At 42.8% G+C, this 143233-nt stretch overlaps 3 protein-coding genes and 2 non-coding genes across 66 annotated transcripts; 4 read left to right on the forward strand and 1 right to left on the reverse strand.

Moving 5' to 3' along the window:
- Positions 1-9195: 9195 nt before the first annotated feature.
- Positions 9196-76785, reverse strand: BRCA1 (BRCA1 DNA repair associated). Of its 50 annotated transcripts, none has more exons than XM_060395668.1 (24): positions 76677-76785; positions 75701-75799; positions 70649-70702; positions 61693-61770; positions 60647-60735; positions 58423-58562; positions 57302-57407; positions 55863-55908; positions 54794-54870; positions 53732-53863; positions 50435-50506; positions 49975-50063; positions 40254-40425; positions 35016-35142; positions 33074-33258; positions 30111-30421; positions 26903-26990; positions 24390-24467; positions 23854-23894; positions 18169-18252; positions 13562-13616; positions 11925-11998; positions 11249-11309; positions 9196-10398 (listed from the first exon to the last, which is right to left on the reverse strand). In XM_060395668.1, exons 2-24 carry the CDS (start codon positions 75778-75780, stop codon positions 10274-10276), a joined length of 2364 nt encoding a protein of 787 aa, XP_060251651.1. In that variant the 5' UTR covers positions 75781-75799; positions 76677-76785; the 3' UTR covers positions 9196-10273. The 50 variants fall into 50 exon arrangements, with proteins under 50 accessions (XP_060251651.1, XP_060251654.1, XP_060251650.1 ...); XM_060395671.1 differs by having other exon boundaries at positions 57302-57404; positions 75701-75811; XM_060395667.1 differs by having other exon boundaries at positions 75701-75811.
- Positions 76786-78208: 1423 nt separating this feature from the next.
- Positions 78209-106395, forward strand: NBR1 (NBR1 autophagy cargo receptor). 12 transcript variants are annotated; one of them, XM_042256015.1, is made up of 22 exons: positions 78209-78297; positions 81488-81598; positions 82797-82859; positions 83583-83601; positions 84311-84333; positions 90754-90948; positions 91262-91339; positions 91830-92044; positions 92524-92691; positions 93118-93327; positions 94119-94278; positions 94369-94659; positions 95420-95566; positions 96057-96132; positions 96653-96763; positions 97018-97182; positions 97398-97475; positions 98630-99047; positions 99492-99586; positions 100220-100277; positions 101022-101142; positions 104617-106395. In XM_042256015.1, the coding sequence occupies exons 2-22, from the start codon at positions 81497-81499 to the stop codon at positions 104788-104790; spliced, it is 2967 nt and encodes a 988-aa protein (XP_042111949.1). In that variant the 5' UTR covers positions 78209-78297; positions 81488-81496; the 3' UTR covers positions 104791-106395. The 12 variants fall into 12 exon arrangements, with proteins under 12 accessions (XP_042111949.1, XP_042111952.1, XP_004013008.3 ...); XM_042256018.1 differs by having other exon boundaries at positions 91265-91339; XM_004012959.5 differs by lacking the exon at positions 97398-97475.
- Positions 106396-106579: 184 nt separating this feature from the next.
- Positions 106580-113513, forward strand: TMEM106A (transmembrane protein 106A). Of its 2 annotated transcripts, XM_042256022.2 has the most exons (9): positions 106580-106669; positions 107016-107049; positions 107840-108066; positions 108599-108662; positions 109818-109971; positions 110555-110695; positions 110804-110847; positions 111519-111572; positions 112078-113513. In XM_042256022.2, exons 3-9 carry the CDS (start codon positions 107859-107861, stop codon positions 112196-112198), a joined length of 786 nt encoding a protein of 261 aa, XP_042111956.1. In that variant the 5' UTR covers positions 106580-106669; positions 107016-107049; positions 107840-107858; the 3' UTR covers positions 112199-113513. The 2 variants fall into 2 exon arrangements, with proteins under 2 accessions (XP_042111956.1, XP_004013009.2); XM_004012960.6 differs by lacking the exon at positions 107016-107049.
- Positions 113514-132097: 18584 nt separating this feature from the next.
- LOC114117120 (U2 spliceosomal RNA) lies at positions 132098-132288 on the forward strand. Its single transcript, XR_003590905.2, has one exon. It is a non-coding gene; the product is annotated as a U2 spliceosomal RNA (small nuclear RNA).
- Positions 132289-137812: 5524 nt separating this feature from the next.
- Positions 137813-138008, forward strand: LOC114117122 (U2 spliceosomal RNA). The gene has a single exon (XR_003590907.1). It is a non-coding gene; the product is annotated as a U2 spliceosomal RNA (small nuclear RNA).
- The last annotated feature ends 5225 nt before the right edge of the window (positions 138009-143233 follow it).

Consider the following 143233-nt stretch of genomic DNA (forward strand, 5'->3'; position numbering starts at 1 on the left):
GTTCATGCACACAGACACCCACTCACCCCGAATATCCCCTTCCCCCAGAGCACAATGAGACAGACGCAGATGCTGGCAAGCTTGACCCACAAAGGGGAGGGGCAGACAAGGAAGTGGGAGGGGGTGTCTGCAGGAAGGGGACTGCCACAGTCTGGGTCTGTCAGTTTTCTCCCTCTTGACTGCTATCTCACCACCCCCCACCCCCACCAGGGGCAAAAGCTTGCATCTGTGAGATTTCACCATCATGACAAAGGGGCCTAGAGAAAGGTGGGACCTGAAGGTAGGGAGGGGGCAGGCAGGTTCTGCCCCAGGGAAGCAACAAAGCAGTGGCCTCCTTCAGCAAGGTTGTACCTAAATGAACCTGGAATCAGGGGCCTCCATACCCTGCTTTAGCCTCTGTGCCAGAGAGTGATGAGCGAGCGAGGTGGAGATTTTTGAGTCAGAAATGGCAGCTGGGCACTCTTGTGCAATTTCCCCAGCCTCTCTGAGCCTGTCTCTAAGATCACTGCCTCCAACAATTGAAAGGATGGAATGAGGCAACATGTATCATGTGTCTGTTCTAGTGCCTGGTTTATAAACTGCGCCCCCCCCACACACCCTAACAATCCCCTAAACACACCAAGACAGTTTCAAAATTGCTCCCTCTCCTGCCAGACCCACCCTCATTAGGGCAGGGGTTAATTAGAAGTTTAGTAATTATCCTAGCTGCCTAGAAACCAGGAGGAAAAAATACAGAGAGGAGCAGGAACAGAGAGAGATTAGATAGACACAGGAGAGAGAGAATTGATGAAATCCAAGGCCTAGAACAGAAGGAAGGAGACCACAGAGAGGTAGAGCGGCAAGCTGGGAAGGAAAAGGTGTGGCAGGCCAGTGGAGTGAAGCCTGAAATGAGAGTCTAGAATTGAGACTATAGATTCTAGAAGCCCCAGCTGTCATGAACTCGCTGTTTGACTTTAGCAAGTCTCATCCCCTCTTAGCATCTTAGTCTCCTCATCTGTAAAATGAGGGGGTTGCTTTGCTCTTGGGGTCCCTTCTCATTGTGTGAGAACAGGAGTTGCAGTGGCGGGGAGAGGGGACAGGGGAGGGGAGGTGGGCTCCCCCCTCCCCCCCAACTTACTATGGCCCATCAGTCACTCTTGCTCTGTGTCCTCCTTCCCTTGGTAAATGGATCTGCTGCGCCAGCAAACAACTGTCCATTGTGTCCTAATGAGGGACGAGCAGGGAAAACCAATCACTTATGATGCAAATGAGCGGCGGCTGCGGCCTCCTCGCTTTCACTGAGTGCTGTATTCTGCAGCAGCGGCAGTGCCCCGGTTGGGCCTTTCTCCCCAGCCTCAGTTCCCATCTGGTCCTGCTGGAGGAGGGGGCGGGCCCAGACTGGCCTTCCCATTGTTGTTCTTTGCCACTCCCAGCAAGGGGGCTCCACCCTCACAGCCTCCCAGAGGCCCAGCTTCTCTCTCCTCGCCCAAGAGCTCCCAGGGCAGCTCCATTCTTGTTTTTAACTAAAGTGAAACCCACATAAGGTGACACTAACCATTTTAAGGTGTACAGCTCCATGGCATGCAGTGCATTCACGGTGTAGTGCAACCACCGCCTCTCTGGGCAAGGGTGTCATGCTCCTCTGTCCCTCTCCACACCCCCCGGGCTCCAGAGGCACCGGGAAGCTGCTGAGGCCTTAGCAAAGAGTTGAGGAGTAATGGAGGTTGGTGTTGGGCTAAAGGCTGAGAAAAGCCCAGAGCTGGCCTGGGGGTGCAGAGAAGACAAAGCCTGCGCTTTAGGATGGATCCTGGGGAGAGAGATCAGGCTTTGGTGGGAAGCAAGAGATTATCACTGTCTTCTCCAGCACAGCCGTGGGACCACATCTTTAGGGAAAGGGCTCTTGTTTTTTAAATCAATTAATTAGGCTGTGTCAGGCCCACGGGCTTACTTGCCCTAGGGCATGCGGGATCTGAGTTCCCGAATTGGGAGTTGAACCTACTTCCCTGGCATTGGAAGGCCGATTCTTAACCCCTGGACCATCAAGGAAGTCCCAGGAAATGGCCTCTTGAATTCCTGTAGAGATTATTATTCTGACCTTAGGTTAGAAACCAGAGGCTCCAGCACAAATCTTGGTTTCCATGGCTTTCACAGCCTCTGTGTGCTTGCTAGACGATGATCCCACCAGAAGGCTTCTCACCCTGGCAGCTGCAGAGCGCCCTGAGACAGCCTCCAAAGCCCTTTGCCTCCAGGAGACCTCCCCTCACCAGACCCCAGGCTTCACCAAGGGAAGATTTTTCTCTCCACTTGGGACTAGTTATATTGCAGAGTCCCACAGCCTAACAGCTGGGAAGGCCCACATAAGTAGTCATTTGAGTTTCTCCTGCCATTTGGCTTGAGATTGTTTTCAAGAGAAGATGGTAAACATCTGCTTACCTGTGTCTGTTATCTTTGGATTCACCTCATTCCTGCCTCCCGCCCCTGCTCCCATCTGGGACATGTGGTGATGTTTTAAACAAAAACAAAAACACACACAAAATCTCTTCTGGAACTAACCAGTGGCAACTGCTACAGGATTGCAGAGGAAAAGCTTTACAGGGTCACAAACTTTCTTTTATCTTTCCGTATCCCTACTCCCCCAGAATCCACTCTCTCTCTCTCAGACAAAACAGCTCAGACACCACAATGAGAGCATTTTCATCTGTGCTCTAATGAATAGGGAGTCCTGGGTTAGTCAGTTCTAGGTGTGCCATCAATTCACTGGGTAACCTTTGACCAGACCCTGGATACTTGTTTTTGTTTTGCTGCGTGGTGCAGCTTGCAGGATCTTAGTTTCCCCAACCAGGACTAAACCCCGGGCCCTCAGCAGTGCAAGCACCAAGTCCCAGTCACTGCATCACCAGGGAATTCCCATGGACCTGTTTTATCACTTATAAAGTGAGGATAACAATCTCTATCCTAGTGATCTCCTAGGGAGCCAGCAAGGAGAAATAATGGTTGTGGCAGTGCTTTGAACTTGCAAGATTATAGTGAGCATCCTAGTTATTTCTCCAGTGATGGTGGCACAGCAGCTTATCTGTTGCAAGTATTCAGTCTGTGGAGGCCCTGCTGGAGGAAACATGGGTGGGGAAATACCTTCTTTGTCTGGGAAGGTAGTGGTTTGACTCATCACAAAGCAGTGGGCTTCATGAGATCAAGGAGGAAATCTGTAGGTGTGAGCTTAGAAGAGAAAGAGGGATTCTTGGACATCTGGATCTCTCATACTGTTTCTGGAATGAATTTGGGTGCTAGAAAAATGGGTGGGAGGGACTGAAAGAAATTAGCACTCTCAGTGGCAGAATGTGGCTGGTTTTCTTGCAGGTGGGGTCAGCAGTTGGATAAGGCCCTTACTCAATGAGTCTATTCATTTATCCTTTACCCATTCATTCAGCAAATACTCACTGAGCACCCAACAAGGTATCCCTAAGAACAGAGTTAGGTTATAACAAAGATAAAATGATACTAATCCTGCCCATAAGGACCTTCTTGTCAAATAGAGAACATAGAATATGTACAGAATAACTTAGAAAGTATCAATAAAGCGAAACTTCTGGGATGTTTGGGGATGGTGGTGGCGGGGGAGGGATTCTCGCCTGGAAGAGGTGGGAAAGGCTCTGTGGAGGAGGTGAGGTGGGCAATATTGGGGCCTGCAGAGATGACAGAACAGGACACACTGAAGACAAGACAGAATGTGAGCAGAAATCTGTGAATCCTCATATATGGTGGCTAGGGTACCTGAAACACACAGCAGGTGAGGCACTGATGAGGATAGGCTTCAGCTTGGAAGGGACAGTCGAAGGCGTGGTAGGTCAGAGAAATACATCCTTAGAAGACTTTCCAACTCTTCTTCTGGACCCTTCCCCCAATTCTGCTAGTTGAAGGTGAACTGGGACTTCTGCAATCTTCTGACTTTCCACTTGGCCAAATCCTATCCAAGCTCCAAGGGTCAGTTTGAGATGTTTTGCCCCTAATACTAAGCCAGTGGTTCTCAAACTTGAGCAGCTTTTTTTTTTAATAGTTATTTGTTTGGCTTCACTGGGTCTTAGTTTTGGCACACAGGATCTTCCATTTTTAATTGCAGCATGTAGGATCTAGCTCCCTGACCAGGGATAGAATCCTTGAGCTTGTTTTGGAATTATTGCTTTCCTCATGGTGTTTCTGATTCAGTGGGTCTGAAGTGAGTCCCTGGAATTTGCTATCTAACAAGTTCCTAGAGGATGCAGTTTCCGCCCTCCCCCATCCCCCATCAGGGGCTCATGGCTTGGTTTGAGAATCATTGCACTAAGATTGCATGCCAAACAGCCTTATCATTCTGGGTCTCTGAAACTAGGTCTCAAAGCTCCTGTTTGCCAGCCTTCATAATGTGGACATGTGAGGTGCCCTGCAGCAGGCAGAGCTCACCACAAAGTCCCCAAAGGACTTCTGAACCAGAAAATGCTATTCTTTTTTTCCCCCTGGCTGTGCTGGGTCTTCCTTGTGGAGCACTGGCTCTAGAGCACATTGGCTTCTTTGGTTGTGGCGCGCAGGCTTAGTTGCCCCACAGCACATGGAACTTTAGTTCCTCACCTAGAGACCGAACATGCGTTCTCTGCATTAGAAGGCAGATTCTTAACCACTCGAACACCAGGCAAGTCCCCCAGAAGATACAATTCTGCAAAGGTAATCAGTGGCTTCCTTGCTACACCCATTGAATAGTAAGCAATTAGAAGGCCAGGAATGGATCTTTCCTCCACTCTTCCACAAGCCTAGCACATGAGTCCACCATAGAACCAGGATGTAGTCATCCCTCAATCATTAACCTTGTTATCATCTCCTAGGACTGGTTCCCAGCAGTTTAGCTTTACACAAATCTTTGAATCAAACTTTTGCCACCTCCTTCTGTAGTGTGACCTTGGGCAGGCTGCTTGACCTCTCAAAATGTCATTTTTAAGTTGGGAATAGAGCCTGGCACTTTGTAGGAGTGCTGCAAATGATCAGTCACTTATGATTATGATTATTTATTTGGCCACATCGGGCCTTAGTTGCAGCATGCAGGACCTTTATTGCACATTCTCTAGCTGTGGCTCCGGTTCAGTTGTGGCACACAGGTTTAGTTGTTCCATGGTATGTTGGGAATCTCAGTTCCCAGGCCAGGGATTGAACATGTGTCCCCTGCATTGCAAGGCAGGTTCGTAACCACTGAACCACCAGGGAAGTCCCTTGTGGTTATTATTGTTGCTCCTGAGAGCTGGCAAGATCAGATGGTCCCCAGAACCCAGGATTGGGGTTCCATTTCTCTTTTTAATTTTGTCTTCTTCTTCCCATCGGCCTCTGGTTTTGCCCTCCTTGGACCTTTCTTGTCACTAGGGGCTTCCCTGCCTTTCTCCCTCCAGGCCAGCTTTCTCCTCCCCTCAGAGCCCACTGGTGGCCACCTCTCACTGTGTAAGGGCTTGATTTCCGTCAGTCTATAAAGGTAAATTATAAAAATCATTTGTTGTATTTGTTCTCATTACCTGGAGGGTTGTCTGAAATTGTCTTTTGTTGCAATGCCACATTTGCATATCTCTATGCTGGAGTTAAAGGCTGCAGCCGTGGTTTCACTGCAATTTAAATATTAATAAAACCTCCTAAACCTCAAGCTGTTGTTTTAAGCAGCCTGGCTCTTCGGCTCCTAGGTTGCTAATATAATTTAATCTTTGTCCTTTGCTTCGTATTTGTTTAAAGAGCCATTCTGGAGTCAACTGGAGCCAGCTCTGTAAATAAGATCCACTCACGGACCCCGGGAACCTTAGTTTTCCTTAAGGGGACTAAGACCTACTTCTCCTGGAGACAGAAGAATAGACCATGGGTGACATTTTATACCAATTAGCAGCCCCTTCCACTAAGCCAGTGGTTCTCAAACCTGAACTTGCTTCAGAGTCTCAGACTGCTGGGCTCTTCCCCCAGTTTCTGATTCACCAGGTCTAGAGTGAGGCCCTGGAATCTGCATAGTTAGCAGGTTTTGTCTCAGCCTCCCCCCTCACTCCTCATCAGGGGACTGTGGTTTGAGAATCACTGTGCTAACGTGCCCTTTCATTCTGGGTCCTTGACCTCTGGTTGGCTGGCTCCCACAACATGCAGGGAGTCTCCTGTTCTCCATTTCTTCCAGCCCCTCAAACCATTACTTAAGATTTTCCTGATTTCTGAGACTCATTTCGGAATCCTCCTCCTGCACTTCCCTGATCCCTGCTCTCCACGGCAGCTGGCTGTCTCCAGTTCTCCTTAATTTTCTATTTGCCCAGATTCATTTAATTTTCTCCTTGTTAGGGGCAGATTTACAGGCTGTTGAAGGGAGCCAGGCATTCTTGGAGTTTGGTACAGGGTTCCCGGGCTTAGCCATTTCACAGCTAGCTCCCCCATTCTTGACCAGAAGGCCCCACTCTCTCCTGGGTTCTATAGGTGGATCTGCAGTTCCCGCCTCACCCTGCCCTCCTCCGTGTGCTCCCTGCCTCTGGGGCTGCCTTTATCTGCTCCTTGCAGCCTTCACAGGATACATTCTGGGCACCTTGGCTCCTTCCGCTCTAACCACCCCAACACCGATTCCTTTCTTCTTCCCCTGCATGTTTTTGAGCCGATACTTTGTGGATGATTCTGGTTGCATTTTTTAGGAGGGAGATAATCTATGAGCTCTTCTCTAGGCTCCCCTCCCTGCGCCTGCATGATAATCCTTCCTCTTCTCCTTCCCTTCCAGCTTCTTTGCTGAAGTTCATTTCATGAAATGAGATAAAGGCAGTACAGGAAATCATTCCCCAAAGGCTGCTAAAGGGCTGAAGATTTCGGGATGGAAAAGTGGGAGAATACCTTAAAGCCAGAGGTCAAAAAAGCAAGTAGCTTTACTCCATCATCAGATAAGATTCTTAAGCTCTGCAAAGCATCATGAGGCCAGGCCCAGAAGCTGACTTCTGGGAGAGGTTAGGCAGAGTGGGGAAAACAGATTGGGTGGATGTTTGTTGGGAGATCTTAAGAGACAATTATGGAAAACTTCTTAGTCTCTGCTTTCACCCAGGATTCCTGGGAAGGCATGATATACTACATAGATGTCACTTTTTCTATTAACCCATTAGTGATAGGGGAAGCAGGATGAGGCCTAGTTTACTCTCAGGGTCCAGTAAACCATGGCTTGTCAAAGGAATGAGACATTTTGGACTGAAGACTGTGAAGCACTTGCTTCCTGCCTGCCTTTATGGACTCTTCTGTCAGGTAGACAGGAAGCTGCCCTGGGCCCAAGAGAGGCTGCACAGTGGGTGAGGCTGAACTGGACTGATCTGGACAACTAGAAAGTAAACAACCCTAAGTGAGGAAGCTAGATGGGAGTGGAAAAACAAGTAGCTAGCATCCAGTCCTGTAAATCCCCTTGCCTAGGGCTGCTTTCCAAGTAGAGCTGCCATCAGGAGGTAGGAATTTTCTACTGCCTCCCACTGTAGCCCATAAGAGAGACCAGAGAGGGATTCCCCTGGCACCCTGGCAGTCCAATACAGGGGGCACAGTTTTGATTCCCTGGTGGGTGACAAGATCCCATATGCCATATGGTGTAGCCAAAAAAAAAGCCAAAGTGCACTAATTCCTCTCACAATTCACACCTCTCCCCAAATTCCCTTGACCTGAACCGCTCGCTTTCTGACCCAGGGTCAGTGACAGATGCAAGTGAAAAGCTGAATGGTGGGATGGAAAAGGCATGGGTTCAGATCTTTGCGTTGTCATTTATTAGCTGTGCACACTGAGTAAAATCTTGAATTTCTAGCTCTTGGTCTTCAAATGAGGTGACAAATACCCACCTCACAGAGCTGTGATGAAGACTAAATGGGGGATTTCCCTGGTGGTCCAGTGGTTAAGAATCCACCTGGTGAAGCAGGGTACATGGCTGGATCCCTGGTGTGGGAAGATTCCATATGCTACAGGGCCAACAAAGCCCATATGCCACAACGACTGAGGATTTGCTCTAGGGCCCATGCACCACAACCAAGAGGACCCCCGCTCACTGCAACTAGAGAAAGCGCACGCACAGCGTTGAAGACTCAGCGAAACCAAAAATAAATGAAAGGACTAAATGAGATAAAAATATAATAATGGCAGGTAGTTCCATTTTCTCTAGTTCTCCTTCACCTATCCGCCTTCCTTACAAATAAGGCAGTACTGAATTATGCAAGGATTTCCCTCTCTGTGTCAAAAAGGATGCTAATTTCTGAAGAAAGCAAAGACCGAGAAAAGATGATACAGTTATCAGTGGGTTAAGCGTGTTAATTAGGAAGGGTTGTCTGAATTCTAAAGATGTCCTCCCTGGATTTCTGGCCCCAGGGGTTATTCAATCAAGCACTAAGCTAGGTGCTGCTGTGAAGGGACTTTGAAACTCTAATTATGGTTACAGACCTTAAGATAGGGAGATCACCCTGGATTACCTGGTGGATACACTCCTACCAGAAACAGAAATTTCTCTGGCAGGAGTTATGAGGTAGAAGCAGGAGTCAGAGAGATCGCGTGAGACAATCTGAGCAGGCAATGCTGGCTTCTGAACATGTAGGTAAGAGGCCATGAGTTTGGAATGTGGGTAACCTCTAGAAGTTAAGGATGACCTCTGGCTGACAGCCAGCAAAGAACAGATATCTCAGTCATAAGACTGCAAGGAACAATCTAGACAACATGAAATGAACTTGGAAACATTCATTCCCGGAGCCTCTGGGAAGAAACACAGTCCTGTGAAACCTGAAACAAAGAAACCAGCTGAGTTGTCTTGGACTTCTGACCTACGGAACTGAAAGATAATAAATGGGTACAGTTTTAAGCCACTAGATTAGTGACAAATTTGTTATGGCAGTAACACAAAACAAGTACAATAAGATTTTGAAGTCCCCTTGATAATCCTAGGAGATAGGTACTATTATTACCCCCATTTAACAGATGAGAGGGGCTTTCCTGGTGGCTCAGTGGTAAAGAACCCGCCTGCCAATGCAGGAGACTTGGGTTGGATCGTTGGGTTGGGAAGATCCCCTGGAGAAGGAAATGGCAACGAACTCCAGTATTCTTGCCTGGGAAATCCCATGGACAGAGGAGCCTGATGGGCTACAGTCCATGGGGTGGCAAAGAGTTGGACCCATGACTTAGCAACAACAACAGAGGAGATAGTGAGAAAAGGCTCTGAGCAAGACTGCAAGTGAGCCATCAGACTTGGTGTTGCTACCAAGTTTATTTGCAGGTGAAAATACAACATTTACAAAACATATTTTGTATAATCAAGTCTTTACTGCCCCACACACTGGGGGACTAAGGAAGACTTAGTCCTTCCAACAGTTATAAACAGTCCTGGATCATGAGTTTATGAAACACTTTCTCTTCCTTCAGCAAACAAAATTATTTATTAATCTGTACAGTTCAGCAATAGGGAGCAAAGGGAAAAAAATTACCTCAAGGAAAGCAAACAGCTCCTTTCCTGGTGGGATCCGTCATTTTACGGACTTGAAATATTTATATCAGAGATCTTACATTTCAAGAGGAATGGGTCACATATCAGAGCAACAATAAACATTTTATTTGTTACTAATGGGGAGTTAGAAGACTCTCTTTGGATACCAGTTCTTGAAAAGATTTTGCTTTAGACCACATTAGTGCTGAGAAATTCTTTAGAAATCCAACAACTACAGCCCAGACTTTAGGAGATCAGGGCCAGAACGACTCCCCTCTCTTCAAATAACCCTCAAATTTTATATTATATCCATTACCTGCCTCTGGATTCACTACCCAATGCTCCATTCCAACACTTGAGAGCTGCCCTCAGACTGTTCTGATTTTAAGTCACGTCAAGATTCCCAAGCACTCACCTTCCATTGAAGGATCTGACTTTTGGCCTTTTGAGAAACAAATTTGGGGAAACCAGCTATTCTCCTGAGGCCAGCCACTCTGTGCCTCCAGCTCACGCTTGGATGGGGAATAGGGCTGATAAATAATGAATCAGCATCCTGTTCAATTGGTGGGGTTTAAATTATTTTAAATTCTTTTCAGGTGAAAAATTACTACAATTTTGTGCTCATGGCAGATTTCAAAGGGAGACCTGAAGCAGAAAATCTTTAAGCAACCCTTGCAGAGCCAGAAGTTCTTTTCAGGCTGATGTACATAAAATATTTAGTAATCGGGGCTGTGGAAGTACTTAAGAGGCACTTCTTAAACATGGAAAAAGACCACTTCTTAAGCTCATTCTTGGGGTCCTGCAGAGACAGGCCCTATCTCTAATATACGCGGCTGGCTGGAATCAGCAGCAGCTCTGGGCGACCTGGGGGACCAGGTAGGTGTCCAGCTCCTGGCACTGGTAAAGGGCCACACTGTCCAGTACCCACTCTCGGGTTACCACAGGTGCTTCACACATCTGCCCGATCACTGCGGACAGAGAACACAAGCAGAGATTAGTATCAGTTCACATTTTCCAGATGAGACTCTAAATCTACTCGGGGCAACTGGTTGCATGAGTTTGTAGAGCTCCTCAGGCAGGAGCTAAATCACGGATCCTCAGCAATGCTTCAGGATGTAGTAATAGAACCTTACTCTGAAGCTCAGGAGTGACTACTGGTAAAAGCCTACAGCCTCTGGCAACTTTATTAACATGTGCTCCAATCTGTTAAAGGAAAAATCAACAGAAAGAGCAAAACAGCATTGCAATTTAATGTGGAAACATGTTTGCAATATCTTAAATGAAAAAACAAAACAGTTGATGAGCATGATCACATCTGTATAAAATATACCTGTGTATAGACAGACACACGAACTTTCTGGTGATCCTCTCCAAGTGGACGATCTTGGGCTTACTGGTATTATTTTATTGCGTTTGTGCTCATTTATATTTTATGTGATGAATTTTCATATTTAACCCTCCCCCCCCCCGGGGAAACAATTCAGGCACTACTTTTAAAATATAAAATAAACAATAAACATGTTTTGAAAGGACATTTCGGCCATTCATTCATTCATGCAACAAATATTTATTGAGCATGTAGAGTGTACTGAGAACTGTGTTAATCAAGCACTGGGTAATCTGTAGTGAATAAAATGCATCCCGCCCCATAGGACGCAGGTACAAGCCTATGGCTTTCTGGAGGCTCTCACAGGTGCACCCTCCACCCAGATGATACAAATAGGACATTTAAACCTAAAGGCACCACAGTAATCTGCACACTTAACCTGGACCTTCTACCTCAGACTCCTCTGGATGAAGCCTTACAGAGAGACTCACCATGGAAGCCAGCATCCTCTGTCCAGGCATCCGGCTGCACAACCACAACTGGGTGAGTACCCTGCACCCCCAGGAAGGAAAAAGCATTGAGGGTTTCAGAACAGGACTTCTGCGACAGTCACTTCACCACTTCTCAATGGTTTGCTGAAGCAGACTACTCTGTGGGCAACCACACAAATGAGGGAGAAGGGCACATGGTAAAAAGGAAGGGTCAGAGGGAAAGAGGGCTTCCCAGGTGGCTCAGTGGTAATGAATTCACTTGCCAACGCAGGACATGCAGGAGACCTATGTTTGATCTCAGGGTTGGGAAGATCCCCTGGAGGAAGAAATGGCAAGCCAGTCCAGCATTCTTGCCTGGAGAATCTCTTGGACAGAGGAGCCTGGCGGGCTACAGTCCATGAGGTCGCAGAGTTGCATCCAACTAAGCGACTGGGCACACACGCACACAGAGGGAAAGAGTATCCCCTTAGGTGTGTTAAATACTTGGAGCTCTTGGGTTCTCACTTACCCCTTAGAGACAGAGTCTTCTGGCACAGGTACAAGGGCAGAGAAGGGTCAGGGTGAGGTGAGGCACCTGAGGGTACATTTGGGGGGTTCCTAGGGACTGATGGGTTCTGTCTTGCTCAACCTCAGGACGGGATACTATGTCCTCCCTGATAGGGCACCAAACACTTACCTGGCCTGGGGTGAATGATGAGGGCTCCTTCACCACAGAAGCCCCACACAGCTGCACCATCCATTCTAGTTGATCTAAACAGGACATTTAGACTCAAAATCACCACAGTGATCTACACATTTACCTGAGCTCTCTACCCCATCCTCTTCTGGAAGAAGGCTTACAGCAAAACTTCTCAGTGGGAGAGTCCATGTTTTGCCACTCCAAAGGGACAGAAAGGCCTTAAACTACAAATTCTAATTCTACAAAGTCAATTTGCCACGGATATGCTACCTACTTTGCTTATCAGTACCCATAAGGCCACTTGGTAGATAAGGTCAAACTCTTTCAAATGAAACTCTTTGGAAGAAAAAAAAAAAAAAAAAAGATCTAATTTCCATTAATTTGCTAAATTGCTGGCTAAGATACTGTGAAAAAATACCCACCTGCCATCCCTCCTTCCCTGCCTAATTCTGTGTTGGTAATTGATAATCACAGCCACTGAGAGCACCATGCTTGGTGGTAATTACTGTAAATGTCAAAAGACGGGAAGATAATTCATTCAGTCAAGAAAAAAATACAAGTCACTCTGGACAGAGACTCAGCACATTGGTGGGGAAAGGCTGTCTACAGAGCTGGGATCAAATCCCTTGAGGGAAGAAAAATTGGAAGAGATCATAGAGATATGCCACTTGGACCTGGAAAATCAGCAGAACTGACCACTGGGTGGCTTCCAGGCAGCTTCAAGTTCTCTCTTCCATCAGTCAGTCCATTTCTAGGGATTGCTGAGATGCTCCTTCTTGTTTGGCTGAGTACACTGAGGTCCATTAACTCACCTCCAAAGTGACAGCTTGCTAGAGACCCTGGTTCTCATTATATCAAAGTACAGAAACACGGAGAAAGCTCTGAGTGGCACTTGGAAATTTCATAAAAATCCAATCAGTAAACAATAAAGACAAAAGCAAAATTACTTTGCCAGGTTCTGCTCATCTGGTCCTTGGGGGAGTAGGAGGACCTGATCTCTGGGACAGAAGTGGGTACAGAGGCAAAGCTGGGTAGCCAGAAGGCAGCCTCTATTCGGAAAAGGCCAGAGGGTAGCCTCTGTTTGGAAAAGAATGAACTAAATCTATACACACCTCAGGACCTCAGCGCTGTACAACTCCAGAGCTGAGCTCCACAGCACTTCTCAACATAACATTACATTCAGTATTGAATTTAATTAGAAAATGTTCATCAAGAGTCTTCCTCTGCTCTGGGCCTGTGTGGGGCCCCAGGCCCACAGGGCTTAGGCAGCTGCTGTGCTTTGGTCTCTGTTTCAAATAAAGATGGTTTAGGAGGAGCAGAATTCTTTCTTGACATTTACAAGCCAAAAAGGTATCTTCTCCCTAACTTATTATTTCCCCCTTTCTTAGACCAAAGGTAAAAGCAGCTCTATCCCACTGAGCACAGAGCACACTGTGTGCTAACTCTTTACCGCCTTCTAGCTCTTGAGAAGGGGCACTGGGCTAGTTCTCTGCCATAGGCTATTTAGGTGCGGTTTTGTCTGATGGGTGGTAGAGAAAGAGAATAACCTCTAGAATATCTCACCCAACTGAGGGAACCCCCATAAGGTGATGATGTAGGGGAGAGGTTGGTGCTGGATTGAGCAGTTCTCTTACCTGTGGGCATATTGGTAAAAGGTCCATAGCAACAGATTTCCAGGCCCTTGAAGATCTGGGAGAAAAGAGGGAGAGGGGTGGAAAGAAAGAAACGTTCATTGTAAAAGATATGGATTTTATAAAAAGCAATGTAGAGAACTTAACCTGGTGGTCCAATGGTTATGATGGCACTTCCAAAACAGGAAGGTCCCTGTTTGGGGGACAAGGGTTTGGTCCCTGGTTGGGGAACTAAAATCCCACATGCCATGGGGGGCAATTTTCCCCCAAAGCAATATAGAGACTCTCAAAAGTAAGAACTTTTCCTTTTCTTTAACACCTGATAATTTCTGCTGCTCTTTTCCAGAGATAATCAGCCCAGTGTCCACAACACTGATGGATTTTAGAAGAATTTAAGTGCTCTATGTATTTGATCTACTTTACAGTCATTCATTGTCGTTCAAGAGCTGAGGATCCCACCTTGCTACCAATCAGGTCCAGGCTCTCCCCTGACCTGTGCAGGTAAACTATACTTCTTGTAAGATCAGAAGAAAAAAACTGGTCCTCCTTTATCTTTAAGAAAAGGCTTGGATGGCAAAAGATTCAAGTTATCATCTGAAGTTTGATGTCTATCCAGACTTGATAAGTCAGTACGAACCCTGACCCTAACTGCCAGAGAGGCTTATATTTATTTTATGTGTACATGCTCCTTTTCTTCTAGTCCCAGACCTGTTCCTGCCTTCACACTGCTCTTCGAATGGCCATTGTTCCTTCAGGCAACCCAAGTTGTCTTTAACGTGACAGTGAAGCCTGATTCTGCCTCTCTCCACTAAGCTGACTGCATAAATTTCAGGAGACACAGATCACACTGTAACTTGTAGGTACCTCTTCTACTCACAGTACTCAACAGACTGTCCAAAAGAACTTTCTGTGATGGTGGAAATGTTCTATAATTGCTTTAATGAGTTACCTGTAGCTAACAAGCACTTGAAATGTGATCATGATTGAGGAACTGAACTTCGTATTTTATTTAATTTTAGTTAATCACAATGTAAACAGCTTCATGTGGCTGGTGACGACTCTTTCCACACAAGCAAATTCTTACCCATGCTTTGGCACAGGTTCTTAGGGAAGGAATTAGGTATCATTTTAAAGAAAAAGTCGAAATTGTACCAGTTGGCTGGATACATACGATTTAGGTAGCCTATGTTCTCTCCTGACCCTCCTTCTTTCTCCTCATTCCATGAAATCTAAAACTGTCTAGGCCTAGAACTCACACGGCTTCAAGAGAGACTGGAGCAGAGAAAAATCAGGAAGCTAAAAACACATGATGGCCTTTTAGGAAATGTTCACCTTTCTCCTTCCTCTCCTCCCATTTTAACCTCAGCCAGAGGAATAAGGACAGATAGCAGGACAAGTCTGCTTCAGCTGTAAATGATAGCCTCCATCTGTGCCATTCTTACTATCTCTACAAATAAACGGCATCCTAAACCTGTTGGCAGGACCTACATGTTTATGATACTAAAAGTTGTCTCCAGACAGCCAGCTGGAGCCAAGTGAAGTGAAGTGAAAGTCACTCAGTCGTGTCTGACTCGTTGGACCCCATGGACTATACAGTCCATGGAATTCTCCAGGCCAGAATACTGGAGTGGGTAGCTGTCCCCCTCTCCAAAGGATCTTCCCAACCCAGGGATCGAACCCAGGTCTCCCACATTGCAGGTGGATTCTTTACCAGCTGAACCACGAGGGAAGCTCAAGAAAACTGGAGTGGGTAGCCTATCCCTTCTCCAGCGGATCTTCCTGACCCAGGAATCAACAGGGTTTCCTGCATTGCAGATGGATTCTTTACTAACTGAGCTACTAGGGAAGCCCGACTGGAGCCAAATGTTGCTGCAAATAGTACAAAAGATTAGGAATTCTAATTCCTAATTCCATTCTGGATGTCAACATCCAGGCTGACATTCACTGATGAGGATGTCTAGTTATGAGATAGGAAATCTGAAATTTCACCTCTTCAAATACATTTCTCTTCCACAAAAAAACACTATGGTAACACTTGGTGTCTTATGAACGACATTACTTTGACCAGCATGTTCCGTCACTGCCATTACAAATGCAGGACAAAACTCCAAATGCTGGACTTTCCTTTCAAGGAGGGAAGAATCTGGTGCTGACTCTGCCTCGCATCCAGTGGAATAAAAACAACTGACTGGCTCACACAGAGCTGCCCTGGGGCCCAAGCAGGAGGAGAAACAGGGCAGCAATTTTTCTTGGCATCTGGAAGTTACTTGATAGACTCAAAGGGTGAGGGTACACCAACCCCAAGGGTTTCTGAGCTCCAAGGCTTCATCTGTGCTCATCTCCCAAAGCAGTTTTCCTCAGAAAAGCATCTCTGTTGGCTCTCTCTCAAGTCCTATAAAGGAACAGGAGGTGCTCTGTATGGGGATGTTCTGAGATGCCCAGCGGTGCACATTTGGAAAAGGAGGGAATGCAGACCAGGAACATCAGCGCTCAGTGACCCAAGAGCCAGCTCAGGCCTGAGGCAGGTGTGAAATCTTTTTCTTTTTTTTAAGTTGGAGTATAATTGCTTTACAAGGTGGTATTAGTTTCTGCTGCACAATGACGTGAATCAACTATATGTATGTATATATATCCCCTCCCTCGTGAACCTTCCTCCTATTTCCCCGGCCCATTCCACCCCTCTAGGTCATCACAGAGGACTGAGCTGAGCTCCCTGCGCTATACAGCAGCTTCCCACTAGCCATCTATTTCACACATGGTAGTGTATATATGTCAATGCTATTCCTCCAATTCATTTCCCCTTCCCTTCCTACACTGTGTCCATGTTTGTTCCCTACCTTTGCATCTCTCCTCCTGCCCTGCAAACAGGCTCAACAGTATCATTCTTCTAGATTCCACACATTTGCATTAATATACAATATTTCTTTTTCTCTTTCTGACTTCCCTCTATATGACAGACTCTAGGTCCATCCACTTCGCTACAAATGACCCAATTCCATTCCTTTCTATGGCCGAGTAATATTCCATTGTGTATACACCCCAAATCCTCTTTATCCATTCACTTATCGATTTGTCCTGGCTACTGTAAATAGTGCTGCAATGAATACTGGGGTACATGTGTCTTTCTGAAGGTGTGAAATCTTGCCTGGATTTCTCCTTGAGAGAATGACATAATTTTGGCTACATCATCCACAATGGTATGATCTGGGGAGGAAAGTCACTGAATCTTCCTGGGCCTATAGTCTTTTATTTGTAAAGTTGTCAGAATAATTAATTTTCCTCCTGTATGAAACCTCCTATAACATGCCAGGAAACTATGGTGTTGTCATTAAGAGTCAGATTTGAGAGGGAGACTGCAGGGGTTCAGCTTCTAGTTGGGCTCACAACTAGCTGTGTGAGCTTGGGCAAATTACTCAACCTCTTTGAGCCTTAATTTTCTCATCTATAAAATAGGCATAATTATAGTACATGCTTCCTAGAATTGCTGTAAAATTCTTAATTAATTAGCAGTCCCTGGATATAGTGAACATGGCATAGATGTTAATGATTTCACTTCCTCTTCTATGCTCCCCAGACAGAACTGGGTACACCCCTCACAGCACTTACCACAATGCTATAGAGAAACACCACTGCAAAGGAGAAAGTGCAAAGGTTTTAGATTCACATCTATCTCAAATGCCAGCTCTGCCATTTACCAGCTAAGATTTGCACCCTAGAAGGAAATCCAAATTATATAACTTCTCTAAACCTCTAAGCTCCCTCATTTATAAAACAGATAATACAGTTGGCCCACTGCCTTATTGGATCCAACAAGTTCTATGTCCAGATTTAATCAACTGTCAATGGAAAATATTTGGAAAAAAAAAAAATTTTTTTTTTCTTCTAGAAAGTTCCAAGAAGCAAACATGAACTTGCTTTTTGGCAACTATTTATATAGCATCTACACTGTACTAGATATTAGAAGTAATCTAGAGTTGATTTAAAGTATATGGGAAATGGAATTCCCTGGTAGTTCAGTGTTAAGAATCTGCCTGGCAGTAGGAGGGACATGGGTTTGGTCCCTACTCTGGGAAGATCCCACATGCCTTGAGACAAACTATGCCAGCGTGCCAGAGCTACTGCGCCTGTGCTCTAGAGCCCCTGAGACCTAACTATAAAGCATACATGCCCTAGAGCCCATGCTCTGCAACAAGAGAAGTCACTGAAGGAGAAAGCAGACCCTGCTCGCAGCAACTAGAAAAAGTCTGAGCACAGCAAACAAAGCAAAAATTTTAAAACAATATAAGGGAAGATATTATATGCAAATGCTACATCATTTTTAAAAGTGACTTGAACATCCTTGGATTTTGGTTATCTTCAGGGTGTCCTGGTACCAATTCCCCAAGGGTATTGAGGAATGACTGTACTTATTTACTTTGTTGGGTTAGCAAAGCTAAAAAAAAAAACAGAAAACAAAACCCTATTATGAATGCACCTACTTGTTGTTCTAGCAGTGTAAGGGACCATTTTATAAGGCCCCTTCTAAGATGAATGAGACCATCTCCTTGAAGCGGGTCAGAATGCAGAGGAGTAGGTGGGCTTTTTGTCAACACTGGGGAGAAGGGCTTTACCTTCTTGTCCCCGGATTCTCTTGCTCGTTTTGGGCCTTGATGGTTTCTTCCATTGACAACATCTCCTCTGACTTCAAAATCATGCTGAAAGAAACCAAACCCAAACCACAGGGGTCAGAGAAAAAGCTTCCTTCAATGCAAACAGAGGAGATACGTCATATTTAAGGAATGTATTGCCAGGCAGTTTTGACCCCCTTCCCCCAAAATCATCCTTATTGGTAGAATGAATGAAATGACCAGCATCTCAGCTGCTGAAATCAATTCATTGAAGCAAATCTTTCTGGACAGAAACTAACAACTGGCTTTTCACCTCACTGGGACTTGATGTATTTTAATTTTCAACATCTATCTCCTGTCAAAACATTCACTTAGCATTTAGATTAAACTGCTAATACTGGGCTGTTTAAAGATAACTGGAGAATTCCTGATCTTTTAAATCAATCTGTATTACCATCTAAAGAAGTAAGGGCTTCTCAGGTTTCCCATTGAGAGATTTATAGTTAATGAAACCAAAATGATAAAATATACATTTAAAATACTGAAGAAAAAGGCTTTTCATAATCATATTTTGACTGGTCAAGGATGAGGAAATAAAGACTAATCAAATTGAAGAGGTTACAGCTTTTGGGAGAATTTGGGGAAAAGAATGCTTAGAAACAGTTCTTACTGAAACTCAGACTCTCAGGGACCACATTTGTTGCTAAGAGTATTATAAAGAAAAATAAAGTCATGAGTATAATCACAGGCTGTTATTAGGTAAAATAACTCTGAGACTTTCCTGTGGTCCAGTGGTTAAGACTCTGTGTTTCCAGTGCAGGGGGAATGGGTTCCATCCCAGTTGGGGAACTAAAATCTCAAATGCTGCGTATGGTAAAAACAACAACAACAACAACAACAAAGAACTCCGAATATTTCCTGGTCATGTGAGTGAGAAGAGTCTAGTGATAAATAATGTCATCTGTTTGAAGATGACCCTAAAATTAACAGTCCTCGTCATACCCCTGTGCCTACTAACCTCTCTATGTGGGTGTCACACAACATAATTTCCCAAATCCATGCATCTGAAACAGAGCTCATGGGGCTTCCCTGGTGGTCCAGTGGTTAAGAATCTGCCTTGTGATGCTGGGGATACCAGTTCAGGAAGATCCTACATGCTTCTGGGCAACTAAGCCTGTGAGCCGCAAGTACTGAGCCTGCACCTTAAAGCCTGCAAGCCACAACGAGACGCTTAATGCAGTGAGAAGCCTGTGCACCAAAACTAAAGAGTAGCCCCTGCTCTCCTGCAACTAGAGAAAGGCTGCCTCCAGCAATGAAGACCCAGATCAGCTGAAAATGAATAAATAAATAATTTAAAAAATAAATAAATAAAACAGAGCTCTTGATTCTACTCCTGCCTCTCACTCCTCCCCCTCCCAACACGCTCCTCCCTCATGTCTTCCTTATCTAATTAACATCACTAACATTCACTTCATTGTTCCTGACAATCAGAGGTTCCTGACAATTGTACAAGACGCGTGATCAAGACCATTCCCAAGAAAATGGAATGCAAAAAGGCAAAACCGTTGCTTGAGGAGGCCTTACAAATAGCTGAGAAAAGAAGAGAAGCTAAAGGCAGAAGAGAAAAGGAAAGATATACCCATCTAAATGCAGAATTCCAAAGAATATTGAGGAGAGATAAGACAGCCTTCTTCAGTGATCAGTGCAAAATAGAGGAAAACAATAGAATAGGAAAGACTAGAGATCTCTTCAAGAAAATTAGAGATACCAAGGGAACATTTCATCCAAAGATGGGCTCAATAAAGGAGAGAAACAATATGAACCTAACAGAAGCAGAAGATATTAAGAAGAGGTGTCAAGAATACACAGAAGAACTATACAACAAAGGTCTTCATGACCCAGATAACTATGATGGTGTGATCACTCACCTAGAGCCAGACATCCTGTAATGCGAAGTCAAGTGGGCCTTAGGAAGCATCACTACGAACAAAGCTAGTGGAGGTGATGGAATTCCAGTTGAGCTATTTCAAATCCTGAAAGATGATGCTGTGAAAGTGCTGCATGCAGTCAATATGCCAGCAAATTTCGAAAACTCAGCAGTGGTCACAGGACTGGAAAAGGTCAGTTTTCATTTCAATCCCAAAGAAAAGGCAATGCCAAAGAATGTTCAAATTACCACACAATTGCACTCATCTCACATGCTAGCAGAGAAATGCTCAAAATTCTCCAAGCGAGGCTTCAATAGTATATGAACTGAGAATTTCCAGACATTCAAACTGGATTTAGAAAAGGCAGAGGAAACAGAGTTCAAATTACCAATATTAAAAAAAAAAAAAAAAAAAAAAGCCAACATTCGTTGGATCATAGAAAAAAGCAAGAGAGTTCCAGAAAAACATCTACTTCTGCTTTACTGACTATGCCAAAGCCTTTGACTGTGTGGATCACAACAAACTGTGGAAAATTCTTAAAGAGATGGGAATACCAGACCACCTAACCTGCCTCCTGAGAAATCTGTATGCAGGTCAAGAAGCAACAGTTAGAACTAAGTATGGAACAAAGACCTGGTTCCAAATTGGGAAAGAAGTACATCAAGGGTGTATACTGTCACCCTGCTTATTTAACTTATATGCAGAGTACGTCATGAGAAATGCTGGGCTGGATGAAGCACAAGCTGGAATCAAGACTGCAGGGAGAAATATCAATAACCTCAGATATGCAGATGACACCACCCTTATGGCAGAAAGTGAAGAGGAACTAAAAAGCTTCTTGATGAAAATAAAAGACGAGAGTGAAAAAGCTAGCTTAAAACTCAACATTCAAAAAACAAAGATCATGGTATCTGGTCCCATCACTTCATGGCAAATAGATAAGGAAACAGTGGAAACAGTGACAAATTTTATTTTCTTGGGCCCCCAAACCACTGCAGATGGTGACTGCAGCCATGAAATTGAAAGATGCTTGCCCCTGGAAGAAAAGCTATGACCAACCTAGACAGCATATTAAAAAACAGAGACATTACTTTGCCGACAAAGGTTCATCTAGTCCAAGCTATGGTTTTTCCAGTAGTCATGTATGGATGTGAGAGTTGGACCATAAAGAAAGCTGAGCACTGAAGGACTGATGCTTTTGAACTGTAGTGTTGGAGAAAACCCTTGAGAGTCCCTTGGACTACAAGGAAATCCATACAGTCCATCCTAAACGCAATCAGTCCTGAATATTCATTGGATGGACTGATGCTGAAGCTGAAACTGAAACTTCCATACTTTGGCCACCTGAGGCGAAGAACTGACTCACTGGAAAAGACCCTGATGCTGGGAAAGTTTGAAGGCAGGAGGAGAAGGGGATGACAGAGGATGAGATGGTTGGATGGCATCACCAACTCAATGCACATGAGTCTGAGTAAGCTCTGGGAGTTGGTGATGGACAGGGAAGCCTGGCCTGCTGCAGTCCATGGGGTGGCAAAAAGTTGGACATGACTGAGCGACTGAACTGAACATCCACGTCGTTGTTCAGGACAAAAATTTAACCATTATACTCTCAATTCCTTTCTTTACCCCATCCTCCAATTTAACCTACTGCTCCTGCTTCAGTTGTGTCCGACTCTGTGAACCCAGAGACAGCAGCCCATGAGGCTCCCCCGTCCCTGGGATTCTCCAGGCAAGAACACTGGAGTGGGTTGCCATTTCCTTCTCCAATGCATGAATGTGAAAAGTGAAAGTGAAGTTGCTCAGTAATGTCCGACTCTTCGCGACCCCATGGACTGCAGCCTACCAGGCTCCTCCATCCATGGGATTTTCCAGGCAAGAGTACCTGAGTGAGTTGCCATTGCCTTCTCCGATTTAACCTATTAGTAAGTCTTATTTTCAACCATCATAAACTAAACTCTTCTTACCATTTCCAGGCCTCATTACCGTACAGATAACATTCAAACTCTTTACCATGACTCACACCAAACCTGGCCCTTGTCTATGACCTTCTCCAACCTCTTGTCTAACCTCAGCTGCCTACATGCTGCTACTGCTGCTGCTAAGTCACTCCAGTCGTGTCCGACTCTGTGTGACCCCACAGACGGTAGCCCACCAGGCTCCCCGGTCCCTGAGATTCTCCAGGCAAGAACACTGGAGTGGGTTGCCATTTCCTTCTCCAATGCATGAAAGTGAAAAGTGAAAGTGAAGTCGCACAGTCGTGTCCGACCCTCAGCGACCCCATGGACTGTAGCCCACCAGGCTCCTCCGTCCATGGGATTTTCCAGGCAGGAGTACTGGAGTGGGGTGCCATCGCCTTCTCCGCAGCTTCCTACATAAGATCCACCAACTCCCAGCTATACTGGCCCATTTTTCTTTCTTTTTCACTGGTTCCTAGTTGCAGCACACAGGACCTACAATATTCAGCTGCAGTATGTGAACTCTTAGTTGCAGCATGTGAGATCCAGTTCCCTGACCAAGGACTGAACCTGGCCCCCTTGCATTGGTAGTGCAGTCTTAGCCACTGACCACCAGAGACGTTCCTCCCTGGCCTATTTTTCTTTAACAAATCAAGCTCATTCCTTTCTTAAGACCTTTATGTTTGCTGTCCTCTGCCTGTAACATTTGTTTCCTACATTTTTCAAGGTCAATTCTTTCTTGTTTCTTAGGTTTCAGCTCAAGCTTTTCAGAAAGCTTCCTGGGTCTCTTTACCTAAATATTAATAGTCAACCTCTGTCCCCAGTCAACTGCCAGTCTGTTGTTCTGTATATTTCTTCATAGTGTTTATTGATATTTAAACACATCTTTATCTATTTATCTTTATCTTATTTATTATGTATCTCCCACCCTTCAATGAACATTCATCCCACCAAAGCAGAGGCCTATCAGTCTTGCTTTCTGCTGTATTCCTGGTGCCCAGCAGATAGCAGGCTCCCAAAAATATGGCATTGAAAGTTAAAACCAACAGAAATGTCAGTTAATTAATTATGAATATATTGAACAGTGCATAATAGTTTAAAACTGTTTTTTGGTAATTTTATTTTGCCTGATCTGTTGTCACCAGCAGCTCTAAGATGGCTGTGCTAAAATTATTCCTCCTCCTACGCTCTGTCTTATTTACCTTTCCCTGTTCTCAGTATCAAAGAGTAAAATCTCTTTGAAGGAATCAGATTTCTAAACAGACACATTTGCATGTTAATATGAAGGATTCTTCTTCAACTGTGAATGAGTTTTCTACAAAGGTGTATGTATGCGTGTAAGATTTAGGTGGGCCTGTTTCTCCTGCTTATGAATCTTTGTTTGCTACTTTATAAATTCCTTTTCTTTTCTCTGAGGAAAGGATTGTTTCTATTAAAACAAACAAGTGAGAACATAGAATTTCCTACTTTGCTCTGCATAACTCTTTTTTTCTTTTTGGGGGGCTATACTGGGTCTTCACTGCAGTGCGTGGGCTTTCTCTAGTTGCAGTGTGCAGGCTTAGTTGCCCAGCGGAATATGGGATCTTAGTTCCCCAACCAGGGATTGAACCCGCATTGCCTGAATTGGAAAGCAAATTCTTAACCACTGGATTACCACAGAAATCCCTGCATAACTCTTGATGATTGATATTATCAAAGAAAATCTTTAGAAAGTAGTGCAAGGCAGGAAGCAGATAAATTTTTGGTGACTGTATGACTCAATGGTATAAGGTCTCTTTGATTAGTTTGTAGAACAGAGTACCTACCTCATCCAGCATCTTTCTTTCTTTAATAGACTGGATGACCCCTGAAAAGATCATAGAAAAGACAGGTTACACAAGAGCAGAAGACCTCCCTTCATGGAGGTGGATGGTGAAGTGATTCACATAAGAGTGTGGGAGAAATAACACTGAACAGTGATCCTCTCTTTGTAAAACCACAGCTCCTTAATAGACTTCCTTCTAGAGAGACCATTGATGCTTAATTTAACATTATAAAAGTGCCTGCTGCACGTGGATTTCGGCCTACAATTAAATAAATCCCTAGATTTTATGCTTAACATTGCCAGGAGCAGATTAGGTCCTATTAGTTATCAAAAGAAAAACATTTCCCCCCACACCACCAGCGTATCTGAACAAAGACATATGCACTAAAGATAAAACTTAGTTCAGTGTTACTGTTAAAGACCTTTCCTTAATTCAGATTCAGCATCAGCAAAAACCTTAGGTGTTAAAATGTTAGGTGTCAAAATGCAATTTGGAGGTGTTAAAGGGAGGAGGGGAAAAAATTATACGGTACTTACAAAAATAGCTAACTACCCATTTTCCTCCTGCAATTCCCAGAAAATATTTCAGTGTCCGTTCACACACAAACTCAGGATCTGCAAAATGGAAAACATCCAAAGGATTAGAAGTTTAAAACTAAATTAGGAAAGGCTGCCATTAAGAAGCTGAAGCACCCCAGGCTCCTTACGCTACCTGATATCAGTCTGGATGGATGATTCTAACACCTCTGGTGATAGACTCAGAGGCTGAAAGCAGTTATAATTCTAACCAGCCAGTGCGGATCTTTGGAAGTTTGGAAAAGGCTGACAAGAAGGCAAGATCACGGGAAATGTCAGCCCTATTTTCTAGATGCCAATGCAGTTAAAGGTGTCTGTCATTGTGCTCAAGGAATTACCCATGTTGGTAGTATTGATATGTGTGGATGGGGAAGATCTATTTCACTAGATGGTACATGTGAAAGGAGAAAAAAGTATTATTGAAATCCTAAATTTGAAATGTCAATGTAAGCGATGAATTTTCACCCCTAGAACTTCTACTTGGGGAATCCTAACCCTAATTCCTAATTCCCTTCCAAGTGACCAAAAAAAAAGTATTTTCATAGTTTTCCTCTTTTCAACCTAAGTATTTTAGAAAGCAGCTGAAGAATTGCTTCTGGTTTTTTTTCGTGTTTTAAAGGCCCCTGTGAAGGACTAAGGTAACTCAGGAAAAAACACTTAGTTTTAAACAGGAGAAATGTATTTAACTAAATCCTGAACACAGCAGGCCATCTGCTGGGAGTAGCAACTGCTGTTCTTCCTAACCAGAATTCTTCACAAATTAAAAAAAAAATCTCCACCCCTCACCACCCTCCACACACAATTTTTTAAAGCTTTTTGTTTAACTGCCGTGAAGGCTGATTTAATATGTTTTACACACAGAAATTTTAGGTCATTTCTAGTTTAAAAGCAACAAATGTATTATTGCCTTTGAGTTTAAAGACTTGAACCACTTTCAATTTAATTTGCATTTTAAAGTTTTCTTTTCACCTATCAGCAGCCTTGATCCAAACCTATAGCTTAAGATATATTCAAGTTTAAAGATATTCATCTCTAAAACATTACTTAGTTCACAGTACCTTGTTTTGTTGTCTGGTTCCTGTGAGCATTATCCTCTGTCCCTGTGGTTCAATCGTAATACAGTAGAAACCTAAGCTCTTAGGAGTTTTAAGGCAATGTGTCCCTGCCAAGGAGTCTTGATCCCACGCTCAAGAACAGAAAAACCCCAGAGAGGACTACAGAATCCATTTTGTTAGGGAGGTTTTAGGGGTGTGCTTCAACCTGCATCTTCTGTTTGCCACAGGAACCCATCTTTGCTTTCTAGAGCTCATGAGTGAGCCTAACTCCTTCTCCAGACAACGACTCTTCAGATATTTGAAGACGCCTGTCTTGTTTCCTTAGGTCTTCTTATTTCTTCATTTCTTCTTCAAATGACATTGCTCTAAATTCCCTTTCCCCATTCCCTTCATCTACCTCTGGATAAACTGTTGTCAGGGACCAGTGTGAAAAGAAAGCATGGTGCTCAAAACAGAGCACATATCTTTCAGGAGCTCACTCTAGAGGGGGTGGGGTTGTGTGTGTGTAGGGGGTGTCAGAATCATCACCTCACTTGCTCTGGCGTTAGGCTTTTGTATCACTAAGGCCCAATTTCAAATGAGCTTTGTTAGTGGCCCTGAAATGTTTACTCAGATTTACCTTACAGTCAACTAAAAGCCTCTGAGGTCTCCCTTGTCATCACATAAGTGGAACTTAAGATTTTAAAAGGGGAAGGTGTCGGACAAATGAATTTTCCTTTCTTTTTCCTTTTTCATATGCTAGGCTATCTCAGAGCAATAACTGGACTTGTTTCCTGAAAAACTCTCAACCACACTGAAACTAGGGTTGGAGTGGGGTGAGGACATGGAGTGGACATGGAGCCAGGGTTTCCAACCACCTAGATTTTGAATAAGCAGATTTCACTTCTACTCATTAACCTCTTTGCCCCATGTGTTTCGCTAGGACTTGGGCTCTGTCCTACCCAGAAAGCCCTCACACAGTGTAGTCCAGGCAGGGTGGACTAGAAGTGATTCATCGTTCTGGCTTATCATTCTCCAGTATTAACCCAAAATAAAAGAGGTTCAGGAAGTAGCAAAACTTATTATTTTTCTTTTATCAGGTAACAACTGACTACTGGAAGAAGATCATTCATGCTATGCTTAACAAATACTCCCATTTCTTCATATAGTTTTACACAACATTACATGATGAAGTCGCTCAGTCGTGTCCGACTCTTTGCGACCTCATGGACAGTAGCCCATCAGGCTCCTCTGTCCATGGGATTTTCTAGGCAAGAGTACTGGAGTGGATTGCCATTTCCTTCTCCAAGGGATCTTCCCAACCCAGGGATCGAAACCGGGTTTCCCGCATCGCGTAGACAAATGCTTTACCGTCTGAGCCACCAGGGAAGTCGTTTTACACAACAGATATAGCATATTCTGTAAAGGCTCTTGGTATACCTGTTTTCATAATGACATGAGTAGTCTCTTCAGTAATTAGATTAGTTAAAGTGACGTGATGTTTTCTGGCAAATTTCTGCACAAGCATCTGAAACCAAACCAAATATTACATTATAACAAATTACCTCTAGTACACAGCTTGAGAGTTAGTTATCCCAGTTTTGAATTTCCATTTTTTCTCACAAAAGTACACCCTTTTTATTCTAATATGAAGTCTCAAAATAAGTAGTAATTTAATAAAAATTATGTACAAATCAGAGGAAGAAATTCTGAAGTAGTCTGTGCTAACAGACATAGAATTATAACCAAAGATTCAAAATAATTTTAATTTTCCCTTTAATAACAGATATGCAGATATCATTTGATTCCCTAAGATAGTTTCTTTGTGGAGTGACACCCTTTTATATTGTAATTTAGATTTATGAGTCTATACTTTATAAACTGAGGGGTAACTAGCCTATACAGAAAGTTATGCTTAGATAAGTGGCTTATAAAGAACTAGATTCACCCTGGTGACAGTTTCAAAACATTCAAGTCAAGATGCTTCTAAAGGTTAGTACAAATCTATCAATTCCTCTTAAGGAGAAGGATTAGAAGAGACACACACTTGCCTCAAAAGAAATCCAGAGCCTTTGAGCTATTATCTAGCAACCAAATAAAAAAATCAATAGGCAGTAAAAGAAATTAACCAGATCCATTATGGACACAGCTGACATAATTAGCAGCTACTGCCTGGTAAATAATTTTGTTTACTAAGGGTCATCATTGACTAGTCATTGCCACCCACGCCAGTATTTATGGGTGCCACGACTGCAGTGGAGGCCTAGCAACTTTCTTTCATGCCGCCTCACCGTACTGCCACAGGGCACTGAAAAAGACAAACTGGAGAAGTTAATGATATCCTCTCCCTTTTCCTACTGCCCTCTGCCAGGATCATTAGCAATTCTGAACTGATTAATTGCTGAAATCCCAGCCTTGAAACAGTGTTCAGTTAGAAGAGCAACTGCTGAAAAGATCATCTTAATATGGGCTTCAGAATTAATCATGTGTAATACAGTCAGAAGCTTTCATAATAAATTTACCACACTTCAGCAAGTCTGAATAGAGCTGAAAAGTTTTCCTCTTTGCTTGTTTAAAGACAACAGTACCCAAGCCACTTAGAATCTAATATGCAGTTCAGGATTGCCCAGGGCAAGAAAGATTACATCATTTTAGCCTCCTCTGAAAAGCTGATCTCACAAAACAAAGGAATGAGAAATGCTAATTTTCAACGAATAAATGAGAATTTTAGATGTGTTGGCAAAAGACCAAAAGCAACACTATCAGACATAGGTATGAATTTTTAGAGCAAACAGCTATTCTGGGCACATGGTTATGAGGTGAGACTTCTCGCATTATTGATGAGATTCACTGTCTCTACTAGGGCAGTCATAGCTTACTTTTTGCCATTTTAGTAGTGAGACATGTCTGGCCATAGAGATCAGGTGCAGCTGCTAACCTATCAACAAGCTAGGATGAGAAATGGCTCCTATCCCAGGAAGGATATATCAAGAAAGATATTTAAGAATGAGTGTGTGCAAGCTACGTTGCCTCAGCTGTTCAGCTCTTTGTGATCCTATGGACTATAGCTCGCCAGGTTCCTCTGTCCATGTGATTCTCCAGGCAAGAATACTAGAGTGGGTTGACATGCCCTCCTCCAGGGATCTTCCCAATCCAGGGATTGAACCTGAATCTCTGATGCCTCCTGTATTGACAGGTGGGTTCTTTACCATGAATGCCACCTGGGAGGCCTCATTTAAGAATGACTGAATCATTTCTCTGCATGCAATAAATGACATCCACTATTGAATCTTTTTGGAGAAGGAAATGGCAGCCCACTCCAGTATTCTTGCCTGGAAAATCCCATGGACTGCAGAGCCTGGTAGGCTACTGTCCATGGGGTTGCAAAGAGTTGGACACGGCTGAGCAACTTCACTTCACTCACTCAGTATACGGAGAAGGCAATGGCACCCCACTCCAGTACTCTTGCCTGGAAAATCCCATGGACGGAGGAGCCTGGTGAGCTTCTGTCTATGGGGTCGCACAGAGTCGAGTTGGACATGACTGAGCGAATTCACTTTCACTTTTCACTTTCATGCATTGGAGAAGGAAATGGTGGCCCACTCCAGTGTTCTTGCCTGGAGAATCTCAGGGACAGAGGAGCCTGGTGAGCTTCTGTCTATGGGGTCACACAGAGTCGGACATGACTGATGTGACTTAGCAGCAGCAGCATTGAATCTTTTCAACAGTGAAAATAGCTGAAGCTCCAATACTTTGGCCACCTGATGTGAAGAACTGACTCATTAAAAAAGACCCTGATGCTGGAAAAGATTGAGGGCAGGAAGAGAAGAGGACAGCAGAGGATGAAATGGTTGGATGGTATCACTGATTCAATGGACACGAGTTTGAACAAACTCCGGGTGATAGTGAAGTGTTCTGGCATAGCCTGGCGTGCTGCAATCCACGGAGTTGCAAACAGTCAGACACAACTTAGCGACTCGACAACAACAACAAAGAATAGTCAAATTCATAGAGACGGAAGGAGAATGGTGATGCCAGGGGGAATGAGGTGTTATTGTTTAATAGGTATAGAATTTTAGTTTTGCAAGATGAACAAACTTCTGGAGACTGGTTGCACAATGTGATAAACTTATCACTAACAGAACCATACACTTAAAAATGGTTAAGAAGGTAAATTTCATGTTGTGTGTAGTCTACCATAACAGTATAACAACATCAAAACAATGTAATAAGCCAGGATAAAAAAAAAAAAAAGCAATGGAAAAATGCTACTATCTGATGATGTGCTTAGAACCAACTGAAATTTAATCATGCAGGTAAGTTCACTCAGGTAGGAAAAAGATGCCTTATACTTGTTTTTTTCAATAGAAAGAAAATTAAAATTAAAAAAGCTCTGTATCATACTCAACACTCTAATCTTTCTGCTAATACTATTTCCTTTAGTAAATATATACAAAAATAACTCATGCTATAGCTTTATCTAGGTATAAATTTTTAGAAATTAGAAATGGAAATTAAATTACATAGAAATGAGCTTGTTGGCTAGATTTCTTCCTATAGGTTATTTACAGTTAACACCCATTTAAAACCATCTGCAGTATGTTAATGAAGGCTTGGTCGTTAGGGAAATACATATGGAGACACTCACGAGTTCTTTTGGGGTCAAGCCTGATGCCACCATAGAAAGTCTTTTGTTGCTTCTTTCTGTTGAAGATAACACTTCTGGCTTCTCTTTGCTCACACTTTCTTCCCTCAGGTTACACCCTGTAGTATTAGTAATGTGAGCAGCAGCTGGATTCTTGGTAGATTCTTCTACTCGAAATTGGGATAATTTCAGTGCAGAGGCTGTGGGTGGCATGCTGTGAACATGAGCTGGCTCTGGGGCTCTGTCTTCAGAGGGATCAGACTCGGGTTCATGAGAGAAGAGGCTGATTCCAGATTTCAGGTAAGGGGTTCCCTCTGGAAGGAATGAAGAAAGAAGTTTAATCTATATGGCCATGTATCTTGAATTATAACATCTAGTCTGCTAAGAATTTAAAAGATTAAGTAAGGTAAGAGAAAAATGGGTACATTAATAACACCGGGTAGATGTGCAAAGTGACAACTTTTCTAAAGGAAATCTGGCACGATGTGCAAAGCCTTGTGTGTTTATACTCACAGTCAACAATTCTAGTTATAGAAATGTATCCTAAGGACATTAAAGAGGTCTGCACAAGTGTAGTCATGGGAAGGTTCACTGCAACAATGTTTATAACAGTAAAGCTTTAGAAACAAACTAAAAGTCCAATAATGAGATTAAAAAAATCATGCCACATCCATCACAATGGAGTACTTACTCATCACGTATTCCACTGAATTACAATAAAATAAAGAAATGTACACATGCACATTCATTGTAGAATTATTCACAATAGCCAAGAGGTGGAAGCAACCCAAATGTCTCTCAATGGATAAATGACTAAAGAAAATGTGATACACACACACACACACACACACACACACACACACAGTTTTTTTGTTAGTTGTGTTAATTTTTTTTTAGTTCATCTTGGCCATGCTGCTCGACGATCCCAGTTCCTGGGATCCTGTGGGATCCCAGTTCCCTGACCAGGGATAGAACTCGAACACCTTGCATTGGAAGCATGGAGTCTTAACCACTGGACTGCCAGAGAAGTCCCTCACACAATGGTTTTTAAAGAAAATCCTGTCACATGCTACAAACATGGATGAATGTTGAAGACAGTATACTAAATTAAAGAAGTCAGTCACAAAAGGATAAATACTGCATGATTCCATTTGTATGAGCTATCTAGAATAGCTAAACTCTTAGAAAGTAAAATGCTGACTCCCAGGGAATGGGGGAAGAAAAGGGAGTTGCTATTTAACGGGTACAGAATTTGTTTTATAAGATGAAAAATTTTAGAGATCTACTGCATAATAATTGGAGTATACTTAATATTGCTGAGCTCTTAAAAATGGTTAAGAGGTAAATTTTATGTCTTTTTACCACAATTAAAGATAAATTAAAAATTTTTAAAGATACCATTTTTTTCCTTATAGGAATTATGTTTTATTTATTTATTTATGGTTGTGCTGGGTCTTCGTTGCCGCTTGGGCTTTTCTCTGTTTGCTGTGAATGGGGGCTACTGTTGTGGTTCCTGGGCTCTAGAGGACAGGTCCAATAACTGGTAAAAAGGGTTAGTTCCTCCAAGGCATGTAGGATCTTCCCAGACCAGGGACTGAACCCATGTCTCCTGCACTGGCAGACAAATTATTTACCAAACCCACCAGGGAAGTCTAAGATACCATTGATTTTTAAGATGCTACCTTATTTCAGTCTTAACATGAAATATGTTTATATCTTAGAATCCCTTAGATGCAATATTATAAAGCCTGCTTTCTATAATTTCTGTCATTTATCTATTTTAGTTCTTAGGGGATGATTTTGATTCAAATGTATACTTCAAAAAAGTTTTTATCTTATATATTGGGGTATAGTTGGCTGACAACATTGTATTAGTTTCAGGTATACAGAAAAGTGTTTCAGTTATAATCAAATGTATACTTTAATCTTTGGACTGTTTGTGAAGATTTTGGCACTGCCTATATCAGTGAAACTTAAAAAAAAAAGGACCAAATACAAATAGTTGACTAAAAACAATCAAAATGTTTTGAAATTAGAAAAAAAAAGACATGCTCCTGATATATTAAAGATGGCAAAGAAATACTGATCATGATTTTTTATTAGAAAATTAAAGTTTATGTAAACTGCCTAAAGATATATAGCATATTTTATTATTGATGACAAGAATATAGGTAGTTTGAAATGGCTTTTTTATTACTTATATTCTCCAACCATCTGGTACTGAACATATTAATACTTTTGTAAGGAAGGAAAAAGGGTTGAAAATGAGACAGCTACTTACGATGGTATCATTAAATTTTTCACTCAATAAATTATCAGCTATCATTACCAAATTAAAAAAATACACCATCCCCAAAACATTTCAGAAAATGTCACTATATCAGCAAGTAAGCACAGCTAAGTAGAATGTATGAGATTACTAAAAAGACCCCAGTGAATATGGCTAAATACATTTAGGTGCCTAAGAGCACCTTTTATGATGATGTGTTTTTGAGGATTAATTTAAAACTTTCTTTACTGATTAAAACCTTGATTTATAAGCCATAAAGCACACCTTTCAGTTATAGTGATTTATAAGGCATAAGATATATAGCAATTTATAGTCATTAATTCATAAAACAAGAGCTTACTTTAGAGATCTAACTCATTTTTCAATAAAAGACAGGATTAAAACTTTACCCTAGGGCCCTAGAACTCTTATTTAACAGTTGAAGTAAAATGTTTAGCAGTACCAAGAACTCTCTCATCCTCAAAACTGCTAGAGTTAAACCAATGTAGACAGATTAACAGTGGCAATAATTTTCCACTTGGATTAACATTCAAGCTATTTTTCTAACGGGTTTAGATATAACAGATGCATTCATGATAGGCTACTACATTAGAAAGTTGATTTACTCAGAATGTCTTTAGGTAAGACTCAGAGTAAAATAAAAGTGTTTTCTCCACCAGAGCAGATGAAATATTACCTTGATCTTGTCTCGGCAAATAAGACCCCATTAAATCTTGGGCCTCACACTTAGCCAGTTGTTGCTCCTGCATGTCAGCAACATTAATGCGCTTCTTTTGAGATGGGCAGTTTCTGTCCTGAAGACTCCTTGAGCTGTGCATATACCACCTATTACCCGGCAACTGGGATTTAGAAGGGGAAGATCTGGAAAAAAGGAAGAAAGCAGAAAACCACTGCTGCAGCTTGTGAAAGGACTCATCACACTTTCTGAACAGCCAAGGCATAAGTGAAACAGCTCACTGTCACAAGATTGGGAATGACTAGCGAAAGAGAACACAAGAGATGGCTAGGAGACTGGATTCATGATGTCTGCCAACATGTCAGGGCTGACATGTAACATCTCCCCTTAGGTGCTGGTCTGAGGCAGCTTATCTCCTAGCTGTTTAAAAGCATGTCAGCAAATTTCAGCAAATTATCCACTGACACTCACATTCTAGACACTATTTCAAATGAATGTATGAGAATCAGCTCTCATGAAAATAGAAAATTGATTAATTTTGACATTGTTACACTCATTCTTTCTACCCTATTTTAGCAAAATTCAGAGCCATCCCTACTTCCTGCCTTTTCAAGGTCCAAAATCACTCTAAAAACAAAAATCAGCTAGAAAACATCGTTAGAAGAGCATATGCACGTTGTAATTACTCTACTCTTCCAGGTGTTTAGAACTTTGCTGAATAAGATATTTACCTACAGATTTAAAGGACCTCAGAGATCAGATAATTAATTCAAATAATTATTGGGTATTTACTATGAGTCAGGCATTAAAGCTAGGCTCCACAGATTAAAGATGAGCAAGACCTGAACTGTTGCTCAAGAGTCTAGTAGAGGGAGGAAGTTCAATCAATGTGTAGGTTCTTTAATAGAAGTCTCAGGAGGGTATACTGGGGTGGGGAAGGAGGAAGTGGAATATTTCATCTAAATATTAAATGGGTGATTAGCTCAATTGGATAAAGCATGGCAATGAGGTCATTACCTCTAAACACGGGTTCAGTGCTCTATCACAGCCACCAGGCCAGCATCCCAGCCTCAAAAATATATCCTCAGTTCAGTTCAAGAGGTTTGGAAAAGATGATGTGATTACATTATTGACAATATGTCACTATTCCCAGTTAGATAAGTGGAAATAGACGTATATTTGGTAGAAGCTCCATACGTATGAATTCCCTTTCTTTCCTGGAGTGGTGAGATGTGTGATTCTATCAGTTCTGAGACTCTTTCCTGGACTATCAATTTGGAATAACAGTCTAGAACTTGTCCTTTTATTTTCACTGTTATTAAGATCAAATGAAGGTACTTTTAAAACTAGGTAGTGTTTCATAGTCTTATATCAATAGTGATGTGAATAAAATCTCTGAAAAATATTCTGAATATTTACTGGGGTAAATCAGTAGCTAAACTTTTTCTAGGAAGGCAAAAACTTCAATGAGGGCAAGTATGGCCTTAGAGAAATCTACCTTCAGCCTCCAGGCTTACTGAGGCTTTAGTTTTATACACACACACACACACACACACACACACATATATATTTTTAAATAATTTTTAAATTGAAGTATAATTGCTTTACACTGTTGCTAGTTTCTGGTGCACAACGAAGTGAATCATATATCCCCACGCTTGAACCTCCTTCCCTCCCACCCCTCACTAGTTCTCTATTTTATTCCAACATTGAGAAAGGGTAGATCTACTGTACATGCCTCATGTTCTAGCTCATGCCTGGTATAGGTCCAAAAAGCCAACATGAAATTAAACAAAAGAAGTGTCCTAGGGCAATGAGAGGTTAGAAATGTCTATGTACAAAAACCTAGAGAAAGTATGGCAAAAAAAAAATTAACAGTAAGAGTTTAATGTCAGTACAGGTGCTATTCAGTGTCCCAGACTTGACATTTATTACTTCTTACCTTTCCATTCCTGGTTCTTTATTTTTATTGGTAGAACTATCCAGAGATACTGGAAACTTGTCAGCAGACAGGCTTTCAGGATTCTGGCTTCTAGAACAGTCTCTACTTTTCTCTGAAGTTAATATTGCTTTAAGTGGAATGAGAAAACAAAGAAATCAACTTTACTGCTTTGTCTTGATGGTGATCATTTAGGCGAGATTATTGATTTTTTTCAAAAGCAGCAATCTGTGACAATCAAATTGGTTTTTAAACAGGTATACCAGACAGAATTATATAAACATAAGCAATACTGCACCAAATGGAACTAAATGACTAAAAAATAATAATGACAATAAAAAGGAACACTTTAAAACTGGGTAAATAAAGATACCCAGCTGAGACAAGGTTGAAAAAATCATATATTTATATTTTTTGACCCTGAATGATAAAGAAAAAGAATAGGAAATGAATTTTTATCTCTGCTGCAAACTACACTCAAATCCTCTCATATAATAGGGAAGAGAAAGTACTAGAAAGCACAAAGCACATCCCTCTTCCATCCCTATTTGCCTCCACATCAAAGATTGTATAGGATGGGGTTTAAGCTTCTACATGTGTGTGGAAACAACAGGGAGGGGTTAGATGAGAAAGAAAAAAGAGGTGACATTTTGCTTCACATTTTCAATTATTAAGAAAATAATAAACTGAAAAACCAATACAAATGAAAAACTCAAGGTGCCCACTGATAAGGAACCTAGAAGTAATATATGGAACTAATGATGAACTGGTGCAAGAAAGGAAAAAACACAGAAGAGACCCAAGGCAAAGTTCTGGCATGTTAGTACATCCTTTTTATTTATTAATTCCTCCAAATGTATTATTGTACCACTTCTTTCTAGAAAGTGGCTTAAAGGCAGAAATATTTAAAAAGCAAAAACAAATACTTAAAAATTACAAATGCCTTCTATCCATTACAAAGTCACTGACAACTGTAATTTATTTTGAGCTTTTATTAGGAAAGCCAAACTCCATACATCTAGACAGAAAAATGTAAACAAAGAGCTGTATTAATTAAACTATTTTTTAAGACACTGGGTAGCCTGGGGGGAAATAATCATTGATTTCCTGAGTTAATCCTCAAATACATTATTTATAGTTTCCTTTATAGTCATATTTTCTGGACCTGTGCCTTTCTAGGAACACAAGAACCCTACCCTGGGGGTAAGGTGCTGAAACGAAGGAGGGTCTAACCATGAACCAGCGGGTTTTTCTTTCAACTGGAAAATAAAGTGTTTTTAATATAGGCATCATTTTCCACCTAAATATAGGGTGATCACTGATAGAAGGTAATGTGCAGTCTCTAAGGAAACAAACAGAATTAACCACTGGAAAGGTTTTTTTTTTTGGTTGTTTTTAAAGTGAGAGAGTGGGAAGGGAAAGGCCTCAGACACAAACACAGATATTAAAAATCATTCTATCATCTGGACAGTTAACATATGAGTTCCTCTTTTCACTACAATAAAGCCCAAACTACAAAGAAAATAAGCTACCCTGAGTTAGGATGCAATAACTCAGTATTACTTAAAAAAACACAGGGAAAAATGTTTCTGCTCTTCTTTTTCCTTAATCCTTTTTTCATAAAAGCAGGGATCCAGTGCCCAAGTATTAGAATAGTATTGTAATCTCCCCAAAATCATTCCTTCATCTGCAGATCTTAACATTAGTTATATTCTTCATGGGTAGGGAGTATGGGTCAGACCAAACATTTAATAAATTTTACTGACTGCCTATTAGGTACTAATAAGCATTGTTGCAAAGTATTGGGAAGAATGAAAGGAAAAGACATTGAAGAGGGAGGAAAGAGATACTGACTTGTGATAAGCCCTAAGTGTCCACGAATGAATGTACTGTAGGACAACAATCAGATGGTCTGAAAGTTATCTCAGCTATAACAGACTATGATGTTTCAAATGCTAATGTTTGCTTTACGAATGACAGGTAATCCAGGAGGAAAACAAAAAGCAAAAAAAAAAAAAAAAAAAGCAAAGTGCATGGTATGAAATAGCTTTACCTGGGAAGTACACATAATTTATAATGGTTAAGAATACACATTTGCACAAAAATATTATGTAGACTTGGGGATGACCCTTAGATAAACAGTAGGGCAGATATAGGCTGAGGACAGGACGTTTGATATAAAGACCTTAGGAAGGGGGCTTTCATCATCCTTAAAAATACTGAATCTTAAATAAAAACTTGTGAAATCTAATAAGTTGAGTTTCATTCACTGCTAGTAATGTACTAATGTTGATTTCTTAGTCTTGACAATTGTACCATGGTAATGTAAGACAACATTAGGAGAACCTGAAACTAGGTAAGGGGTAAGAGTTCCTGCAGGAACTCTCCGTACTATCATTGCTCCTTTCCAGGAAATCTAAAGTTATTCAAAAATAAAACATTTATTTAAAAAACAAGTTATTTTAATACAGCTGAAGGTAAATAGAACTTTTCCCAGGATTAAGAAGCTGCGTGTTCCAATGCAGGGGACGTGGGTTTGATCCCTGGTAGGGGAAGTAAGATCCCACATGCCATGCACTGTGGCCAAAAAAAACAGTTTCCTTGAATTTCAGTTAGAATCACACCAATTTAAGAGGGAAAAAGACACAAAACTTAAGCTATTAAGTTGATGCTCAAAATGTTTCAGAACTAAAGCCACAAAACTCCAAAATCCATATCCAGAAATTTTCTTTCAGTAACTCTAGAGTGGGCTTCAGAGTTTTGTTTTCTATTTGTTTTAATATTTATTACTTGGCTGTGCTGGGTCTTAGCTGTGGCAAGCAGGATCTTTGGTTGTGGCATGTGGGATCTAGTTCCCTGACCAAGGATTGAATCCAGGTCCCCTGTGTTAGGAGTGTAGTCTTAGCCATTGAACTACCAGAGAAGTCTCTGGGCTTCAGAGTTTTAATCAAGTGAATTAAAATATTCATTGAGGGGACTTCCCTGGTGGTCCAGTGGCTGAGAATCTACCTTACAACAAGGGGGGACGTAGGTTTGATCCCTGGTCAGGGTGAAGTAACTAAGGTCCTACATGCTCTCATGAGCCATAACTAGAAAGCCTGTGTGCCACAACTTTGTTGCTGAAACTAAGACCCAACACAGCCAAATAAATAAATATATTAAAAAAATATATATTTATTGAGTACCTACTGTGTTCCAGGCACAGGTGTAAGGGTTCTCTGCCCGCATGGATCTTATATTCTAGTGGGAGGTAATAAGGAACTCTAAACAATATGCAAGACAAATTAGATATTGTTAAAAGTTAATAAGGGCTATGAAAAAAAGTAACAGTCTAAAAAAAAAAGAAAAAAAGTAACAGTCTAACAGGGTAAAATGGGGCTGGAAAAATCAAGAGACTTAAAAATCACGATTAAAAAATACTGTGTTTATGGGTGATCCTGAGAAGTAGCATTTCAGCATTTTGAACAACGTATTCAAGTTATGCAAACAAAAGTGGTCATGGCAGACACTCCCTGTGGAGTTGGAACTTTTTTTTTTAACGGGGATCTTCTCATAATCCTCTCTTCCCCTCCTCTCAACATTTACCCACTACCTTCTGAAGATGTTATAATTTCATAAGAAAGCAGACCAATGAATACGTTTATTACAAAGGATAGAATAAAAGCTTTCTCGAAAGAAAAATGTTTTATATAGAGATTCGGAAGAAATTTTCAGTTTGTCAAATTCATAGTAAAACAGAATATATAAAACTATACCAAATTTGAAAAAAAAAAATTTTTGTGTACAGATCTTCAGGAAAAAATAAACACCCTTCCCACAAAGATGAGATAACAAATTTACAGACATATTCAAAACCAGACAATAACATTTTGTCTCTGGTGCACTAAAATTGAAAGTCATCTGTTTTAGACTGAAGATGGTGAAAGCATCAAAGAGAATTGTGATGGGTTTGAGATTTGGGGCTTCGTTATCTGGGAGGTGAACTGAATGAAGATAAAGTTACAAAGAACGTATTTAAGGAAATACATTTGGAACCACTGCCATAGCAACAGAGTTCCTAGCTTCTCATGCACGAGCTACTTACTGTTTCTGAACATAAAAACACTGCAAGGCACACTCTACAATCAAGGCGACTCTACTGAATAATTAAGAGTAGAGTTCCTAGAAAGACTCAAATGAAGGCCCTTTGGCCCCTGTAGCACTGATGAAAGGAGCAATGAAGAAGGGACTTTAACACTAAGTTAGCTAGACAGCTATCACTGAGGTAGCTGTAAAAAGCACTGTGGGAGGGCCCACCATACCTGCCAGTTCCTAAGCACCAGCTCTCCCCTAGGACCCAGGCTTGTGTCTGGCATTTTATCTGTGTGTCTACATATTTGCTTCTATTTAGAACAATGACTGATATGTTGTCTTTCACAGGCCTTTTCCAATTAAAATTCAAATTTTCATCTCACTTTCATTTATGTGAGGTTATTCCTCAGGTTAGTGCTCACTTCTTCCAACTCAGAACAACTCTACCTGCCCGGTTACTCCAAATGCCTCCTCTTGTCTTGGTGATAACATTCATGCATAATTGGGCTTTCTGTGGATCAAGGTGCAGTTCCTAAAGTACGTAAATCGTGTCCTACTCTTGTGACCCCATGGACTGCAGCCTGCAAGGCTCCTCTGCCCAGGGGACTTCCCAGGCAAGCATACTGGAGTGGATTGCCATCTCCTTCTCCAGAGGATCTTCCTGACCCAGGGATCAAACCTGCATCTCTTTGTCTCCTGCATTGGCAGGTGGATTCTTTACCCTTGAGCCAACTGGAAAGCTCATGAAGTATGTATAGACATCTCTCTCTACAAACCAAAAAGTACATTAAATAGAGTTTTGTGATCTGACACCAGTGTTATAGAAGTAAGTCTGAGTGGTTTTTAGAAAGTTTTCTAAAATTATGGGGTCACCTATTTCCAGCCTGCCCCATGACATTCAGGTCCCTGTGGGCAGCCCCATGGCATTTTCTTACTGTGGGTAGTCAGAAAGCAACCCTTACTAACACTCTTGGTCCCTCTGAATGGCAAATTAGTTGTAAGCAGGAACTGTAAGTAAGGCTCTAAGATTTCTCACCACGTGACTCAGCAAATACATGCTGAGCAAAGATCATAAAATACTGGTGCTGGGTTCATACCTTTCAGAAAGATAAAGGCTTAGAGAGGGAAGAATTTTGCTTAAGGTAACAGAGATTGGCCAGTATTACAAACCTCTTTCTGATGTGTCTTGCTCTAGATTTAGCAGGTGCTCTGGGCCACGAGAATCAGCTGTGAGGGAAGCAGAGCTGTGGGAAGGCTGGCTCCCGTGCTGCTCTAACACAGCTTCCAGCTCGGCCATTTCCTGCTGGAGCTTTAGAAGGTTATCTTGCATGGTATCCCTCTGCTGCAGACAAGAGAAAATAAAACCAAAAAAGTCACATGCTTTTACAATAGAAACTTGCCAGAAAGCAAGAATATGTCAAACCAATTAATTTTAGCATGGGAACTGAAATCACCTCGTATGGAATTATGAGTTCTGGCTGAACACCTTTTAATTTGACCATATTCACACAATTAATGCCCATGAAATTATTTCAAAACAATGTTAGAGGAGGAAGAAAAATTCCTCAAACCCTCTCAAGTTTCCCCTAGCAGTGGAAGTGCAGAGTCTTAACCACTGGACTGCCAGGGAAGTCCCAACTGTGATGTCTTTAAAAAAATTTTTTTTAATTATTTGGCCACGCTGCAGGGCATGCAAGATCTTAGTTCCTCAACCAGGAATCGAACCCATGCCCCCCTGCAGTGGAAGCTTAGAGTCTTAACCATTGAATCTTCAGGAAATTCCCAATGGTGATGGTCTTTTGAAGTTAGTTATTTTCTTTTAATGCTAGGGAGTAAATAAATAATTAAGGTACTTAAATACTTTTGGTATTTACAGTTAGCATGATTGGAGAAGGAAATGGCAACCCATTTCAGTATTCTTGCCTGGGAAATCCCATGGACAGAGGAGATTAGAGGGCTACAGTCCATGGGGTCGCAAAGGGTTGCTCTTTCACACTCAGGGTGGATTTTCGAGCTCCAAGTCACACATTGAAGAACTACCTCATTTTATACTGCTTTGTGTAAAAATAAAGACTACTGTTTAACATTAAAAAAATTAGCATAAGAGTTAGTCCATACAAAAATGTCTGACTTCTGGCTTGTGAGGTCTCTTCCTTTTCGGGGATTCTTTGAACATTTATCTCTAACAGGAAGAGCACAGAGTTAACTCATTAACTTATCTATTTGTTCATTTAACTATTTGCTGACCACCTATTATATGCCAGGCACTGTCATAGGCTGGGGATACAGCCCTCGTGGTGCTGCCATTCTAGACAGTGACAGGGTACCTAAAGATCCATTGCCAAGAAGAACCTGCTAGAAGAAAGGGGCCCACAGAAAAAGCCCCCAGAAAGCCTGTAAGCCGTTACTGTTTTCAACTCAAGATAACAGGCTCCTCTTGCTTATGGGGCTCCTGATGTTTATTTCTCCAGATGAAGAAGAAACCTGCTTAGTCTAAGGTTTTTGATTAGCAAAGTATCAGGTAAGTAAGGCGCTCTCCAAAATACATATTTATTTTCTGTTAAAGACTTTTTAAAATTTATTTTTAGTTGAGTGGGGTCTTCTTTGCTACGTGAGGGCTTTTTCTAGTTTCAGTGTACAGGCTTCTCATTGCAGTGGCTTCTCTTGTTGTGGAGCATGGGCTCTAGGGCACATGGGCTCCTGTAGTTGCAGTGTGTGGGCTTGGTTTGTTGTGGCTCGTGAGCTCTAGAGCATGGGCTCAGCAGCTGTGTGGCATGTGGAATCTTCCAGGGCCAGGGATCAAACCCTACACTGGCAGGTGGATTCTCATCTACTGTACCACCAGGGAAGTCACAAAATACACGTTTCTTCATTACTTTTAGAAGGAGCACGTATGGCTGCCAGCAAACCCTGGGGAAATACAAATTACTTCACCCTGTTTCTTCTTCAGATCCTTGCAAATGACTTTGCTCTCTACTAAAAACAAGTCATCTACTTTCCCCTGCTACACTGAATTCACAGTTTTTAGGAGGTTTTTATGACTGGTAAATGTATTCCCTGCTCCACAAAGGCTTCTACTGCTACCCTGAGACTGCAGTGCTGCCAGAGTGTCCACAGTAGCACCATTGCCACCACGTGGTGCTTCTGAGTAGTTCCATCATTGATTGGATCCTCCTAGTCAAGGGCTCACTGCAGAAATCTGGGATGAAATCGCAGGTATCAGATGAGGTTCAGGACCTCTATTGGTCACTACTGTCATGGTCATCACCTCTAACTTCTGTGGCCATTAAATAGGTTAGAAAATCAGAAAATATTAACAGTAATGGGAGAATAATAGGTAGATAACTTTCCTTTAGGTTTTTCCAAAACAATTACTTCATAACTTGGACAAGTTCCCCTATAGGCAACTGGACAGATATATTTGGCAGACTAAACCCAAATTGGTTACCAAGTTTTCCTGATCAGAATTCTTATGTTTCTTGAATTAGTCCTACTTTTCTTATCTATTTCTACTCTGCTACTCTGATCTCTACTTTCACTTTCACAGCTAAGGTTCCCTAAAAGCCATGTTTATCATATCTCTCCTTCTCCAGTTAGGAACTTAGTAGTTCACCACTGCTCAGATAATAAGTTAACACTTTCTGAATACTATATAATTATTATTTGTTACTGCTCTCATGATAAATTCCTAAGTACAGCATTCAAAATAGGCCTTCATACTCTGATCTTCTCTTACTTCTCCCTAAACCACCACATATGCCCTATTTTCCAGTCACAATTTTGTGCTTCCTGGGCATTTCATGCTTCTGTGTCTGTGCCTTGATTTACTGCCTCCCTTCTCTTCCTACCTGGAAAAAAATTCTTCTCATTTTTTAAGGTCCAGCTTGACTATCTCCTTTGGAAGTCCCTACTAATAATACATCTCCTATCAGGAACATAATTCCTCACTCTACTTCATTTATATTGCTAATATATTAGTATTCCAAAGTGCAATACCTGACTCTCCGAGATGGGAACAATCTTTCCTTAAGCTTCTTGTATTCAAAACACCCAGCAGACAAAGCATTTAATAAGTATTTAATGCAGACATGAATTAATGAATTTAGTTAATCAGCCTTTGATAAAGAACAGACACTAATGATACTGAATTAGCATTTATCCCCTAAATACATCCCCCCAGTTCTGTATAAACAGACTTTGGGAAAAGATCCCACTTCAACCATTTTGCTTGTTGGCAGTACTCTAGATTTAAGTTAGCCCTGAAATCTGACTTTGGCTCTATTTTGGGTAGATGCTTGATAAAAACTTCACAAAATGAATCTTGAACAAACAGATACATCTCTAGGAGTAAGATCAGAAATATAAAAAACAAGGAGATAGTTTAGTTTATTGAATGTCATATATTCTACAATACGGCTAAAGCAGATGGAATCAGAAACCAGACATAACTCTAAAACATAAGGTATAAAAAGGCGAAAGCCATGTTGACAGAGCCCCAAACCCACACCCAGAAAAGATCATAGGAATTGCAAACAGAGAAAAGTCTTCCTAGGGAATTCCTTGGTGGTTCAGTGGTTAAGACTATCCTTGCATTGCAGCGGGCACAGGTTTGACCCCCAGTTGAGGAACTGAGATCCTGCAAGCCCCACAGCATGGCCAAAAAAGATAAAAAAGAAAAGACCTCCTGAATCCTTTCATGAATTTAGTCACCATGGCAATCCTGCAGAAGTGGAGAATATTGGCAACAGTTCAGGCACAGAACAGGCAGTGGTCTGACTCCAGAAGGCTTCAGTCCTAGAGGGATTTGCTCCATGTAGAAAACAGGCCAAAATAAGACAAGTCCTCTACCTACAGTCCTCAGAGCGATGCCAAGACTTAGAAGTTTAAAACTGGATACTACCCAGTGCTGGCCAAAGTATAGGAAAATGGGGGCTACCAAGTATTACCAGGGCTCGAAGAGCACAGCTTGGTTCAGTCTTTCTAAAGAACAATTAATAATGTGTCAAACACCAAAATTCCATACTAAGGAAGTCACTGGGGATATGAGCAAATTATTTAGTTATCAAGATAAAGAGCTATACATGATAGCAAACTGTATATTTTTCCCTGAAACCCTCATATTCAACCCTCAATTCAATTTTCACTGAAGAAAATTTAGTGACATAGTAAAAACAATATTAAGGCCTTGGTAAATTAAAAAAAATTGAAATCACTTCAAGCATCTTTTCTCTGATCATAATGCGGTAAGATTAGATGTCAACTACAGGAAAAAAAATCGCTAAAAATACAAACATGGAGGCTAAACAACATGCTTCTGAATAACCAACAAATCATGGAAGAAATAAAAAAGAAATCAAAATATGCATAAAAACAAATGGAAATGAAAACACGATGACCCCAAACCTATGGGATTCAGTAAAAGCAGTGCTAAAGGGAAGGTTCATAGCAATACAAGCTTACCTCAAGAAACAAGAGAAAAAATCAAATAAATAACCTAACTTTACACCTATAGCAACTAGACAAAGAAGAAATTAAGAGCCCCAGGGTTAGTAGAAGGAAAGAAATCATAAAAATCAGAGCAGAAATAAATGAAAAAGAAACAAAGGAGACTATAACAAAAATCAACAAAACCAAAAACTGGTTCTTTGAGAAGATAAATAAAATAGGCAAACCATTAGCCAGACTCATCAAGAAAAAAAGGGAGAAGAATCAAATCAATAAAATTAGAAGTGAAAAGGGAGAAATGACAACAAACACAGAAATAAAAAGGATCATAAGAGACTACTATCAGCAACTATATGCCAATAAAATGGACAACTTGGAAGAAATGGATGAGTTCTTAGAAAAGTATAACCTTCCAAAACTGAACCAGGAAGAAATAGAAAATCTTAACAGACCCATCACAAGCACAGAAATTGAAACTATAATCAAACATCTTCCAACAAACAAAAGTCCAGGACCAGATGACTTCACAGGTGAATTCTACCAAAAATTTAGAGAAGAGTTAACACCTATCCTACTCAAACTCTTTCAGAAAATTGCAGAGGAAGGTAAACTCCTAAACTCATTCTGAGGCCACCATCACACTAATACCAAAACCAGACAAAGATGCCACAAAAAAAGAAAACTACAGGCCAATATTACTGATGAAAATAGATGCAAAAATCCTCAACAAATTCTAGCAAACAGATTCCAACAACATATTAAAAAGATCATACATCATGACCAAGTGGGCTTTATCCCAGGAATGCAAGGATTCTTCAATATTCACAAATCAATCAATGTGACACATCACATTAACAAACTGAAAATAAAAACCATACAATTACCTCAGTAGATGCAGAGAAAGCCTTTGACAAAATTCAACGCCCATTTATAATAAAAACTCTCCAGAAAGCAGGCAAAGAAGGAACATACCTCAACATAATAAAAGCCATATACGATAAACCCACAGCAAACATTAGCCTCAATGGCGAAAAATGGAAAGCATTTCCCCTAAAGTAAGGAACAAGACAAGGGCGCCCACTCTTACCACTACTATTCAACATAGTTTTGGAAGTCTTAGCCACAGCAATCAGAGAAGAAAAAGAAACAAAAGGAATCCATATTAGAAAAGAAGAAGTAAAACTCACTGTTTGGAGATGACATGATCCTCTACATAGAAAACCCTAAGGACACCACCAGAAAATTACTAAAGCTAATCAATGAATATAGTAAAGTTGCAGAATATAAAATTAATACACAGAAATCCCTTGCATTCCTATAAACTAACAATGAAAAAACAGAAAGAGACATTAAAGAAACAATCCCATTCACCACTGCAACAAAAAGAATAAAATACTTGGGAATAAATCTACCTAAAGAAACAAAAGACCTATATACAGAAAACTATAAAACACTGATGAAAGAAATCAAAGATGACACAAACAGATGGAGAAATAAACCATGTTCATGGATTGGAAGAATCAATATAGTGAAAATGAGTATACTACTCAAAGCAACCTATAGATTCAATGCAATCCCTATCAAGCTACCAACAGTATTTTTCACAGAACTAGAACAAATAATTTCAAAATCTGTATGGAAGAGCCAAAGCAATCTTGAGAAAGAAGAATGGAACTGGAAGAATCAACCTGCCTGACTTCAGACTATACTACAAAGCTACAGTCATCAAGACAGTACAGTACTGGCACAAAAACAGAAATATAGATCAGTGGAACAAAATAGAAAGCCCAGAGATAAATCCACGCACCTATGGACACCTTATCTTTGACAAAGAAAGAAAGAAAGTGAAGGCGCTCAGTCGTGTCCGACTCTTTGCGACCCCATGAACTGCAGCCTACCAGGGTCCTCTGTCCATGGCATTTTCCAGGCAATACTGGAGTGGGTTGCCACTGCCTTCTCCAGGGTATCTTCCCAACCCAGGGATCGAACTCCGGGTCTCCCGCATTGCGGTCAGATGCTTTACCATCTGAGTCACCAGGGAAAATATACAATGGAGAAAAAGCAATCTCTTTAACAAGTGGTACTGGGAAAACTGGTCAACCACCTGTAAAAAATGAAACTAGAACACTTTTTAACACCATACACAAAAATAAATTCAAAATGGATTAAAGATTTAAATGTAAGACCAGAAACTATAAAACTCCTAGAGGAAAACATAGGCAAAACACTCTGACATAAACCACAGCAAGATCCTCTACGACCCAACTCCCAGAGTTGTGAAAATAAAAACAAACAAATGGGACCTAATCAAACGTAAAAGCTTTTGCACAACAAAGGAAATTATAAGCAAGGTGAAAAGGCAGGCTTCAGAATGAGAGAAAATAATAGGAAATGAAGCAACTGACAACGAATTAATCTCAAAAATATACAAGCAGCTCATGCAGCTCAATACCAGAAAAATAACTGTCAACCCAATCAAACTGATTGTCAACCCAATCAAAAAATGGGCCAAAGAACTAAACAGACATTTCTCCCAAGAAGACATATAATTGGCTAACAAACACATGAAAAGATGCTCAATCACAACCACAATGTGGTACCATCTCACACCAGTCAGAATGGCTGCTATCTAAAAGTCTACAAAAAATAAATGCTGGAGAGGGTGTGGAGAAACGGGAACCCTCTTATACTGTTGGTGGGAATGCAAGCTAGTACAGCCACTCTGTAGAACAGTGTGGAAATTCCTTATAAAACTGAAAATAGAACTGCCATATGACTCAGCAATCCCACTGCTGGGCATACACACTGAGGAAACCAGAATTTAAAGAGACATGTGTACCCCAATGTTCATCGCAGCACTTACAATACTTGTTTACAATAGCTAGGACATGGAAGCAACCTAGATGTCCATCGGCAGATGAATGGATAAGAAAGTCGTGGTACAAATACTCAATGGAATATGACTTAGCTATTGAAAAGAATGCATTTGAATCAGTTCTAATGAGGTGGATGAAACTGGAGCCTATTATACAGAGTGAAGTAAGTCAGAAAGAAAAGCACCAAAACATTTTATTAACGCATATATATGGAATTTAGAAAGATGGTAACGACGACCCTATATGCGAGACAGCAAAAGAGACACAGATATTAAGAACAGACTCTTAGACTCTGTGGGAGAAGGCGAGGGTGGGATGTTTTGAGAGAATAGCATTGAAACATATCTATTACCATTTGTGAAATAGATGACCAGAGTCCAAGTTTGATGCATGAAACAGGGCACTCAAAGTCGGTGCAATGGGACAACCCAGAGGGATGGGTTGGGGAGGGTGGTGGGAAGGGGGTTCAGGATGGGGGACGCATGTACACCCGCAGCTGATTCATGTCAATGTATGGCAAAAAAATCACAATATTGTAAAGTAATTAGCTTCCAATTAAAATAAATTAATAAAAAATATAAGTATGTAGAGTATTAACTGAATGATTTTTTTTAAATTTTTAAATTGAAATATATAACTGAATCATTTTTAACGATAAGGTATACACACAACACATACCCTTGTGTACAATAGGAAGAGTAGAAGAATATATATCAACTCGCAGAATTTAATTTTAAAAATAACTAATACAAGGGCATGATATAAAATTCAAGACAAAAAAGGATATTCAGAGAAAAAGAAGGCTTTCTCCTTCTGTTAATCATCTATTTCCCCACCTGAAGGCAACTTCTATTATCTATCTTTCGCGTATGCTTCCAGAGATAAATGTTAAAATTTACCAAACCATTCTCTTTGGGTGAGTTTTAAAACTGTGGTAAAATATACCATCCTTAAGTATATAGTTTAGTGGCATAAAGTATTTTCATTGTTGTCCAACCATCATCAGTATCTATCTCCCTATCTTTTTCACCATCCTAAATTGAAACCCTGGGCCCATTAAAGGATAACTTCCACTTCTGCATCCCCAAGTCCCTGTTAATTACTAGTCTACTTTTTGTCTCTATGGAGTTAACTATTCTAGGTCCCTCATAAAAGTAGAGTCATACACTGTTTGTCCTTTGGTACCTGGCTTATTTCACTTAACGATGTTTTCAAGGTTCATCCATGAATGATTTTTATTTATTTGCATTTTCTAGGTTTTCTATGATGCACATATATAACTTTATATGGCTTTTCTCAGTTTTATCTAATCTGGCATTTCAGGAAGTCCAGAAAAAAAAGTCATTCACTTGCTAGTAGCTGAAGGTATATTTAAGATTTGGTGAGAAAAATAAATATATAAATAAATAAAATAATTTAAAAAAAAAAAAAAAAAGATTTGGTGAGAAAAAGAAGTCAGGGCAGGATGATTTCAGGTAGTCCAGATATCTCCACCTTAAGAATGTGCATTGGGACTTCCCTGGCAGTCCAGTGGTTAAGAATCTGCCTTCCAGTGCAGGGGATGTACATTTGATCCCTGGTTGGGAACTAAGATCCCACATGTTGCAGGGCAACTAAGCATACATGCTGCAACAAAAACCCAGTGCAGCCAAAATAAAAAAAAATAAAATAGAGAAAAAAAAAATGTATATCATAGCTCAGGAATAAGGAACACAGTCAGATATAGAACTCTCTTCAGTATCACACCAGCAACCACTGTGCTTGTCCTCTAAAAAAATAAGCTGAGATGAGCCTGAATTTTTGAATATAAGAACTTGAAAAGTTTGGTGCCACTTCTACAACATAAAAATTAGGAGACAAAGCCAGGTTCTGGGAGGACTATGATGTTAATTTTCAGTAGAGAAGGCCTTTTTCTAGGAGACTATTCTGCCAGCAGCACTGAAATAGTTATGTTACTAAATGTTGTAGATATGACAAAGCTGTTATGTCCCTCACATGTAACCAAAACACTGGATGTTGACCACTAGGTACAGGAAGTAAAATTGTGTACGTTTTTTTTTAAAAAGAGATGACTTATCAGTGCTAAAGAACAAATAACTAGCTGATTAACAAAGAAAAAACAGAAAGAAATATTCATCAAACAGTGAAAGGTTAGATAGTCTCTAATAGGAAGAGAACTTTGTAGGTAACAATTTGGTACTGAGAAGAAACACACCCCTCTGTCTGATACAGTAGTGCTTTCACATACATTTCTGCTATAAAGCAAATGGGTTTTGAAGGTTTCACTTTCTCATTAAGTTCAGTATTTAATGTTCTGCAATGAATAAACTGGTTAAGTGTGTGTGTGTGTGTGTGTGTGTGTGTGAGAGAGAGAGAGACAGAGACAGAGACAGAGACAGAAGGTAGCATGTGTCCCATCTGGGTATTTACAATTCAATTTGAGGAGACTAGATCCCACACACAGCTGTTATACCATTAATTCTAAGGGAGGATGTAAGCAAACGTAGAAGGCAGGAGGCATAGCAGTGAATGCAAAGAACACTGCACACACACCCCCTTGTGCTTTTTACCTGAGTGGTTAAGATATCACTCTGAGAGGACAGCCCCACACAGTCTTCAGAGAGGCTTGTTTCACTCACATGGTCGGATGCTGCTTCACCTTAAATGATAATAAAAATAGATTCAGATGTAAAAAAAGATGGCAAGACAAACTTCACTTTCACGTCATACAAAATGATTATACTCTTTGGGGACACCCAGATGGATTTCCTCTAAGAAATCATAATGAAAACCAAACGTAAGTCTGCCAGTAATTAGGGCATTAAATCTCATTCAAACAGAAAAGATGTTCTAGCTGGGTAATGGACTTTTTAAAGGAAAAGCACCCTGGGAGGAACATGTTTAAAGTTTAAGAAATAGTTACTTTCACTGTGCTTGGAAACTCCTAAAATGTGCTCCCCCAAAGGCATAGACATTTAGCTCATTTCTATAAAACAGATGGGGGCAAACACAAAAACTTGGTTCCAATACCTAAGTCTGAATCCACACTCTGCTCTTCTTGGCAACTATCTTCTTCCAAGCCAGTTTCCCTTTCTTCATCATCTGAAACAAATTCCTTGTCACTCAGAACTTCCTCGCTTTCAGACTGATACACTTGTTTGGAAGGACGCTCAAACATCAAGAAAGGATCCTGGGTGTTTGTATTAGTGGTCAAGTCTTCCACTGCACTGTACTGTGAGGAAAATAAGCTACCAGAACATCTCACTTCCTCATTAAGGTGATGTTCCTGGGATACCTTGGCTGATGTTCCCTGGCCACTGCAGTCATTTAAGCCACTCTTCAATGATTCTAGGTTCTCCTCTGTTTCCTTAGACAGACCCTCAGTGGCAATAGTGTTCCATCCAGTAGATGGAGACAGTGTATCGGTTACTTTACCAAACAGTAATTGTTGGAAGCAGGGAAGCTCTTCATCCTCACTAGACACAGTCTCTTCTGACTCTAGTTTCCCAGCCCCTCTTTGGTGACCCTGAGCCAAATGTGTATGGGTGAAAGGGCCAGGGCTCCCTCTGAATTCTCCTTTTTGGACACTTTCACTAAAAACAGCAGATCTTTCCTTAATGTCACTTTCAGCAAAGTGGCTATTTTCTTTTATTTCGTCGTCATTTAACAAGTTGTCAGGTGTCTCAGAACAAACCTGAGAAGCATGACAGCTTCCCATAGGTTGTTCGAGGTTATCTGAAATTAGACATGGGGAGAAATCTGCCTTAACAGCCTGAAGCATGTCCTCATTTTCTCCTTGCCTTTTTATTTCAGGATGGTGACAGTTACTTACAGGAAGGCTTTGCTTATAGACTTCAGGTTGCATAAGACCTAATCTGAGTAAAGCTCTTAATTTAGGTTCTCTGTTTCTACCTGGTTCTGCTTGAATGTTTTCACCACTGGAACCTACTTCATTAATACTAGAGCCTACTTCATTAGTACTGGAACCTACTTCATTAACACTGCTTGAGTTGACTTCTTTAAAAGTGCTTCCTTGAATGTCATTTTGGCTGATTGTGCTCACTGCACTTTGAATGATGCTCTCACTTCCCAATGTTCTTTCAGGTGACATTACAGGTTCCTCAAATTTCTCTGATGGGCTTTTCTTACATACGGTTTTAACAGATGACTTGATGGGAAAAAGTGATGGTGTTAGATTTGGTTTTTCTGAAACCCCTTGCTTATTAGCAAAAACAAGTTCAGTTTTGTGGCCTCTCAATTGTAATGACTGACAAACCCTAGTGACTTCTTTTGCACTACATTTGGCATCGTCACCCGGCGTCTTATCTTTCTGACCAGCCACAGGAAAGTGCACTGTTGTACAAACGGCCTGCACATGCTGGCTTTTAGACTCACTCTTTCCCCGACTGTCTTCTTTTTGTCTGCATTTGAGGGGGTCTCTTGGACTTTGATCCTTTAAGGACCCCGAGTGGGCAAAGACTGTGGCACATTCCTTTTGTGGATTTCCTGGATTGGAAAACAGAGCAAATGTCTGACGCTTTGAAACCTTGAACGTATTCTGCAAATACTGTGTATCAAGTTCACTGTCTTCCATTTCTCCTCTTGTCTCCTGAATGACATAGTTAACGTCATGTCCCAGGAGACCCTGAAAGCCCTCTGTGTTGTTTTTGTTATCTTTAAAATCCCTATGGATAAGTTCCTTGGGGTTTTCGATTGCTGCACACAGACTCACACATGGATTTGGTGCAGTCTTTGCCTTCTCTGGGGTTTTAGCTTCTAGTAATGAGATACTATCCTGAGTGCTATAATCAGTATCAGGAACCAAGGAAATATTGGTATTCTCTACAGATCTTTCCATTTGCAAAGCTTTCCCTCCTCTTAATATCAGATCTTTGGGGTCTTTGGTATTATTCAACACTTGAATTGTTCCTAGATTCTCCTCTCTTTGAAGGCTAGGATGAACAAACTCTTCAGGTTTACTAGAACAGTTAGTAAAATAACCAGGTGTGTTTGCAAAATTTAGTTCTGGAAAAGCATCACTAGCAAGTCTTTTATTTATTTGTTCATATGTTTTGTTACTCTTCTTGGCTCCAGCTGTAGGTTCTTTATCTCCCATGAGTTGAAGCTTTTGGCTGTGCCTGACTGGCATTTGGCTAGAATGCTTTTTCTTCATCTCTTCATTGCTAGAACTGCTATCAATTAGTAGCTCAGTATGATTAGGTGGACTTGGATTTCTACTGACTACTAGTTCAAGTTCAGGAATTTTCCTGGTAGAGGATTTCCTCTTCAGCCTATTCTTAGGTGCTTTTGAACTGCGGACATTCAATTCTAGTTCCATATTGCTTATACTGGTGTTTATAGGTTCAGCCTTAGTTCTGAAAACAGATTCGTTTTCCAATGATTCTGTTGGGTTAGCGTTTTGCTCTTTCTGAACATCATCACGTTTTGTTTTATTCTCATGACCATCACTAGTAATATTTATCCCGTGATGTTTCTGCTCTGTTTGGTCAGTTCTCTCAATCATCTTTTCAGGAGTCTTTGGAACAATCGTCAAATCACCTTTCTTGATAAAATCCTCAGGCTGAAGGCCTGATGTACCTCTCCTTTTACATTTTAGCTTATTTGTGAGGGGCTGCTCTTGTGTTTTCTGAGGTTCTACAGTAAATGCACCTATAATTAGATCTTCAGCTATGTGGTTGAAGTTAGGGAGACTCGACTTCCTCCGATAGGTTTTCCCAAATATTTTATCTTCAATATTACTCTCTACTGGTTTGGAGTGGACTCTTTCATGTATTAAAGTACCATGAGGATCACTGGCCATTAAGTCGATTTTCTCTGAAGAACCTGAATATCCATCAACGTTATTTGGAATTTCCACTGCACCAGCTACTTCATTATTTGATTCAGACCCCCCATCGCACGAGTCGTCAGAAGTTAATATTTCATCACTTCTGGAAAACCAGTCATTAACTTTCTGTATGCTATTATTCAGGGTTACCCAAGGAACATCTTGGGAATCTCCAGGACTGTCAGAGCATGCAGGTTTCTGCTTACACAGTTCTTTTCTTCCATACAGGGGATCAGTATTCAGAACTATCTTTTTCCCAGTGCTGGGAATCTGCCTATCCTTACATGTGCCCTTACTTTCAGCCCATCTGCTCTGTTGGCTCTTTACTAAGACAGGCTGTTTGCTTTTATTACAGAATTCAGCCTTTTCTACATTCAGTCTGTTTTCAGTGAGCAATAAACTGCTGTTCTCATGCTGTAATGAGCTGGCATGAGTATCTGTGCCACATGGCTCCACGTGAAAGTCTGAAACAGAAATACCCTGATACTTTTCTGGATGCGTCTCAGCTGCATGCATCTCAGCTGCATGCTCCTGGGTGGTGATCAGATCTTTAATACTGAGTTGATGATGTTCAGTATTTGTTATGTCCTTCTCAGAAAACTCACAAGCAGCTGGAAACAACAACAACAACAAGGTGCTTAGAAACAGAATTATTATGAAAACAATATGTACTTAATACAACTTAGTAACTTGGTTGGAGGGTAATGAAGAAACTGGCTAGTCTTAGAGAAATTAACCTCAGACTACCAAGTATACTGAAGATGTAGCTTATACTCTTTTGCTTAAATCCTATTTGTCTAGATTCTCATTATTTCTGCTCAAGATAATTAAAATTTTAATTTCAGAATTCTTCCTACTCATAAATCACACCTTCTATTTCCCTAACCTCTAACAGTGAATTAAAAGGACAGTTTGAGACTCAAAGACACAGAAAACAGACAAGTGGTTGCTAAGGGGGAAGGGACTTGGAAGAGGGATGGAGGGGGAGTTTGGAGTTAGTAGATACAAACTAGTATATATAGAATAGATAAATAACAAGGTCTTACTGTATAGCACAGGGAACTATATTCAATATCCTGTGATAAAACCATAATAGAAAAGAACGTGGAAAAAAAAAGAATGTGTATTTTATACATATGTAACTGAATCACTTTGCTGTGCAGCAAAAAACACAACGCTGTAAATCAACAATACTTCAATTTAAAAAAAGCAGTTTGCACATCAAACATATAACATTCTATCTTCAGATACTCCCTGTATCTGAGTACTAGTAAGCAAAATATGAAATACAAACACAGCAATTAAAAGTAAAAAGGCAACAACCAATCACATAGGGTACTATTATAACCACACTGGTCTAGTGCCACTGAAATAGATCAGGCTGTACTATGACATCTGAGAAAGCACCATATCCTAACTCTGCGAAAAGATATTGCAAATTATAAAAATGTTCCGAATGGTTCTTCAAAATACTCTAATTACAGTACTGTATCTACCTATTCTCTCTTTACTGTCTGTTGAGTTAGAAGACTTGCCATTACCCTTTTTTGCAGGATTCAAATTGGTCTTGGCCTTGGCTCCTTGAGGGGTGATTTCTAACAATTCATGGTCTCCCACACTGTAAGGAAAAGACACAAGCCTTAGCGAAAAACAGTAGTTTATATGTGCACAGGGCTGTCAAACAATCAAGTATTTTAGCTCCACTAGGTAGGGCTGTGATAAGCTGATCGATTTGATTCACTTTCTGAAATCAGCACTCTCCTTTGGTAACTTCTAGTCAAAATGAAATGGTCATAGACAGAACACAAAAATCAGAGCAGGAGTATAGAACATTACTTTATGGCCATACAAATATGAACCAGAATTTAAATGACAGTTGAATAATAGCTAAAAGATAGTAAAGAAAAAACCAACAAAACCTAAAGTGTGTATTAATGAAAACACAAGCACAGTTACCTAAACAAAGGGAGCACTGGGATGGAACAGACATTCCAGTAGAATGCAAAGAACGTATCATTTTGCAACACTGCCTTCTGGGCTTTTCCTCAAGCTAAAAACCATTTTCTCCCGATCGGGAGATCAGGAAAATGTCACTTGCAAACGAAATCTCATTGACAGTGACATTATCATAGTTCAGACAAGCCATCACAGATCTTAGGGTCATGCAATAATTCCTAAGGAAAGCAATTTAACAAGTAATCCATTTTGGGGCTGCTTGCAAATTATGGTTTAATTGATGTAGACAAAGTCTGAGTTACAGACAGAATTAAGGAACAGTAAAAGGAAAAATTGAAAACTGAGTAATGTTTTCAGCAGCCACAATCACCACTGAGTCAACACTGTTGTACACAAGGAACTAAGCCAGAGCACAGCCATCTGCTGGAAGCAAGTCTGTGCAGAGTTCTACTGTTACTTTAATTCTTACAAATGCTTTACTAAGAAACCAAACAAACAAAAAGGATATCTTCTCAGCTATAAAATAAGGAGGTTAAAGTAGATGATCTTTAAGGTCTACTCCAATGCCATGATTCTGACCTAAAGAAATATCAATCCTTAATATTAACTAAATACAAAAATGCCAGTTTCATAGAAAAAGGCTCTCTGACTCACCTGAGATAACTGGCCTTATTAACTGTGTCTTCAGAAGAATCAGATCCTAAAAAAATTCCCCAAAGACCCCCAAATAAGAAATCAATAAAAGGATTTTTATTGAAAGGGTTAAACTCAAAAAACTATACTTATTACAAAACATATTTTCAAGGAATATTTACTGAGCACCCAGTACATGGCAGGGCTTCCCCGGTGGTGCTAGTGGTAAAGAACACGCCCAACAATGCAGGAGATGACGAGGGTTTGATCTCTGGGTCAAGAAGATCTCCTGGAAGAGGACATGGCAACCTACTCCAGTATTCTTGTCTGGAGAATCCAATGGACAGAGGAGCCTGGCAGGTTACAATGCATGGGGTCGCAACAGTCAGACACGACTAAAGTGACTTAGCACACATACACTACATGGCAGGAACAATGATACATATGTCAGGCAATACAAAATTGTGGTTACAAGTACAGGTTCTGAAGCCAGAATTCCCAGGTGTGAATTGTGGCTTTGTCACTTACTAGCTTTACGACCCTGGCAGAATTTCTTAACCTCTCTGTGCCTTAAATTCCCTCATCTATAAAATAGTGTAATAGTAGAAACCACCTCAGGTTTGTCATGCATCTTATGTGAGTCACACAAGTAAAACCCCAGTGCCTGGACTACAGTAAGTGTTCCTAAATATTCTCTATTATACTTATTTTTATGAGGCAACATCTGTAGTCTAGGAATTCATGATCTTAAAAGGGGAAAAGACATACAAGAAATTTCTAAAGAATCTGCTTATTGCTATGGCAAACATATGGTGGTGCCTGGGATCCCAAAGGAGGGCCATTCTTTCCAATTATAAATATATTCTACAGGATAAAGCATAGAGAGACCTGTCTGAACTGAGTTCAGCTGTTCTTAAGTCTTCCTGCTGCTGCTGCTAAGTTGCTTCAGTCATGTCCGACTCTGTGCAACCCCATAGATGGCAGCTCACCAGGCTCCCCCGTCCCTGGGATTCTCCAGGCAAGAACACTGGAGTGGGTTGCCATTTCCTTCTCCAATGCATGAAAATGAAAAGTGAAAGTGAAGTCGCTCAGTCAGCGACCCCATGGACTGCAGCCTACCAGACTCCTCCATCCATGGGATGTTCCAGGCAAGAGTACTGGAGTGGGGTGCCATTGCCTTCTCCGCTAGTCTAGCCGTGTTCAGTCGGACACAACTGAGCAACTGAACTGAAAACCACATATCCTTCATTTTGTTCTCTTTATAAAGTAAGGTGCTTTAAAGTAAGACCTGCATCTTCCTACATTATTTATCACACATCATAAGGCTAGTAAAATTATTTTATTCTTACTTTCCAGGGCTCCCTGCTATTGCATAAATTGTGACCAAAGTTTTCAGTAAAACTCTTAGACAAGGAATTCAGCAACTATTATTCTAAACTTACAAAATCTGAGACTCTTACCCAATTCAATGTAGACAGACTTATTCTGAGATTGTGTCTGCTGCTTTGTCCTCAGAGATCTCACAATTCCAAGGTTAGAGAGTTTGACAGTAAGACTGGTTTCCTGCTAAGCAGTAAATGATCAACAAATCATTAGCCAGTTCTATGCATCTTTTTCTGTTAAGAGAAACTCAAAGCTCTGGACAGTTGTCAATGAGCTAACCTCGAAAAACCACTTGGCAAAACTACACACTAAGATGTACGAGTCTTGTGTGGTTTGAGTACTTTCTCCCTCTCTCAGTTGTTCTAAATTTTTCTATACGTTAGTGTGTATCATCTGTGTAATTTCTTTAAGGATATGGAAAGCATTTTTTTTTTCATTTGCCTTTTTTTTTTAATGGGGAAAGCATATTTTAAACTAATACTTTATATTATAGTGTAGAAAGGGAATGAAATTGATCTATTACACACTTCTAATCACATCTGATAACAGGCGATAACTGAGATAAAGTAAATTTTTAAAAAGGATAAATGAAAATAATAAAATCCAGCAAGCTTAATATTCAGTACAGGAAAGAATATTTGGATACCCAACTTTACTCTGATGAAGCTTTCCTTCTTTTTGAGCCCTTCAACATCTACTGAGAAATGAATGCTGGTACTATGAGAACTATTATTTTTAAGATCCTCATTATTCATTCACATATGAGTAACAATAGAGCAAATCTCTGTATTTTCTTTGACAATTACACTTAAAGTTGAAGCAATTTTCAAGTATTAAAAACTGATTATTTTCCCCCCAGGCAACTTTTCAGAGGAAGTAAAATAGAAGATACTTCTTCATGTCTGGAGAAGTGCCATAAGATGGTTATTTTAAAAATTAGCAAATAAATAATAATAAAACAAAAGCTAGCAAGCTAAAAACTATCAGTGTCCTTGTGGCTTTCTTAGACAAGCATCAGAATGGATAAAGCACTAAAACCAGGGATCTTCTCTCAACTTCTCTAACTCTTTTTCAGACACTTAATTGACCATCTTCCCTTGTTTACTTGATTTTATATAAATCCAAAAGCATCCAGCACATTCACTAATTCACATGCTCCGTAAAGAGTTATTATCAGAACACACAAAAGTGGCCTTACCAAGGTAGGATTTTCAGGTTCACTCTGCCAAAGTCTTTTGGCCCGGTTCCGGTAGCCCATACTTTGGATTATAGAAACTTCCTCCTTCAGATGCTCAGGAGAGTTATTTTCCTTTCTTGAAAAGTTATAGCTGTTTGCAACTGTGAGTTACAAAGAGAAACACTATTTTTGCAGTTAGAAAGAAAAAAATATTAGGTTCCCTGGTGGCTCAGTGGTAAAGAATCCACCTGCCGATGCAGGAGTTCCCTGATCCAGGAAGATCCCATATGTTATGGAGCAACTAAGTCCATGCACCACAGCTGTTGAGCCTGTGCACCTAGAGCCTGTGTTCCACAACAAGAGAAGCCACTGCAATGAGCAACTGGAGAGTACCCCTTGCTTACCGCAACTAGAGAAAAGCCTGCACAGCAACAGAAACCCAGCACAGCCAAAAATAAATAAATAAAATTTAAACATATATATAGTAAAAAAAAAAAAAAAAAAGATTACAGGTAGATAAAATTAACCTAGGCCAAAAGGTCTGGTCTTATCACCTATTCATATAAAATAACTGCACAAACTTCCATTTTAATAGATGGCCCCTTGAGCGTTGGTGGCAAGAATACACAGAAGAATTATACAAAAAAGTTCTTCATGACCCAGATAATTGCGATAGTGTGATCACTCACACTCACCTAGAGCCAGACATCCTGGAATGTGAAGTCAAGTGGGCCTTAGGAAGCATCACTACAGACATAGCTAGTGGACGTGATGGAATTCCAGCTGAGCTATTTCAAACCCTAAAAGATGATGCTGTGAAAGTGCTGCACTCAATATGCCAGCAAATTTGGAAAACTCAGCAGTGGCCACAGGACCAGAAAAGGTCAGTTTTCATTCCAATCCCAAAGAAAGGCAATGCCAAAGAATGCTCAAACTACCACACAATTGTACTCATCTCACACGCTAGTAATGCTCAAAATTCTCCAAGCCAGGCTTCAGCAATATGTGAACCGCGAACTTCCTGATGTTCAAGCTGGTTTTAGGAAAGGCAGAGGAACCAGAGATCAAATTGTCAACATCCGCTGGATCATCAAAAAAGCAAGAGAGTTCCAGAAAAACATCTATTTCTGCATTACTGACTATGCCAAAGTCTTTGACTGTGTGGATCACAATAAACTGTGGAAAATTCTGAAAGAGATGGGGATACCGGACCACCTGACCTGCCTCTTGAGAAACCTGTATGCAGGTCAGGAAGCAACAGTTAGAACTGGACATGGAACAACAGACTGGTTCCAAATAGGAAAAGGAGTACGTCAAGGCTGTATATTGTCACCCTGCTTATTTAACTTATATGCAGAGTACATCATGAGAAATGCTGGGCTGGTGGAAGCACAAGCCGGAAGCAAGACTGCCGGGAGAAATATCAATAACCTCAGATATGCAGATGATACCACCCTTATGAGAGAAAGTGAAGAAGAACTAAAGAGCCTCTTGATGAAAGTCAAAGAGGAGAGTGAAAAAGTTGGCTTAAAGCTCAACATTCAGAAAACTAAGATCACGGCATCCAGTCCCATCACTTCATGGCAAATAGATGGGGAAACAGTGGAAACAGTGGCTGACTTTATTTTTGGGGCTCCAAAATCACTGCAGATGGTGACTGCAGCCATGAAATTAAGAGATGCTTACTCCTTGGAAGGAAAGTTATGACCAACCTAGACAGCATATTAAAAAGCAGAGACATTACTTTGCCAACAAAGGTCCGTCTAGTCAAGGCTATGGTTTTTCCAGAGGTCATGTACGGATGTGAATTGGACTATAAAGAAAGCCGAGGGTCGAAGAATTGATGCTTTCGAACTGTGTTGTTGGAGAAGACTCTTGAGAGTCCCCTGGACTGCAAGGAGATCCAACCAGTCCATTCTAAAGCAGATCAGTCCTGGGTGTTCATTCGAAGGACTGATGTTGAAGCTGAAACTCCAATACTTTGGCCACCTGATGTGAAGAGCTAACTCATTTGAAAAGACTCTGATGCTGGGAAAGATTGAGGGCAGGAGGAGAAGGGGATGACAGAGGATGAGATGGTTGGATGGTATCACCAACTCAATGAGCATGCGTTTGCGTGGACTCCAGGAGTTAGTGATGGACAGGGAGACCTGCTGTGCTGCGGTTCATGGTGTTGCAAAGAGTTGGACATGACTGAGCGACTGAACTGAACTGAGCATTGGTACCTGGATTATGCAATACTTACACTGCAATCCTGTGTCAAGCTCAAAAGCATGAATGATCTTCAACAGCTCTTCAACAAGTTGACTAAATCTTGTACTTTCTTGTAGGCTTCTGAAAGTAAATTGATTGAAAGACACACTTAGCAAGAGATTATCAACTTAAGGACACTAAAATAAGAAAAGATATTAAACAAATAAAAAAAGATACAGCAACAGTAAAAAAAACAACTATTTGATAAGAACAGAGCTATTAAGTGTATTACACTATAATCAAAACATCATTGACAGCAGAATAAACCATAGAGCAGTATTGTTTTTATATACATGTATTTTTGCCATTCAAGCTTATCAAAAGCCTATAACTATCTAAAATAATAGTACTTTGAATGCACAGTAGATATAAATCCACTGCATGCAGAATTTAGTATTCTTAACATCTGAACCCCATCCACCCAAACACCTACTTCTACCTCTCAGGGATTTCTGCCAAATGATGATTACACTATTTTGAAATCACAGATAGATAGCAATGTCCAAAGAGAGATTTTGGTTTAGCAAAGTTGTAGGACAATATAATTTATTTATTCATTTAAATCTGAGTGACTACCATGTGCCAAACATTGGATAAATAGTATTGACCAAGATAGACAAAGCCAGTGTCCTAAAAGAACTTACATCCTGGCCAGAGGGACACACAATATATAAATCCACTGTGTTTGTGTGTAAACAATTAAGTAGAAACAAGTGCAAGAACGAAAAATAAAATCAGAATTAAGATAATGGGGAAAGGGTGGTACAGTCCTATATTAGATAAGACTGTAAGTTCTTATATCATTCAGAAGGATTAGAAAAAGGCAATGAATTGCAAATAACTGTACAAGGCAGATATACTATAAAACTCTCAGAGAAATGATTTTGAAAATAATTTACTCTGTCAGCTAAGCACCCTTTTATATATTTTTCTACTGATGAGTGGTTTGATAGGAACACCAACTATATTATTAAGGAATTTTCACTTTTTCCTGATGTTGTCACTTCTAACCTCCCATCAACTACCAAAATTATATACCTTTTGGTTATATCATTCTTACACAATGGACATTGTGAAGGCCCTTTCTTCTGGTTGAGAAGTTTCAGCATACAAAATCTATGAATTATAACAAATGAAAAGAACTCAAGTTATATTCTTTTTTGCAGATAAAATATTCAAAAAGCAAATAACCATGAAAAGATAATCTCTTGACTGCCCTTAAGAGCCATTTTAAAGGTAATAGCAGATGAGTTACAACAAGTGGCTTTCTTTAATTGTTTTTAGATGCTGCATAAGAAGAAAACCAAACTACATAAGCAATAATCTATGAAAACTGAACTTACATCCATATGTCTTTCTGTTATGATCAAATAAAACTTATTAAAAGTTAATATAGCATATTTAATGATATACTCATAAGCATTTCAGGCTGCATAATCGGAGAAGGCAATGGCAACCCACTCCAGTACTCTTGCCTGGAAAATCCCATGGACGGGGGAGCCTGGTGGGCTGCTCTCTATGCGGTCACACAGAGTCGGACACGACTGAAGTGACTTAGCAATCAGATGTAAATGGTTAAGTACTTCAGGTAAAATTATTATAATTAGTTTAAAAACTTAGCATCTCAATACAAAAGTTATAGTAATCAAGACAGTACGGTACTAGCATACAGATAGATAAACAGAACAGAATGAGAGTATAAGTCATACATCTGTAGTCAGGTGATTTTCAACAATAGCACCAAGACAATTAAAGGGAAAAAGAATAATCTTAATAGTACTCGGACAACTAAATATTCACATGCAAAAAAAACAAATATAGATTCCTACCTCACACAATACAGAAAAATTAACTCAAAATGGGTCACAGAACTAAATGCAAGAACTAAAATATAAATGTTTGTGACCATGGGTTAAGCAGTGATTTCTTAAATAAAGAAATGGCAAAAGCACAAGCAACCAAAGGAAAAAACGGGAATATCAAACTTTTGTGGTACAAATAATACCATGAAAAAACTGACAGGACAATCCACAGAACGAGAAAATATCTGTTAATCATATATTTGATAAGGGACTTGTATTCAGAATATATGAAGAACTCTTAAAACTCAATAAAAAAGAGACATAACCCAATTAAAAAATGGGCAAAGGATTTCAGAGCCATTTTCTCAAAAGATAAACACGTGACCAATAAGCACATGAAAAGCGACTTCTCTGGTGGTTTAAATGGTTGGGAATCTGCTTGCCAATGCAGGGGACATGGGTTCGATCCCTGGTCCAAGAAGATCCCACATGCCATGGGGCAACTGAGCCTGAGCACCACAACTAGAGATAAGCCCTCTCACTGCAATTAAGGCCTGATATAACCAAATAAATATGTTTTAAAACAGACAAAACAAAAAACTGAATTGTACACTTTAAATGAATGGATTTTATGGCATGTAAATTATATCTCAATAAGACATGTGTTTTTTTTTAAAAAAAAAAAAAACCTCAAAGCAGGAAGAAAACATGCTCATTTTTATATTTACAAGGCCCAACAGAGTGTCTGTTGAACCAGGTATTTGTTGAACCAAGCTGTTCACCAGAAATCTAAGGAATGAAGGAGGCTCACTCAGGCTTTTAGGATGGCTTGGGATCTAGAACAATTGTTTTGGTTGTCTCAGACAGTGAATATGGCTAAGAAGACTTTGATGATCATATGTAATGTGTTCAGAGTCAGCTTCCTTAATAAAGGAAATTACTGCTCCCATTGGCTGGTTGTGTCCATAAAGATCAACATTCCCTTAGGAAAAAGACAAAAGACCCCAGAGGTAGACAGAAAAGGGAAGACAGCAGTAGAAATAGCTGTGGTGATGATTATTAAAAGCAGTGATTTACTCATACAACCAATATTTAATGTTAGGAATCATTCTAATGCAAGAAATTCAGTGAAAAAGGAAAATAAAACCCCTGCCATTATAAAGGACATGATATTATGGTGAGGGAGGTGAGTGGGGAAGATATTAGAGAAGATACCAGGAAAGAAAAGATTATGGGAACTGAAAAGGCAGTGGGAAAGGTGAGTCAGCACACTTAAGAGAAGCCCTTTTAACTGGCCATGTCCTTTAACATGCATTGCTCTGCCAACACAACCCTGAAGTATCATCTTCATTTTACAGTAGAGATTTGTCCCAGATCACACAGTCATCAAGTAAGTGGTAAAGGTGATATTGGATCTAGAACTTAAATGTATTGCAACAGCAAAGCCCATGGCTTTTCCACCAGAGAAAGTAAATGTAGGTAGGGTTGGTCAAGGAGACCCAGGGGTCCTTCTACAACCTCTACACCTATATAGATGCTTGAACAACCACATTGCACTTGACAACATATAGGTTAGGAAATGGGGGGTGTCAAAAAGCTAGCTGCTTTGTATAAAAAGTCCATTTAAAGAGCCAAAACAGGGACTTCCCTGGAGGTCCAGCAGGGGAATTAAGATCATATATGTTGGTGTGGTGTAGCCAAAAAATAAACTTTTTAATTAAAAAAAAAAAAAAAGAGCCACAAAATAGAGGCTACCACTCCTTGAGAAGATGCAAATACTACCTGCACTCTACCACAATGGCTCTGCTGCTGCTGCTAAGTCGCTTCAGTTGTGTCTGACTCTGTGCGACCCTAGAGACGGCAGCCCACCAGGCTCCCCTGTCCCTGGGATTCTCCAGGCAAGAACACTGGAGTGGGTTGCCATTGCCTTCTTCAGTGCAGGAAAGTGCAAAGTGAAAGTGAAGTCGCTCAGTTGTGTCTGACTCTTAGCGACCCCATGGACTGCAGCCTACCAGGCTCCTCTGTCCGTGGGATTTGCCAGGCAAAAGTATTAGAGTGGGGTGCTACTGCCTTCCCCAATAATGGCTCTAGGAGGCATCAAAGCATTGCACTGGCAAATGGCACAATTCAGCAATTCAGAGTAGAGGTAGGGAGGTCATTCCCTAAACACAAGACTGTAGAATACAGTAGGGAAGCTATAGGATGATAAGCTAAGCTATAGATGCTGCAGCCTGTACGTAATTACACAAACAACACCAGAGAAGCAGATAAGTAGAAAACAACCAAGATATGGGTTGCAATCTTTCTTTAAGGTAGGAAGAGGACAGACGCATAAAGGTTATTAACTAAACTCCAAAGAGAAAATGAACTTATACATGATTTGAAAAGACTGAGGTAAGGAAAACATTGACAGATCAACAGAACACTGGCATGTCTTTCAGGGCTCTGAAGACTTTATTAAACTCTATTTTAGAGCTCTGGGGAATCTACATAATATACTGATTAAATGAGAACACGTATACAAGTTCTACACAAGGTTCTCAATGAAAAGGTCTGAGACAAGTGTCGGGCTTCTTGGGTTTCTAAAGCCCAATGCTTAAGGAAAGGCAATACATTTTTAAAGCAAATGTCGTTATGTTTTCCAAAGGGCAGCTTCACCTTTACAAGAAAAAACTGATGGAGAATACTAAAATCACAGTGCCACAAAACTAATTTAGGGGATTTTGAGAGTACTCATTTTTGAGCATATCTGTACCCTGAACAGTTTAACAAGTTATGGAAACTCATTTAATTTTGAGTTGCTTGTCCAAGTCTATCCTGGCAGGAAGTAAAGAATAGTTTTAAGTCTAGGCAAAATAAAGGCAAGCTGACTTTTTGGCTACATTGTTATACTGGGTGCCCTGGATTACTGTCAGGAGAGCCAAGATAATGGACTAATACTGTCCCTTGTTAGAGGAAATAAAGACCCTGACAGCTCCATGGCTTAGTTTCTCAGCATCCACTTACGTTGCTGGTCCCACCAAACCTTGTCAGTTTGTTTTCTTGATCAAACCTCTGGTTTGTACTTCAGTTCCAACAATTAAGATGCTATCTTGAGTTCTTCATCTGGGAGATTCTGCCTGACTTCCTTCCCGAGTATCGCAGTCCTGTGGATCAAGGCTCTTGTTTCCTCGGGATGAGAATCTTACCGCTAACCCTCAACCTCCCGTGGCTGGGTTGCTGTTACTTTTCTTCCTTTGTAACTGCCACCCTGAACTTCTCATTTCTGCTGCTAGACTCCTGCAAGACTACGTTCATCTACTTGATAGAGTATCCATCTCTTGCCTACTTCTGGCCCTCTGACATACCAAGCTATTGCTACATTCCAGAATTCCCTGATATCATGATCTAATGTATCTGGCCATGAAACCTCCCTGACACTGACTTATCACTTCTCTGGATCTCCTCAGTTAACTGACCCCAAGACTTGCTTTACTTGGTCTTTCTGGTCTTTCAACCTCAGCCATGCTTGTTCTAGTCTCTCTTATTAATACTATCCTCCAAATAAGTGTCTAGAAAGGTCACCATTTCAGAACACTGCTTCTTAAATTTTAATGTACATAAGAATCTCCTAGGGATCTTGTTCAAATGCACATTCTGATTCAGTAGGTTTGGGGTAAGGCTGAGATTCTAGCAAGTTTCCATGTGATGTGGTTGCTGCAGAGCCAGGAGTCCCACTTTGAGTAGTCAATTTTCTAGAGCTGTGTTATCCAACACAGCTGCCACATGTGGCTACTGAGCACTTGAAATGTGGCCAGTCTGAACTAAGATGTATGTTAAGTATGGAAAAACACAGGCTTTCAGAGACTTACCATAAAAACGAATGTCAATTATTTCACTAATTTTTTTTATATTTTGAAATGATAAAATTTTAGTCATAACTGGATTAAAAATATATAACTGTAGTTAATTTCACCTTAAAAAAAAAACTTTTAGTAGGGACTTTTCTAGTGGTCCAGTGGTTAGGACTCCACACTTCTAGTGCAGGGGGAATTAAGTTCCATCCCTGGTCTGGGAACTAAGATACCACATGCCTTGGCACAGGGAAAAAAAAAAAAAAAATCTTTTAATAATGTGGCTATAAGAAAATTTAAGTTAGATTTATGGCTCAGATTATATCTCTTTGGACAATGTGGTCTAGATCTTTCAAAAAGTACTATACATTTCATCTGTTGTTTAGAAACTACAAGCTAATGCAGGAATGACCTAACATTTTCTAAACTGGTACTACTGTAGCTTTTGTTTACCTCAGGAAAGACTTCAGATTTAATGCTTGGGGGTATTTTTCTGAGCTTTCTTTTCATATAGATCAAGGTGTTATTCAGACTATAAAGGTATTACAGAAGCTGCTGCTGCTAAGTCACTTCAGCCGTGTCTGACTCTGTGTGACCCCACAGACGGCAGCCTGCCAGGCTCCCCCGTCCCTGGGATTCTCCAGGCAAGAACACTGGAGTGGGCTACTTCATGAAAAGTTGATATATCACACTGGCATTATATTACAATTTTAATTCTAATATACCACTTAAAATATGGCTGCCTTTTCTGCTTGTCGTATCCTCCATATTAAGAATTGCAAGCCTTTTTCAATCTCCTCTAGTTACCAACTTTATTTAACCTTCTCAATCTCAACAATGTCTTCACCTCCAACTTCACTGAGCTCAACTACCTCATCCACCCCTACTCTATCTCAAAATCTTTCTATAGAATTAATTTCCTTTTCCTTCATTACTGTTTATAAATAACATTTCTCTTTCTTGCATCCCTTTTCTATTTCAATCCCTTCTGTCTCTTCTTGCACCTTCTCTGTTTTGCAAGTATCTCTCCTCTGAGGGCTCCTTTCTCTTCTAGTACGGCTCCTCTATATTAATTTATATGCAGAGTACATCATGAGAAAGACTGGGCTGGAGGAAGCAAAGCTGGAATGAAGACTGCCGGGAGAAATAGCAATAACCTCAGATATGCAGATGATACCACCCTTATGAGAGAAAGTGAAGAACTAAAGAGCCTCTTGATGAAAGTCAAAGAGGAGAGCGAAAAAGTTGGCTTAAAGCGCAACATTCAGAAAACTAAGATCACGGCATCCAGTCCCATCACTTCATGGCAAATAGATGGGGAAACAGTGGAAACAGTGGCTGACCTTATTTTGGGGGGCTCCAAAATCAGTGCAGATGGTGATTGCAGCCATGAACTTAAAAGACGCTTACTCCTTGGAAAGAAAGTTATGACCAACCTAGACAGTATATTAAAAAGCAGAGACATTACTTTGCCAACAAAGGTCTGTCTAGCCAAGGCTATGGTTTTCCAGTGGTCATGTATGGATGTGAGAGTCGGACTATGAAGAAAGCTGAGCGCCAAAGAATTGATGCTTTTGAACTGTGGTGTTGGAGAAGACTCTTCAGTCCCTTGGACTGCAAGGAGATCCAACCAGTCCATCCTAAAGGAGATCAGTTCTGGGTGTTCATTGGAAGGACTGATGTTGAAGCTGAAACTCCAATACTTTGGCCATCTGATGCGAAGAGCTGACTCATTTGAAAAGACCCTGATACTGGGAAAGATTGAGGACAGGAGGAGAAGGGGACGACAGAGGATGAGGTGGTTGGATGGCATCACCGACTCGATGGACATGGGTTTAGGTGGACTCCAGGAGTTGGTGATGGACAGGGAGACCTGGCGTGCTGCAGTTCATGGGGTCGCAAAGAGTCGGACACGACTGATTTGACTGAACTGAACTGATTACATAGGAAAAGTTAGCTTCTTTTTCCTGCACGTATTTTTTCTTCTCTTCATACCTCTGGTCATATTACTTCCTCTGCCTGTAAAACTGCCTTTTTCCACATGCTCTCAAAGAAATGAATGTTCATAATTTAATCTCTCCTTTACATACTACAATACTGTGTATTCATTATTCCAGGTGATAGGAAAGCATACAGGACATTTCAGAAAGATTCTTGTCAAACAACAGTGAAAGTTCCAGCATTTAAAAGGTTAGTCTTCAGTGCTCTGTAACCTTTTCTTTTCTTTACTTATTTTTGTGTGTGTAACCTTTTAAATACTGGGACTTTAAAATGTTGTTTTACAAAAGTATTGATAACACTTCCCTGGTGAACCAATAGTTAAGACTGCCTGCAATGAAAGGGATATGGGTTTGACCTCTGGTCCAGGAAGATGCCACATGCCACAGGGCAACTAAACTGGTATCCCACAACTATTGAAACCCACCCACCAAAACAAGAGAAGCCACCACAATGAGAAGCCCATGTACTATAGCCAGAGAGTAGTACCTGCTCGCCACAACTACAGAAAGCCTAAGCACAGCAATGAAGACCCAGCACAGTCAAAAAAAAATTAGAAAAAAAAAAAGTTTCTTAAAAAAAAAAAAAAATCTACAAAAAAACTGCCCCTATACCACAGGTAGTTTGAGACACTTCTCTCTAGAGGCCACAGAACTAAAAATTCTTGAAGCAGCGATAAAGCCTTGCTGTCTTGGCACCTGACCAGGGAGATGGACCTGAGGAATGAGAAGGAAAGTGCTGGGAAGAGAGCTAGGCCAGTGGGCTGTCCTGGGAAAGGTGCGAGAGGCCATGAAAATGGCCTCTGGATCCTTACTGGGACAGCTAAATAGCAAGAAGTAAGATTCAGAGGAAGGAAGGGGCCGGCAAGCTGGCAGCCTTGTGTTCAGAGGATATTCCTCCAAAGGGAACAGGTTTCCTCCAGTTCCAGTTAGTCCTTTTTTTCCAATAATTTTTTTCTTATTTTTAATTGAAGGATAATTGCTTTACAATATTGTGTTGGTTTCTGCCATATATCAACATGAATCAGTCATAGCTCTGACCAATAGGTCATCTGTCACCTCCCTCTTGAATCTCCCTCTCATCTCATTATTCTTAAATCAGAAGCTTTTCAGGAATTTTTAGGTTATAGTAACATTCCAAGCTGATGAAAATTATGAACTATCTTCCCAGAAAATTGCACAGGCCCATAGTTTTTAATATAATTGAATTTAAAATTCAATATAATTCTAGGAAATTAAAGAAAACCATTCAGGAGTGCTAAGTTACAAACTCTTGAATTTCAAAATTTCTTACAGGATACTTAAGAAATTGATTTTTTTTTCCCCTGGGGATGGAAGGGCAGGCAGGGGTTTTGAGGTAGGAGGAAAGAATACTTTGCATCATATAACCTTTTATGCTAGTAGACTCATTACCATGGACATAGCATTCCTTTTCAATTAAAATAGAAAAAAATATTTAAAAACAATTGGCATGCAGGGCAAGTTTCAATCATAGTTTAAAATCAGGGAAAGGAGAAAACCCTTGTTCTACAAAATCACCTACCAAACTTTTCCGAAATTCTTCTATCCAAGAAAGATATCCATGGACTTCCCTGGTGGTCCAGTGGATAAGAATTCGCCTATTAACGCAAGAGACACCAGTTCAATCCCTGGTCCGGGAAGATTCCACATGTCACAGGGCAACTAAGCCTGTGTGCCACAATTAATGAGCCTGCGCATCCTACAGCCCATGCTCCAAAACAAGAAAAGCCACTGCAATGAGAAGCCTGCACATGGTAACTAAAAGTAACCTCCATTCACTGCAATAGAGAAAGCCCAAAGTGCAGCAACAAAGACCCAGTGCAGCCAAAACAAATAAATAACTACAAGGAAAAAAAAAAAACAAACCCCAACTGGCTTGAAAAAAAGGAAACATCCATTCCAAAGGAGAAGATCCTTAAAAATATAACTTGAACCACTGGTATGAATGAATTTCAGCCTAAATATACACTGATATCAGATTCCTTATTTTCACAAGGATTATGAAGCAGGCAAACATTGAACCTCAGAGGTCAGAGAGCAGAAGGACATCCAGAAATGAACAGAAAGGAGAAAACTGGGACAGTTGAAACACAATTTGATAATTTCACAATTGCCTGCAATCTGCTTCCACCCTTGGACACAAAAAACAAACAGCTCTTCAAAGTGATTTCATATCCCACTAGATAAATGTGCCAATATTTTACCTCAAACTATGGCTACAAGCAACTTACAATTCTTTTCCACATAATTGAAGAAGCTAAAACTTCAGTAGTTGTTTTCTGTATTATGAAGAATAAGTACAAAAGCTAATTATGGAGCTACATAGAACATTCAAACTTACTTGCAAAATATGTGGTCACACTTTGTAGAGACAGGCTCTTTGATCAACTCCAGACTATAAAGGTGGGAGGGGGGAGAAAATAAACGAAGGTCAGTAATTCATTTAAAAATAAGTGTGTTCTGGGGTACATTAACTCTGGCGATCCAGTGGTTAAGACTCCGGGCTTCCAACGCAGGGGACTTGGGTTCGATTTCTGTCAGGAACTAGGTAAGATCCCACAAGCTGCGCAGCACAGCCAAAAAACAGATAAGGATTTTTTTAGTATAAACATGAAACTATTATTACTCCTAAAAAATAATTTCCTTCACATCATCTAATATACAACTAATGTTCTAATTTCCTTCACTGTCTCATAAAAATTTAATCATTACATCCATTTAAGTCAGGATCCAAACAAGATACACATCCTGCATTTGGTGGATATGTCTCAAGTTTCTTTTAATCTACAGACTTCTCTTTTCCTTCCTTGTCATTTATTTAAAAAACTAGGTCATTTGACCTGTAGAATTACCCAGATTCTGGATTTTGTTGATTATAACGCTATAATATGGTTTAACTTGTCCCTCTAATCTCCACTTCCTGTAAACGAGGCTTGATCAAAACCAGGTTCAATTTTTGTCAAGAACACTCTACAGATGGTTCTGTGTACTTTTATTACATCACTGCAGGAGGTACATGATGTTTGGTTTGTGATTACTTTGTAAGAACAGTGTAAAAAACCCTCACTGAAGAAAATTCAGAAAACAATAAACTTGGAAAAATAATCTCTCCAGAAAAGAAAATATATCATCCAAATTGCTATCCCTGCCCATCTAACCACAAAATTTCAAGGTGCTCCTGAGATTAATTCACTTAACAATTTATTAAGTATTTATTGTGCTTCTCCTATGTGCAAGTACTGCTCCCAGAGATAGAAATACAGCAGCAAACAAAATAAAGACTGCCCTCATAGAACTTACATTCTAGCTGAGGTAGATAGTTGGTTGAGAAACAAAGATGTATGGGAATGGTGCTAAAAAGAAAAATAAACCAGGATAAGGGGAAAGGGGGTGCAGTGTGTTGTGGTGAGGGGTTTACACACAAGGTAGTCAGAAAAGGTCTCATGAAAGGGTGACACTGGTGGACAGCTGAGCAATGTGAGGAAACCAGTTGTGCAAAGGTTGGAAGAAGAACATTTCAGCAGGGGAGCAGAGAAGACGGTCTCTGAGCAGGACCATGCCCAGGGTTTTTGAAGGACAGTGAGTAGGCCAGGGGCCAGGATGGAATGATTAAGGTGGAGATACTAGTGGAAGAGGTCAGAGAGGTAGCTGGGAGCCTGAGTAGGGAGGGACCTACAGGCTGTTTTAAGTCTCTGGTGTTTATTCTGAATGAGAGCTTCAGAAACTGATTTTTGGTAAAGTCCAAGCAAGGCATCAAAGAACAGGTAACCTGTGTGTATGATAGGAATGTGGCCTGTTAAATATTTAACATTTTAGAAAGGGATGACAAGAAAAGCTGGGGGACAATAGTCTCTTGTGAAGGGCTCAGTAACATAACTCTTGCAATCATGGGGTTTCTGACGCAGCACAGGGCAATAAAAAGGAAAATACCAGAGTAAGTCAGAGACTGGGTTTCTACTACAATTCTCTTTGTTAGCAGAGTGATCTCAGGCCAACCACTCTACCTAAACCTCAGTTTCCTTCTCGGTCACCCACTCTACCAATGTCTTAAGGCTATTGTGAGAACAAAAGTAAATGCTACTTGGGAAAATGTTTACAACCTGTTACCAAATCATTATTCCTCAGATAGGCTAGATAGCAAAAGAAATTCTCAGTAAAAGAGAAATTGGATTTAGTTATGACACCAGATGGCTCTCATTCTCACCACTGACTCAATTTTGAAATAATTATATTTCAGTATGGTAATTAAAAACTAAGCTATACAAACATACTGTAAACACAAACTTTGAACAGATGAAAATTCCAATATGTAAAAAGGTAATGACTGTTGAAGGAAAAGCCTGGAGAATGGGAATGAAAGAAAAAAAAATGTAAATGTTTTCTTCTAGATCATGATGAGAGTAAATGTTTACTATAAAAGTGATTCAAATTTTTTAAACATTCTTCAAACCTGGAAATATTTCAGGCCTACTTCTACATTTTGAATGTAAATTACTAATTATCTTTTGAGCTTCCAACATGGTAAATGATTGCAAAAAGCAGCTAGGTTAGGCTCGAAATACAACCATACCACCCACTAGGATACACACTTTAGCAAACTCTTCTGAAAGTCAAATAATTTATATATTCATGTAAAAGTTAGGAAAAAAAAAAACAATTATCAGAAATAAACGCCAATAGTGACTCAGAGGCCAGCAGAAGGAATTTCAGCTTGAGACTTCAAAGAAGATGGAAACCTACCCTACAGCTAACATAAGTAATACTGTTTCCAGTCACAACCAGGAATCACTTATTAAAACGTAACTGAAAACTATAGTTCTGGGCAATGTTTTTTAAAAAAATGAACTAAGTATGATTCCCATCCTAGAATTCCCCACTTAAATGAGTTTAAGGTTTAACAACAACCAAAAATAGTTTTAGTTTAAAAACCCATGTCTATGTCTAATAGAAAACAGATTAAAAATAAAAAAGGAGCTAGAAAATACACACTAATTGACTGAAAATAAAATTTAACATTAACTTTCATTCTCACATCTTTAAGTTTTACCTTATCTGAGATTTTAAATTGATGGATTAATTTGCCAGAATGAGAAAGAATATTATATAATATTATGACTGAGTCTCATGGAAATTGTAAAGTAAATGGACCCAAATACCATATTATTAAGGACTTTTTGATCACTCTTTGTAATTATCATGAGTAAGTTTTATCCTGTTTCAAAAGCAAGTTTTCCCCAATTGTCATTTCCTGCTTCCCTGGCTCTGATGGTTCATAAATTTGGCTGTAAAGCTCATTCAGCTTGGGTTCTTGTTTAGCTGAAATGTTGAGGGGCAGGAAAGCAGAAGGTTGGTTACTTATAAATCTTGTTTCTCTCTGAAAACACAACTTGCATTTTCTTTCATATTATTTTCTTGACTCCAAATATGAAAAACAACTTTCATGAAGCCCAAAGGAAAGGTGCGACTTTCCAGATCATTTTTTGAATAATACTCACCACTATCACCATATTAAAAAACTCAACTATATCAAAGAACCAATTTAGTTTATTAACACCTTCAACAAATGTTGACTGAGTGGCTATTATGTCCCAGATTCTGTTCTAACTACTGATGATATGAAGTAAATAAAACAAAAAACCTCTGCCCAGAGTTTATATTCTGTGGGGGTTGAGAAAAAGGATAAATTATACAGAGTGTTAGGTAGTAATGAGTTATGAAAAAATTAAGCATTATGGAGGAACGGGGGATAGAGAGTATGTTAGGGGTGGGAGTGTTTCAATTTCAAATTAACACTGTCTGCCTCTTTGAAAGATGGTATTTCCATCAAGATTTGTGAGCCATGCAATTACTAGGGGAAGAACACTGTAGGCAGAGGGAACAGCAAGCAAAAAAGCTCAGACACAGGAGAATGTCTGAAGATCAGTGAAGAGGACAGAATGACCAGAGAATAAGAGGAGAGAGGGTAATCAATAAACTTTCTAAATTTCCTTTCTGGCTTTTCACCAAGAAATTCTGAGATATGGTTTTTAATTTATTTTGTAGATTTTATTTAATAGATTTAAGAGACACCATTGAGATCATTTAGCCTGGGGTTCATAACCTTTGTTGTACCATTGACTCCTTTCGGGAGCTGATAAAAGCTCATGAATCCCCTTCTCACAGTGATGTCTTTAAATATATAAAATACAAGATATAAAATTACATTAAGAAACTATATAGGAATATAGCTCTATCTATAGGCCTCCAAGGGTCGTGGAGAGCCAGTAAGTTAAGAGCTCCAGAATCCACATAAGGTAACTTTCCGGGTTGAAAAAAATGTTCCGTATCTTGACTGGGTTACAAAGATACACACACTTACCCAAAGTCAAAGACTTGTACACTTATGTTTTCTGCATTTCACTGTATGTAAATTATAAGCCTTTAGAATTCTAGTCCCCTCTTTATATTGTAGATGAAGAAAAACAAAGGTTCACTCATAATGTCTAAGAGTGGGGAGGGGCACGATAGGATTGGGGGTAGTGAGAGGTGTAAGAGACTACAAGGATATATTACATTGGGATGGCCAAAAAGTTTGTGCTTTTCCATATCATCCTACAGGAAAACTGAATGAAGTTTTTGGCCAAACCAATACAACATGGGGAATATAGCCAATCTGTTGTAATAACTGTAAATGGAGAGTGATCTTTAAAAATTATTAAAAAAAAATTGTTAAATAAATAAAGGGATATAAAAGTCAAACTGCTAAGTCACTTCAGTCGTGTCTGACTCTGTGTGACCCCATATATGGCAGCCCACCAGGCTCCCCCGTCCCTGGGATTCTTCAGGCAAGAACACTGGAGTGGGTTGCCATTTCCTTCTCCAATGCATGAAAGTGAAAAGTGAAAATGAAGTTGCAGAAACTTGCCAAAGGTTTTGAGGACTTGCAGTATTCTCATTTAAATATACAGGGCTAATTTCAGCCAAAGGTTCTCCCAGGACATACCCACTCACTGACATCAAGCATTCGTGATTTTATATTCCCATTATCAATTATGTCCATTCCAAGTGATCAAGCTGGTTACGGAGCTGGATGAAAACTCCAAATATCACTTAAGCTAAACCAGATCCCTGGTTCTACATTGGTAGAACCAATCAAGACACTTTGTGGACATTCAAGACAGGGAGCTGTGTGTGCTGAGGTGACAGAAAGGGAAAGGGAGAGCCCAAGTGGAGAAAATGCAGAAATTTCTTATATTCTTAAAGGTCTTCAGCTAAGAAAGCAGCAACTTTAATGGTTTAATCTTAACAGACATAACCATTTTTCTCCTTACCATCTTAAAGTCAATTCCATTCATTTGCATAGGATATACTGGATATACAAGAATCATCTCAAATTAATAAACTTTCAACTTACCATATTGGACACTCTAAGATTTTCTGCATAGCATTAAGGACATTTTGTACTTCTTCAACATGATCCGCAGATAAATCCATTTCTTCCTGTTCCAATGAACTGAATAAATCACTTTAAAACGGTTATATAAACAACAGTTTATTAAGTGTTATTTAAGATTGGAATGCTTTAGAATCAGACCATAGAACTAATGACCAAAGCCTTATTTTTTAAAAAATTCTAAACGTTTTGTGTAATTAAGACCATTTCAACTCTGTTTGAGCACATCTAGCCTCCAATCATTTCCTTTTGATTTTTTTCGTTCTCCAAGAAAGGGAAAGCCACAGTGGGGTGACTGACTGGGTGAGTGGTGTACCCTCTTATTTCTCCAATCATCACAGTTGTTTTTCTTCTCGTCCTTAAAATAAAAATCAACACCAACCAACGCTCCTAGCCCTGTCCTTCCCCAAATTTTCCCACTGGCCTACACTCAGGATTCTCCTCAGGCACATCGGTACCAGCAGTTTCTGGGCCTATGGAGGCTCCTCCCTCTTCTTCCTTCTGGCCCCTTCACAGAAACTCACAAGAATCCAGTTCTTAAGGGCTCTGCCTCGCACAAAGGCCTTTCTCTTCCTCTTCCCAGATAGAGTCCTGCCCCCGTTTTCCCTCAGGGTCCCTTTCTCAAATATACCAGCTCCTCTTTTTATACCATGTCGTCCCCCTCAGGATTCTCCCTAGGACACACCCTTACCCCGCCCTTATCATCTGCACCTCCCCCCAGATCCCGTGACCCACAAATAGACCCTTTCCCCACGACTCCCCCAGATTCAACGTCCTAGGCTTCTCAGGTTCCACCTTCCGTCCGCCCCCCGCCCGATAACATCCGTCTTGCTCGCCTTCAGAAGTCACCTCTCCCCGGCTCTCCCCACACCTGTTTACTGCCCCAGAGCACCCCATGGGCCGCTCTCCCTTCCCCTACGGCTCTCTCACCTTTTACCTAGAACAAGAGGTCCGGGCTTCCCGGGCCCAGAGGCCCAGTTCTCTGAAAAAGCCCCTGGACAGTCCTGGGTCCCGAGAGCTCACACCGCGCAGTCGCAGTTTCAACTAATCCGTAATTCCCGCGCTTTACTGTTGCCACGGAAACCGGCGGCTGCCGCAAGCGAGAGCCTCTCACAGCGCGAGAACCGGTCACGTAACTGAAGGGCGGAGCAGAAAGCATTGAGTCTCTCGGGGGCTCCCGATTGGTCATACATTCTTTCCCTATTTACGTAATTAGAAAGAGACGGAAGAGACCAAGTTCTCCCGGAGGTTTTTTTTTTTTTTTTTTTTTTCGTAAAAAATAGGTATTACTTTTTATTTCTGAACAGCCACTTGTACTTTAGTAGGTACGTCATCTAGAATGTATTTATAATTTTGGGCTGAGGACTTGCAGAATGAAATACATAGTATAGAGAAGCAACACTATGGTACACTGCTGCTGCTGCTAAGTCGCTTCAGTCGTGTCCGACTCTGTGCGACCCCACAGACAGCAGCCCATCAGGCTCCCCCGTCCCTGGGATTCTCCAGGCAAGAACACTGGACTGGGTTGCCATTTCCTTCTCCAATGCAGGAAAGTGAAAAGTGAAAGTGAAGTCGCTCAGTCATGTCCGACTCTTCGTGACCCCATGGACTGCAGCCTACCGGGCTCCTCCGTCCATGGGATTTTCCAGGCAAGAGTACTGGAGTGGGGTGCCATCGCCTTCTCCATCCCGGACTTTTTAAATAGGCGCCCTCCCTCTCACTTCTACGCTTCCAGTTGAGGGTTATTACGTCACAGTGATTGCTGTACTAAGGTCGAGATCGCTCCCTGGACCCCGAATATGAGCGCATGATAGTGCCTAAAGCAGTCGCAGGAAGAGGCCCAGCTCCCTCACCCTTTCCGCCGCAATGGGAGTTTCAAGTTTAGGTAAATAATAGCGTTGTGAGGGGAAAACTACGATTTCCAGCATGCATTGCGGATCGAAAGGCCTTGGCCACAGTGTTCCTTGGAAACTGTAGTCTTATGGAAAGGAACTTCCGATACGGGAGGCAGAGACGAGTCTAACAACTCAGTTGATAAATTGAAGAGCTCCGCGCTCTTATGCATGTCAACAGATATGGATTGGAGTGTTATGTTTTCGTACATCGAGTGGATAATAGGCTAAAGAACCTACAAGTCCTAGTAAGACTACAGTCCCCATCCAGCCCCGCGAGTCTCCAGCAAGTCGTCCTCTAAGGTCGGTGACCTAAAGAAATGCAACGGGCGCGTTTTTTACCTAGGAAGGGGAAATCATCCGGGGCCCCGGCCCACGGCTGCGCACTCACAGTTCCGCCCCTTTGCCCCGTGTTTGTTATTGTTGTGAGGGTCAATCTCCTCCTGCCCCGCCCCCGCCAACTTACCTTCGACCAATCAGTGGGGCTGTAGTTTTGAGGGACACTTGGTAATAACCAATCATCTTGTCGAAAACTCAGAGAACCTGGGGACTAGGCCCTGTCTCTATCCGCCATGTTAGATTCACCCCGCAGGGATAGCTGGAGAGCTGGCAGCGAACGGTTCTTGCATTGGCCTCCGGCAGGCGCCCCCCGGGGGCGGAAAGCTGGTAAGGAAACAACTGCGGTTACCTAAGGGTGGTGTCACTTCTCACTGAGAGGACTTGGGGAAGTTCACGGGAGGAAGCCTCCAAAGGAGAGGGGCGACTTCTTCCATAACTTGGACAACCGATCTTTCAGTGACCGGATGGGAGAGCCGTTCGTGTTCTGAGGGGCCGAGGGTGCGGATACCACAGGAGGGACGGAGGGTCAGTGGTTCAGAACGCCTAGCTTCTGGTGAAGGACGCCGATACTCCCCAGGACAAAAAAGGCCTGGGCAAAGGAAACGAGAGAGTCCTCGGGGTGGTGACACTGTCTTGGGGACAAGGAATGCTAGGAAACCATAAGTGGAAGACTAGGATGAAGTCTGCAAGAAAAAAAAAAAAGATGACATTGCCCATACAGCCTCCTCACTCCCCCTAATCCCACTTTTGGGGAACCTCATAAGAAGTCTCCTTGTTCAGGGACCTCTGGTATTGGAAAGGCACCGTTTTTCCTTTTTATGGAACACACAGCTTTCAGGTCACACATTTTAACTCCAAGATAGGCCTCAGGTGGAGACAGTAATCAAAGCTCAGGTTCCAGGTCAACTTCATTAAAGGGATGTTTGAGATCCTGGAAAAATCGACTTAAAGGAAAAGCTGACTTGTGCCAGGGAAAGCTGAGCCAGAGCATGAATTTGATATAATCCAGTTAATGAAAGCTGAAGGCCTAGGCCACAGCTACCTGACTTGACTAACTACAGTGACAGAGGACAGTAACCACAGCTTTGGTATTTTCACAAGTTCAAGACTAATGCTCTCGCTGAAAGAATTTCACATCCAAGGCAAATAAATAGGCAACTCTTTATGAAGACCTGGCAATAGTCCAGCTAAACTAGAATCTCCCACTTCCTGTTTTCACCTCCCTAGTCAGCCAGCTGGATGAGCTCCAAAGTATCTAAACTTATTTCCAGTTGTGTAATTTGAGAAAGAGGGAAGACGGTTAGCTTCCTTTTGGATTCTCAAAAGTGCGGAAGTGTGTTTCTCAGAAGTTGAAAACTGAGAATGTGTTTTAGAAGATCCAATTGGCAGAAAGAATTAGTCAATCGCCCCGATTTTTTTCCCCAGGATTCTGGGGCGTTGACAGGAGTTTTGTCCAAATTTTAAGGACCCCAAGAATTGCATTCTGTATGAATGAAATACTGGGTGTCAGCAGAATTGGTGTCAGAAACTATTTTGATAATGCTCTTGGCTCTAGGTGGAGACAGAGATTGGAAAAAGTTGGGGGATGTTTGTGTTTATATTTACCAAAAACCCCCAAATCCCTGATTCTTAGAGAGTTCAAGGTCCTTTTTAATGACAGTCTCACAGTTGTATCGTTTCACAAGGCAGTTCATTATACTTGGGAAAACAGCACTATGTCACATTCTAAAGGCTGATCTATATAATAATAACTTTCATGTTTAAGTACTGTTTTCAAAGAACTAGCATACACATTTTTACTTAATCCTTACGATAGCGTTATGAGGTTAGCAAAATGGAGATCTCAGGCTTATTTTACAGGTTCAGAAACTGAAGCTCAGAGTTTAAATGACCTGCTCACACTTATATGGCTAGTAATGTGCCAGAGCTGTCTGGAATCCAGCTCTTCTAAATCACTTTGCTCCCTCCCTTCTTCACTGTAAACTCCTGAGACTTAATCTTGGTCCTCTGCAGTGTCTGTGCCTGGAGCAAAATCTGAATCTGTAGATGCTTAGTCAGGATTCATTAATGAATATGTTTAAAAAAAAAATAAAACATGAAAAGGCTGTTCTTTTACATTACAACTTACGTTTAGATTTAAACTTTTCTATAAAGTCATAAAAAACAATCTAACAATTTGTAAGTAAGATTTCTTTGAGAGATAAAACCCTCAATTATTTTATGGATAAAATGATGGCTGTTAAATAATCCAGTAGAAGGACTTCCCTGGCAGTCCAGTGGTTAAGACTCCACGCTCCAAATGCAGGGGACAGAGGTTTGATCCCTGGTTGGGGAACTAAGATCCTGCATGTGGCATGATGTGTTTAAAAACAATAATAATAAAATAATCCGGTAGGGAAAGGGCATTGCTATAACAAGATTAGTCCTGAGTTGATGGTAATTATGAAGACAGTTGATGGGTCTTTCAGGGTTCATTGTATATTAATCTCTCTTCTTTTGTAAAGGTTTAAATTTTCCCATAATAGTTAGATTTTAAACATTAGTTGACTATAGTCAATCCATATTGGAGGTATGGAAGAGTATAGCTGAAATGAGGGTAACTTTGAGTTGATCATTATAGTTAGATCATCACTATTCTCCACTTTTATATATATTTGAAATTCTCCATAAAAGAAAAAAGTAGACTGCCAAAAAAAAAAAAAAAAAAAACCCTGAGTAAAGGGTGTTGACTGGTACACCTGTGTAGTTTCTTGGCTAGTGTTTCAGCCTCTAAATTGTTAAAATAGATCTCATAGAAACCCTAGGTTGCTCAGTTTAGGAAAAGGCATCTTTTCCAAGAAAAATGTATTAGAACATCTTCAAGCTTTAGTAATATAAATTCCCCAAGGGTAGAGTCCTACTCTTAACTCATCTTGGTATCCTACTAGTAGATATGTAATAGCAGGTATCTGTTTAATTAAGCAGTCATCATAAAGTTCATAAAATCCAAACGATTTTACAAATGTTAGATGATTTCTATGAATGTGACCAAAATTTACATTCTCTTTGCAAACATATGGCAGTGAGATTTGTTTTAAACCACCTGAAAAAAAAAAAAAAAAAAAACCACCTGAAAGTGAAAAGTGAAAGTGAAAAGTGAAAGTGAAGTCGCTCAGTGGTGTCCGACTCTTTGCGACCCCATGGACTGTAGCCTATCAGGCTCCTCTGTCCATGGGATTTTCCAGGCAAGAGTGCTGGAGTGGATTGCCATTTCCTTCTCAAGGGGATCTTCCCAACCGAGGAATCAGACCCGGGTCTCTCCCATTGTAGGCAGACGCTTTACCGTCTGAGCCACCAGGGAGCACCTACTAGACTGTAAATGGCAGAAGAGCAGGGACATTATCTTCTCATCCACTGCTCTGTCCTCCTAGCCTAGCCCGTATTAGGTCCTCACAGACATTAGCTGATTGAATGTTTATGCATTTACAGAAAACCCTGTCTAACGTGTTCTCTCCCTCACCCATCCTGTCTTCTCTAGCCGCACAACATGGAACCACAGGTTACACTAAATGTGACTTTTAAAAATGAAACTCAAAGCTTTCTAGTTTCTGACCCAGAAAATACAACTTGGGCTGATGTGGAAGCTATGGTGAGTGTTATTTTGTTTTGTTTCGTCATCCTTTGAGCAGGGATATTTTCCCCTAAAGTAGTTATTTTTAGCCATGCTTCTTAGCTGTAAAGTCTGTCATATTTACCATTTCTGAACTTTTTGGAAAATAATTTTTATCAAGGGTTCTGTGTTCATATATATGTACCTGGTAGAGGAAACAAATTTGTCTTGAAGAGTTTATAAAGGAAAGGTAAAACTTTTTTTAAGTGCAATAGGACTTAGAAATTCTTTCCTTGTAGATACAGCCTAAGGAATGAATTAGTGTGGGCCCCACCCTAACCAGGCCTCAGGTTAATGTTCTCTTGATTGAGAGCAGATAGGTTACTGTGGGTTTTGAACCACCAAAGATACAATTTGTGTTTCTCAAGATCTGATCAGTTGCTTTTATTGGTAGGTCAAGAGGATGAGTGTCTGAGTTGGGCAGGAAAACTGCCACAGATGTTCACACAGCAGCTCATTCTGTTCCGTTTGTTGTTATTGGTGCCTTTCCTCCTCTAGGTTTGCCCTTTGTTCTGTTTTTGTTTGATTTGTGATAGTGAATGTTTTACTTCCTGTGTAACTGTTTGTCTAATGAAACTCTGGTTAGAAACCTACTTTTACCAGGTTATGCGTTATGGTAAGACATGGTGGAGAGACCTCAAAAGATGATCTGATCTAGTCCTCTGTCTTCCAGGAAAGATTTCTTTATATTTATTTATACTGCCTGGACAGATAGTTATCCAGAAAGTTGGATCTTGTTTGTCAAATGATCTGAAAATCAAAAACAGCTGTCTTTCTTTTCCTATTAGTTAAATGAGCTGACAGCTTGCCTTTTTTCTTTATGGTAAATTTTAAATTACTTTGTATAATATGTGCCTGTTATAAGAAATTAAACAATCCAGATATATATAATGAAAAGATTAATATCCCTCCACTCCCCTCACTCTTCACCCACTATTTCAACCTCTTTAGGAATAATCAGTGTTAACAGCCCTGTATGTACTCTTAGTTGCAGCATGTGGGATCTAGTTCCTTGAACAGGGATCGAACCCAGGTCCCCTACATTGGGAGCGTGGAATCTTAGCCACTGGCCCACCTGGGCAGTCCCTGACCATCCTTTATATTATGATTTCTAGGGTTCTGTTGCAACCTGCCTTTTTGATAACTTGATCATATAGTGTGCACATTTTATTTGCAGGTAAAAGTTTCGTTTGATCTGAACACTATTCAAATAAAATATTTGGATGAGGAAAATGAAGAGGTAAAGTATATTCTAGTACCCATGCCCAGGTATCTATAATAAGGATCTTATTTCTCAAGAGGGGTATGTGTTCAAAAATATCAGAATACTGTTTATCTCCTTTGTGTAGGAGTTTAAATATATTTGATAATTGCATGTTCTAAGCCAACTTGTGGCATCTGAAATGGAGTTGAGAAATAGGAAAGCAGCACTGAAGAAGAAAATCTGAGAGATAACTTTTAAAACTACATAGTGATCTTATGTTCAACTATATCACAAGCTGCTATTCAGTCTATAATAATAAAAAATAATGGCAAACCCTCATTGAGTGGTTATAATGTGTCACACTAACAATAGTACTATGTGTGTATATACTATTATCACCATTTCTGTTTTATTCATGAGGAAACTGAGGCACAGAGAGTTTCAGTAACCTTGCCTAAAAGAGCAAAAGCTGGGAAGTTAGTAGAGTAGGGTACCACTCATACCCTCTGACACATGCTTCATACTTTCTGGCTTCAGAGCCCAGGCTCCTAGCCACTATACCATGCTGCTTCTCAGTGGACCTGAAATAAAGGTAGATGTAATAGTTAGGCAATAAAATTAATTATTCACAGTTAGTTCAGGTCCTGGAAAAGTGGAACCGCTAACCTGAGATTTTGCATCTGTCCTGTGAGGCTGGATATGCTGAATTGCTCAGTTGATGAGGGGCTTATAATTCACTGTTGCTTTTTTTCCTTACAGGTATCCATCAACAGTCAAGGTGAGTCCCTAAGAAAACCTATTAAGCTTTATTTAAAATCTTAATCTGGTCATAGGCATTGGTCTTCCCATTTACACTCAAATCTTGTTGCAGTAATAGAGTAGAATTTGGGATAAATGCACTCATTTACCCATGGGCACTAGATTCATGGCAAATCTTTATCTTTTAGCAGTTTTTGTGTGTAGGTTGGTACCTTGATTGGACCCAAAGGACCTCTTTAATGAGACGTTCTCTTATATTTAAGATGCTAATCTTTTGAAAATACACTTCCCAGTTCAACACATTTAACTTGTTATCCTGATATTGCTTTTTTCCTTGACTTGGTGTACATGTTAAAGTCCATGTATAAATAAGATGGTTGTTCAGAACATGGGTGCATTTTCAATAGGAACAATGTTATATTTTTAACTGGCTGAAATGATAGTATTAACATTATCTTTGAACTTTGTTGAGTCTTGAGCTTTGTTAAGCCTAGTGTAAGGGAACTGGATTGAGTGGGAGAACTAATCTGCAAGGAGCTTCTATTTATGACAGCATGAGAAGGGAGTTTGTCAGCTAAAAGGTAGTAGCTGTTTGTGTATAACAATTGTAAGCTAAAAATATATTTGTTTTGTAAGCTAAGAATTTTTAAAAGAATTTACTGTGCTTAATTGAATCTTTTGGGCTGGTTAAAAAAAAAAAATCACAGTATGTATTTTTGTCCTTTTAGGAGAATATGAAGAAGCACTTAAGGTAATGATTATTTCATCTTATTTTCAAATAATTCAAAAAATATTTATGGACTAAAACTTGACCCTGAATTCCATTGGCCATGGGGAGAAACTAATGACTGTAAACAGAGCAAAACCCATTTTTAGGGAGACTGGGTTGAGTTTGGCATACCACGCAACAAAAGGTGCATCCTAATGTAAAGATTCTTTCTGATGATCATGGCATCTCATTGCTGATCTTGAAGCCACCATCCTGGCATTTCAGAATTCAAAAAACTCTGGATTGATGCTTTCTGGTTCACACTTTTCATCTCCTTCCTTCACTTTGTTCCCTGTAGAATATTACACTACAATGTGAAAGGTGTAACCATGCAGTTACAAATATCCTCTTGTTTATCAGTGATCAATTAGAGCATTCCTCAAGGTCACTTATTTAAGGTGTGCTAAGCTGACCTTTCATTGACTATCCTTTGTGAACTTCTAATCCAGATTAAGTCATTTTCCATAATCACTTTTGGTCTAGGGAGAGAAGAAGGGAAAGGCAAGATTTTTTTTTAAAATCAGGAGCTGGATTTACCCTTTCCAGTTGATGGTCAAATCTGCTGTTCTGGGTGCCACTTGTTTCAAAAATTTAGCCAATTTTTTCTTGTTTTTTTACTGAGAAATCTGTATTTCCCAGCCAGTCTCTTGTTTTTTTTTTTTTTGTTTTTTTTTTTAAATTTCAGTCCACCGATGCTGGGACCTTCTTCCCCTGGGTGTGTCTCTTGGTTTTAGATATCCATGTCCTCTCCTGGTTTCTCATAGTTGAAATACCCATCTGTGTTAAGAATTTTTCATGCTTTGTAATTTTTCTCTGCCCCAGTTTTCATGCAATCTTCCTGTTTGCTCTTTGCTTTTAAGCTGTTTTCACATGATGTTTCCTAACACTCCTTTACTGTTCTTCAACTCTTCCAGCTTTTCGGTTTCCCAATTCTCAGAAGCTACAGTAGTTTCACTAAAAAAGTCTTTTTAAAACTTCAGAATTCCTCTACCTTTCCCACATTCACTATTTTACCCATTCATTCAGAAATCTTGGATGTCAGGAGTCTAGAGTTTATATAAGCCTGTCTTGCCCTAGGAAGCAAGACTTCTTTTATATGCATAGTTTTTACATAATTACTATAAAATCCCACATTTATATTTTGACACAGTTTCATTATAGTTGTTTCTTGAGCAGTGTTTTTCACAGACTATACCAAGTATTTTAGAAAAAGCTTCTTGGTTTCTGGCCTAGAGTAGGAGTTGACAAACTATACCTGATAAGTTGGTTGTGTCTGTGTGTGTGTATGTGTGCACGGGCACATGCACACGTGCATGTGAGCATCAGTTCAGTAGCTCAGTCATGTCCAACGCTTTGTGACCCTGTGGACTGCAGCACTCCAGGCCTCCCTGTCCATCACCAACTCCGGGAGCTTACTCAAACTCATGTCCATAGAGTTGGTGATGCCATCCAACCATTTCATCCTCTATCGTCTCTTCTCCTTCTGCCTTAATCTTTTCCAGCATTGGGGTCTTCTCCAGTGAGTCAGTTCTCCACATCAGGTGGCCAAAGTATTGGAGTTTCAGCTTCAGCATCAGTCCTTCCAATGAATATTCTGGACTGATTTTCTTTAGGATGGACTGGTTGGATCTCCTTGCAGTCCAAGGGACTCTCAAGAGTCTTCTCCAATACCACAGTTCAAAAGCATCAATTCTTCGGTGATCAGCTTTCATTATGATCCAACTCTCAAATCTATACATGACTACTGGAAAAACCATTGACTAGATGGACCTTTGTCAGCAAAGTAATGTCTCTGCTTTTTAATATGCTGTCTAGGTTTGTCATAGCTTTTCGTCCAAGGATCAAGCATCTTTTAATTTCATGGCTGTGGTCACCATCTGCAGTGATTTGGGAGCCCCCAAAAATAAAGTCTCTTACAGTTTCCATTGTTTCCCCATGTGTTTGCCATGAATCTTAGCTTTCTGAATGTTGACTTTTAAGCCAACTTTTTCACTCTCTTTCACTTCACTTTCTGCCGTAAGGGTGGTGTCATCTGCATATCTGAGGTTATTGATACTTCTCCTGGCAATCATGATTCCAGCTTATGCTTCATCCAGGCCAGCATTTCACATAATATACCCTGCATATAAGTTAAAGAAGCAGGGTGACAATGTACGTCACGTAGACGTACTCCTTTCCCAATTTCTCTGTTGTTCCATATCCCATCCTAACTGTTGTTTCTTGACCTCCATAAAGATTTCTCAGGAGGCAGGTAAGGTGGTCTGCTATTCCCATCTCTTTAAGAATTTTCCACAGTTTGTTGTGATCCACACAGTCAAAGGTTGGGTCTAGTCAGTAAAGCAGAAGTAGAGGTTTTTCTGGAACTCGCTTGCTTTTTTGATGATCCAGCGGATGTTGGCAATTTGATCTCTGGTTCCTCTGCCTTTTATAAGTATGCTGCTGCTGCTGCTGCTAAGTCGTTTCAGTCGTGTCCGACTCGGTGCAGTCCCATGGACTGCTGCCCACCAGGCTCCTCCATCCATGGGATTTTCCAGGGAAGAGTAGGGGTGCCATTGCCTTCTCTGGTTTTCTAAGTATATATATATTATTTAAAATTTTTTCTGAACATTGTATTTCATCTGAATTTAAATGATAAAAGTATTATACCTGTCACTCAACCAAAAGGTTCTTTCAGTTCTCCAGGCCAGCCTTCCTTCAGAGGTAAATAAATAAGAAACAGATCACCTCACGCCTGTCAGAATGGCTATCATCAGGAGGGTCACAAATAACAAGTGATGGCAGGGCTGTGGAGAAAAGAAAACACTTGTACATTATTGGTGGGTATGTAAATTTGATGTGGCCACTATGAAAAACAGTCTGGATGTTCCTCAAGAAACTAAAAATACAACTACTGTATGACCCAGCAATTTTACTCCTGAGTATATATACAAAGGAAATGAAGATACTAATTTGAAAAGGTGTATGCACACAATGTTCACAGCAGCATTATTTATAGTAGTCTAGGTAGGGAAGCAACCTAAATGTCCATCAACAGATGAATGGATAAAGATATGTACACACACCCACAGTTAGTTGTTGTTGAGTTACCATGTCATGTCTGACTCTTTTGCAACCCCATGGATTGTAACCTTTCAGGCTCCTCTGTCCATTAGATTTCCCAGGCAAGAATACTGGAGTGGGTTGCCATTTCCTCCAAGGGATCTTCCTGACCCAGGGATCAAATGAACATTTCCTGCATTGGCAGGTGGATATCACTGAGCCACCAGCGAAGTCCAGGAATACTAGTCAGCCATAAAAAAGAATGAAGTTTTGCCATTTACAACAATATGAACGTAGCACAGTGAAATAGATCAGGAAGAGAAAGGCAAATACTGTATATTGTCATCTATGTGGAATCTAAAAAGTAAAATGTGAATATAACAAAAAAGAAACAAACTCACCAATACAGAAAACAAACTAATGGTTACCAGTAGGGAAGGACAAGAAAGGGGTAGAGGATTTAGAGATGCAAACTATTATATATAAAATAAATAAGCTACAAGGAATGGAGAATTTAGCCATATCATATTTTATCATAACTATAAATGGAATATGATCTTTAAAAATTATGAATTACTAGGTTATATGCCTGAAAGCATATAGTATTATAAATCAACCATACCTCAGTTAAAAAAAGAAAGGAGGGACTTTCTGAAGGTCCAGTGGTTAAGCCGTCATGCTTCTGAGAGGAGGGGCTCACGTTCAATCCCTGAATGAGGAACTAAGATCCCACATGCCCTGCAGCTTGGACAAAAATAAAAAGCGAAAGGAAGAAAAGGAATCATGTATTTAGATATAATTTCTTTTTACAAAAACAGTATTTAAATGTTTTCAGTATAGCTTAGCAATCCAGTTTCTGTTAACAAATTTAGTTCAGTGTTAGGAGGGGTAGTACATACCCGAACTCAATAGCCAACAGATATCTTAATCCTTTCCACCAGAAAGTGCTGGTGAAAATTCCTGAGTGGTCCAGTGGTTAGGACTCTGAGCTTTCACCGTGGAGGGCACAGGTTATCTGGTTAGGGAACTAAGATCCTATAAGCTGCATGGTGTAGCCCAAAAAAAAGATGATACTGGCCTTTTTAGTAAAGCTTTAGAGCTTCTCTCTTATTTCCTCCTAATTCTTATTCTTCAATAGCACAGTTATCTTGTACTTGTTCACATTCTTCCTGTGCTTTAAAATTATTATTTTTTGGTTGCACTGGGGTTTTGTTGCTTCATGGGGGGCTGTCTCTGTTTCCAGGGGGCTACTCTTGGTTGCACAGGCTTCTCATTGCAGTGGCTTCTCTTGTTGCCGTGCGGAAGCTCTAGGCATGTGGGCGCGGTAGTTGTGGCACACAGGCTTAGTTGCCCCATGGCATGTGGGATCTTCCCAGACCAGGGATTTAACCATGTGCCCTGTGCATTGGCAGATGGATTCTTATTCATTGCACAGGGAAGTCCCTCTTCCTGTGTTTTTTGGTATGTTTTCTTTTAATTAATATTTTTCTTTGGAATAGCAGGAGAGTTTACTCTTATGCTACATTGTTCTTCTGGCTGAGACTGCTCAAAGCTCAGAGTTCTTCAGACAAAGCCTGACCAGTACTACATTGTTCTAGCAAATGTTGATCTACTCATCCTTCTGACAAAGGATGGTCAACTTCTAGTTCTGACAAGGACTGGTAACTTTTCTAGGTTGCTTCCTGAATCTTTCCTCTTTAGCTAATTAGAGATATTTCAAATGATCAGGATATAAATCTGTGAATTGAGATTCCTGTGAGGTTTAAGCCTTCATCTCCTGCCATAGCAATTTCTTAGTATGTTGCTGACTTTTTAGTTTTCTTCAAAATGTAAAGCTTTCCCTTGCTAGGAAGGGAACTTTCCTTGTGAATTTTACCCACAGAGGTCTATAGATGATTGGTGGTTAGGTCACCACGTTTTCTATTTCAGGTTCTTACTTCTGAATCAGACCGGTAAAATTCATTTGCCATATGTCCCAAAACTCCTTGTTCACCACCTTGCTGCTGACCTTACCCTGGCTACATGTTTAAAGCTTTATTAGAACACAGTCATGCCTGTTCATCATGTTTTGTCTCTGGCTACCTTTGTGCCACAATGGCGGAGTTGAGTAGTTGTAGCAGAAATTGAATGGCCTACAAGCCTAAAATACTTCTTATATGGCCCTTTAAGAAAGTTTGTTGAACAACAAGAACCTCCTATATAGCATGGGGAACTATATTCAGTGTCTTGTAATAACCTATTATGGACAAGAAACTTGAAAAAGTGTGTGTGTATATGAATTGCAATCACTTTGCTCTACACCTGCCCTGAGTCATTGTAAATCCACTATACTTTAGTTAAAGAAAAGAATTTTGCTGATCCCTCACCTAAGATAAGAGCTTTCAGATGTTTTGGCCACAGAGTGCTGTTTCTAAGTGGAATCTTCAGAAATCTAATGTGTGAAAACAGATAAAGAACAGTTCTTGTCACTGGGTAACAAGTGGGAGGAGCTAGAACCCCACAGACTTGACCGTTAATCTCTCCTTGGATGCTGGAGTACCTTCTTGAAACCTCAAATGCTCTTTGAAGTAGAGTTTTTAAAAATAGAGTGTTTGAGAAGATTCTCTTCAAAAAGAGGTGACCACTTAAGCATGCTTCCCAAAATACTATTCTTAGTGGGAAGGTAAAGACTTACCTATGGGACATAAGTTTAACTTTTCTGAGTCTTAGAATTGACTTTTGTTAAGTTGAGATTAGAATCCGTAAATGGAGTCCTACATTATAAACCAGTTAACAGGTGGTAACTGGACAAAGGTGGTGATCATTTCACAATGTATACCAATGTCAAATCATTATGTTGTCCACCTGAAACTAATGTTATGTCAATTACACTTAAATTTTTAAAAATCAACCCAATTAATGAAAACATCTCACCTAATGAAGAGCTACACTAAAAACTTCATTTTTAACAAAACCATTCCTAGTTAACATTCTTGGCAAAGAAACAGCAGGCTGAGCATTAGCATATTTGTCATTTGACCTAATTTAAAAAAAGCATGAATCCTTGGGGATTTATCGCACTACTCCTTCTACTTTTGTGTATGTTTGAAATGTTTCATAATAAAAAAGTTTGAAAAAATGCTCCCCCCACCCCCAAAAAAGAAAGAAATCATTTTGAGGAATAGGTATAGTCTTGGAAATCAGCAGACAGTTTACCTCTAAGATAAAAGAATATTAAAAAAATATTACAGATATACAAAGAAGCATAAATCATGATATTTTCCAGCAAATGTTCCCATACCTTTTCTTTTTTTGTGGCTTTGAGTTTTTATTTAGGAGAAGAATCACATAATATTGTTTTTATTTCATAACTTATGTTCTCAGATGGCAGTTAAGCAGGGAAACCAACTGCAGATGCAAGTCCATGAAGGGTATTGTGTTGTTGAAGAAGCCCCACCCCCCATTGGAACAGAAAAACGACCAGTTGCTAGGACAGGAAAGAAGCCCCTTGCACATTATTCTTCACTGGTGAGAGTCTTGGGGTCAGACATGAAGACCCCAGAGGATCCTACAACACAGGTACGAAGGGAATGACCTATCTCTATGATTTTTCTGACCTGTGTTTCATTGTCTCTGGTCTAAGATTTGAGCTGTTCTTCAGAGGTTTGGGAGTTAATTGTGACTGTCTCTGTCTGACTTTTTGAACTGGTAACAGTGGTTACTTCTGGAGAGGACCATGAATAGGGTGACATTTTTCTTACACTTTTTCGTGCTCATTTTTAAAAACTATACATTAATATTATTTGACAAAAGAAACCTCAAGATAATACATTATAGGACAGTTACTTTAAACAGAAGAAAAAACGTATCTTGGATTTGTGTTTACTTGCAGCAGCTTCCACCTGCTCGACGTAATCCAGACCAGCCTCAAGACAAGCCCCCTGACTGGTTCACAAGCTACCTAGAGACAGTGAGTGTTCTTTGCAGCTTGGGTTTAGCAGCACTGTTGGCACAGATGGATTGTTGACGAAATAGAAAGCTAGCTCCAGAGGGCTGCTGCCTCTGGTGCAGGTGAACAAAGAATGGTAGCTAATAATTTCCAAACTACAGCAGTTCCAGTCAAGAAAGTTCCTGGCTCTTGCAGTGATGTACTAAAAAAGGGGTGAGTTTAAGTATGTAAGGGAAAGAGACAAATTTCTGTCCTTGAGAAGGAAGTGTTAGAAATTTACTCATCAAAGGGCTTCTTGATTCTTGCTTTGAAGCCGCTTCAGCTGTGGAAGGATTAGACTTTTTTTTTCCCTATGTTTCTGTCCATTCATTCTGTATCTATTATCTGATTATTGTGTTCTTATACCAGAGATGGTGAGGTTTCAGGTTTATTTTATATTTTCGTGCCTTTTTCCAGTCTTGGAACTGAGAGAATTCCACCCCCTCTTCCCCCCGCCTCTTCTGTATTCTAGTTCAGAGAGCAAGTGGTTAAAGAAACGGTTGAAAAGCTTGAACAGAAATTACACGAGAAGCTTGTCCTCCAGCATCCATCCTTAGGTTCGTGTCCCTCAGAAGGTTCAACGCCTGTTTCAGAGGAAACACTGTTTTTGCCAGAAAACCAGTTCAGCTGGCATATTGCTTGTTGCAGCTGCCAAAGGAGCATCGTGGGTGTGCGCTACCAGTGCAGGTAAAGCAACAGCTTGGGAATGAACACCCCTTAGAGCGGGATGTTCTAATGTTCTGGGGGGGTAAAGAGTGTACTTACTCTGAGCATCAGACACAGCAGCTCTGTATTGAAAACAAGCTACTCTTCATCCACAAGAGAAAATAACTGTTTGAAGAGTGAGTAATTAGATTGCTGTGTTCAGACATACATTTGAATTTAGAGAGCCAGACAAAATTAAGTTCCCCAAAACAAAATTGGATCCCCAAGGGTTGTCTCCCTATTCCAGATGCTTTCATATCTTTCCTCCCATAGATTGTCCTTTGAAGTCGATATAGGTGAAGTGTCACTATCTTCATTGATTCATGAGGATTGAGACATGGCACGTGTGGGTGGCATGCTCAGGATCCCACCTCAGTGGTGATAGAGCAAATATTATGGAAGTCTGGGTCCATATCTCCTGACCTCAGGTCCTTCCTGCTGTGCCATTCCTTTCCTCACAGCGTCTGCTCATCCTACAATATCTGCGAAGATTGTGAATCTGGGCCGTATGCCCATGACTCCAATCATGTCCTGCTGAAGTTGCGGAGACCTGTTGTGGGTTCCTCTGAACCATTTTCTCACTCGAGGTTCTCTACTCCTCGTCTTCCTGCTGCTCTGGAACAGGCCAGGTAAAACCATATATATATGGGGTGTTTGTTCTCTGGTTGGCTTCTTGGTTTTGGTGACAGAGTGGGATCACAAAACTAAATAGTCTCCTGGACTTCCCTTGTGGTCCATCCAGTGGTTAGGACTCTGCGCATCCATTGCCGGGAACACAGGTTTGATCCCTGGTTGAGGAACTGAGCTCCCACAAGCCGTGTGGCACAGCCAAAAAAAGACCGAAGAGTCTCCTTAGTTCCAGCTCCTTTCCAGTTGATGGGCGGTGACAGGGATAATTATCTGGAGCTAATGAGATAAACCAGAACTGCAGAAAGAAATTAAGAAACTAGAAGCAGATGCTGATGAAGACCACAGGTGGCTCAGAATAGCTTCAAGGTTTATTTGTGAGATTTGTATTTTAAGACTTTTTTTTTTTTTTTTTTTTAATCTCACAGGCTCCAGAAGCAAGTTGATAAGAACTTTCTTAAAGCAGAAAAGCAAAGGTTGCGGGCTGAGAAGAAACAGCGTAAAGCAGAGGTCAAGGAACTTAAAAAGCAGCTTAAACTCCACAGGAAGATTCATCTATGGAATTCGCTTCATGGGCTGCAGAACCCCAAATCTCCTTTGGGCCGACCCGAGAGCCTGCTGCAGTCAAACACCCCGATGTAAGCCCAGGGCCAGGGCAGGAGCCAGAGCTTTAGGTCCAGCCATCTAAAACTGGAACTTAAGCCAACTTCTGTCTTATTTATTATTGCTAACTCCTAACACTCAAACCTTTAAAACTTCCCATTTTCTGATCTTTGTGTTCTTGAAGGGTGGTTTGCTAGTTATCTTTGACACTTCCATTGTTGCCTTCTTCAGAAAAACAGAAACCAGTAAGGTTCAGAAACTGGTGTAATCTCTCTTCACTGGAGGCAGTCTGGATTTGAAGCAGAAGGAACAAATGTTTTAAGAGCCCAGCTCTCTAGTTGTGGTATTTATGGACCCTTTCAGTTATCCTCACCATAGCTTTTTAACTTAGGAGTCAGGTCCCCTTGTTTTGTTCTTTCAGCTGTGCCATATGGCAGGTAGGATCATAGTCCACTGGTCAGTGATCAGACCCGTACTCCCTACAGTGGAAGCATGGAGTCCTAACCACTAGACTGCCAGGGAATTCCTTAGGTCAGCTTGTTTTCTTAAAAAATGTTTGTAGTTTATTCTCGTTGTTGTTGGAGGGTTTTTTTTGCTGCACCACATGAAGTTTGCGGGGTCTTAGTTCCCAGACCAGGGATCCAACCCAGGCCCTCAGCAGTGAAAGCAACGAATTCTAACCACTGGACTGTAAGGGAATTCCCATTATAAAGCAGATGCACTAGTATGCCCTCCAGGGTCACGGTCTGCATATTGAACCACATATTATATATTCAGAATACATCACACCCAACACAAGTAATTAAATACCTAAATTTCTATTCAGGCTCCCTCTGCAACCCTGTGCCCCAGTTATGCCAACACTCAGTGCAGCGTTTGTGGATGAGAATTTGCCTGATGGGACTCACCTCCAGCCAGGAACCAAATTTATCAAACACTGGAGGATGAAAAATACAGGAAATGTCAAGTGGAGCACAGACACAAAGGTAGTTTTCCCCACAAAATGTGAATGTGAAGTAGTTGAGATGGCAGAGTGTTAAACTGACAAACTTTGTTTCTCCTGTTACTATTTTCAGCTCAAGTTCATGTGGGGAAACCTGACTTTGGCTTCTACTGAAAAGAAAGATGTTTTGGTTCCCTGCTTAAAGGCTGGCCATGTGGGAGTTGTGTCTGTGGAGTTCATTGCCCCAACCTTGGAGGGGACATACACTTCCCATTGGCGTCTTTCTCACAAAGGCCAGCAGTTCGGGCCTCGGGTCTGGTGCAGCATCATAGTGGATCCTTTCCCCTCCACAGAGAGCCCGGATAATAGTGAAAAGAGCATGATCAGCTCAAGCAGAGGTGATGATCTCACCTGCCAGCAAGAGGTGAGCATTGGAAGGGCCTGTTCACAGCTGGTGGATCCTCCAGAAACCTGGAAAGGCCAGCTTCTCCCCTCCCCCCAAACACGTCAGTATGCTTATATTGGGCCTAGTCTTCTGGGGCTTTGTTTGTGTGTCCTAAGGATCTGAGTGCAGGTGTCCCTCAGTGCTTAACCTTGCTTGTTACTTGGTGCAGTTTTCTGATTTTTTTTTTGTTTTATTTATTTTTTGCTGCACTGGCTCATCGATGCACAGGCTTTCACTAGTGCTGTGAGTGGGGGCTACTCTTTACTGCGGTGCACTCACTGCAATGACTTCCGTTGTTGTGGAGCATGGGCTTCAGGAGTTTTGGTGCACCAGTTCAGTGCTCCACAGCACATGGGTTCTTCTAAGACCAGGGATCATACCTGTGTCCCCTGTATTGACAGGTGGATTCTTAACCAGTGGACCACCAGGGAAGTCTTGTGCATGTTTAAAGGCAACTTCCCTATTTACTGCTTAAATTTAAGTTACCCAGTGATGATGTCCTGGTTTTGACTATTGTTATTATGGTTAATCTAAGTTACTGTCATTAGGGGAAGCTAGATGAAGGGAGTAATTAGTAAACTCTCTGTACTCTTTTTGCAGCTTTTTCATAGAAAAGTGTGAAATTAAAACAAGAAGTTTTACTACATACAGTGCATTTGACTTTAGGGAGGCAGCCGTCAACTTGCTTTTTGAGTTCTGTTGAGGGCCGAAAATGTGTCCCAATGGTTTCTCTCCATAGGAAGCTTTTCTGGGTAAAGAAGAAATTCTGCCTGGTGAAACAACTGAGCAGACAGAAGGGACAGGAACCCACATCCCACAGAAGGCAAAGAGTGCTGCCAGCAAGAGGGAGCTCTACATCCCATCCGTGGATCTTCTGACTGCCCAGGTGGAAGATTGAGCATTTTGAGGGGAAGGGACAGAAAGCCCTGGGGAACAAGTTCTTAACTTGTTGAAGGAAAGCGGGTAGAGCCATCGGTGGTGCCCAGGAAGTTAGAGATAGACCCACTCTAATCTAGTGAGATGCGTCAAATGGCAAGAACATCCCCAATGGAAGCAAGTTTCTAAACTAAATGTTTCCTCTTTGAATTGGAAATTTATCTTGTGCTTCCCACAACTTCCCCTTCACTGCCTCTTCTTTCTGCCTAACTGGTTCACCTTCACCCCCACTGCATCTGCTCTCTCTCTTCCCAGTGGCTATTTGAATGTTTGGTTCCCATTAACTCTTCTTGTTCTCACTTGACTGAGATGAGGCATGAATTTGAACATGAGTTGCATCTAGGACGATGTGGAGCTCAGTGGCCTTTAACACAAAACACGGCTCTAGCATGTGTTGCAAGTAGCCTAACATGCCCTCCCCCCCTTTTTTTTTTTTTCAGGATCTGCTGTCCTTTGAGCTATTGGATATAAATATTGTCCAAGAGTTGGAGAGAGTGCCCCACAACACTCCTGTGGGTAAGAATGTCATTTGGTCCACCTTGTTTATTAACAGGCCCAATAGTACTGCCCCCCTGACTCTGGTAGTGACTATGTCATTCGGAGATATTAGTAGGCAAGGATTTCTCCCACAATGTGATATTAAAACTGCACCCATGGGCCCATTTTCCATTTCCCTATTGTCCGTCAGAGGCAACAAGTTTGTACAGAGTTTCTCCACCATAAAGGGACCCTCTTCTCCGTTTCTCTCTAGGCGTTTGTGTCCCTTTGTTACTTTACATTCATGGTTCTGTGTCTTGGCCATGGTCTTCCAAAGCCAAACAACTGTTTATGATCCTTCCTGTGTTGATGGACCTGTCTGAGATACTTGTGTACTTGATGGTCTGGAGAAATTCTTTACAACAGGCCTTGAAGCGTACCTGGGTTTATTTTAGTTCTGCAGGAGGCAGGAAACCTAGAAGGTGCTGCTTCTGGACACTGAGTATTGATGATGCAATGCTTTTTCTTGGTTGATGGTTCTCCTATCTTCATTCTCCAGATATGACTCCCTGCATGTCTCCTCTGCCACATGACAGTCCTTTAATAGAGAAGCCAGGCTTGGGGCAGATACAGGAAGAGAGTGAAGGGGCGGGATTTAAAGCACTTCCTGGTAAGGGGTTAAATATTTGTAAAGCATTTGCATCCTCCCCTTCCATACCACGCCCTGTTGTTATCCATACCTTCTACTAACCTTACCTTGGTGTGTGAACGGGTTTTCCAACGATCTGATTTTTTGAAGTCTCCTTACCTTCACATAGCACAGACAGCAGCTATTCCTTGGCATCATATCAGCATGGGGACATGACTGGAGAAAGCTCTGCAATACTTTAAACACCAAGTGCAGACAAAAATTGTCCTTTCCAGATTCCACAGTGTCAGTAAAGAAAAAGGCTGAGAATGTTTCTTCCGTGGAGGAACCAGAAGATGATTTGAGTGGGACCCAGTTCGTGTGTGAGACTGTCATCCGATCCCTTACATTGGATGCCGCCCCGGATCACAAACCACCTTGGAGACAGAAGTCCCCGCATAGTGAGTGTCCCTGAAATTCCCGGACCTCACCCCACGCCCCCACTGGGGTGACGCCTGACTTGAGATTGCCAGACCTGAGCAGGTAGAAGTGCTCTTCTTTACTCAGAGTGGAGACGGGAATCTTTGTTAGAGGTTGGATCATGGTTGTTCGTTTAGACTCTACATGTGCATCAGGAGCAAAGCAGCTCCCGTAATTCATTTCTGCACTTTCCCAGGGGCTGAATTACAGCTGTATGCCACAGAGGAACAGCAGCCAACTGTGCTGCCTGGGTTCTGCAGTAAGAAGTCGTCTTGTAAGTGGACGGAGCCCCTCAGCAGAGAACCCTCCCCCGCCCTCCCACCCCCACCCCCACCCCCAGCAGCTGAGTTGTCTCATTTCTCCAAGGGCAGCAGTCAGGAAATAGTGGGCAAAACAGGAGCACCAAGCTAAAACTTCTTAGGGTTAAATTCTGCTGTCATAAATTTCTTTGTGGCAGAATTTCTAGAGGTCAGATAGGTAGAACCAATTTCATGTATTTCAGATACTATTCAAACACTCAAATTTTAAAACTATGTATTTAAAAAATATATATGTATTTCCACACACACACTTGAGTACAAATGGATAACAAAAAAAGTCTAAACCAAGTCTAGAAGAACTTACACCAAAATGTTCACAGTAGTTGTCTCAGTAAGATTACCGGTGGTTTGTTGTTATTTTTTTCTCAACTCATCCATGTTTTGCCAGTTTTTCTGTCATGACTACTCATTACTTTGCAAAGAGGAGGAGGAAAGGAGTCAAAAGTAGTCATATAGTCCTGCAGTACTTAGCACCAGATGTTTTCTCTTCTCATAGCACTGTTAGCTACTTTAGCAGTTTCGATTTGAAACCATCCCAATATGATAGGGGCTTCTCTGATAGCTCAGTTGGTAAAGAATCTGTCTGCAATGCAGGAGACCCCCAGTTTGATTCCTGGGTCGGGAAAATCCACTGGAGAAGGGATAGACTACCCACTCCAATATGCTTGGTCTTCCCTTGTGGCTCAACTGGTAAAGAATCCACTTGCAATGTGGGAGACCTGGGTTCAGTCCTTAGGTTGGGAAGATCCCCTGGAATAAGGGAAAGGCTACCCACTCTAGTATTCTGGCCTGGAGAAGTCCATGAATTGTATAGTCCTTGGGGTTGCTCTGACAGTTATGTTAGCTGTCACCTGAAAGGGAAAAGGAAAAGGGCCTCCTTGTTTTAAGGGTCATAGTGTTCTCAGAAGCTTTATTGTTTCTGCTGACCTTGTTTTTATGAACTTTGGTTCTTTTCAGCTTCAGACTTTGAATATGGCCCTTTGGTTTGTCCCTCTCCTCTGGCTTTCATAATTATAGCTCATGACCCACAAGGCTTGGTATAGGGTAGGGAAAGTACGAGGGACTGTTCTTAGCTTGTACCTTAAAATTGGATGCTTTCACCCTTTAGTGAAATTTGCCTTACCTGAAGAGGGACCACTTGCAGACGAGAGGGAGGAGATTGTCCAAGTTGCTGAAGAAGAGGCTGTTGTGGAGGAAGAGGATGAGCTCAAAGATGAAGTTCGGAGTCAGTCCTCTGCTTCTTCAGAGGACTATATCATCATCCTGCCTGAGTGCTTTGACACCAGCCGCCCCCTGGGGGACTCCATGTACAGCTCTGCACTCTCACAGCCAAGCCTGGAGCGAGGGGCTGAAGGAGAGCCTGGGATTGAGGCTGGGCAGGAACCAGTCGAGGCTGGGGAGAGACCCCCTGGAGGGGACAGCCAGCCACAGGGGCACAACATCAATGACATCCTTATGACCTCACAGACTCTGGACACAGTGCCCCTAACCCCAGAGGTGGTGGGGCCTCCGCCACAGCTGCCCAGGTACCATCTGTACCCTACTCTGCTGGGCTGTCCTTCAGAGGTGGAATAAAGAGAGAGGACTCAACCTGATCTCAAAACCTGTTTCTCTGTCAGCGGGGGAAATGGCGATTTCCCATAGTAAAGTCTGATGAATAAAAGTTGTACTTCCCAGTGTTTGTGGATCCTGGATTTAAAGAAATACTTGCTTTAGTTAACTTTTATTAGCTGAGTAATTAGCAGGGGAGTGACCAGACTGCAGCCAGTCTCTCTAGCTTGACTGTGGCTGAAGAGGAAAACTGAAGAGTGAGCCCTTCCCACCTGATCCCTAGATGCAGACTTGTGCTCTGGATCAGCAGTGCGAAACCTCTGTAGAGACTCTAGCTCTGCTGTGCCCTGTTTGCTGTTTCTCCACCGTTACCAGAGGTGCCTTCTCAACTTACTTTCAATATTATGTTTTTCTGAAAGGAGTCCTCCCAGTGCACAGCATCATGGTTCCCCAGGAGTGGATTTACCAGTTACCGTACCAGAAGTTTCTTCAGTCCCTGGTCAGATCAGAGAAGGTAATGACCTGCCTGAGCTTTCTCTCTGTGCTCTTTTCTCATGGAAACCAGGTATAAGTAGGCACTCTGGTTCTTGGCAGTTTTGCGAAACTTGCCCTTTGACTTTTTCTGTGCTCGTCCCCCCTACTCTTTTTGTTCTATCTTCTAGCTTAATATTTATTAGATGAGACCCCATAGATGCTGGCATTGTGCTGTAGTGGAAAGAACACAGGTTTTGGAACCAGCCCAGTCTAGGTTCATCCCCAGCTCTGCCTTTGCTCACTGTGTAACCTTGCAGTGGTTCAGCAGGTTGATAATACCTGAAGGTCTGTTTCCTCATCCACGAAATAAAAGAGAGTAGCACCTTGGAGTTGTGAGTAGACCCTCAAAGTGGCGTCCCTCTCTTCCTCAAAAAACAAAACCTGGACTTCCTGGCGGTCCAGTGATTTAAGACTACATCCAGTGCAGGAGGCACAGGTTGAATCTCTGATCAAGGAACTAAGTGCCCACATGGCATGTGGTGCGGCATAACAATTAAAGGCTTGAAATGTTGTGATCAGATTGTTACCTGCCTCAGAAATAGCCCTGCTGGGAGTTAGGAAATCCCAGGCATTTCTAGATGCTGCATCTAACCAACAGCTCTTTTGCTTTTAGAGCTCAGAGGCTCATCAGGACTTGTAAACAGCAGACCGAAGAGCTATGACCACTCAAGGTAACTGGACCTTGCCTGTGCAGCCTCTTATTCAGAAGCAGGTTACCTGCTTCCTAGTGTCCTAGTGTTACCCTGCTTACACGAGCCTTTCAGAGCACGTGCCCCCTCCTGAGAGTGACAGAGGAGAGCCATCATTCCTTCTTGTTATTTCTTCTGAAGCTCGTGAGCAACCCTGAGCAGAGGGCTAACGTTGATGTTTAAGAGTGTTGCCAGTCCAGACCAGGAAGAAGCGCCCTTAGGTTCAATTCCTGCTTAGTAACAAAGGAGGGTAGGAAGGTCCAGGCCATTGTGCATCTTGTAACTTGTTCTTAGACAAACCTGCCTCTCTGCTCCTAGTCATCTCAAAGCAGTATCAAGTTGGGCCCCTCCCTGTATACAGTGTTCAGAAAATCACATTTCCTTTGGGAGTTGTTTCCTCTGAGATGGTAACTGAGCAGATCCACTGCCAGTACCTCACGGCGCCCTTGACCACATTAATTTTCCAGTGGGGCTGAAAGCTGGCATGCTAACCAGAGTGACATGTTTTCTGCAGTGCCCATATCTTGTAGCAGTAAGAACTGAGCCCTACATCGAACCTAGATTTGTAACTATAAAACTGATAGGAAAACAGTCACATGCTCATTTTACATTTGATTTTTTTTCCTCCAGGAAATCTCATTTCCTTTCAGGATGAGAACCCAGATTATCTTGTAGGAAGGTAATAATTAGCGTTTCTTAGGGAGATAACTTGGTTTTCCTCCTCAGGCACCACCACCACCACCACCACCACGGGAACAGCATTGCTGGAGGACTGGTTAAGGGGGCTTTGTCTGTTGCTGCCTCTGCTTACAAGGCCTTGTTTGCTGGACCACCAGTCACTGCACAGGTCAGTGTATGTTTTATTTTCCTGAACCAAATCCAAGTCACTAGTAAAAACAGTGGCATCTGCCTGGGCTGGAGAGAGTCGCACATCATCGTAGAAAGCATGAGCTTTAAGTTTAGTTTTCTTTTAATTGGAGGATAATTGCTTTACAGTGTATGTTGGGTTCTGTATAGCAGCCGAGAATCAGCCATAAGTACATGTATGTCCCTTCTCTCTTGAACCTCCCTCCCATTCCCCCACCCCAATCCTACCCCTCTAGGTTGTCACACCGGGTTGAACTCCGTGTGCTGTACAGCAGCTTCCCACTAGCTATGTATGTTTCTTACATATGATGACACATATGTTTCAGTGCTGCTCTCTCAATTTGTCTCACCCTCTCCTTCCACAAGTCTGTTCTCTATGTCTGCGTCTCTATTCCTGCCCTACAGATAGGTTCATCAGTACCATCTTTCTAGATTCCACGTATATGTGTTAATATACGATATTTGTTTTCCTCTTTCTGACTTCACTCTGGATAACAGGCTCTAGGTTCATCCATCTCTCTAGAACTGCCTCAAATTTGTTCCTTTATATGGCTGAGTAATTCCATTGGATATATGTATCACAAAACTTAGTCTTTGATTAACACACAAAGACTTGGCCACTTTCCACTTATATGACTTTGGCTAAGTTAAGGGAGGAAAGAAAAAAGACCTAATGTTTGTTGCAGACCTAGTGTGTGTGTGGCGCTTTCCCAGGTGCTAGTGCTACAGGAGGAATCAGACACCAGTTCCTGCCCAGAGTGGTGGGAAACAAGTGAAGTAAACAGACATTTGTCTACGAAACTTTTGAAAATTGCAAAGCACTATAGAATTTAAGGAATCTTTCATCTAATTAAAAAAAAAAAAAACTAAACATTTATTGTGCAGTGTAAGATACTATACCAGTTTTCTCAGACTGGTGGAACACCTCAGTCTGATACTAGCCCCACAGTGCAGCACAAGAAGGCTTCCTGGTAGATGATGCCTGAAGTCATCCTAAAAGTGTTTGCCAGGAATCAACAGAAAGGGTAGACAGAGAGTAGCCAGTAAAGAGATCTGGAAATGTGAGCCTGGAAGGTAAATTTATTCTGAGAAGAGAAAGAAGAGAAAAGAGCAGCGATGTAGGTGGGATGCTGTGTTAAGTAATTTGGATTTTATTTTAGGACCCGTGGGCAGCCTCTGAAGGATTTTAGGGAAGTAATTAACATGATCAGATTTGTTCTTTGTAAGATCACTCCACTCCTCCATAGTGTGGAGGCTGAGGGAGCCTTAAGAAATCCAGCTGAGAATCCACATGTAAGAAGAAAAGAAGGATAGAAGAGAAATAGAAATGGCAGAACTTGGAGGCCATAAGGCTAAAAAGAAGTCAAGGATAAAAGTTTCTAGTTTAGGTAGTCAGTGTAACATTCATTAAGAGAGGATATATAAGAACGGTATATTTGGGCAGGAGGAAAAGAAAATCCAGTCGGTTTTGGGCTGGTGTTGAATTTGAGACACACCCAGGTCAATTTATCCAGAGTATAGTTGGGTTTATACATTTGAATTAAAGAGAAAAGAAGTTTGGCCTGGAAATGAAGTCATTTCCAGGAGCCACAGATTAGATAAAATTTTCCAGGAAGAATGGATAAAAGAAGGAGCAGCCTCTAAGAATCATGGAAAGAGGGAGGGCTCTGCAAAGAAGACTGAGAACTAGGAGGAGAATGAGGAAGGGAAGGGAGTTCTACACTGGAGCTTAGGGAAGGGAGTTTTAATGAGGAGGGCATGGCCAGCAGTGTCAGATGCTGCAGAGGAGTGAGAAGGAGCAGAGAGAACTTTAAGAGTACAACTGTGCCTCACTTTCAAATAGCTGGACTATACAAAGGGATAAGGAGCGTGAAAGCTGGGACATGTAAGGCAGAGGGAGACATTTTTAAAGGTGAGCCAGTAGCAAAGGAGGTTAACAATCAAAATGAGAGAGGTTAATTAGTAGAAAAATATTTCCGAGGTGACGAGAGGTAATGAGATACAAAGTAAGGTTCATTCAGAAGGATTAACCTGGAAAGGAGGACGGGTAACTTACTCTGAAATAGAAGAGAACAGAAGAGAGAAATACCAGAGACAGTGCTCAACATATTGACATGCTTTTCTTAATCCATTCAGTTCAGTTGCTCAGTCGTGTCTAACACTTTGTGACTCCATGGACTGCAGCATACCAGGCCTCCCTGTCCATCACCAACTCCCAGAGTTTACTCAAACTCATGTCCATTGAGTCGGTGATGCCATCCAACCATCTCATCCTCTGTCGTCCCCTTCTCCTCTCGCCTTCAGTCTTTCCCAGCATCAGGGTCTTTTTCAAATGAGTCAGTTCTTCGCATCAGGTGGCCAGAGTATTGGAGTTTCAGCTTCAACATCAGTCTTTCCAATGAACACTCAGGACTAATCTCCTTTAGGATGGACTAGTTGGATCTCCTTGCAGTCCAAGGGACTCTCAAGAGTCTTCTCCAACACCACAGTTCAAAAGCATCCATTCTTCAGCACTCAGCTTTCTTTATGGTCCAACTCTCACATCCATACATGACTACTGGAAAAACCATAGCCTTGACTAGATGGACCTTTGGTGCCAAAGTAATGTCTCTGCTTTTTAATAGGCTCTCTAGGTTGGTCATAACTTCCCTTCCAAGGAGTAAGCGTCTTTTAATTTCATGGCTGCAGTCACCATCTGCAGTGATTTTGGAGCCCAGAGAAATAAAGTCAGCCACTGTTTCCACTGTTTCCCCATCTATTTGTCATAAAAGTGATGGGACTGGATGCTGTGATCGTAGCTTTCTGAATGTTGAGCTTTAATCCACTCAACCACACTGCAAAATACTAGCTAACCTGTGTCTCCATTTTTTTTTTTTTAATAAGAAAATTGGTACTCAACACAGCTGTTAAGTAAATGATGAGGGTGTTCCAGGTGTTCGGAGGATTTAGGAAAGTTATGAACTTGGCCCAAAGAAGAAAGTAAAAATAAAAGATTAAGTAAATTAGCAATAAATAATTGCTATTCTTTATTTTTAAAAAAAAAAAGGCCAAGAAGGTTGCCCAGGATATCATTTCCTGAGCAGTTTCTGGTCCGGCTTCTTTGCGTATCTGATTAAATTTCCCAGACTTTTTTCCGGTAACAGCTCTTGACCCATCATCATGATCACCTTTATCTTCACAGTGTTTCCAGAGTGTGTTTGTATCTCTTCCTTCATCTAGTTCTAAAGACAGTTCATTTGTTACCTGGTTTGGGATACAAACATACCTCATCCAAAATAGAGTTTTCCCAGTCCTTATCCCCTCAGAAGACCCATTGGTATTAGGTGGACAGGAGTGCCATAGTCTTGCACCTAATTACCTAGCGTTTTGAATAAATCTGGAAAGATTAGAATTACTCAACAAAATAATACAGATTTTTACAGAAACTTTTTCTGCTTTTCTTGACTCTACACAGCCAGTAGTTTCTGAAGATCAGACAGCAGCCCTGATGGCCCATCTCTTTGAAATGGGATTCTGTGACAGGCAGTTGAACCTAAGGCTGCTGAAGAAACACAATTACAACATCCTGCAGGTGGTGACAGAACTCCTTCAGGTCAACAACAACGACTGGTACAGCCACCGCTACTGAGGAGTGACCTCGTATTAAATAACATTGCCTGCTGCTCAGAGATGATCTTTATTCTGTTGGGGCATGGGGTAGAGACCCTTGGTTATTTTTTAATCTGATGAATCTATAATAGAGCCCATCATTGAATTATCCAGACAATACCTGCCATTGCAGTATTTTTTGGAGCAAATCAAAAACTAGAACTTAAATTTTCACAGTAGTCATTAGGTGAATTGTAGGAAGAGCATTTTTCAGTTGATTTGGATAAAGCTCCTTTCTCTGTTTTAGTGCACTGAAGAGTATAACTTAAACTTCCTATACAACCATTTTTCTTTCTGCTTGTACTGAAGTTGAGTATTTTTCTTTACTTAACGTGGATGTTTTTATGGGGATATCTGTTGTCAGTTGTTAAAAAGAATTAACCTTGGAAGTTGTTTTCCAGAATTCTCATAATTTCTCTAACCTATCCCAAGCTTAAATAGCTATGTGGTATTAAAATGACACCTAGAACGTGATAGGAATTTTGTTATGCTTCCCATTTCAAGTAGAAAGTCATTTTTTTGCAAGTCTTGGAAATCAGCACTGTTGTTTTCTAAAGACCCCACTGATGCGTTGAAGTATATCCGCCTTCCATGTCTCTGCACTTCTGCGTGAGGAGCGGGGAGTGTGCTAATTAACCCACCAGCACCTGTTGAACAGTGTCTATTGTAGCAATTTTGCATACATTTGTATTTTATTTAAGGGAAAAAATTTAGGTAGTGTGAAATATTTTGCTAATCCTATAAAGAAGGGAAAAATCTTCTATTAAAGGAAAATAAATTTAACAGTTACCTTTTTCTTTATGTCAGGGGCAGGTCTTATTTACGGTAGAGTGGGCAAGGGCTGTATAGAAACATGAGAAAACTGAACTTTTATTATGTGAATCTCAGTAAAATTCAGGAGCGGGCAGATGAGTGGGTGTGAGGCTTTGACATGGGATTTAGGAAGTCCTGAATGTCTCTTGAATGTTTGAAATCTGTTCAAGACAACTTAGAACTAGAAAAAGAGGCTGTTTTACAAAACTGGGATGTGGGGGGCGGCAAACTCAGAAAAAAGTTCTGGTTTAATTTAACCCCAGGGTAGGTGAGTGGGAAAGAGCTTGCTTACAAAGGTCCAAAGTCCTCACTCTGTTAATAGAAAGGAGTTTTGGGTACAGCTGGTAGAGGTAACAAAAAACACTGAAGATTTTAGTCATAAGAATTGCTTGCAGAAAAAGAAATCTGACCCCCCCCCCCCAGCCCGAAGGGGGAAGGATAATAAAATAGTGTTATATAACCTGGTTGGTATTACAATGAATGATGATGTAATCATTAGCCATAATGATGTTTATTTACAGTATAACCCTTGAATGCTGTTAAATAGGCCAGGATTCAGACTGCAAGCCAACCAGTCTGTTCGTTATTTAAAACGTTTTTATGGGGCCTTCTGGGTAGAGGCTGAGCGGCCGGTTGTGTGTAATTAATTGGGTTGATTTGGGACGGGATCTGCCTTGACCATCTGAGTCGTATTGTTAGGGTCCAGTCGTCTGTCCCATTGTACTTGTACGTAACCGCTTAAAGAATGATGAAATAAACTTTGAAACTCTTACCTGCCCTGGCTGGTACCTTCGTCCAGGACCTCGCGTGGCCTTTGAAGATCTGAGAAACGTTCTGGCCGCTGTGTTGAGAAGCGGGCCCTGGCGGGGCGGGGGGCGGGGGGGGGAGGGGCGGGTCCTGGGAGAGGGGGCGGGTCCTGGGAGGGCGGGTTCGGAGGAGCCGGGGCGGAGCTTCCCAAGGCTTTGAATCAAAAGTTGGGGCGAGACCCGGCTCCCGCAGTTTCGGTTCTACTTTGCAGGCGTTTCTGTCGCCGCGGTCGCCAGAGGGTAAGGTGCTTTGAGAAATTCCTTTACTTTTCCTCTGGGAGACAAGGGCCCAGGCCCCTCCTGTGCCTCCTCCTCCTAGAGAAACACGCAGGTACCGAGCTCTGCTAACGGCCTCTCGGGGTGTCTGATGGGACTTAAAATCCTCTTTCGATGAAATCCTAGCCTCTCAGTCCACGCCCAGCTTCAGAGTAGGGCGTAAAGCAGCTGGGGCTATGGGTAGGCCACAGTCACGGCTCCCCACCTGCCCCAAAGGGGCACTCGCTTCCCCTAGGACTCTGGAACCACCCTTCCCTACCGGCTCTCGTCCCAAAATTACGTACTCCAAAAATCTCTCGTCCTCCTGCAGCTGAGAGGAGCCCGGGATCTCAGACCTAAGCCAGGTGAGGCTCACTTTATTTTAGCCGCGAAGGTCAGAGTTCAGCTCAGGATGCCCATTCATTTGACTCCGCCCTCTAGGGGAGAATCTAGATTTTTAGCCTCAGTTCTTCCTCATAAAGGACTGACCCAGACGTTGCTCCTCCCCCAGACATTCTTTCCCATCCCAACTCAGAAAGCAACAGAGAAGAGGTTTATGCTCCCTTCCACGAACTTTTTAGGGTCTTTTAAAGCCACATCTGTGGCCAGTCTAGCTTCCTTTTTCTTTCTTGTTCCAAAGAATCCCTACCTTCTATTACACCAGTACCTGCCCAGGTTCAGGAATGGAAGCTTTTCTTCCACACCCAGGCTGGGAGACCTCAGGCATTTCTGCCCCGGGGTGCTGGATAGACATCTTCAGAATCATCTTGTCTCAGAGGATGAAGGGACTCTCTTGGTTGCTGCCCTCAAGCCAGCCCTATCTAACTTCCTTCCTTAGTAATCAGTGACAGCTCAGCAACTTTTCCAGAACAAAATAAATGCTCCCCTTTCACTTATGAAAGTCCCTTAAAGTGAAATAACCTCTGCTTTGCTTTTCCGTCTCGGGAACTGAGCTGTCCTACAATAAAGAGAGGAGTTGAAATGCAGAGATTCCTGATCTGAGAACCACGTGTAACTGCTTGAATTTCCATACCTTCACTTTCTTAGGCTTGAGCTTGGTGAAATTGTGGTGGGGCCCCCTGCCAATCTCAAAAACTTAAAACCAGAGTGACACCCAGCATCCACTCTAACTGAATTTTGTTCTTTCTTCATCAGTGAAAAATACCCCTGAACAATGGGTGCAACATTCTCCCAGCTGGCCTCTCAGGAGGATGAGAACAAATTGATCCTGCCCCCCGACCCAGCCTTTGGCAGCAAGGCTGCCAGCTACTCCAGCACTGGCAACAGCAAGCCTTTCTGTTCCTGTGTGCCATGTGACAGGGCTGCTGGTACTGGCTTTGTAACTTGTCCCACCTGCCAGGGCAGTGGGGAGATTCCTCAAGGTGAGTAACCGCAGGCTCTGGAAATAGCCTGGGATCCAGGAAAGGCTCTTAACAGCCAGCTGGCCAGCGCCAAGCCCCTCTGAGTCTCCCTGGGTGGTGTTAGGTAGTCCGGCTCCTAGTCCCCCAGTTTCAGGCTGGCCCAGGGAGATTCTAACCCTCCCTGGGCTCTCTGCAGAGACCTCCCTCCTGCCCTGGTTGTACCACCCAACCCCAGGGGATTTCCAGCCTCTCTGCTTCCTTAGCAACCCTGCCGTAGGATTCAGGAAGTTACCATGGCCTCTCCAAAGAAACTGGACTTTTCTGACTTGTGGTGACTTGCAGAAATTCTTCACTCATGTTAATGAAATCTCACCTCCATTCGAGAGGTAGCAAATCTGAGCTGCCAACAGCCAGTGTCCCCAGTCCTGCCCTGGGTCAGAGATGGCATGCTTCTAAGACTGCTCTGTGGGATGGAGGGGTGCTTCTCGCAGGCTGGTACAGGAAACTTGTCATGAACACTTCGTGGCCCTCCTCACCCTCTTTCTCTCTACAGAGCTAGAGAAGCAGCTGGTGGCCCTTATTCCCTATGGGGACCAGAGGCTGAAGCCCAGGCACACGTAAGCCCCTCTTCCTACCCCAGTTCTTCAGGCATTGCCCGTGGGGGCAATTCCTCTTTGTCATCCCAATGTGCCCTCCTCTACTAAATTTTCTCCATTGGTTCTCCTCCAAAAGCCTGAGCTTCACTGGGCTCAGACATATTAGCACCCTGTTTCCACAGATTTTCCTAGTTAAAGAATCTCAGAGCACAGCAGACCACCTGAGGTCAGTTGGTATCCAAAGCATCACTGCTTCCAAGAAGCATGGCTCCCTTTTGAAGACAGAGAGGACCTCTTGACTCTGCAAGTCCTTCCAGGATGGAGGGAGTTGCCAGTGATTTGGGGAAGTGATTTTTCCTAAGAACTTCTTTTGCTGTGGCAGTTCAGACCTGCTTGTTCTCTTCCCCGTAGAGATGGAAAGCCAGCTACTCCCTGACCTGGGACCCTTCAGAACCTCAGAGGCAGCCATGAGTTTCAACTGTGGGGGCCTGTGACTCTGTTTGTCATCTGGGTCGTTTGACATGAATCCCTGGAGCTCCTCCTCCCAGGGTCCACAGCTTCCATCTGGGAGCCACCACCCAGCCCTTCCTGACCCCTGCATCAGAGTCCAAATCTGGCAAGTGCCCCTTAGAAGGTACTACCAAGGTGCAGTCTCTTTAATGCGTATTACAATTTTGAATTAGATGGACAGACGATGTCTGGTTCTGAATATGAAAAATTCAGAACTCTCAAAAGTCATGTGGACTTCTTCCAGTGATTATAGCTGGCATTGGTTTAGCCTTTGACTATGCACCAGGACTGGGGATTGGTGGCTTTTCCTGAATTAGCCCATAACAGATTGTACAAGGTAGGTAGGTACAATGAATGATTTCCATTTTATAGACAAGGAAACTGAGGCTTAGGGCAGTTAAATGGGTTGTTCAGAGTTACTGGGCCAGTGGGTACAGAGAGCTGGGGATGGACATCAAGCTGCTGGCTTCTCAGTCCTGTGCTTCTCCCCACTCTGGGCCACCCCTGACTCTAGGCTGGTCCTCCACACCTGAGAAGCTAAGTGTCCAGTTGTGAGGGGAACTCAGAGGAGAGCCTTGTGTACAGAGAAGAGTATCTGAACACCCCTGGCCAGGTTGCTTCTATGTTCAGACTTCACTTCCCTACCTGGGTCCTGCTTTCCCACAGGAAACTCTCCGTGTTCCTGGCAGTGTCCATCTGCCTGGTGACCTCCTCCCTCATCGTCTTTTTCCTGTTTCCCCGGACAATCACCGTGCAGCCTGTGGGCCTCAACTCCTCCACGGTGGCCACTGATGAGGCCAATGTCTACCTCAACATAACGGTGGGTGGGTGCCTGTGCCCCTGTGCCCCTGGGCTCCAACCCCACCTTCCAGGCAGGCACCACTTCTCTGAAGCCCTTGTCCCGTGTTCTGACCTTGGGCATGGGTAGCCAGGGATCTTACGGCACTCAGAGGATGTCAGAAGCCTAAGGAGAAGCCCCTAACAGATTGTGTAAGATTGGAACTGTGAGAGGTTAGAATTGAGGCCAGAGCAGTATTAGGGAGTGGTATGCCTGAGACATTCCGGGTGGGCAGGGGAACAGAAAGAGCCTTGAAGGGTGAGACAGGATTTTGAGACAGCTTAATGTCCCAGTATTCTTGCCTGCAGAACTCCATGGACAGAGAAGCCTGGCAGGCTGCAGTCCATGGGTCACAAAGAGTTGGACAAGACTGAGCGACTAACACTTTCACTTTTACGGTCTTAGTTAAGGTGACCCCTCCAAGGGGCTCTGGCACTGGTTCCCCAGCAGCTGAAGCTCTCACTGGAAATGGGGCTCAATCAGGCTGGGGGTTTTTGAAACTGGTTGACTACTTCTTGCCAAGGATGGTTACTCTCACCCCTCCCTTCCCTGTCTTCCTCCCCAGAGTATCTTGAATATCTCCAATAACAATTACTGCCCTATCACTGTGACCCAGCTGACCATCGAGGTTCTGCACCTGTCCCTCGTGGTGGGACAGGTCTCCCACAGCCTCCTCCTCCACATCGGCTCTTTGGCCAGTGAACAGGTGATTCCCTCTCCCTGGCCAGCCCCACACCCCGCAAGTGTATGGACACAGGTGGGAGGAAGGGGGCAGCTGCAGTTGGGGCTAACCCTATGACCATTTGGTTGACAGATATTTTATGCAGTGGCCAACAGGATATGGGATGAAAACACATAGTGAGTAGCCCTTGATCTCTTCTTCCTCACCTCCTTCCTGGTTGGAAACTCAGTTTGAACCCCCACCAGATTTCTTGATTGCTTAGCAACCCTGCAGCCAGCATTCAGCCTGCACGCTTATGGCCAAGTCTGCAGTGTGCAAGTGTTCAGGGCCTCCTGTTTGGAGCAGGATTGGAATGAAAACCAGGCTAGAATTGGGTTAATCCTTACAATATATGGGACTTCCCTTGTGGCTCAGTTGGTAAAGAGTCTGCCTGTAATGTAGGAGACCTGGGTTTGATCCCTGGGTTGGGAAGATCCCCTGGACAACAGAAAGGCTACCCACTCCAGTATTCTGCCCTGGAGAATTCCATGGACTGTAAACGTCCATGGAGTCCCAGAGTTGGACACAACTGAGCGACTTTCACTTTCACTTTTACAATATATGACTTTGAGCTCTTCAGCCTGACTCGCTGTATTCTACTAAGGGAATGGCCAGCACATGCCTGGGCCAGGCCAGTGGGGGTTGGAGGAGTGAAGTGCTCACCTTAGGCAGAGGGAGCAGGAAGGCCTGGGTCCTTGCCTTCCCCATGGAAAGGAGGCCAGGGGCCTGGGACTGCAGGTCTCCTCTGAACTGACAGGATGCTCAGTGTGAAATGTGGTCCTGTGTTCTTCCTCTCTGTCTTTCTCAGCAAAATCTGTACCTGGCTGGAAATCAAAGTCCACCATGTGCTTTTGCACATCCAGTAAGTAGGATTTGAAGCCCTGGTATCCCCTCTCCCGCTTCTTTTTTTTTTTTTAATAGTTATTTATTTTGGCTTTGCTGGGTCTTAGTTAAGCATGCAGGATCTTTAGTTGTGGCATGTGGACTCTAGTTCCCTGACCAGGGATTGAACCTGGGTCCCCTGAATGGGAAGCTCAGAATCATAGCCACTGGACCACCAGGGAAGTACCCCTCTCCCACCTCCTGACTCCAGCTCCCCCTAGTGGGAAGGAAGTCATCCAAGCTGACTCCATGTATCTGTTGGCCCTTGATAGTGGCAGGTCCAGCCCTTCCTCTAGGGTCCACCTTGCTTCTGAGCTGTTGATGTGACACCTGTGGTGCTGCCCGGGACCCGGGTGGGGCAGGTGGGGCAGCTGTCCCAGGAGCCATGACAGAGCAGGAAGCCAGCCCTCCCCAGAGAGCAGAGCAGGGCCAAGGCTTTCCTCTTCCTCCCAGACACAGCACCAAAGCCTGCTTTTCCTCTCCAGGGGCACCCTGACCTATTCCTACCTGAGCCGTTCCGAGCAGCTGGTCTTCCAGAGCTATGAATATGTGGACTGCCAGGGAAACACCTCTGTGCCCCACTTGCTGGTCTCTCACCCGCCGTGACCTGTCTGCTGCCCTCAACTCCAGTCGCCTGCCGGCCTGGTCTGTACCTCCCACAACTCCGTGGTGCCCAGTAGGACAACAGTGACTTTGCCAAAGGAAAAACCCTGCTTTATCATACCCTCCCCACCCCATGCACCCCCAGCAGAGGAAGCTTCCTGTGGAAGTTAACTTCATATATGCTCATACATCCCTACACACTGTCTCTCTCTCATACATACACCCATACACACAGTCTCTCTCTCTCTCTCACACACACACACACACAAATACACACACACACACACCCTCTCTGATTTCCACAGGATCAGAAGCCTGATTCTTCTAGAGGCCAGCACCAGAGGCCTCTGGTTATGTCTTGAGCAAAGTCTGACACAACGTTTCCTCAGAGCTGCCTCAGAGGCGTGGAGCAGCACCCACCTTCCTATGCTGAGCACCTTGGTTGCCTGGTTCCTCCAGGGAAGGCCTTCTTCCTGCCTGAATGCCGAGAAAACTTTCATTTTATCTGGTTTGACTCCATGGATCCTTTTCCAGTTCTCCACCCAGTGATGGGAATGACTTAGGGATCAGCCCGTGCTGTCACCAGGGCCTTTTGCTTTGGTCATGTGACAGATCGTTGGTGATGGCCTGCTTCTCTCCTGGTAACTTGTTGCCCACCCTTTGGCCAAGGCCCTTTGGCTCTGCCTCCTTCCTGGTTATAGATGGTCTGGGTCTCCAGGAACATAGAGCTATTCTGCAGCTAAAGCTTCTCTTCTCCATAAAACACTTTTAGCAATATTATTCTCTGCACAGCAGGAACAAAAGGAGAGGAGGGAAGGGAGGCACCTGGTACCCTCTGGGCCTGCACAGGGAAAACAGAGACAAAGCCAGAGTCATTTTAAAAGGTATTTATTGAAGGAGGTCACAACCCTGAGCCCATGTGAGTGGACACAGACAGGTCAGATGGTGCCACAGTCGCCTTTACTATGGTTTCTATCACTCAGACAAGCAGAGAGATGAGCTTGGATGGTGGGGAAAGTTGAACTTGAAGTAGGAAGGATGGAGAAAGGGAATTGGGGACAGAACCTGATGACTAGCTGACCAGGGGACAAGAGGAAGGAAGGAGTTCATGCCGTCTGCACGCTTTCATGCCTGAGTAACGGGTCAAAGTGGTGCTGGCAACAGCATGAAAGTCCATGAAGTCCAGGCTGGAGCTTGTGCTCTGTGGAGTTTGGAAAATGTAAAGGATTTGTATTGTATTCACTAAACTATAGTTAACAGTGTTTAAAAAAGAAAAATAAAGGTCTCCTATAATTGGGAAGGGAGCTGCTGGTGTACACTCCCCGTCTCACAGCCTATTTCTTAATGTCCAGGTGGGCATCAAGGTCTCTTCCTCAGTCCCTGAGCCCCTTGGGAACATGCCCTGCTTCTCTGACTTCTCTCCCTTTCTCTCGTTACATATCCCTGCAGTCCCATCCCACCTTAATATTCTTGTTCTGTGTCCCCACCCTCCCCATACCTCCCCCAAGTGCTCCTCTCAAGAAACACTGCACTGAGAGGTTCCTTTGTGCATGCTGAGTCACTGCAGTCATGTCTGACTCTGCGATGCTATGGACTGTAGCCTTCCAGGCTCCTCTGTCCACGGGATTCTCCAGGCAAAAATACTGGAATGTGTTAATTTCCCACCCAAAGGCCATGCTACAATGAAAGGACCCAGGCACCGTCCCCCCTTACCAGTCAAGAGTGGAAGAGGGGATGAGCCTGGGGGACCCCACCTGTCAGTTTCAGGAAGTGGGGAGGGGGATACCTGAGGGCTTTAGAGCCTCTTAGCTGTCTCTGCTACATGGAAAGGCTGAGACCCAGGGAGAAAGAAGCCTATGGATTTGGGGGGGGAGGGCCATTCTGATCAGCGATCAATGCAAAGAAGTAGAGGAAAACAACAGAATGAGAAAGACTAGAGATCTCTTCAAGAAAATTAGAGATACCAAGGGAACATGTCATGCAAAGATGGGCTCGATAAAGGACAGAAATGGTATGGACCTAACAGAAGCAGAGGATATTAAGAAGAGGTGGCAAGAATACACAGAAGAACTGTACAAAAAAGATCTTCACAATCCAGATAATCACGATGGTGTGATCACTCACCTAGAGCCAGACATCCTGGAATGTGAAGTTAAATGGGAGCATCGCTATGAACAAAGCTAGTGGAGGTGATGGAATTCCAGTTGAGCTATTTCAAATCCTGAAAGATGATGCTGTGAAAGTGCTGCACTCAATATGTCAGCAAATTTGGAAAACTCAGCAGTGGCCACAGGACCAGAAAAGGTCCGTTTTCATTCCAATCCCAAAGAAAGGCAATGCCAACGAATGCTCAAACTACCACACAATTGCACTCATCTCACACTCTAGTAAAGTAATGCTCAAAATTCTCCAAGCCAGGCTTTAGCAATACGTGAACTGTGAACTTCCAGATGTTCAAGCTGGTTTTAGGAAAGGCAGAGGAACCAGAGATCAAATTGCCAACATCCACTGGATCATGGAAAAAGCAAGAGAATTCCAGAAAAACATCTATTTCTGCTTTATTGACTATGCCAAAGCCTTTGACTCTGTGGATCACAATAAACTGTGGAAAACTCTGAAAGAGATGGGCATACCAGACCAACTGACCTGCCTCTTGAGAAACCTGTATGCAGGTCAGGAGGCAACAGTTAGAACTGGACATGGAACAACAGACTGGTTCCAAATAGGAAAAGGAGTACGTCAAGGCTGTATATTGTCACCCTGCTTATTTAACTTCTATGCAGAGTACATCATGAGAAATGCTGGACTGGAAGAAGCACAAGCTGGAATGAAGATTGCTGGGAGAAATATCAATAACCTCAGATATGCAGATAACACCACTCTTATGGCAGAAAGTGAAGAGGAACTCAAAAGCCTCTTGATAAAAGTGAAAGAGGAGAGTGAAAAAGTTGGCTTAAAGCTCAACATTCAGAAAGCTAAGATCATGGCATCTGGTCCCATCACCTCATGGGAAATAGATGGGGAAACAGTGGGAACAGTGGCTGACTTTATTTTTTGCAGATGGTGATTGCAGCCATGAAATTAAGACACTTACTCCTTGGAAGGAAAGTTATGACCAACCTAGATAGCATATTAAAAAGCAGAGACATTACTTTGCCAACTAAGGTCCATCTAGTCAAGGCTATGGTTTTCCAGTGGTCATGTATGGATGTGAGAGTTGGACTGTGAAGAAAGCTGAGCGCCGAAGAATTGATGCTTTTGAACTGTGGTGTTGGAGAAGACTCTTGAGAGTCCCTTGGACTGCAAGGAGATCCAACCAGTCCATCCTAAAGGAGACCAGTCCTGAATGTTCATTGGAAGGACTGATGTTGAAGCTGAAACTCCAATACTTTGGCCACCTCATGTGAAGAGTTGACTCACTGGAAAAGGCTCTGATGCTGGGAGGGATTGGGGGCAGGAGGAGAAGGGGAAAACAGAGGATGAGATGGCTGGATGGCATCACCAACTCAATGGACATGAGTTTGAGTGAACTCTGGGAGTTGGTGATGGACAGGGAGGCCTGGCATGCTGCAATTCATGGGATCACAAAGAGTTGGACATGACTGAGCGACTGAACTGAACTAAGTCCCCGTCTTCCTAAGGTCAGGTGTCCTGTGCCTGAGACTGTAGTCCCCCTTTCCTCTGAGTTCTTTATCTCCATCCCTGCCTCTCATCATCAACAGCAGAGTGCCCACAGTGGACCAGACTGACGCTGGACTTGGGGGAGGGGGTCCCTGTCTGCCACTTCTTCCTATCGCTGCCCTAGGTCTGCTCTGGTGTGATACAACCCCTCCTCCCCCAGCTGAATCTCAGTAAGCATCCTCCAGGGGGCTGGGCTGATGGCTCCAATGAGAGTCATGAACCTGATGAGCTCCCGACAGACCTATCATTGCTAAATAAGGGCCAGTAATGGAGCTGTAGACTTGAGGGGTGCAAAGCCAAGTTCTCCCATAGGTTTTGCCTGGAGAAGCAGGGACTTACCTTCCACTTTCTTCCCACACTCCCTCCATCCTCTTCCTGCCCCTCCTCCTCATCCCAGTCTCACAGAGCCTGACCAGTCTCTTCGATTCTTTCCAGGAAGAAATCATTTTATTCCTGGCTCAGCTCCTCTGCCAGAGTGGATCAGGAGGGACTGGCTTTTGAAGTGGAGGTGTTGCTGGGTGGTAAGAAGGTCAGGTCACTTATCTGATTTTTGCCGATGACCAGTGGAATCTTGGGTCTATTTCTGAATCACCATTGCTGGATGTAATTTGTTGACTGAGAAAGAGAGACAGGAGGCAAAACAGGTCAGCTGTTCCCAGGCCCACTGCTTTTGCTTACTGTATTAAGTAAGCCAAAGGGCTTCCCTGGTGGCTCAGACGGTAAAGCGTCTGCCTGCAATGCAGGAGACCTGGGTTCAATTCCTGGGTCAGGAAGATCCTCTGGAGAAGGAAATGGCAATCCACTCCAGCACTCTTGCCTGGAAAATCCCATGGACGGAGGACCCTGAGAGGCTACAGTCCATGGGGTTGCAAAGAGTCAGACATGACTGAGCGATAATTAATTAATAAATTACTTTGAAGCCAAAGGAATCAAAGTGAAATGTAGTGAGTGGCCCAGTCCTCATCTTAAAGGACTAGGATCGGGTGTCAGGGAAAAAAAAAAAAAAAAAAACCTTTCCAAAGCTCATCCTGTTTTACGTAATTCCCAAGACACTCAAGAGTCTTCCTGGGTTTGATGGTCTGCAATTAGCTGGACACTAAGCTAAGTGCTTCAAATGCCTTCCCTTTTAATCCAGTCCTCATGACACCGCTACTATGGAACTGGTATCATTCTCCTTTAATGGATGGGCAGCTGAGGCTCAGAGAGTGAGTCAGGCTACCAGAGAGTGGTGATCCTAACTGAGACCATACCTCTTACTTCAGGTCTTACCTCCCTCCTGCCTAGCTGGCTCTACCCTAATCAGCCTCCAGATTTTGCTTCTTTGTACCTGTCCAGCCTTCCCAACTAGACTGTCAGCTCCTTCACTTACACTTAGTGCTGAGCAATGGGGCCTACAAAGACATTCTTATGGGGCAAGGAATGGGCCATCCAGAAATGACTAAACAGCTTCAGTCCCCTCTCCCAACTCCTGCCAAGGAAGCCTTTCTAGACTCCCCCACACTTACACGCAGGCACACTCAGACACGCAGCCAGAAGCTATCTGGCTTTCACACTCTGAATCTGTCTCACCGTGAGTCGTGAGTACTTGGTTTGCATATCTGGGCTAGATTTCTTGCCACCTGATGAGGAAACAAAGCACAATTACTCATCTGGCAGTTTCTGAGAATGGAACATGACACAGCTGGATTCTTTACCAGGCAGGCCATGGCCCCTGTCTAAGGCAAGGCACAGACCCAGCCCACACTGAAAATTCTCTACCAGGAAGCCAGCCTGTGCTTCCCTGTTCCAGACCCCACAGGGCTCAGGATATTGTTGCTAAGCCTACAACTCATCTCCCACCCTCTGTTGGCTCTCTCCCCATCTGTCCCCCTCACCCTAGAGGAGGGACTGACGACTTCTGAGCCACCCTCTGTGGAAGTTGGCAGGTTTCTCTGCCACCCTAGATTGGCACAAAGCCACTCAGAGAGAGTGACTCCCAAGTAAAGGAGATTCCCCCAAATATGGAATCTTGGCCCTAACCAAGGACTCCCTCCTCACTACCTCCCGCTGCCGGGCATCTTACTTACCAGGACCATGAGGGTTGGTCACCTCTCCTTGGTATGTGTCCTTGTGGGGACCTGGCCTCTGGGAATCCTGGTGGATGTACTGGGGGGTGCATTGAGTAAGACATTCTTGGGCGTTTGGCTGCTTTGCCTGAGGCGGCTGTGGTGGCTGCTGGGACACCTGTGGCGGCTGTGGCATAGGTGGCAACTGTGATTGCGCCAGGGGTGGCTGCGACTTCTGCTGGGACTCCTGAAGTGGCTGGGTTTTCTCCTCACATTGCCGTTCCTGTTCTTGGCGTTTCTTCTGTTCCTGGCAAGAAGCCCCCAACAAGTGGAATCCTCCTCCCACCCCGTCCAGTCACCACCTTGCCAGAGACACTGCAGGAAGCAAGACATGGGAATCCTGAGGCGGAGGTGACTGCAGGGTCTCTGTTCCCTGGAGTTGAAGGCTGAGCCATCTTGCCTCACCCACCCACACCCTAAACTGTTTCTATAGCAACAGTGCCCCCGGCACAGCCCCTGCCCAGTAAACACAGCCTCTGACCACCTACCTCCTAGCTTGAGAGCTGTGTGCACTGAAAGCCGTTTGCAGTGCCAGAGAGTAAAGAATAATCTCTCACAAATACCTCGAAACAGCACTGTCCAGTAGAAATATAATGGGTACCATATTCGGAGACGAACACTTACGCTTCCATATATAATTCAAAATTTTCTATTAGCCACATAACAGAGGAAGAAGAAATAGGTGAAACTAAGTATAACAATGTATTTTATTCAACCCAATACATCCAAAACATAAACTCAATATGATAATATTGATAGTTTATAGTGTTTGTTTTTGTACTAAGTCTTCAAAACACAGAGGGCATATTATACTCAACAGCACATCTGAATTTAGACATTACAGTTTTCCAAAAAAATGTTTGGTTGCAGGATTTCCCTGGTGGCTCAGTGGTAAAGAATCTGCCTGCCAATTCAGGTGACACCAGTTCGATCCCTGACCCTGGAAGATCCCACATGCCGAGGAGCACTTCAGCCCATATAGCACAGCTACTGAGTCTGTGCTCTAGAGCCCACGTGCCACAGCTACTGAAGCCTGCGCTCTGCGGCAAGAGAAGCCGCTGCAAGGGGAAGCCTGTGCACTGAAACTGGAGAGTAGTCCCTGCTCTCGGAAACCAGAGAAAAGCTGGAGCAGCAAGGAAGACCCAGCACACCCGTAAATAAATACATTAATAACAACAGAAGTGTTTGATCAAGGGATTTCTCTAGTAGTCCAGTGGTTAAGAATCCACCTGCCACTGTAGGGGCATGGGTTCGATCCCTGGTCCAGAAAGAGTCCACATGCCATGGGGCAACTAGGCCCGTGCACAATTTCTGAACCCGCACTAGAGCCCACCAGCCACCCTGAAGCCCATGCACCTAGAGCCTCTGCTCCGCACAAGAGAAGCCACCGCAACGGGAAGCCCTCGCACTAGAAAAAGGCTGCATGCAGCAACAGAGACCCACCACAGCCAACAGTAAAGTAAAACAAATTCTTTAGAAAGGCAAGTTTTACAAAATTAACTTGATATTTCGGGTTCATATAATTTACAATCAAAAAAGTAGATTTACATACCCAAGTTGTTCCAAACATACTTAAAATTTTGCCAGTGTGTAAAGTGGATATTTGCTTTTAAATTTATATTTAAATTATGTAAAATTTAAAATTCAGTCACTTAGTCTCCTAGCCACATCCCAAGGGGTATAGCACACAGGCTGGTAACCACCCTATCAGACAGTGCAGCTTTAAAACCTCCTGTGCCTGACCCCTCAGTCCCACATGAGGCCTCAGCCTAGTATAACTGCAAAGCTGACTCACCCCAATGCACACACACACATCCATGACATCAAAGGTTTCCTCCAGCTCCCAGCAAAACAACATTCACCAGATAATAGCTTTGTGGGGATCTGTCTTCCCTCCCCATCTCCTCCCTATCCCTGGAAGGACCCCGGTGAACCCGGCCCCCCTCATGCACCTGCTCTTGCTGCTGCTGGGCCATCAGCCACCTCTTCCGATCCAAAGCCATCTGCCGCCGACGGGCCTCCCAGTGGTAAGCACTGCCCATGACAGTGAGGATGACAGAAGGGAGGGGTGACAGAAGGCAGAGGGTGGGGGCAGGCAGAGCCCAGGAGGCTGCCACTGCCCCCACCACTTCTGTCTCCTCTCACCTCAACCCTGTGGCCTGTAACCAGAACCACCTCACAATGTGACCACTACCAGGGCAACTGGGCAGGCCCCCCTCCCCTGCCATGGGAAGGAGGGAGGTGTTCCTCCAAAGCCTCCCAGAGAACATCTTTAAAGCACCTTTCTCTCTGGGGCCCTGAGCAGGTAGAAGACACCTTTTCACCTTAGCTTTTGAATTTCAATGGACCCCAGGGACAATTCCCAAGCAGTCTGACTTTTCTCTCTGGTTTCTTTCTCCTACCCACCCCAGGATTTCAGCATCTTCATCTGGCCCTCTGCTGACCTCTCCTCCTCCTTCCTTAGTTCTCCATCTTGTCCCCCGGTTCTGAGTCAAGAAAATGCAAGGACTTCCCTGGTGGTCCAATGATTAAGAATCCACCTGTCAATGCAGAGGACATGGGTTTGATCCCTTGTCTAGGAAGACTCCACATGCCATGGGGCAACTAATCCTGTGTGCCACAACTACTGAAACCCATGAGCCTAGAGCCTGTGCTCCGTAACAAGAGAAGCCACTGCAATAAGAAGCCCGCGCACCACAGCTAAAGAGTAGCCTCAGCTCTCAGCAACCAGAGAAAGCCCAAGTGCAGCAACAAGGAACCAGCACAGCCACAAAAAAATTTTTTTAATTAAAAAAAAAATACAACTAACTTTCACTGGGGTCTGAGCTCTGTGAATACAAGGTGGCTTATTAGAAATTACCCTATTCTTAGGGACTTAATATGCTGGGCTCAAGTCAACCCTCTATCTCTTCTTCTGAACTTGGGGCCAGTCTTACCTCTCTGAGAATCCATTTCATCACCTGGAAAACCAGAAAGGTCATATTTGTTACTGTCCTCCACAGGGTTCCGGAGAAGGCAATGGCACCCCACTCCAGTACTCTTGCCTGGAAAATACCATGGATGGAGGAGCCTGGTAGGCTGCTGTCCATGGGGTCACTAAGAGTCGGGCATGACTGAGCGACTTCACCTTCACTTTCACTTTTCACTTTCATGCATTGGAGAAGGAAATGGCAACCCACTCCAGTGTTCTTGCCTGGAGAATCCCAGGGACGGGGGAGCCTGGTGGGCTGCCGTCTATGGGGTTGCACAGAGTCGGACACGACTGAAGCGACTTAGTAGTCACAGGGTTCAGTTCGGTTCAGTTCAGTCGCTCAGTCATGTCCGACTCTTTGCAACCCCATGAACCACAGCATGCCAGGCCTCCCTGTCCATCACCAACTCCCAGAGTCCACCCAAACCCATGTCCATCAAGTCAGTGATGCCATCCAACCATCTCATCTGCTGTTGTCCCCTTCTCCTCCTGCCCTCAATCTTTCCTAGCATCAGGGTCTTTTCCAGTGAGTCAGTTCTTTGCATCAGGTGGCCAAAGTACTGGAGTTTCAGCTTCAACATCAGTCCTTCCAATGAACACACAGGACTGATCTCCTTTAGGATGGACTGGTTGGATCTCCTTGCAGTCCAAGGGACTCTCAAGAGTCTTCTCCAACACCACAGTTCAAAAGCATCAATCCTTCAGCGCTCAGCTTTCTTCACAGTCCAACTCTCACATCCATACATGACCACTGGAAAAACCATAGCCTTGACTAGATGGACCTTTGTTGACAAAGTAATATCTCTGCTTTTTAATATGCTGTCTAGGTTGGTCATAACTTCCCTTCCAAGGAGTAAGCGTCTTTTAAGTTCATGGCTGCAATCACCATCTGCACTGATTTTGGAGCCCCAAAAAATAAAGTCAGCCACTGTTCCCACTGTTTCCCCATCTATTTGCCATGAAGTGATGGGACCAGATGCTGTGATCTTTGTTTTCTGAATGTTGAGCTTTAAGCCAACTTTTTCACTCTCCTCTTTCACTTTCATCAAGAGGCTTTTGAGTTCCTCTTCACTTTCTGCCATAAGAGTGGTGTCATCTGCATATCTGAGGTTATTGATATTCTCCTGGCAATCTTGATTCCAGCCTATGCTTCCTCCAGCCCAGCATTTCTCATGATGTACTCTGCATAGAAGTTAAATAAGCAGGGTGACAATATACAGCCTTGACGTACTCCCTTTCCTATTTGGAACCAGTCTATTGTTCTATGTCCAGTTTTAACTATTGCCTCCTGACCTGCATACAGGTTTCTCAAGAGGCAGATCAGGTGGTCTGGTATTCCCATCTCTTTCAGAATTTTCCACAGTTTATTGTGATCCACACAGTCAAAGGCTTTGGCATAATCAATAAAGCAGAAATAGATGTTTTTCTGGAACTCTCTTGCTTTTTTGATGATCCAGCGGATGTTGGCAATTTGATCTCTGGTTCCTCTGCCTTTCCTAAAACCAGCTTAAACACCTGGAAGTTCACGGTTCTCATATTGCTAAAGCCTGGCTTGGAGAATTTTGAGCATTACTTTACTAGAGTGTGAGATGAGTGCAATTGTGTGGTAGTTTGAGCATTCTTTGGCATTGCCTTTCTTTGGGATTGGAATGAAAACGGACCTTTTCTGGTCCTGTGGCCACTGCTGAGTTTTCCAAATTTGCTGACATATTGAGTGCAGCACTTTCACAGCATCATCTTTCAGGATTTGAAATAGCTCAACTGGAATTTCATCACCTCCACTAGCTTTGTTCGTAGTGATGCTTTCTAAGGCCCACTTGACTTCACATTCCAGGATGTCTGGCTCTAGGTGAGTGTGAGTGATCACACCATCGTGATTATCTGGGTCATGAAGATCTTTTTTTGTACAGTTCTTCCGTGTATTCTTGCCAGCTCTTCTTAATACCTTCTCCTTCTGTTGGGTCCATACCATTTCTGTCCTTTATTGAGCCCATCCTGGTATCTCTAATTTTCTTGAAGAGATCTCTAGTCTTTCCCATTCTATTGTTTTCCTCTATTTCTTTGCATTGATTGGTGAAGAAGGCTTTCTTATCTCTCCTTGCTATTCTTTGGAACTCTGCATTCAAATGGGTATATCTTTCCTTTTCTCCTTGCTTTCTGCTTCTCTTCTTTTCACAGCTATTTGGAAGGCCTCCTCAAACAGCCATTTTGCTTTTTTGCATTTCTTTTTCTTGGAGACAGTCTTGATTCCTGTATTCTGTACAATGTCACAACCTCCGTCCATAGTTCATCAGGCACTCTGTCTATCGGATCTAGTCCCTTAAATCTATTTCTCACTTCCACTGTATAGTCATAAGGGATTTGATTTAGGTCATATCTGAATGGTCTAGTGGTTTTCCCTGCTTTCTTCAATATAAGTCTGAATTTGGCAATAAGGAGTTCACGATCTGAGCCACAGTCAGCTCCTGGTCTTGTTTTTGCTGATTGTATAGAGCTTCTCCATCTTTGGCTGCAAAGAATGTAATCAATCTGATTTTGGTGTTGACCTGGTGATGTCACAGGATTCACACAGGACCAACTGGAGTAATAGATGAGAAATATATGAAATGAAGTATAAAACTGCTGAGCTACAGGTTAGGATTCTTTATTATTCTACCTAATTTGCATCCTGTTGAGGAGGAAAAATTTGTTCTCTGGATTTCTAGGTTCTTTGGCTGGTCTAATAATCAAATGGACACAAGACAGATTGCCTGCATGCATGCTCAGGCACTCAGTTGTGTCCAGCTCTTTGCAGCTCCATGGACTGCAGCCTGCCCAGACTCCTTTGTCCATGGAATTTCCAAGGCAAGAATACTGGAGTGGGTTGCCATTTCCTTCTCCAGGGGATCCTCCCAATCCAGGGATTGAACCCATGTCTCCTGTGTCTCCTCCATTGGCAGGCAGATTCTTTACCACTAAGCCCCCTGGGAAATCCCTAGGACAGATGAACAGGAGCAAAACAAGTGTAATTACATATATTCAGGGATCCCATAAGAATATAAGGGCCTGGGACTTCCCCGTGTGGTCTAGTGGTGAAGAATCTACCTTCCAATGCAGGCAATTCAGGTTTCATCCCTGGTAGGGGAACTGAGATCCCACATGCCCCAGGGCAACTAAGCCCAGGTACCTCAACTAGAGAGAAGCCCAAGCTTTGCAGGTAAGACCTGATTCAGCCAAAAATAAAATAAAATTTCTTAAAAAGAATATGAGACCCAAGGACAGTTGAGGCTAATATGCCATTTTGAGCTAAGGAATGGGATAAAACTGAGGAAGGGGTACTTCTCTGGTGGTCCAGTGGCTAAGACACCACGTTCCCAATGCAGGGGGCCAGGTTCAATCCCTTGTCAGGGAACTAGATCCCGCATGCTGCAACTTAGGCATTCAAATGCCATAACTTGAGTTCATGTGCCCATGTGCCACAGCTAAGACCTGGCACAGCCAAATTAAAAAAAAAAAAAAACAGGAGGGTAAATCACAGGACAAAAAGAGATCATGTGTCTGGTAATGAGATGTTTGCCCTGCTGTGCAGATGAATCTCAGATAAAAGTTTTCTCTGATAATAACTCTCTCTGAGACAAGCCGCCTGTCTAAATTCTTTTAGGCAATTGAGTGAGAGATAAAAAGCTCTTCCTGGGTCTTTGGATCCTCCACTGCCTTGAGCTCAAATCACTGGAGCCGGTGGGTCTGTGAACCTTGCTACATCTCTCTTTTCCTATTTAAATCTTTTGTAATATTTATTTATTTGGCCGTGTTGGATCTTTATTTTATTTTTTAAATTTTGGCTGTGTCGGGTCTTTGTTGCTGCTCCAGCTGCTCACTGCGGTGGCTTCTCTTGTTGCTAAGCAAGGACTCCAGGGCACTTGGGCTTCAGTAGTTGCTGTGAGTGGGCTCAGTAGTTGCAGCTCCTGGGCTCTCGAGCACAGGCTCAGTAGTTGTGGCCCACGAGCTTAGTTGCTCCAAGGCATGTGGGATCTTCCTGGATCAGAAATCCAACCCATGTCTCCTGCATTTGCGGGCGGATTCTTTACCTCTGAGTCACCAAAGAAGCCCTTCACAGGATCTTTGTTGGGGCACAAGGGCTCCAGAGCATGGAGGGCTCAGTAGTTGTAGCATGTAGTTTCCCCAGGCTGCTCTGTCCATGGGGATCCTCCAGGCAAGAGTACTGGAGTGGGTTGCCTCGCCCCGCTTCAGGGGATCTTCCCAACCCAAGAATTGAACCCAGGTCTCCCACATTTCAGGTGGATTCTTTACTGTCTGAGCCACCAGGGAAGCCCGAATACTGGAGAGGGTTGCCATTTCCTCCTCCAGGGGATCTTCCCAACCCAGGGATCAAACCCAAGCCTCTTATGTCTCTTGCATTGCCAGGTGGGTTCTTTACCACTCGCACCACTTGGGAAGTCCTGTGGGATCTTAGTTCCCCAATTAGGGGTTGAACCTACCCATGTCCCCTATATTGGAAGGCAGATTCTTAACCACTGGACCACCAGAAAAGTCCCTTTTTCTTCCTTTTTAAAAGAGGTGCTACTCCCTTCTCCTCCTAGCACCCAGGGGTGTTATATGCAACAATAGATACACAAAGTTTTCCAGACACAAAATGTGAAGCTGAGGCTTGTCACTGGACATTTATTTTCACAATGCATATATCTTCCTATAAACGAATTCTACAGACATGTAGGTGGAAAATAACTATTATAAGAGGAAGAGAAAGGCACTTGACTGTCTCAGTAATTAAATGGGCAAAAGAGGTTGTTGGTTTCTGTTTGTATCCCATTGTTTCTCCCTCTTCCTCTCTTCCTACCCTAGAAAGAGGGCTTCCGAGGTGGCTCAGTGGTAAAGAATCTACCTGCCAATGCGGGAGATGCAGGCTCGATCCCTTGGTCAGAAAGATCCCTTGGAGGAGGGCATGGCAACCCTATTCTTGCCTGGGAAATTCCATGGACAGAGGAGCCTGGTGGGCTACAGTCCATGGGGCTGCAAAGGGTTGGACACACCCTAGAAAGAATAGGGTTCAAATGCAAAGATGCTCAGGGTGTGGGAGGTGGGTTGGGCTGAATTAGGGGAACTGTTTTCAATCCTCTGAGCCTGTCCTCCTGCCAGAGGAAGGATTTTCAGGGTAAATCTGCCAAGACTGTGCCCTTTCCCTCCTCATCTCTCTTTCGGAGCCTCTCTCCTGCTTCTGTACACCCTGCCTCTCCCATCTCTGACCTCAGAGCTCCTTCCAACTCTAGATTCCACTCCATGCCCCCCTTCACCCCTTCCAATCTGGATTTTAACTCATATCGGTCCTCGGGGAACTTTCTCGTGCTGCTATCTAATTGTAGTCACTTGGACATTTTCATCTTTCAATAAAGCTTGTTAGTATGCAAGACCCATAATCTTTTGTTGTGGAAGGAACAAAGAATAGTTAGATGTGTGGACCAGGTAAATCTTGTGAAATAGCAGCTGCATTATTTATTAGATTTGGGAGCATGATCTAGCTGCTCTACTGCTCTGATCAAGGCTTCCCGGGATCAGGGTTTCCTTGATAGCTCAGTTGGTTAAGAATCTGCCTGCAATGCAGGAGACCCCCATTTAGTTCTTGGGTTGGGAAGATCCCCTGGAGAAGTGAAAGGCTACCCATGGGGAAAGGCTACCCACTTCAGTCTTCTGGCCTGGAGAATTCCATGGACTGGGTAGTCCATGGGGGTCACAAAGAGTTGGACACAACTGAGTGACTTTCGCTTTCTTGGCTCTGATCAGTTTCCTCTCCTGCAGGGTAGGGATAATAATATTCCTACCCTAGAGGGGTTGTGATGACTAAAGGAAATAATCTGTGTGACACAATAAACAGAGGCTTTTTAAATTACAGTATTTCACGAATTTAAGATGTCATCATTCGTGAGAGGTGCCCTTGTTTTCTCTAGATATGCTGCAATGTAAACACTGGCAGTGCTTTCTCCTGGCATCAAATGTAAGGTGCATCCTGGTTTCTGAGTTATAAATATGTGAAAAATAGGGCTTCTCTGGTGGCTCTGTGGTGAAGAATCCACGTGCCAATGCAGGAGACACGGGTTCAATCCCTGATTCGGATAGATCTCACATGCCGTGGAGCAACTCAGCCCGTGTGCCACAACTACTGAGCTTGTGCTCTGGAGCCCAGGAGCCGTGACTATTGACTTCCTCGTGCCTAGAGCCCATGCTCCACAACAATGAAAATCACCGCAATGAGAAGCTCACACACCACAGCAAGAGAGTAGCCCAGTTCTCTGCAACTGGAGAAAGCTCAAGCATCAACCAAGATCCAGCACAGCCAAAAATAATAAATGATACTATTCTTAAAAAAAAAAAAAAAAGGTGGATGTGTGTCTTGGAATGGAGGAAATTAGGCATCATTATTGAGTGTGACACCTTCTGTTTGGGGCTGCTGAAAGACCAAAAAGAAAATGTGGGTATTTGGAGATACTCACTGAGGCTCAATAATGCCAGGCAAGTTTTGAAAAGCCCAGCTCTTGGTTGAGCCCAAGTTTTATGGATACAGTCTAGTTGGATAGGAAACTGGATCTCTAGTACACAAACACTTACTGTGAGCCAGGAGCTCCAGCATATTCAGGGTGGGGGGTGAGGAGCAGACTTTCTGCTGGCCCATGCACACTCCAATCTTGTTTCTGGGAAAAGCAATCTCCTTTTCCCACTGCAAAGACAGACACGGATCCAGTTCTGTTGTGAGTCATAAAAGTGAAAGCTTTTTCTTCTGTGACTGGGAAAAAGGAGAAGGAGGGGGAGAGAACTGAGAGCAAGAGGATGGGGCCAGACAGAAGGGAGAGAAGATTAGGAGAAAACGAGATGATATTTCCCTCCAGGTCTCTTCCACTAGTTGTGGAAGCTGACAAGTGATGAAAAGAACCTGATGGATCCAAAAGGACCGGGTCGAAATTGAGGTGAAGGCAGGGCTGCTGCAGGGCCAGGAAAAACAGACACAGTGAGCCTGGGCTTGAAGAGGTGTCCTCCCCAGCTGGCAGGGGTCAGGCAGACCTCTGATGCCCAATGGAACACTCAGAAGCACTCAGAGTTGGCAGCCTTGGCATGGGCAGAGCTTATCTGATTGTCAACGGCTTCCATAGCAGCAAAGAGCAGTGGACGTGGTGGAGCGGCAGCCAGAGGAGGAACGGCAGAACACGGGCAGGTGCCCCTTGCTGACCACAGGGGAAAGGTCATGTTCACCTGTGTGATCCCAGGACCCACACAGTGGTATGCACAGAGTATGTGTGACACTGAAGAATCAGTTCAATCAAGAATCTTAAAAACAGGATATCACAAATTTTTTTTTTTCGTTTTTAAAGAGAAGTCCAGAAATAGACACATACAGGCTTTTTTTTTTTTGCTGCTGCTCTAAGTCTTCACTGTGGTGCAGAGGCTTAATTGCCCCATAACATGACTGAGTGACTTCACTTTCACATTTCACTTTCATGTATCAGAGAAGGAAATGGCAACCCACTCCAGTATTCTTGCCTGGAGAATCCCAGGGACAGGGGAGCCTGGTGGGCTGCCATCTATGGGGTCGCACAGAGTCGGACACGACTGAAGCGACTTAGCAGCAGCATATGGGCTCTTAGTTCTCTGACCAGGAACTGAACCCCTGTCCCCTGCATTGGAAGGGAGATTCTAAACCACTGGACTGCCAGGGAAGTATCACATATAGACTTTTTAATATGATAAAGGTGGCATCTGAGGGATTTCTGTGGCAGTCCACTGGTTAAGATTCCGAGCTTCCAATTCAGGGGGCATGGATTCAATCCCTGATCAGGGAACTAAGATTCCCTCAAAAAAAAGACGGCATCTGAAACTGATGAGGAGATGGACTATTTTATATATGATGTTGGGACAACTGGGTAGCCATCCAGAAAAAATAAAGACAGATTAATATCTGAATTCAAGTACTAGGACACATATGAAGTAGGTTAGAGATGGAAATGCAAAAATATCAACAATTCAAAGGATAGTGGGCAAAGGATATGAACACTCAATTCACAGAAAATAATAATGAATCTCAAGCAAATGAAAAATTGTACAACCTCGCTCACAGTAAGAGATAACATTGGATAGTATGCAAAATTTGATAACACGGTTGGGCAAGGCTGCAGGAAACAGGCACTGGTTGAGAAGTCTGTCTGTGTTCTTCAGTCTCTGTTCTCGTTTATCATGTTCAGCTCCCTGGCATCAATGATAACTCAGTCCATAGTGAGACTGGAGGACACTTGGACAAAGGTTCGCCAGTCAGCCACACCCCTGATGCTGCCTGAATTTTTATAGGCACTTTGGTCTGTACACATGGATATGATCTGGCTGAGGGGCACTGACTCACATTAAGCAAACTCACAAGAAGGTGGTGCATGAACCAGAAGGCTCAGTCATTCATTTACAAAGGGAGATACTCCTTTGCAATCACAGACCATGCATGTCTTCAACCCAAGGCACCCCATTCCAAAGATCAAAATACATAGGGATCTTAATTAGTGAACTTAAGATGGCCTGATAAACATGGAAGCAAGCAGAAATGTAGTGAAACAGTATCATAATAATTACTACAAGCCGGGAGGTTTGCTGATCTGTATTTGTACAAATTGCATTATTTAATATTTATGCATTTATTTACTTAGGAAAAATATACTAAGTGCCTAGTATATGCCAGACCTGATTCTAAAGACTGAGGATTTAAATGTGGATAAAACAGACAAAGGTCTCTGTTCTGCAGCTTACATACTATTCGGCTAAAAGCAATATATAAATGTCTAAAATGTCAGGGATACATGCTATGGACTAAAATAAAACCAGGTAAGGGAGAGTAGGGGCCCTGGGTGAGTGAGGGAAGATTAAGCACAGGATTACATGTTAATATTCTCATTTTCTAGATGAAGAGGCTAAGCTACAGAGAAGTGACTTGCCTAAGATATTTTCCCTAATGCTTTTTCTTACATGTTAACTGTATGCCAGGCATGTCTCATAATTCCTAAGATTATGTCTAGTAATTTCTCATCTCATTATCTCCAATTAACAGATAATAAACCCTGAAGACAGAGGGTTAAGCAAGGAGGTCAAGTCATGACTAGGCCATGTGATTATTAACAGGTAAACAGGGATTAGAGGCCAAGTGTTCCAAGTCTCTGCTCTTAACTGCTGCACCAGACAGCTTGTTCTTATCTCTCTACAGAAGACCTGTGTGTCAGGCTGAGCAACACTTACTCTTATACTGGGCTGGACACACAAGAATGGTTCTTTCTTTGCCCTTTTCTAGGTCCCATACTCTTGGCTTCAGATGGATTTGTCCTCTTCCCCTGTGTGGTCTTAGGCAGAGCTGCTTAACCTCTCTGTCTCAACCAATCCATCTGTAGGTAAACTTTGAAAGTCTGATATAAGGAAAACACTTAGTGCAAACCTTGGCCCAAACAATGTTTCTTATTGCGTTGTCTCTCTGTGATACCCTTGCTCATTTGTTTCAGCGTCTCAGCTATGCCACCTTCATTGGAACCTCATTGGTTGGACACCAGGATCCACATTGTAGATTACCAAACCAAGGTCGCCTCCTTAGCTCCCTTTTATGCCCTCAAGTTGGATTCAAGATTGCCAGGGAAACATCAATAACTTAAGATAAACAGGTGACACTACTCTGATGGCAGAAAATGAAGAGGAACTAAAGAGTTGCTTGATGAAAGTGAAAGAGGAGAATGAAAAAACTAGCTTAAAACTCAGCATTCAAAAAACTAAAATCAGTAGCATTCGGTCCCATCACTTCATGGCAAATAGGTGGAGAAACAGTGGAAACAGTGACAGACTTTTTTGGGCTCCAAAATCACTGCAGATGGTGACTGCAGCCATGAAATTAAAAGACACTTGCTCCTTGGAAGAAAAGCTATGACAAACCTAGACAGTGTATTAAAAAGCAGAGACATTACTTTGTGAATGAAGGTCGGTCTAGTCAAAGCTATGCTTTTTCCAGCAGTCATGTATGGATGTGCAAGTCGAACCATAAAGATGGCTGACCACCAAAGAATTGATGCTTTTGTACTGTGGTGTTGGAGAAGACTCTTGGGAGTCCCTTGGACTGCAAAGAGATCAAAACCAGTCAGTACTAAAGGAAATCAATCCTGAATATTCATTGGAAGGACTGATACTGAAGCTCCGATACTTTGGCCACCTGATGTAAGGAGCCAACTCATTAGAAAAGAACCCGATGCTGGGAAAGAGTGAAGGCAGAAGAAGGTGACGACAGAGGATGAGATGACCAACTCAATGGACATGCATCTGGGCAAGCTCCGGGAGATGGTGAAGGCCAGGGAAGCCTGGCGTGCTGCAGTCCATGGGGTCGCAAAAAGTTGGACACGACTGAGCGACTGAACAACAACAACCCCACAAGACAGGCTTTAAGGTTTCCACCTCTCAGCTGGGGAATTGAGCTCTGGAGGTTAAGGGGTTTGCCCTAGGGGCCTGCAGCCGGGGCAGGGTGGGGATTCTGACAACAGGGCAGCAGTACTCGGAGAGCCAGATCTCGGGTCTCAAGTTCTCTCGATAGCCCCTGGTAGGCTACCGTAGACAGACACTCCCAGAGTCCCAGCCTCCGAGTGGGTTATGGCTGGACAGAGCCAATCCGTGGGACCCTGTTGTTTTCACAGTGAAGACCAGAGGACTTTTTTCGTACTATGACCAGTCGGCTGGTCAATTTCACAGAGCCCTTCCTCGGTTCGCCCAACCCCAACTTCTCCAAATCGTTCCTCTCCCCATGAGCCTGTGCCAAGGAAGAGCTCCGCCCTAGCCCAGCTTCCGCTCGTGCGCGCAGAAACCAAGAGGAGAAGCTGGCTGTCAACCCGCAAGGCTACACCCACCCTCGCAGAAAGGGCGGGGCATGCAAATTAGAAATGGCGCCTCCGTCAGGGAATGACAGTTACAGCAGGTATATAAATTCTCTCCTACAATGTAGAGAATAAAAAATTTGCACGAGAGTCCAATACAGTACCATTCACAGTAGTGTCCACGAAGCAAAGGAAAGGAGACCTGGGGTGAGCGGGGACCCGGTCACCCTGACTGCAACATGCAGGACAGCAGGACGGTGACAGCGACGGGCGGTGCCACCGTATCGCTTCTCGGCCTTTTGGCTAAGATCAAGTGTAGTATCTGTTCTTATCAGTTTAATATCTGATACGTCCTCTATCCGAGGACAACATATTAAATGGATTTTTGGAGCAGGGAGTTGGAATAGGAGCTTGCTCCGTCCACTCCACGCATCGACCTGGTATTGCAGTACTTCCAGGAACGGTGCACCTCCTCGGGGGAATATCTTTGGTAATGAAAATTAGATTTAAACTACTTTAGGCTTTTATTCCACGGAACTTTTGTAGTTTTTTATTGTTCAGGCTGCAGTGTAACATATCATATTGACTCATGTTTTCCATGGTATGAACTCTTGAAAAAAAAGTGGGAATGTGCTGGCACACCAGAAATCTGACAAAGCACAGTGAACTTAGTGAGAAAAAAAGCGATACTACAGTAAAACAAGAAAGGCTGCAATGTTTAGGGGTTCCTATTGTGGAGCACCAGCTGCAACACTCTCCTAGTTCAGTTCAGTTCAGTCACTCAGTAGTGTCCGACTCTTCGCAACCCCATGAACCGCAGCATACCAGGCCTCCCTGTCCATTACCAACTCCTGGAGTTTACCCAAACTCATGTCCATTGACTTGGTGATGCCATCCAACCATCTCATCCTCTTTCATCCCCTTCTCCTCCAGCCTTCAATCTTTCCCAGCATCAGGGTCTTTTTCAAATGAGTCAGCTCTTCGCATCAGGTGGCCAAAGTATTGGAGTTTCAGCTTCAACATCAGTCCTTCTAATGAACACCCAGGACTGATCTCCTTTAGGATGGACTAGTTGGATCTCCTTGCAGTCCAAGGGGACTCTTAAGAGTCTTCTCCAGCACCACAGTTCAAAAGCATCAATTCTTCGGCGCTCAGTTTTCTTTATAGTCCAACTCTTGCATTCATACATGACTACTGAAAAACCATAGCCTTGACTAGATGGACCTTTGTTGGCAAAGTAATGTCTCTGCTTTTGAATATGCTGTCTAGATTGGTCATAACTTTCCTTCCAAGGACTAAGCGTCTTTTAAGTTCATGGCTGCAATCACCATCTGCACTGATTTTGGAGCCTCCAAAAATAAAGTCAGCCACTGTTTCCACTGTTTCCCCATCTATTTGCCATGAAGTGATGGGACCAGATGCCATGATCTTAGTTTTCTGAATGTTGAGCTTTAAGCCAACTTTTTCACTCTCCTCTTTGACTTTCATCAAGAGGCTCTTTAGTTCTTCTTCACTTTCTGCCATAAGGGTGGTGTCATCTGCATATCTGAGGTTATTGATATTTCTCCCAGCGATCTTGATTCCAGCTTGTTCTTCATCCAGCTCAGCCTTTCTCAAAGGAGAGGTAAATTGTTTCCTCTTTCAACAGTGACCACAGAGAAGAGAGCACAGGGCCTAGTTGGGCCTCTCAGAGTTCTGGAAACTTGAAACACATTCTACACAAAAAAATCCTGCCTGGGCTCATAAGCCATGTGACCCAAAAGATATTCAGCTTGGAGCTGGGCCTGGGCCAGAAATGAGTGCAAAGCTAGCAAGTGAGGTGAGGCAAGCCCACTGCTTGGCTCAGTGGACCTGGCAGACCCTATTATCTTAGAGACGGGCAGGTGAGTGAAGGGAAATGAGGGACTTGGTGGTAAGCTAAAGTGGGGATTGCAATGCAGGGCCTCAGGGCTCTAGAGCCAGGACACGACACTCACAGCAACAGAGGCTTGTCCATGTTCCCAAAAGCAGCTTCTGGCCAACTGCTAAGCATTTGTGGAGACAGATGGCCACCATGGGACAGAGATCATGAGTCACAAACTGTATAGAAGGCCTCCAAGACTGAAAACTTGGTCAGGCCCACAACAGCAGCCAACCTAAGAAGTGGTTTGTCAGGACTGAGGAGGAGGAGGGCACTGGACAATCAACAGACAGAATAACTCCACCAGAATTTGTAGCTGGCCATCCCCGGCCTGGCCCAATGGGCACATGAACAGTGGGCCACTATGGCAGGCAACGGAGGACACAATGGGCCCCATACTTCTTGGGGACCTCAATCCTGAACTCCATGGAGTCACAGGGCCCAGTCATTTCTTGGGTTGGGTTGGGTGAGGTGGAAATCTGGACTCCTCTAGCTGCCAACTTGGTTCAGAACTTCTTTCCTGCTTCCTGCCTTTTATCGTTCAAAGCATTAACCTTCCCTACTGTCAACCTCCTGCATTCCTCACTCTGTCTCAGTAAGTCCTTCCCCGATGACCTAACTCATACTATAACTCAGACTCTGAAAGTCAACTGTTTATAAACATTTATATATTATATCCATTTATATAATTCACATCTATGCAATTTAAAAAAAAGAAACTGGGAAAAAATATTTGCAAATCTATCACAGGTAGGGTGAACCTCAGCATTCTACAAAGAGACCTGAGAATGTGATCAGAAAAGAGCAAACCACTCAATAAAATTTGGCTAAAAAATCCCACAGTTCTGGGACTTCCCTGGTGGTGCAGTGGTTAAGAATCTGCCTTGCAATGAAGGTGGTAATGGTTCAATCCCTGGTCCCAGAAGATCCCACATGCCACAGGGCAGCTGAGCCGGTACACCACAACTGCTGAGCCTGCCCTCTAGAGCCCGTGCTGCAACAAGTGAAGCCACTGTGATGACAGTCGCATGCACCACAACGACAGAGTAGCCCCCGCTTTGCACAACTAGAGAAAGACCGCACGCAGCAATGAAGACCCAGCACAGCCAAAAATTAAAAAAAAAAAAAATTAATCACAATTCTTGGGAAAGATAAGAAATATCATTGTTTAGAGGCAGAAGAGAGTCATGACAAGAAAGGGACAGAAGGACATCTTCTTAGGAGATAGTAATGCTTTTTCTCAAGCAGAGTAATGGTTATAATTGTGAGTTTACTTTGTGAAATTTAATCAAGTTTTACACTTTAACATCATTTTTGTATGCTGTCCTTCAATAAAGTCTTTAAAATTAGTTATAATAAATGTGATTTTTCATACAACGATAACGAGAGAAATGCATATTTAAACAACAATGAGATATAATCTATAACCTGTGAGTTTGGCAAAAATGCAAGAGTCTGACAATGTACCTGGTTCCCCAGGCTGCAGAAACAGGAAATGCTTGAGACCTCTGCGGGTTGTCCTAGAGTCCCATCCTGACCTGTTACTCCTAACTCCTTCAGGGCAAGGATATCAGGGTCTCTGAGGATACAATACCTTAGTGAAGGCACATGGCATCTGGATGAGGTCTGGGGCCAGCAGCAGAATTTCTGTCTGAGCAGAGAACAGGGCATGGTAGGGTTTCCTTGGTGGCTCAGACAGTAAAGAACCTGCCTACAATGCAGGAGACCCAGGTTTGATCCCTGGGTCAGGAAGATCCCCTTGAGGAGGGCATGGGAACCCACTCTAGTGTTCTTGACTGGAGAATCCCATGAACAGAGGAGTCTGGCGGGCTATAGTCTGGGATTGCAGAGTCGGACACAACTGAACAACTAATACTTTCACAGGGCATGATGGGGAAGGGGTACTAACTCAAGTTAACCAAGCTCCCAAGGGTGCTATGAATAAACTAGAAGGTGACGTAAATCACTTTAATGTGAGACACTCCCTTGCAGGAATGTAACTGTCTGGGGATCAATTCCCAAATACCTGGGAAACCATTAAATGACCACTGAGGAACATGGAACCAAGCAGAGAGATCATGAATTGGGGAAGCCTGAAGAGCCATTATAATAACCACGTGTCAGGGGCTGGGTAAGTGTAACTGATATAATATCTAGTTTAATACTTATCCTCCCACTTGTCCATACCGTAAATGGATGTAGGTGCTGGGCACTAGCCTAATGACTGTGACAGAGTGATGGAAAAAGCAGTCCAAGTGAGAATCTTCCCAGTCATTAGGGTGGAGGGGCAGAAGGGGAGGCAGATAGTAGAATCACAGACAAAGCACACATATAGCATGTCAGGTCTGGTGCAAGCTAGAAGGCAAAACCAGGTTGGGGCGTGGAGGAGCACCTCTGGTGGCAGAAGGGAGGGAGATTGCTCAAAACGGGGCCCAAGTTAGGTTTTCTTAGGACCAAGATTCACACTGGGAGATGACAGCTCAGAGGAGTGTCTGGCAAAAACTCTCTTTATCCCTAGTGTTTGCTAGTTGAGGGCTGACTCCTGCCAGGCATGTCCAGAGGGGACCTCAGAGCTAATCTGTCCAGAAGGTTATTAGGTTTCCCTAAGGAGTGAAACAGATCACTCCCCCCACCTTTCTCCTCCCACAGGAGACAGGGAAAACCCAAGCCGGCAGGGAACCAGAGAGCCAGAAGCCAAGGCAGGCTCAGGTGATGACTTGACCCCAGGTGCCACCCACCCTTATCAAAACCATGGTGCTGTGGGCCTGGCGCCAGCAAATCCATGTGTGTGCCACCAGCAGCCTTGCTGTCCTTCAGTGTCGCCTTCCTCTTGTGGCTTTCCCCTTCTTCTCGTGGAAAGTGTACGGCGGGCGCAGCGACCTCTAGCGCCACAGCAGTTTCTGCAGAGCAACGGGGGCCAGGACAGTGCCAAGGACCGAGCTAGAAGGGCCGACCACGCCCCTGGGGCGGAGAAAGGCGGGTATGCAAATTAGGATCCGCCTCTGCGGAAGGCTGGGCGGGGGTGTAAAAAGTGGTGTGAACATTCTAGACAACTAGTGCAGTCACTGGTCTGGACTCCATCAGTGAGCGGGACCTGTGCTTCAGAACCCGGCAGGTCTTGGAACACCATGATCAACTCCTCAGGTCAACTGCCTTCTAGCTGAGTGACCCAGGGCAAGTTTCTCAGCCTCTCTGGTCTCGTTGATCACGACGGTGAAATGAAGATGTTGAAAGTGTCAATCCTCTCTAGATGATAACAGTGTCAATCCTCCTCAATCCAAGTGAGCTTGATCATAGCAGAGAATGCAGGGCAATGCCTGGCAGGTGGCTGTCGTGAGGTCAGGGATCTCACCCCTCAGGTTCGACTGAACCTGAGAGAGTCGGTTAGGGCCGACTGTGATAGTCTCACAGACCCTGCAGCTCTCTAGTTGCTTAGCGGAGAACGGAGGAAAGACAAGTGCGCCCGCCTGGCGACCCCGGGGTCTCAGTTAAGGAGCCTAGCCGTTACAGGGAGTATGGAGACCCGTTCTCAGTCAAGGCGGTTCCTGCCTCTCCCCTCCCCCGCCTTCGTAATTCTCTCTCTGCTCAAGCTGTGGGCTCTGTCTGCCTGGCGGCCCCCGACAAACCCTAATCTCCCAAATGCACAGTCATGATGACCCAGGATTTGCTTTGCGAGCAAGCCGGCCGGTGTCGTCCTGCAGCTCCCTCCATCGACCCCCTGAGGCGGCCAACTGCAAAACCCTTGCGTTTTCCCCGGAGCTGGAAAGTGTGCGGCGAGCGCAGCGACCTCCAGCGCCACAGCAGCTTCTGCAGAGCGGCGGGGGCCAGGAGTACGCACGGTGCCGAGAGCTGAGCTGGATGGTGGTGGTCACGCCCCTGAGGGGCGGGGCGGGGCATATAAATTAGGGCCCTCCTCTGCGGAAAGATGGGCAGGGTTGCAAACAGGGATGTGAATGTTGTAGAGAACAAGCGCAGTTTCACTGTTCTGGAACAGACATAGGAGAGTAAGCCAGGAATGTTCACTGAGGGTTGGGATGCTCGCCGTGCATTTACTGGAGCTGAAGGGAGGACGGTGATAGCTAGGACAGAGCATATGGTATCGCTTCTCCACCTCTTGGCTAAGATCAAGTGTAATATCTTCTTATCAGTTTAATATGTGATATGCCCTCTATCCGAGGACAATATATTAAGTGGGTTTTTGGAGCAGGGAGTGGGAATAGGTGGCTCCGATGGTAAAGCGTCTACCTCCAATGCAGGAGACCCGGGTTCAATCCCTGGGTTGGGAAGATCTCCCGGAGAAGGAAACGGCAACCCACTCCAGTACTCTTGCCTGGAGAATCCCACGGACGGAGGAGCCTGGTAGGCTACAGACCATGGGGTCGCAAAGAGTCGGACACGACTGAGCGACTTCACTTTCACTTGTCACTTTCACTCGTTCACTCCACGGACAGACCTGTCTTGCAGTACTTCCGGGAATGGTGCACCCCTCTGAGGGAAACGAGAAAATATGAACAACAGACTTGTTACATCTTTTTCCATGTCTTCCTCATCTTTTTGTTACTGGGTACAGATCTATACAGGGCTTTCTGTTTTGTTTTGCCAATGTGTGTTTTTCTATTTTCTTGTTTGGGCAGTTTAATTAGGAGTACATTTCTTGTAAGGGTTATATCCATGCACCAATTTTATGTTAAATTTCTCGTTTATCTTTTAAAGCACTGTAATAAGGCTGTTTCCAGCTCCCTTAGTAGTTTTGTTTGTCTTTAGTACTAGATTATTTGTTCTATCCAGTGACAAGGCACTGCTCTCAATACCTAACAGAAATTTGAAACAGTTCAGGGTTGCTGGAGTCCCCAGGAGAAGACTCTCAGCTCTGGGAATTTTTTAAATTCAAGATTCCACCCAAGTGTGCTTTTCCTAAAAGAAGAAACTGAAGAACAGAAAGATTAAGAAGCTTGTCCAAAGTCACCCAGATAGAAATTAGCAGAAGTGAGCTGTGAACAATCGTTGTACAACAGAAAACATCTACATTTCCTGGGCCTCACACCCAAGAAGGAAATTGTCATTTGATTATCTGATAAGGGCGCTGAAACTGGCAATCTCACCCCACCTTTCATCCTTTGCCTTCTCCAGGAAAGGTGTTGGTGAACAAATGGGAAGGAGGTAGTGGGGCAAGTTGGGGGTGAAGGAAGGGGCCCAGTTTGTCAGTACGACACCAGGTTGTGGGCCTACCCAAGTCCAGTCTCCTTTAAATGGGAACTCCAGTCCCCACTTCCAAATCCACCCTGGGGCCCAGGGTCCCTTCCTCCATTAGTGACCATTTTATTTCCTGGCAGCCTCACCTCTGCAGCCCTTTCTGTCCACAAGATTACAGCCCAGGACAGAGTGCATTGGAGGATATGTTACAGAGAATATTTGAACATTCTTACTTTAAGTATTCATAGATGGAGTGCTCATCAGGTTGAAGGTCTCAGTGCCTGCCCTCATGAAATGGACATTATAAACAGGAAGAGAGAGAGACACACAATGACTCAAGAGGCTCATTTCAGATAGTGATACAAGCCATGAAGGAAAACAGGGAAATGTGCTGGAGAGTGACTGGTGAGAGAGCTATTTTACATGGGGGAGGGGTGCTCATGAAGGCCTCTCCAATGGTGACATCAGAGGCAAGATTAATTGGCCAAGACTCAAGGAAGAATTCCAGACAGAAGGACAGACTAGCTGGCACCTATCTAGTTCCTCCCATTGGCTCCCTGTCCTGGGTCAGATTCCAGCTGCTGACTGATGTTCTTCATCAGAGCTGGATCCCCACCAGACTAAGTGCTGAGCCCAGAAGTTGGTTCTTCACAACCACAGCTCCGTAGTGGCCACACAGTAGGCAATCAGGAACTCTTCCATGTTTCATGACTACATGATGGATTGACTAAATATACTCAAGGAGTTCCCTGAGTGTCGGAACCAAGCACCCAGCCTTAGTTGGGAGTTTCCTGGTCTGTGGTCCTTGAGACCTTGAGGGTTGGGAGGGATACCTATAAAACCCTGCACTTTCAGGAAAGGTCTGGGTAATACTGAACCCTCAGGACTTTACTGGGGAGGAGAGAGTTCTTGGAGGAGAAAATCAGAGGCCATGGGAGGGATGGAACTGGAGAGAGAGGCTGCCCCCGCCAACCAAAGCCTGGCGGGCTGAACCCTGGACTGAGAGTCATCATGAGCCCTGTCCTGTCAAGTAAACTGCCTTGAAAAAGCCACTTCGCCCTGGGAGCCTTGGTTTCCTCTGCATGCAATGAGGGGCTTAGATGATTCCAGGTCCATTTCCCCAAAACAGCCCAGGCTCTAAAGTAGGGGAAAGTACAGGATGGGTGGAGCTCACCTAGGAAGAAGCTGAGGACATCCTTGTCTCCAAAGCATCCCAACCGAGGACCTGAGTGCAAAACTGAAGGGAGTCTGCAGGAGGAGGGATGGGAGGGGAGTGGAGGTCCAGGAGCGGCTTCAGACTGGAAATCACAAAGAGCCATATTTCAAATGCCAGCTATGCGTCCTCAAGAATAAAACAAAGAGGGAATTCCTTGGCTGTCCACTGGTTACAATTCTCTTCTTCCACAGCACTGGGCACAGGTTAAATCCCCTGGTTGGGGATTTAACATCCCAAGGCCAAAAAATAAATAAATAAAATGGGGGAAACACAACCTACTAATTAGAATGAATGTGAAAAAAAAAAAAGAAAGTAAGTAAGAAAAACTGTGGGAGGGGGGTCTTAGAGACCCTTTTCTCCCGCCAGGGGCCCATTCAGAGGTAACTCATCCAAAACCAAGTCCCAGAGTCCAGGCCAGGGCGGAAAAGGAGCAGATGCTGCCCTCTGGTGGATGAGTCTGTCACTGCCTAAGTCTGAAGAAAAGGGGAGGAGTCGAGTTGGACAGGTTCCTTTCTTTCCTTCTGGGGTCTTTTTGTTTGTTTCTTTTTCTGGCCATGCTACCCAGTTTGTGGGACCTTAAATCCCATACCAGGTATTGAGCCCTTGCCCTTAGCAGTGAAAGCGTGGAGTTCTAACCTCTGAACTGCCAGGGAATTCCCCTGGAGTCATCCTTTCAGACAGGACCTTCACTACAGTTTGAGGTTAAGAATAGAAAAGCCACCCTTTTCAAGTGGTTTTTGTGGAGGTAAGATGAGATGTAAATGAACATTTTCTGAGCAGGAAATCTGATTTCAGTGACATTTCTTATGCTTTTACTGAGGGCCTAATAGCTGGTGCCGGCAAGGCAGAGGTGGGAGGAGGCTGGAGGCTGGAGAAGGCTGGGAAGAGGCAAGTGCAGCAGGTTGTGGTCTCTTAGGAAACAGATCCACACCAGGACAGATCCAGCGTCCATCTACACAGGACACTGGCACTTGGGGAGACCTTGGCCTCAGGAGGAGCCTTGGGTGATCAGCAAGAAACAGCAGCCAGAGCCCCAAGAGAGTGACAGTACCATGGGAGCAACAGCCAACAACTTCGAGGAGGAGGAGGAACAAGCCCACCAGAGAGAGACGGAGAGAGAGGTGAGTTGAGGGGCGAGAATCAGGCTCACGCTGTGCAGGGAACTCGCTGTCTGCCAGTTATCCAAGCTGAGAGACTCTTTAGAGCTTTCACAATAGGAGCCAATCCCCAGAGACTTTATTGGTTTGACTGAAAAAAAAGAATTTACTTAGCTGGCTGTATCCAGTCTTAGTTGTGGCACACAGGCTCCTGAGCACTCCTGAGACTTAGTTGCCTCGAAGCATGGGGGAAATCTTAGGTCCAGACCAGGAATCAAACTGTGTCCCCAGCATAGGGAGGCGAATGCTTAACCACTGGACCACCAGAAAGTCCCTGATTCAGCTTCTTGATTTCATAGATTTCTGTCAAGTCACCCATGTTGTTTGACCCACATTGGGAGGGGGCATAGCTTTGAATGGATGCATGCTCAAATTTGGGAATTTGCCAGTATCATGTAGCTGCTAAGTTGCTTCAGTTGTGTCCGACTCTGTGCGACCCCATAGACGGCAGCCCACCAGGCTCCTCCGTCCCTGGGATTCTCCAGGCAAGAACACTGGAGTGGGTTGCCATTTCCTTCTCCAAGTACCACGTAGAGGACTTGATAAAAACAGAGCTGGGGCCTCCTTCCAGAATTTCTGATCAAGAAATTTGAAGAATTTGTCAGTCCCATGCTAAGCACATTATACATTGTCTCATCGGACCCTCAACCATTCATTCAGCCCTTATTCATCAAGAGTCAAATATGTTCAGAGCACTACCATAGGTGCTGATAATACACCTGCAAACAAAATATTTACCCATCAAGGTGAAAGACAATACAGGACTAATGGCTGTATATTTGTGAATATACCTACATTCTATGTGTCTGTGTCCATAGCTACATGTATATCTATGCCATGTGAGCATAATGGGTGTCAAAGCAACTTGGCAGCCTAGCAGAAATATAAGACCAGGGAAAGTGGGATATGAAACAGGAATCCTCAGGGTGAGTAGGTAGAGATAGTTCACAAGACTATAAATTGGAATTAAATGCCTATTTTACAGGCAAGAAGTAACTTTACCTAGAGTATACTCAACAAGACATCCCCCTGTGCTTTCATTTCCATGGGTAGATTCACTAGTACCTTCATCAGAGAGGCATTCTTAATATCCCCAGTTAGAATATCAGGACCCCTGGTTAGCAGGATACTTGAATGCCAATCCTGACTTCTTTTCACATTAGGCAAGTTTCTTAGCCTCTCAGCACTTCCATCTGTAACAATGCTTTCAATAAGTATATGTCACAAACATAACTTTTTCCCCTTAGGCCACGCTGTGTGGCTTTTGGAATCCCAGTTCTCTGGGCTCCTGCACTGAAAATACTGAAGCCTAACCACTGGACCACCAAGGAATCCCTTCCCAGGTAAATTTAAATATTCTTAGGCCTATAAAAAAATAAAGAGGAGTGAGTGAAATTAAGTCTAATATGTTCTTTACTCAAGATATCTCAAATTCTGGTGGTCCAGTGGTTAGAACTCCATGCTTTCCAATGACAAGGGCAGGGGTTCCATCCCTCTTCCGGGTTCTGGCAAGCTCTTGCAAAACCCCCACAAACAAAACCCAATGTCTAAAATATCATTTCAATATGTTAATATTATTATCATTACAGAGATTTTTTTTTTTTTTTTTTTTTACAATTTTTAATACTAAGTCTTTGAAATCCCCATGTGTTTTTTCCACTTTCAGTACCTCTGAATTGGGAGGAACCATCAGCCCAGACTCTGATGCTGGGAGGGATTGGGGGCAGGAGGAGAAGGGGGTGACAGAGGATGAGATGGCAGGATGGCATCACCGACTCGATGGACATGAGTTTGGGTGAACTCTGGGAGTTGGTGATGGACAGGGAGGCCTGGCGTGCTGCAACTCATGGGGTCGCAAAGAGTCGGACACGACTGAGCAACTGAACTGAACTGAACTGACCAGCCCAGAGTTCTCTGGCTGCTTGTGGCTAGTGGGTGTGACGGCTCAGATCA

Source organism: Ovis aries, chromosome 11 (genome assembly GCF_016772045.2).
Source record: "Ovis aries strain OAR_USU_Benz2616 breed Rambouillet chromosome 11, ARS-UI_Ramb_v3.0, whole genome shotgun sequence".
Taxonomy (NCBI): domain Eukaryota; kingdom Metazoa; phylum Chordata; class Mammalia; order Artiodactyla; family Bovidae; genus Ovis; species Ovis aries.

What these genes read in the sequence shown, in the direction of transcription:
- BRCA1 (XM_042256009.1), bottom strand. Translation starts at nt 75,780, where the DNA reads ATGGATTTATCTGCGGATCATGTTGAAGAAGTACAAAATGTCCTTAAT. An exon ending in CATCATTCACCCCAGGCCAG is followed by an intron (nt 11,310 to 11,924) that starts GTAAGTGTTTGG and finishes CTGGGGGTGCAG; the next exon opens with GGTACTCACCCAGTTGTGGT. An exon ending in AGAGGATGCTGGCTTCCATG is followed by an intron (nt 10,399 to 11,248) that starts GTGAGTCTCTCT and finishes CTCTGTCCGCAG; the next exon opens with TGATCGGGCAGATGTGTGAA.
- NBR1 (XM_042256015.1), top strand. Translation starts at nt 81,497, where the DNA reads ATGGAACCACAGGTTACACTAAATGTGACTTTTAAAAATGAAACTCAA. An exon ending in CAGAGGATCCTACAACACAG is followed by an intron (nt 90,949 to 91,261) that starts GTACGAAGGGAA and finishes GTTTACTTGCAG; the next exon opens with CAGCTTCCACCTGCTCGACG. An exon ending in ATCTCACCTGCCAGCAAGAG is followed by an intron (nt 94,660 to 95,419) that starts GTGAGCATTGGA and finishes TTCTCTCCATAG; the next exon opens with GAAGCTTTTCTGGGTAAAGA.
- TMEM106A (XM_042256022.2), top strand. Translation starts at nt 107,859, where the DNA reads ATGGGTGCAACATTCTCCCAGCTGGCCTCTCAGGAGGATGAGAACAAA. An exon ending in ATGTCTACCTCAACATAACG is followed by an intron (nt 109,972 to 110,554) that starts GTGGGTGGGTGC and finishes CTTCCTCCCCAG; the next exon opens with AGTATCTTGAATATCTCCAA. An exon ending in CATGTGCTTTTGCACATCCA is followed by an intron (nt 111,573 to 112,077) that starts GTAAGTAGGATT and finishes TTTCCTCTCCAG; the next exon opens with GGGCACCCTGACCTATTCCT.